Below are 130,734 nucleotides of genomic sequence, written 5' to 3'. Positions count from 1 at the left end.
GAAGAGGCCAAGTTGCTCTTAAACGCACAATATGGGTTCCAAGCAAGGCATGTTAGGTTTTGCCTGGGCTGTTTTATTCCTGATGCTCTTTCGGTTACATTTTCTTTCTGAAAGACTCTGATATCTAGACTGGTAGAGCCTACATGGTATCTCATGTAAAGTAGTCCAGTGTGTTTAATTATCTGGCACCAAGTCCCTAAAGCCCTACTGGTGTCTCACAGACACTGGTGCAAAGCAGATCAAGAGTTAGGAAATATTACAGGCTGAAGACAATGGTCTCTGTGTCCTTCCTCTGCATCAAAAAAAATCTTCGCTGAAAGTATCTTTGAAACAAAATATCAACCTTCAAAGCATTCTGCAATGTGAAGAACCTCAATACTGAAGTAATGCTGAAGATCAGCTAAAATGCCTAAAAGACAAAATGCACTTGGCTCTTGAATTCAAGCCCTTTGCCAAATCTTCCACTAGCTTTTCTTCTGGAATGGTACCTGATGGGTCACCCTGAGACCCATTTAAGTATTAGTACTGAACATAAGCAGAGAAGGAGACCTATCATAAAGGCATGGCTGCCTCCCAGTGCTACCTCCAGGCACTCTCCAGCTTTTCTTTAGTTCTGCTGACGGCAAGTTTAGCATTTAGCATGGAGTGACTACTACAAATGGGGCTGCGCTGAATCCACTGCAGGCATATTTGTATCTGCACCCACTTTCACTGATCTAAGTCTAGCCTGAATTTGACTGGTGGGTGGGTGTGATAATGGCACGTATGACTTTGCAACACAGTACAACAGTCCAAATGAAGCTTTGCCACTGAGGAAGGCATACAACGTCATTATAATTACATGCTCTTTCAGCAGAGTTTGGTGGCTTATATGTTCAAAGCTGCTGAAGATGAATGATCAGGCTACAACGCTTTTCCTTAAGCATTGGCTCTTTTCCCCCATGCTCTTTGGCCACCAGACTCTCAAAGACACATAAGCTAAGTCGTAACTGCTAGTGCAACCAAGAAGCATCACAGTCCGGATGCGTGTCTTCATGAGGCAGCTTCAAAGAACACATCATTCATTTGGCTTCATTTTCTTGTGACCTTGACTTCCAAGAACTGATGGGCTCTAAACAGCACAAACAGTGACTAGACGGAAAAAAAGGTGGAAAATCCCTGAGTCTCTAGTAGGTTATGCCCTTGCACTGCATTCTCCTGAGATGGCATAGGAGAAAGGGAAGACTCAGAAAGGCAAGGGGAGGGGGGAATTCTGGCACCCCAAGCTCTAAAACTGTTAAAAGTCTACAGTGGCCTCTTCTGCCCAATTGTGCTGAGATGTGGTTGTTATGAGAATATCCTGTTCTCCATTAGCTTTTCTACTCTATCAGCACATAATTTCTAAATATTATTATAGCCTATCTCCTTATCAGCCTATTTCCACCCTGCCTTTGTCCTAGGCAGAGAAAATGATATTCTGCTTACACAAAAACCTATTCTTTTACTTGACGTACAAAACAAGACTGATGATAAGAGCCCATTGGTCTTCTTCAGCAAACCTAATATCATCATTTGCTTCACTGTGAAATTACAAACAGTATTCCAACCTACCCCCATAACTTAAACACTTTTTTTCTGTCCCATGTTTTTCTTTCTAATGTCAGACAGCTTTGATTTGTTTACAGCTCTACCTCCTGTAATCCGTTTCTAATTCTCTGATTTGAGCAGAACTGAATGTAGATTTCAACATGGTGGGCCCAATCCTACCATTTTTCCCTACAGATTTTGTGTCTGTACAGCCTGCAACTTCCACCTTGCAATGCTCTTTCCAGCGGTGTCTTCTTAGAGTCAACACTATCCCTGGGCAATAGAAACTGAAACAGCCAACTCCGAATTGATAGTCCAGGCATTCACATATTTTACAAATTAAAATACATGTCAGAAGGTTTAATATTTAGTGCTAGTCTTTATCCTTTTAGTCACTGGCCTCAACAGAGGGTACAGCAAAATTTCACCGGTGCCCAGCAGGGTTAGGAGAAAGATAGGGAGAGGAGCAAAATGGGAAAGTTACCTACATGCATAGATTTATTTGCTGCCTAGAAAGGTTCGCCAGACTGAAGTTACTGAATTCACCCCAGAGGACTGAAGAGTAAGAGTCAACATGTGTTTTCTGCCAAAGTACATCGGTTTCTTTCACAAGTGGATTTGACCCACAGTATATACTGGTTCACAATGATGCTTTGCAGCCCCACTGCTGAGTTAAAAATGGCTTTTTTTCCCCCAATAATTATTTGTATTGTGGCTTTTTGGACTGCTTGTTACATATGATCTATGAGACCCTGGAGTTAAAGACGGCCCTCAAAAGCTCTCAAATGTGCCACAGTGGCTTTTCTCAACAATAACATCTCGATTGTGCATCTAGCAGCAACCTACAAAAAAATACTTATGATGGGATCACAATACATCCCTTTCTCCACTGAGGAATAAAGCTGCAAAGGAAAATAAGGATCACAGGTTTTCTTACAGTCAGTGCTGTTTAAAATCTGTGGGCAAAATAAGGAAGAGCAGCCCAAAACTTTAAAAACGGTTTAGCACCTCTTTTTCATTGATTTCTAGTCCCTACGGTCCTCCCATAATACTTCATGCATCTACCTGGACACTACAGTAAGTTCACCTCGAAGCACCTCCTGTAGCTATACCATATGAAGCCTTGACACTTTCAAAGGAGCCCCAAAAGCCAACCACACCGCAAGAAGTGAGTGCAGACCTGGTCAGTATGTTGCTGTCTCCGGTTTCCCTTTGCACCGCTGCCCTTCTGCTCCCAACAGAATTTGACCAGAATAGCTATGGGAGAGTTGTGCTCCACAAATTGCTGTGAGACATGAAAGTCATCTTATGCCTGAATAATTGAGGCACTTTACCAACAGTCTGTTGCTTTCCGTAGTCCTCATTAACCCACAGCAGCCCTATTTAAACTGATCTAATTAGTCCCTTGCAATCAAAGGCAGTGGTTTGGGTAGAAGAATTGAAACATGGGAGTTCACAATAGGTAAAGTTCTTGATCAGGGTTACTACTATTTTTTCAAATCAAACCCAAGTCTGCATAATGAGCATTTTTGGGAAGATATGGCCTATTACATAGGAAAACCAGTTGTTCATCACTAATTGACTCCATCCTTCTCAAACACTTTTTCATAGACACCTAGAATCAGGAGTTCTGAGCACATACAAGCCTAGCATTAAGTTAAATGAAAACTGAAGAACTGACCTGAAAGCAAAGATTACCAACCTTAACTTTCAATTTATCAGAACCTTGCCATGATTTAAACACAGGCTGCTCTTCCAAAGCAGACAGTCTCTACCTGCAGCCCTCAATTTTCTTCACTGCTCTACAATGTACAGGCTAAACTGAGTGTAAAACAGAACCCATGCAAAATACCCCACACTCCTCAGTGGTAACTTTCTTCACCAGTTAGCACTGAGATGCCCTGAGACATAGGTGAGCCCATCAGGCGTAACCCAGCATCCACCAGTGTGAATGATACTGGATATTCAGTTCCAGGTTTATGCTGTATAGAGGCAAAACAGACTCATAACAGGAGCAAATTGATATTAAAACCAGTGCCTGGACAGCCGAAAATCTACATCTCACAGATGACTTATGTAGAAAGAACGTATATACAATGGCTATGCTGATCATTTCCTTAGGATTTAGAGAAATGAGCAACTTTAGCTTTACAGACTTCATGGTTGCTTGATCTCACTACAGTAAACAGCTCCATATTTTTCCTTTTCATGTTTTATCCTGAAGCAACAGAGCATTACATTAATTGACTTGTCTTATTAATTCAATAAGCTGCTTCCAAGATGAAATGCTTAGCTATGCTTGCTTGTTTTTGGCACTTTTTGGTTGTTGGAAGAAAAGCTTTAAGGCTAGAATTGCTCTGATGTTTTCCACAGTTCACTGAATAATTTTATGCACTACTGAAGATTTGCCACATTTGGAATTACTGCAAACTGCTACTTTTTCTTCATATTATAATTTAATTCACACTTTAAGTAAGATAAGAAAACATTTAACAGTTTGCAAATTAGAGAAGTGTATTTGTTCTGCCGTAAAGTTGTAGTTAAGAATTCATTATAGGTCACTCCTTTCTAGGATTTACAATTTGGACACAAGATGCTTTAGAAGATCAAAGATGACATAGAAGCCACCCTATTCAAATGAATTATATGCAAGAAAATTCAGGGAGAAAAAAATGACCTTGCTGTAAATAAATAGTAAAAATAATTTACTGCAAACTTGAATAAGATTGAGAGTTTTTTACTATTTCAGCAAGTTATTGAGGGGGAGGTAAACATATTTTAAACTTTAAGAAACTTGAATCCCAGTAAAGATATCCAACATTTCTTAAGGGGAAAATACTCATGTAACTATGCGGATTCTTAGATTTCACCTTCAGGAAACATAAACTCTGGAATTGCCTTTCAGCTGGTGAAAAAGATGTTGGGTTTTTTTTTGGTTTGTTTTCTTTTTTTTGGTCTATGCAGTGGGTGAAAATGGAATTTCTTTTTTTCACTGAGCTTGCTCTTTTCCAAGAAGCCTGTCCAGGGGATGTGAATGCTCTTACCTTTGAAAACTCTTCTTCCGTCCATTGCCCGACTCTAGGCTGTGCCCATGTGGTCTGTTTTAATGCAAGGTAGAGCATGGTCATGCCTGCTCAGCGCATGGCACACACCTTGGAGTGTCATTCAGCTTGTTAATATCACCCTTCAGCAGTTATCGTTGGTGTTCCTCAATGCCTCCATGTCCCTTGGAGGACACACTGTGAGCTATTCCCCTAAAGGTAGAACCCTCTCTTCATTTTATTTCTTGGACTTGGGATGGAAGGTCAGGGTGAAGCCTTTAAGGTGAGTTCTCTGCAGGGTAACTGTGAATACTGTCCCTCTGCCTCCATGCTGCAAGGGGCTGTGGGCACCTCCAGCTTCTCTGAGGAGGAAAGGGGATGAGTAAGCGCTCATCAGTGATTGCTTCTCAACTCCTGCAATCCCTGCTCCGCTGCATGGCACTCACCAGAGCCCCTCACAGAGCTCCTGGATATAGTGCTGCATTTAGCTGCTCCAGGGGCGATGCCTGGCTTGGGCTGGACACAAACAGTGAAAGCCAGCGCTATAAAAAGGAGTCAGTCCCTGGAGGACCAGGTCAGTTGTTCCCGCTCCTAGGGATAGGAAGACATGTCTGCAAAAACTGCTGTCCACACCCTGCCTCATCTGCAGCAAGCAAAATTTTGTCCCCCAACAAGAAGTCTGACAGCTTTGTGCTCACAGGTAATGACGGTGGTCGGGGCAGTGGCTCCCACCAGCCGTGGTATGGGTTGGTGCAATGGGTGACAAACCTTCTTCTCACCACAGAGCCAGCTGCAGTCACTGCTGCAGCAAAACCCATCCGGCATTCACAAGGCTTTGAGTCAAAATATAGACTTTGCCTGCAGTGAGGTCCTATTTTTAAATGAAGGTTATTGATCAGATTTTTGGCCTTAAGAAGTCAAAACATAAGTTATGCTCAGTGTGACCTGTAGGTGTTTGCACAACAATTAATACCCACCTTTATGGTAATGCAGCTGGACACACGACAATAGATCTTCTGCTTGAAACATTTTACCCTTACAGCCACTACCTCTAACTCCTCATTATGTGTCCCCGTACTCTTTGCATTTCAAAATTATCATACTGAGCAAAGCTCAATGCACTGTTAAAATGAGTAAGGAACATCTGGTAAACTGAGACTGCTGGGACTCCGTGGACAGATAAAGTTCTACCACTTTTCCTCTGTTATGGAAATGCATTGTAAATTAAATCTACAAATCGTCTGAAGTGGTACAGGTCAGAAAGCAGGTGGAGAAACACCATCATTTGTGCCAAGGTCAAATTCCATGCAGCTTAGCTTAAAGTGAGTGCACTTTCATGCATTCAGTCACAAAGCATTGTAGTGTTCACTCATTATTTTTTATTTTAATGGTTTTCTAAAGGAACTTGTGACATCATATTTTGGCTTTCACTAAATAAGTTCCAAATATACTACAAAAACTGACAAATCTTGTGAGTGTGAAAATATTTATCCCCCAACCCCCTTTTTTTTCTTTCATTTCCTTTAAAGAAACACGGGATAATACTGAAATCTCAACCCAGAGCTGCCCAAGACCGAACCACTGCCTGCTGATCTACCTTTGTTAAAAAAAAAAGAACAAGTTGTGCAGTAGGCCATCTGCAGTGAAACATAAATGTCTTGTAACAGCAATGAGCCGAGAGCCATGAACTACTTAGCCTGAGGGAGAAGATGTTTCAGCAGGGTAAGCAGCAAGGAAAGCCTCAAAGAGACGGGTGACGCTCCCTTTCAGCTCCAGCTGCCGCAGCATCGAAGGCCAGCTCTCCACAGCCTGCTAAATCCCTGCACAGCCTGATAGCTCCTGCTGCGTCACCTCTTCACCTCTGCTTTCATGCAGAGAGATTGAACCCCTGGGAAGAGAAGAGTCACTTTTGTCAGTGTTACTCTGTGGTCAGACATCCTCCATATCCTGCTGTGCCAGGAGACGAGGTTACCGTACCCAGAGGTTATCACCACCTCCCTGCCAAAGATGCTCTGCCTCCCTGATGTGCTGGCGTTCCTCTGGCACGATTTGTCCAGCACAGATTAGGGAGTACTCATATGTTGGTAGACCTGAGGACCTTGCAGAAAGTGAGGAGAGGGCACTACAAGGTGCTGGGTCTATAATGCTTCCAGACCAGAGCTGCATCTGGAAGGCAGCAATGCCATAGATGTGCCAGTCAGCACCGATACTCATCCTATTGCTGTTATTCCCATCAACCATGAGTTGCAGAGCATTCACGCATATTTTGCCTTTTGCCTTTGCATGGCAAAGGGGTAAAAGGCAAGCTTGAAGAGTACTGCCTACACCTCCACAAGAAGGTCTACCACTGTTTTCTATGAAGTCCCCAAAACACCCTTTATTCCATGTATATCTGTACATCAGGAACTACCCTTACAACCTTACAACCACAGCCCAAATGTCAAATGGGATTAATATGAATCAGTAGGACATTTCTAACTGTTTACTCTGGAACAGAGCTAATAACAAAAGACAAGTAGGTTTCAACACAAGATAGGATTATCTTAGGTCACAACAGCTAAGTAATATCATTTTAAAATGCCAAAGGGAAAATCTAAGAAAATATCTTCCAGAAAAATCCCCGCTCTTGTTACCATTTCAAAAGCAAGCAGCAGGAACATGACACATTTGTCTTGTTGGTGTAATAATGGTGCTAAGTATATGGGAAGATTGAGTCCTAATTATTTGTTGGGTGATCAGTGATATTTCCAGGTGGAAGCAAAGGAAGAGGTTGAAAGGGGATAAACGATCCTTTGGGTTTCTCCTTTCAAGAAACCATTTGAACAGAGGCATGAATAACAGGAGTGGCGGGACTGAATCTGCAGATGGCTCCTGTGTCAGGGAACATTTATCTGAAAGCCAATAAAAAATGTGACAGTCTAATGTTTTCCCAGACCATTTAACTTCATCGTGATGACTGCTTTGTGATAAGACAATAATCGATGTGGAAGGGCACACGTCCTTTTTAGCACAGCAGTAGGCACCAGGAGAGCGGCACTGCCGTCATGGCACGGGCTCTCCCGCAGCTGCCTGCCCCATGCTCCGTCTCCTCCTGCACCCACCGTGCAGCTCCCCAGGGTGATAACACCCGTCCAGCCAGCTGCCCCAGCCTCTTCCCCCACTGTCCCCACTATCCGCTCGTGTCTCGGCCGTTTGGCTGATCCCTTTCTGGACCTGCCAGTGCCATCCGCCTCCACAGCTCCCACAGCAGCGTGTGCCAGCACCTCACTGACTGCTGAGCAAAGACATTTCCTTTAAAAATCAGTCTCCTGCTCATTCACCGGGTGCCCCTAGCCCTAATTTTGAATGACATGATGAAGAGTTCCGCACTGGCTGCATCTCCAACTCTCACGATTTGGTAACACATGGCCATGTCCCCCTCAGTCTTCTCCTCTCCGAACTGAGGGGTCCCAGACCAGACCTTCGATTTGCTGCTGTGTCTGGGGACATATGTGTTCTAAGATACCAGCCCAAAACTCATCCTCAGCTTTGCGCCCATGTATTTCTCAGCTCTTGCCCCATCTCAGGAGACCCTTTACCTCCCTGAAGAAGAGGCAGACCTGGATCCTTTTTTTACCTAGCCAACATGCAGATCTGTGGTACGGATCAACAAAGTTTCCATCCCTTTGAGCAGGGCTCAATGCAGCTGAAGAGAAAAGGGAGCAAAGATGCCCATATCTGGACAAAACACATCTTCTGGCTCAGGAAGGTCTGACACTCATTTTGTACCAGCTGAGGGCTACAAAGGATGGTGGAGAATCACTCTGGCTGTTCCTCTATATGAGATTATTTGACGTAGCTGATATTAATCAATGCCCAAGGGCAGAGCAACTGGTATTAACCTAGCTACCCTCTCAATGCCATGAAAAATATGTCCCTCCTTCGTATATTCCTAGGAGAAGGAAATAAAGCTAGAAAGAAAGTGCTTAAAAACCTGCTTTTGTCAGACTGATCCTGTTTAATTAAACAGGAAATTGCAGGGCAACTAAATCAATCTTTACAAAGAAAAGCTGTTTGTTTACAGAAGAGAAACTTGTGGTGATTTATCTTAAAGAACATAATTGCCTCTTGATTAATAGTGACCAGAGATAGTCAGAGGGAGGAAATGAAGAACAGGGGTGACTTTTCTCAGTGTGTATTTGAAGCATGGCAGAGCTATATGCCTCTGCCACAATAAGTATTAAACAACCAGAATTTCCTGGTTTATACCAGGAAACTGCTGTTCTTCTAGTTTCTTCTGTTGACGCAGAAGTTATCACCACTGGAGAAATCCAGCTGTCCTGATGGATCTTTGGACATCTAGGTGCACATACACATTTATTTTTTTCTTTCTGCCCATGATAACACAAAGTCAGATTTTCACTTTCCCAGTTCTCACCTGGGCCCACTGCCTTTTTAATACAGGACTGTAAATAAATAGGTATTGGCTGCCTGGGTTTGAGATTTAGTTTGCTTTGTCTGAGCTGAGAACAGGCTTGGAGCTGCTGCAGCATATGGTGAGTAGATAAGGCTCTCAAAAGCAGAATAGATATAATGTGTTGGTCTGCAGGCAACCTTTGTCCACAGGCTATCTACAGCTGTCTGCAGGCAACCTACAGCTGTTTACAGGCTGCCTATAGCTGCCTATGCTGTGGCAGCCTGTGCGCACCAGGGATTGGAACGTGCAGGTGTGTGTACACACACATCTCTGTGTATACGTAATAGTGCTGGGTAGCCTTAGATATGGATACATTTTCCTTATCATAGAGACACTACAAAGCAGCCAGAAACAGCTCTTATTGTTCCTAAAAACAGATAGGAATTAATACTTGAGGGACACTTGGCCTTCAGATAAATCTATCATCTTGTTTAAAAGGACAGCCTGTGCTGTTCGTAACACAATCAGGGTCTTCTTGAAGCCATTCATCTCAGGATATCCTCAAAAATATAGATCAGTGGTGACAGGATAGACAAATGAGCATGTCAGGGCTCTTTTTTCATTGTATTTATTTACTTGTGTGCTGAAGTATTCCAGCCTGACAAAAGCAGTTTGAGTAGACAGTGGGATGATTTGATTGTCCAGAGAACAGCTAGTTCATGGATAGCTTCTAACAAAGCTGCTTTATTATACCACTAATACAGCACAACCTTCCATTTTAGGGATCCTCACTATCTCGCAAGGTCTCTTCATAAATTGCCATTCAGTTCTGTCATAGTCTGTCAGGTTTCCAGGAATGACTGTTGGAGGATATGGCTGCTCCCATTAAAAACAAGGGTTATTTTCAGAGTCCAGGTCATAGATTTGGGGCTCTTCCCTCTCTGAGACATGTCTAGACCATGTCAACACAAGCCAACCTAAGTGTCCAGTTGGTACTACCATATTTCGGAGGTGTCCAAAGAGTCAGCACGTCTCAGGAGTGCACTAGTTTGGGCTGAGCCGCTGGCACTTACCTCCCCAGTCTGGGGAACAGGAGATGGACATGCCCTGCGCTGTAGCTCCGACATGGTTAGGTCTCCCCCAGGAAACATGTCCCAAGGCTGCCCCACTACAACAGGTTGAACGTATGGTTGGTTTCCTAAGGTGCTGCTGTTGACCTCCATCTTCCTGCTGAAGATGAGCTGTGGTGCAAGGAGGAACACATGAGAATATACATAACAGTGCAGGATGCTGACTTTGTAAGCTGAATTGTCTTTACAGGAAGCTCTGATATTTCCCTGTAGATTTTCAGGAAAAATATATAAATTTCCCAGAATCTTGGAAAAGAGCATGGAGGTCCCTTTCTCTCTAGGTTGAAGAGTTAAACTCCATCTTGCCTAAACCCTTTTCCTGACCCCACTGATTTTCTGTCTGAAGTCTCCAGCAGAGTGAGCAGGTGGTCTCCCATCCCCTTTTTCTGCAACCTGACATTGCAAACAGTGGGCTTTATGGCCACATGGCACTTAAATGAGCAGTGCAATGGAGTGAAGTGTCCTAAATACTTCTGAAGTTCCACCCTTGAGGGTTGCATCCTGGTTCTGGATCCTGCCCTGGCTGCAGGACACCTGTGATAGTGGCAGGAACTGAACCCAGATTAACGGCATCTCAGTGCAGGACCTCAACTGCTAAATACCCCTTTCCATTCCAAAGCATGTCCACTGACAGCTTTCCAAGAGATAAATCAGATTTGGTGTTCACTACCGATGGCTGGCGGGGCTTAGAAACATGGATTTCTCACACAGACGATAGCAGATACTGCAACTGCAGAGTCCTGGTAGGACAGTAAGAGATCCCCTTGCCTCCAGGGTTGCATTTATCAAAGTAAATACCCTTGAATTTAAATAGGAAACAGATGTTGCCAGTACCTTCTGCAGGGAAGGCAAAAGGAGGCACCGCCAACTCGTCAGAGGAGCAGCACGCCCTTGGCTGCTGAACATGTAGCAGGGCTTCCCGAACAGCACTGGGAAAAGGGCTCTGCTCAACTGCATGCACAAAATTCAGACTAAAACCACACAACCACTCTTTTGTGGGACTGACCGAATGACTTCAGAGTCTGACAAGTCGTGATTCATTTCGAGAGCGTCTGACAAGACCAGTAACAGCGTCATCTGCAGCCACACGCAGAAATCCCATCGCGGCCAGACACAGAAGTGCCATCCATGCTATCCCTCTCTCCTCACCAAGTGGATTAACAGATGGGAACGATCTCTATTCACTTGGAACGAGTAGAGGTGAGTATAAGAAAGTAACCTTTTAATGAGCTGGAGTTTTTTGATTCCTTATGAGGCAATGCAGGCAGAGATCTCACAAACCAGTTAGAAAGCCTTGATTAGTAAAACTCCACAGTTTAAGCAAACGAGGAATGTTTAGTTTTACTCTAAGGCGGCTGGCACTGAGACGAAAGTTTGAAAGACTAGTAATGCCTCTGAAAGAGCTGTCTTCTCTTGGTCAGCGTGTAAGAGCTCTAGTATTACAAGCAGTTCACTATTTTGCTGTTGTAGCTGAACCGAAGCAACATACCACCCATTTTTTCAGCTCAGCCATGCTTCATCCACACTGCCAGCAGAACAGTGCAGATCCCAAGAGTTAACGCTCTTTCCCTAGGAAAGTGCTTTGCTAGCATTTCAGTCCCTTAAATTAAAGCCAACATTATTCTCACATCTACACCTTTTTTCCCCATTTCCTTTAAATGGCTCAAGGAAAATCTGCTCTCGGTCTGTTGCAGAAAGGAATCCATCTAGTTTTAACCCATAACCTTTCTGTGCTTTACTGACCTAAAAGGCTGCTGCCTATAAGGCAGACTCACATTTTAGAACATCTGTCTCTGTAATTTAGGGACCACCATAAAACATTGTCGAAGCATATCCTCTCTTTGTCCCCATAGATAATTTACCGATTATTTATAGGCAGCATCTTAGCTACCTGTTTGATGAGTGCTTTCATTACTATGCCTCCATGTGAAGTTATTCAGCTACACTAATATTCACAGATTGCAGTATAAATTCCCTATTAAATCCTAACCCTTGTAATTACTCAATTCTAAATACTCTCATTTCTTCCTCTGTAGGTTCCAAAAATATCTAGCACACGAGGATCTCACAGCCACCCTCACTGATCCCCTGCCACCACTTAATTGAATTATAACACCATAAATAATTTGGAGGCTCTCTCAGAGGCACCCCATACAATTTTCAGGAATGCTGCCTGGTGAGTGACCTATTTGGAGAGGTGCAGACAGGTTTCTTGGGATTTTCTTCAGTCTGATTATCTCCATATTCCCTGACGGGCTTTTGCTGCAAAAGCATTACAAAAAAAAAAAAAAAAAAGTGCTAAACTATTTAATTTATTAACAGCTAGTCCCAAACCAAATTCCCAAGGTGGAGAAATACTGAGCAGATAAACCCAAACTTCTGGAATTGAGAACTCCAGGACAGAAAACTGTTTTAAGATGGGGTTCTGAATTTTGCAGCTAAGACCATCTCCAGGCAGTGAGTGGATTATGGAGACGATGCAAGGAGCCAAATGCAGAAGGCACTTATTGCCAAGTACCTTCTGGCATCTGCAGACATAATCTCCCAAAAAAGAGGATTTCCACCACAAAGAGATGCTTCACATATACAGCCAGAAACGTGGTTGCTTATCTGAATTAAAACTTCCCAGGGCATTAAGGCTAATCTATTGGCAGCTGTGGGTCTACGCTTCAGGTAGATGGAGTGCTTGTACTGTATTGTAGCCCAGCATCCACTCAGCAGAAGGCATTCAGAAAATTGCTCTTCTCTTTGCTTGCCCAGCTGCTGTATGGATGCCTGCCACACTTGTAAGACAATAGCTGCGGTACTGGAGCAGTCCGCTGCCCCAGCCGCGCACCCACAAGTGCTGTTGTATTAAGCAGAGCTCTGCAGAGTGGATCCACACAACACACATCTCCTTTTGCTATCAGCACGCACCCATGAGCGTCTTCTGCCACCCGAGGAAGCGACCCGGCCCGTGCTCCTGAAGTAACCTTTTCCCCTCTGTTTCTTCCCCGAGAAGCGCACGCTGCTCTCCTGCGAGTGGGCGAGTGCTGAAAGCCCGCTGGCACCACGTGTGACCGTGTGCCTTTCAGGAGCAAAGGCCGTGCACTTTGAAGCATGACAGCCATTTCACTGTCCGCCTGCTTTACCCCCCTCCTTCGCTTTGGTCTCCCCCAGGCTCAGATAGCTTGATAGAGTCTGAGCCCACTTTTGCTAAAATAAAAAACTGTACCTTTTTTCCCTGCACTGGTTTCTGGACGAATGTGCTCGTTCATAGGAGCCCAGCGCCTGCCAGAGTGCCACGGCTGATCCTTCCTGTGCCAGCAGATCCAGTCAACCGGTGCCTTTCAGCCCTTTGCAGCCCAGCCCCAACTTCTGCTCCCTCCCTTTGCATTTTTCAGTGCCTTTCATACTGGTAAAACTGAAATGGAAGGGGGAAACAGTATTGCAGCTGGTTTATTCCTTAAACTGGAAAGCTTGTCAGCCTCATCAGCGTTTGCAGAACTGAAAGAGAGGAGACCTGACACCAGGGTGGGTAAAAAAATCCCATAGTGGGGAAGTAGGCACTTAAAAAGCAGAAGTGTCACCAAAAAGCACCAAAACTTTGGTCAGTCACTCCTGCATTCTTGGCAGCAGGGTCTACCCAGAGCTTCCACACCAAGGCAAGTGATCTCCTGCAAGAAATTCCTGCTCTCACCCCATATCACAGAATCACAGAATGGTCGGGGTTGGAAGGGACCTCTGTGGGTCACCCAGTCCAACCCCACTGCCGAAGCAGGGTCACCCAGAGCAGGCTGCACTGGACCTTGTCCAGGCGGGTCTTGAATATCTCCAGAGAAGGAGACTCCACAACCTCCCTGGGCATGCATCAGCTCTGATACGTTCAGCACAGGATGAACGTGCCCCCCAGCTAGTTTACTCACCCATAAAAATCAGGAGTGTTGGTGGCCAAGGTCTGATGCTTCGGTGTTCAAAGATTTCAATGATTTTTTGCCACAGCTGAGAACTGGCACTAATCTGGAGTAGCAAGCAATGAAAGAGCGGACAGGCAGGGTCAGTTTCCCATGGAAATTTGTCTGGGCAGATGCATGAGCATCACAAGGCACCTCTGAAAGAGAAGAGATGGTCTTGTAAGCCAGGAGCAGGGCTGAGTATTTCCAACCTTTGCTAGAGATTTCCACCAGCACAACACTTGGTTTTAACGTTTAAAGTGCATTTTGGTCGCCTCTTTCCCTCCGATTAGTATGTAAACATTTCCCATCTGCCCTTTGGTGCTCTCTGAGGTAGAGGAGAGTCTGGGAAGGGGGATCCCTGGAGCAGGGGGTATGCAGTGGGCTGTGGCTCACGGGGCTCCAGCCAACAGGAGGCTCGGGGTTGTGTGGCCCCTGTGCGAGAGCCACAGCCCACGTCCACTACCAGAAACTCTCCCGAAATAATAAAAGTTAGGAGAAAGGTGAGCTAGTGAAACTGCATTAAAATCTCTGTGTGAGCACATCTAGCAAGCACTGAAATTGGCCCAATAGTGTAAGCATTTGTGTGCATGCTTTTAGCCTATAAATAAACTTTACCTGGTCAGAGAAGGCTAAATAAAATCAAATCACATTTTCTTTGCCTCTGCTTGAGAGCATTTCTATAATTGTCAGCTATCTGTTAGCCTGCAATAACTCATCTCACTCGCAATGTGACCAAACCAAACCAAATCACAACAACCTGTATCCCGAGTGCATACACACTGGGCACTAACTCAGTTTAACTCATCTACTGAGACTTTACACATTTGATAACAGATGAGAGCAGCTTTTGAATGGTTACAGAGCAGCTTAGAAAGCTTTCTGATGTAGTGCTGTTTCTCAGGGAGACTGTCCAGCACAACCGCAGTGCTTTGACTACTTAATCATATAAACTGGTGGAACAGGTCTGCCATGGACCATCTCCCACCACATTCCTCCAGCCGCTTCCTCTTGCATTGCTCTTACCTGTCCTCCACAAATATCACACCACACTTTGAAGCAGAAAAGGGTGCTGCTTGGTCTGCAGCAACGTGGTGGCTCTCACCACCATGACATGCTGCTGAGGGTTTCGGTTTCCTTTCTTCTTTCTCCCTGGCCCCACGGCTGCTTTTCTGAGTGCCCTGTGCGTGCGAGCAGGGATACGCGTGTGCTGCCAGAGCATCACAGAGCTGCCGAGACCCGGTGTTTTTCCCAGCCCCTCTGTTGTTCTGTGTGCATGTGTTTTTGTGTAACCAGAAGCTGTTGAAGCCTGATGTATTAATATATAATCCCTACACTGGGAAGCAGCTAGCTCTCCCTTCCCGCTGCTCGGAGAGCACCTTTACCTCTTCCTCGCTTCCCAAAGAGGAGTTGGGGATAAAAAGCCAAACCTCAGACAGGGGTCTGCCCTTTTTGCCTGCTTAACATGCACAGCTCTCTGCACATTAGGTCTCACGGGGAGAGTGAGACAAGCCTTTTCCTCACCCCAGCCTTCAATTAAGGAAAGAGTGAGAAGGGAGCCTTGGTGAGCACCAGAACCACACCAAGGCCCAGAGCTGTCAGTGTGGCTGTCTGCAGCGAGCCCCCAGGAGCTAGCTACTAATACTGAGAAATTAAGGGCAAAGAAACCCAAAACAAACCCCCAAGCCCAAACTTCTGATTCAATAACACTGAAGTGCCTGATGTAAACTGCTGCATGCAAAGGCACCTGGAAGGTGGGCAGAGCGTCTGTGCTGGGAAGCCCCAGCTGGGGAGTGGCTGCGAGAGCATCCTCGGCTCTCGGCCAGGAGACGGGAAGAGAAGTTCCCGCAGGAACGGCTATTCAGGGCTGGAAAAGGCAGCCAAACACAGAACAGCTCAGGAGGAGACAGATCTTGCAGCAGCAATACCCAGTGCTCATCCTCACCCACAGCTAATGGGCTGCTGCTCGTCTGTTTGACCAACTTGCTGCGAACTCCCTCCAGAAGTTTTACCCAGCGCACAGGGAGAGCCTGAGCCTCTGTCCACCGAGTGTGAGACAGCCGCAGGGAGCTAAACCTGGGGCGTGACCTACGTCCTTCAGAGCCATCAGCAGATGAAACCTGGCATTTTCAGTTCCAAAGTGGTTTTGGTTGTAAGTAGTACAATTGCGAGTAGCAATTCAGGCTCACTGACTGAATCCAGCCTGCTTTATCTACTCCAGTGTTACAGCGTCAGGTATCTAGTTAACCTCAATACCAAATCAGGCTTTACAACAGACCAAAACCTTCTTCCCAAAGTTTCAGTGACTCCTGGGGTGCCACTGAGGCTCTGTATAGGGCTGATCTGTACAAAAGGAGAAGACATTTTCAAGTGGAAATTCCACCTATTGAGTTGTCACCCACGCCACTGCCGAGCCCTGCAATGGGAGGGAGGGATGTGAGGACGTGTGGTGCTCTGGGTGCCTGGCTGGCTTTACCTTCTCGGGGTAGTGAAGTCCCACCACTCTGCATCACTGAATTCCCAACAGCAATGAGGTCAGCCGCGTCTGTCCCATGAAGGAGAATTTAAACTCAGTTGCAAATACAAAAAAAAGCCAGTCACCTGGTTAAAGAAAGTGAATAAACACCCTCCACTGAGTGACTGATGCGTTGGAAAGCTACACAGCCTAATGAAGAGCGCTACGAGCTGCTGGCATTATTACATTTGCTGTGACCTTAAAAAAGAATAGCTCCAGTTGTCTCCAGAGCATAGCGCTGTATGTTCTTGGATTTCTAATACTAGAGGGAGCACAAAATCCAGCACTGATTAAAATCATAGAAGCTTTTCCTTCTACACCAAGGAAAGAGTGAGAATGGATTGTATTACAGACATTTTGACAGAAAAAATATTTGCTTTCTCAGGGGGAGATATAATGTGTCAGTCATCTAGTCAAATAGCAGACAGGCTTGCTTCCACTCAGAGGCCGTCTCAGCGCAGCCTGGTTTTACTCTATTACACTTTGCACAGTGCGTGAGCCTGGGCTCTGCGCAAACAACTCCAAGAAGCCCCCTTGGTGCAAGTGGAATTGGTCAGCCGGGGAGGGCGGGCAGGACTGGGATTAAAAAAGGGGCTGAGGGAGCAGACATGGCCTGGGAAGAGCACGGTGAGCTGTTCATGAACCATGTGTGAGGCTGCCGTGTTGTGGCTGTGGAGCTGTGGACCAGCAAGGGCTGCAGAGGATGCCCTGGGTGGGTTTTCTCCTCCACCTTGATACTATCTCCATGCTGTCCCGCAGGGAAAAAAGCGGATTGCTAAGAGCGTCCCATATCACCAGCCCATCAAGCACCCCTAGCCCAGTCCCCTGACACATATCTCGTATCATAATTACCAAAAGATGTTGGTTTGTGACTCAAAGTACCAGAAAAACTGTCTGTGCAGCCATGCCTAAGGGAGTGTGGGTTATACTTACATCAGGTTACTTAACGTCCCGGGTCTAAGAACATTTAGCAACAGGGTTGCTGTGAAAACAAAAGAGATTCAGCAACTTCAGGGACGGCAGCAAATTTCAATTGCATTTTGATTTTTGTAGAGAGGCTGATGGTGGGTATTGTGCCACCTAACGTCAGTATTCAACAATATGTGACTAATTATACCAGCAATGAAACAAAGTCAATACATTTCCAACTTCATTGGCTTCCAGGTGGGGCTTTATTAAACAGAATAAAAATAAAAATAAAAGTGAGGTCTATCTGTTTGAGATTGAACTAGAAGATCTAAATGCACATTTTCAGGCTTTATACTGTTCTTCCACATTTAATCTTTCTTCTTCATGTGTGGTTATAAGCCTTCAAGTGATCAAAATGTCTTACTCTTAAGATATTTATTTCGGAAAGTATATGGGAAGATTTCAGGAAAAAGAAAGTTAAGTTTCACGTACTTTGTCTTAGAGTGCGTGGGGAGAGGAATAAAATGTTTTAATTAAATGGATTTACAGAACAGATTCTGGCAAAGCATATTTCTCCTGTTGTTGAGAAAACAATGATATTTTTCCCTCTTTTATTATATTACCTAGAAAATGAATAATTTTCCTTATCCATTGATTTTAATAAAATGTTTATGTTTTTATCAACAGGAAATGTCAGACTGAACCACATAGCTATTTCCTTCAGAGTAATCATAATATTACCGACAGCTCTATTCAAAGCACCAAAGAACACAATAGCGTTAACTATAATTAGATCATTTTCCAGAGAGTTCGAAAGATACATTGCAGAGCGGGGCTTTTCATACAGAACTGGAAAGAGTTACTTTGCTGAAACTCTCGAATACGTCTGCACAAAACATTTCTGGAAAATTAATTCCCCTTTGTGTCTGGGCTTTAATTATTGCCTTTTTTTCCGTGGTAATGCATGGATTCTAATTATCACATTTTAAAAACATAATAGATGACTCAATAGCCAAACGTGCTTTCAGACTACGGTATGAGTTTATCCCACTGCTACTCAGAACCTCCTGGGTCTGCAGTAGGTATTACAGCTACCAGTAAGGACCACCCATTACCTTCTGCATGGCCCAGTAGCACCAGATGCAGATTTTCTCCAGAGAAAAATTTCCTTTCTGTGCCATGCATGGCATCCTTTCCAGCATGGTTCAAGGGTCAGCATGTCACTCCTACCCTGAAAAAGGATGGCACAACACTCTTGCTAAAACGGTTCTCTGTTAGCTTGATGCTGCAGGGTTAAAAACATTTAATCAGACATTTCAAGACTGCATCTTCCTGACACAAAACAGGCAGGCCATCACAAGAAATCATATCACTGATTTGATCAGTTATTTCTGAGCAAGCAGATGATCGTGGCTTAAATTACTTTTACTCCAGCAAGTCTCTGTAATTGTTTGTTGTCTTTTTTCGCACCTGAGGTCTGTGTCCTAATGGATGTTTCATGGACGACTCATCTGGCATCTGAATCAGAGACTGAAACCTCTATTGACCTGTTTGGTAGCAAGTCAGTGCTGATCATCATTGTATCTGACAAGTTTTAAGAAATTCCATATAAACAGAAGTTGATAAACTACTTGCTGTTATACACCTGGAACTTTTGGATTTACAGGATTTATAGCGGCTATTTGCTCTCCAGTTTCTTGGAATATAAAAGAAACTTAGGAAATCTTTAAACACAGGTAACTTCAACAATAACTTAAAGGACACTACACAACTCAATGGCTATTTTGTTATGGAAGTGATACCCTTTCTTGTGAATGATATTGATTTCCAGTCATAAAGACCTTTTCATTTCCAAGGATCCCTAAAGTACTCCAAGTGCTACCTAGGGGAAACTCCATCACTATGGTTCTGCACAGCTGGTACGGAGAGCAAGAAACAAACACTGGTGTACTCCAGCTCACATCTAGCTGGACATTGTAGCTGAACCAAACAATTCTTCAATATTAGCCTAGGTCTCCAAATGAATTTATTTTCAGTTCTGCTGAGTTCCCATGTGTTTTCACTTTCCATGAGCACTGAAAGGGTCAAGCTCACCCCTAAAATGCTTGCAGGAAGGGAATTTTAAGTGAGAAAGCACTAGCTATTGAGCCATAGATTTGTGCATTCAGCTGGGTGGCTCCTGAGGATAATCGTAGTCAAAAGAAGTTCAAATGCTTTCAGTCAGACCAGAAGATAAAACCGTGTCTAAACCAGGAATTAATTTGAGAAACTCATCAACATACCATACACTCTTGGCCTCCAGCACAGGTAAGTGTAGTCTTGTAAGGCCTCTGGCAAAAAGGCTGCATCTGCCCATGGGCTGGTACGATATCCCTACCAGGCTGTTAAGTACCACACTATCAACTATGAAAAGACCTTGCAGTTCTTTCTGTTGAAAGAATTGAGGAAATTAATAAGAAATCTGGTTAGTAACGGCCCTTGTTATAGAAAAAGGGTTCAATAGTCTCTACTGATGTATTTTCATATACCTTCCTAGAGATGACATCTGTTCAAAGGGAAGGAACTTGCCCTACGCCATTGGACCAGCGCTGAGCAGAAGACTGCCACTTTATTGAATTATTATGGTTAATTTTACCCATATCCCAGGCTGTTCTTGGAGGTCTTCCATTCACAAGGCACAAGGCCCAGATTAGCTTACCTTGCAAGACTTCTGTCCAAGTTTCTGTGGCTGCAGATACGTGAATATATTTGCTTCAGAGAGAGCTGAGACCAGCAGGAACCAGTACGATGCTACAGCTGGCAGCAAGATAGATTTTGTGTATCAGCACTGGGACTTCATAGACAGTAGCACTGGCTGTGGAAATTGGATTAGTAGCTCCGACTAAATAGAGCTTAAGCCATTATAAAGTCAGTGGGAGGTTCCGATTGACCTCAGTAGGCTTTGGATCAAATCCCAGGAAGAATACGACTGAACTAGACAGTGCTACTGCGACGTGTTGTTCCTAGAAGACTCCTTTGCCCATGACAACAGTGGTGTCAGTGAACAGCTTTCTGATGGAGAGCCTGGGCTACTGGGGGGATTGGTTGGCTGGTATTTGAAGGCTGTTTCCTGAGTTGCTGGCTGTTGAAGACAAGTGCTGGACAGTGAGCAGAAAACCAGGTCTAGTCCGATCTTACTTTTGCTGTGATCTAGATAACCCTGGGTGTTATTAGCCACATTCACCCACAGTTATTTCCCCCCTCTTAAAGTCTCTGGGTGGGGATGGAGATTTTTCTGAGCATTTCTTAGGCAAGTTCTCCTCTCTGTTCCTTCTGCCCTTCCTGTAAAAGCAGAGCGTTATGCCTTTTGAGATCCACAAATGGAAGATGCCACCTAAGCCTTAGGACAGCTACTTCTTTTTGGAAAAAGGAATAAATACAGTGAATACATAAACTTGAACCTTGACTCTCCTTTTCCAAACCTGTTATTAAACTGGGGGAAAAAAATGTTTTAGGGGCACCAGAAACCCTCACTCCTAGCACTACACAGAAAAAGAATGAAAGACGTGGTCCAAAGCCTGCCATTAAATGTTTCTCGTGATTACGTGTTGTTAGAAGGGAGCTGCAGCTATGCTAATACAGTGTGCTCACTACAAAAAACCCTGTAATTGGGACAAGGCAGCCGCAAAGCTTCTCACAGCTGGCAGGAATTGTGACTGTTCTCTTCGGTTTTAATCATGGCTTTTAAAGCAGATCGGTAACAGCAACAATTAGCCTTTTAGATTGGTCCCAGAAATTACCATTTTTAAAATATGGTGACTCTGCAGGCGCAAACCCAAAAGCTCTGAGCTCTGCATAAAATGAGCAGCCGTACACTCTGGCTTGTTTGTCACCAGTTTTGTTTCTCCTTTGTTTTTTGCTGAACTGTGGTTCTGAAAAGCAGACAGGAACTTGCACAGATACTCAAAAGGAAATATCCTTCATCACCTCCTTTTCCAAAAGGAACCTACCCTTCGAGACAGCTTCTGCTCTGAAGGACTGTCTGGCACTCCAGCTGTAAGAGGAGAAAGAGGAGGCACGACCACGTGGTCACGCAGACTGATGCCTGATAAGATTGCTGGTTCTTAGTCAGCAGACCGACGTTGAATCTTACCTAGTAGGCAAGGATTGAAGCACAGCCGTTTGGAAGAGAGGCATGAGAGAACGAAGAGGACGAAAAAACAGGAAAATTTTCGATCCAGCAAAGGGCCCAGAAGATCCACATCCCTGGGTAGAATACAAAAAGCAGTACAGGAATAAGAACAAGTGCCTCCTCGGAGCAGATGGTGTTGTGCCACAGGTTACTGTTGAGAGGGTCCTTTGGTGCACCCCTGCGAACAGCAGCGAGGTCTCAGCCCGGCTGCCAAGGCAGGAGATCGCTTTGCCCATACCTGCTGCGCTAAGCCACTCGGAGATTTTTGCCTGCACAGCGAGATTACTCAGTAACCCTAACATCTTTTGTGAACCCTCTGCGTTCTCCACACAAGTCCTAGCGTGCAAAGCTGGGTATACCTTTATAAAACCTCTCTCCCTACTCTGTGTGGCAGTACATACGCCTCAGTCCTTCTAGGAGGGTTTGCCAGCACAGGAACACAAAGGAGCCTTTTCAAGTACAGATCTGGCCTTTGTGCCTCAGGGCTTAATTCTCTGATGCTAGGACTTCTTTGTACCACTCTGGCTTACAGAGTCTTTAAAGTACAAGTGTAAGTGCACTTCGATGTATCTACGTGTCAGGTGGTAACAGGATGTTTCTTGCCTACCTCAAAGAGCGACGGAGCGGTGTTATCAACCAACACTTCCACCAGGCTTTGATTTCTCTCAAAAAAGCACTTTAACACTGACACGCATTGCTCGGTCTCGTTGAAGTCTGCTGCAGCTCCCACATGCAAGCTTCACAGCATCGCGTCCCTGCCAGACCGTTGTGCCAGCTACTGTCCAGCTTCTTTAATCCCCAAACTTCTCTACCCATCCCGAAGCTGCACATGCCCCAGGCAGCAGAGGATTTAGAAATAAAACTCAGCAATGGAGTCTCTCTGGCAGAGGCAAGTAGACCATAGTCTGCTGCATGACATCCAATTTCTACGACAGCAACAGAAAGATGATGTACCCTGTAGCAAGTTTTCCAACCAATGCAATTATAAAATGGCCAAATGATAAAATCCATATATATACAAGAAATGCTGAAAGACCCCACTCCATTTCTAGTTGATCTAACTGTAACTAATTCTGACATTTCCTTGCTTTATTTCTGTCACAAAATTGTTGGAAAATTTAGAGTCATCATTTTTCAACATCACAGTTTGTCTTTCTCTATATGCACTATAGACCTAGGAAGAAACGAGTAGAAGCTGCAATTACAGGAGGCTTTCAAAGAAGCAAAGGAAAATCAGCTTTATGGAGCAATCCTGCATGATTAATAATATGTGGAGCTTAGGCTGAGCCTTTCATCCCAATGGGCTCCATGTACATGTGGACAGAAGTGCAAAGTACCTATTTTTTACTCCAAGCCTGTCATTCACTACACACGTTCAATCAAACGGCATTGAAAGGTGGAAGTGCTGATTTTGTCCGTGATGACTGATAATGGGTTTAACACCTCCCTGGGAAAGTGCAATAGGAATTGGCAGGAATATAAACCTTATATTTCCTGAGGTCATATTTTGCTTTTAAAATGGGATTTTTTGCTGCTGTAAATACAGCGAATGCTGAGCCAGAGCCATCATTAAGGCTTGCATGTTCCACATTTTACATTACTACACTTGCCTACATCAAAATCTGCACATAACAGACACAGCAGGAGTCTGATAAACCAAATGCTTTCGAATGCAGTTGCGAGTTTAACGCTGGGCTTTCATTTATTCCTACCTTATGAAGTTATTCATTGAGGCAGTGTGCATTAACAACCAACAGGTAACTATACCAATCAGGACATGAAAAGGAGAAACGCTATTGTAATAACTATGAATGATTCCTATTATAAATAGCCACAACTGCATACAGGAAAGCAAAGGATAATGTGTTTATTTCAAATGCCAAAATGGGCAACATTTCCACTCCAGAACTTTAAGGAGCCAGAAAGCATTTTTTTTAATGTGTATGTAATAATTAACACTAGGACGGAGCACAAGCAAATGACTTATTGTTCATGTTAATGCTGCACAGCTGGCCCGCTTCCTCCATACTCATCGTTTTCCAAATGTCACATTCGAGGCAAACATCCTGTTCACTGCTTACCCTTTCACTCTACGTCTTTCTCCACTTCCAGTGGTATCTCCCCCTTCCCAATCTAAAATGGGATGGAAAAAAATCTTGAAAAAATTTATTTTTGAGCATAAAGTTTCAACCTCTTTTCAAGAACAAAAGACCGTAGGTTGGAGCAACAGCTATCCTCGCTGCCTCACGGGAGGTGAAGTCTCACGTCTCCTGCGAAGGCCAGCACACCTAGACAGGTTATGTTTCCCTGTGTTGCACAGACGCCATGTGGCTCTCACAACACACAGGCTGCAGTGTTTCCTGGGAAATTATCTCGGTTTTCTTGGGGGTTCCTGTAACACCCTCGCTGTATTTCCCATGACTCACCCAGCAAGTCCTCCAGCCTGAGCTCCCACAAAACCAGCTGTTTCTATGAGCTCTACATGACCTAAACAAATCACTCGGATTTGGATGCACATTTCTCCTTTCAAGGAACGGTTCTCTGGAAACCACATTAACCTAAAATGAAACAGGCATAAAAACATTAGAATAGCAGCTTATACTAAACCATCAACTCTTCACTCTTAAAGGAAAAAAAATAGAGATAGAAATATTCTTCACACTCTGTTTAAGAATGCTAGCACAAAAACACATAACCTTGTGGATGTCCTTTAGGTCCTAAAGATCTCATAAGCATGATTTCTTTATCATGATTAAGGTTTTATATGCAGATGTTGTCCAAACTTTTGAAAGTTATTTTCCCCAAAAAACTTTTTCCCAGAAAAGACTGATTAAAAATTGAACATCCTGTGAAAAATTCAAGAAAAACTGTCATTATAATGAAAATTTTAATTGATAACTGTTTGAATATGTTCTCAGATTCATTATTGAAATTCTATTTTTGCTAAGCGTTTTTATTAAAAAATGTGAAGGTTTCATTAAAAGAAATTGGATGGGTCTGATGCCTTGAGATGAAAAGTATTTTGCTTAATGAATTGTGTGGCATTCAAGCCAATCTCATTGTCTGCCACTGCATCTACTAATGCTATGTGATGTAGAGAGCTACTCCTATAGTAAGGTAACATTTGGCATCACTATTTTTGCAATCGGTATGTTAGCAAGTAATGCAACTGATTTCCCTTGGTCTCAGGATGAGGCTTATGGATTTGCCCAAGCGGGTAGTACGTATGATACCAACAAATAAACCAACCTCTCCATGAGTTTAACTTTTTGCAGGAAGCAATACTTGATAATACTATCAAATCTGAACAAAAATCTAGCAAAATTTTCCTAGCCTGAATGCAGAAGCTGCTTTATTAATGGAAAGTATTTAACTTGTTGGTTGAAGGAAAGGAAATGTTTCAGAAAAATAACTTGAGAAAAAGACAATTGTCTATTTCTGCCTAAGATGCTCTATAACTTCTAGATGGTGTCCTGCTAATTGCAAAACACATGATGCATTCAAGTCATAAATCAGCATTTCTCAAGGCAACCAAAACAGCCTTTAAAATTCATTGCGGTAAGACTGCTTTATTACAGCGCTGAAACCACAGCCTCTCAACAGCAGCTCCTTATTTGATGCAAATATCTCTGCCAAGATTTGATAAGACAAATAGGGAGGCCAGGGCAGAAAAGAGGGAAATGATGAGAGAAAACTTTGCTGCGAATTTGTTACAACATGGTTTCAAGCTATCTCAAGTGTCTTTTGCCTCCACTGCATCTTGAACTCTTCCAGGAGGGCTGGATTATGCTAACAAATGACCACCCTTGACTCATTCCTTATTCAGGAAATGTCTCAACGGCAGCTTTCCCCAGCAAGAGATGGGAAGGGACCTTTCAGATTTCACACACGCTGCCTGAAACAGCAAGCAGGACCTGACCACTGAGCAATCTGCAGATGATAGCTCTCTTTCCAGGGATCTGTCTTCCTCCCTGCTACGTTTCGCCTCATTCTTTCTGTCCCATCCCAGATTTATGTCCCTTTTTCTTTCCTATCTTAGCCAGCCTCTCCCTCCTGCATATCATCTCCCTGCAACGTCGTCCCGATCAGAAGGAAGAAGTGATTACTCTGTAGCTCCCACTGATGCTCACGCTGACACTCATGCTCCATCACTCGAAGGATTTTTCAGGATGGTGATTTCCAGCCCTCCTGAAGTTGAGTGAAAATTAACATGTAAAAACCCCAGAATCTGTGGTCTGTTGATCTGACCCCAGGCAAAACATGGCTCTAGCTGTGGGTGCTTTACATCTAATCACAGCAGACAAACAGCTTCCAACCAGTCTTATTGGTAGTTTTTTATCTCACTGTCCAGCCAAGTCAATCAAATGCTGCAAAATATTTTGTGCTGCAGGGTAAAGAATAATAGAGAAATATTCAGCCAAACTGTAGAAAAATTCTTCCTACTGCTGTGTATATACGTTGAAACAGCAGGCTGGCCCCTGCTTGCCAGATAATGCCGCCGGTCCTTGATAAGACTGTTACAGCTCTTCCACTTCCAGGGGGAAAAAAAAAAAAAATCAAAAGAGCCATCATTCACCTCAGGAAGCGTCTATGGAATAATTACTCCCTCCAAAACAATTTTTATATGCAAAAAACTCCTTGTCCTCAGAGGGAAAATCCTTGTGGAGACTGTTCCCAATTAAGGCTTAATATATGCCTCTATTTCTTCAGGAAAAGGGTTGTTCTGGTTCCCATTGGAGCCACTCGGAAACTTTAACAGTCTTTGAAGCAAGCCCAGTGATGATGCGTCTTCATTACTGATAGGAGTGCTCCCTTGTTTCAGGTTTTTCTGTGGTTTAGGTGCTTATCCATCACACTGTGGCATCCTGGGGACGAGAAATTGGACATAAAATTGCACAAAGGACTCAGATTTCCTACTGACTCGGCCAGTCTTTGTGCCTGCTTCAAGGGCTGTGCGGAGGATGGTATTTTTGGTAACGATTGCTCTGGCGACACTGTCGGGACCAGTCCCTGCCTCCAACTTTAGCACGGCTGGGCAATAGGGTTGGGCAGCTCAGCACTGGTGCTGGACATAGTCCAGTGTCCCCAGTTGCCAACTGATACCCTCTGGGCCATGAGTGGAGGAGCAGGACATATCCTCCTGAGCTGTTATGCCCATCCCTGCAGTGCTCCTCAATCCTGGGGGCTGGAAGCTGGCAAGGCAGGGCAAGGAAATAAATAATTATGCAACTGTCTTTCTTGCTTTGTACCTCTGCAAAACAGCTTCAGAGTGACTTCCATTTCAACTGCCCCACAACGACTACATCTAAAGTTCCTGGGAGAAGCAGGGATTTTTTTTTAATGGAATTATTGTTTAATTTCTACCCCGTATTACGCAAACAAACTGCCAGACTGCTAGCCCGGGAGCTCTCTGCAGGGGCCCTCTTACCAAATGCCTGGCAAGGGAGAGGAGAGATTCGCTCTGGCTCTCCTGGGCTCTTTCATCAGCTCTTCCATGCTTCTATCACCCTGCTTATGTTTTCTTGTATCTCCCATCACTTTTCTCAACAAACTGAGTGCAGTTCTTAATATTGATTGCCATTCTTTTTTCTCTCACACACAGACACATTTCTTTCCCTCTTTCTAACATCACACTGTCTTCAATTTGTTCTCTTACACCATTTTAGGTGTTGTACAAGCTTTTCTTTATATTATCCCACTGCTGTTCAGTAAGTGACCCTTCTCGATCGAATCTGTGCTACAAAATCTTTGCAATGTGCTGCTTACCTCAAGCTCCTTCTAATTCTTCCAGTGTTGTGTTTTCTGAAGATTTGCTTTCTTGCTGTGGCTGGCTGTGCAACATTTCATGCTGTTCCCTTACAGAATTTCTTTTCTTTTTCTCCTCCAGCAGTGTAAGGTTTCCTTCTAAAATATCCGTGGTTCGTCTTGGTATTCAGGTGCCCATAGCACCTTGCAATGACGATGGAAACAAAGACAGTTGTCAGCTGCAGACAGGGACCCAGGAGAAGGCGGTTGTGCAGCCTGTAAATCACCAGAGCATCTAAATGTTTGTTAAAAACAATAATAAACACTTTCTAATCATCTTAAAGTATGCTAATTATGGTTCCTAATATTGGTTAAACTGAGAAGAATGGGAACCACGGGCACTACTGGTAGAGTTTATTCTTGACTGCTCATCATTCTTACAGAAACTCAGACTCTCATGGCTACCCATCACATGTTTTTAAAGGGAAGCCGGTGCTTTGGTGTAACATATGCATAAATACACAGAATTACGCCCCTGTTTCCCTCTAATCTTAAAAACTGTTTTGACCTGTACTTCTATCCAATATTCTGTAATACTTACATGGCAGGGAAGACACCATGATCAGTCAGATGGTGTTCCCAGGGCTCATCCCATGCTCTCCAGGTGTGCTGGGTTTTATGTTGGTTTTTTTTTACAGTTGGACGAGATGATCATTGTAGGTCCTTCCAACTGAGCTACTCCTATCCTATCCTATACTATCCTATTCTGTTCTAGTCTAGTCTAGTCTAATAGATAAGGAGGTACATTCATCTCAACACAAAACACTGCAGCTAACCCTGAACACTCAACCCAGACATGTCATGCACCTTCAAGGACACTCTTACCTCCAGATCCATCCCCTACTGATTTTGTCTCTAGCAGCTTTGGGTTTTGAGTCTGCAGCCTGCTCTGAAACACCTTTTGGAGGTGAAGGGGTGGTGGAACATATACAATTCGGGATACAGGTGAATTAAGCTGAAGAGCAACCTGGCAAAAATAACACTGAGGCTGCTTGGAGCACGTGGTGCAGAAGCACAAGAGGCTCAGGCCATGGGGTGGGATTCCACCTGGGTGAGTGTGGGGTGGCATCCCACCCTGGATCGCACCCTGGGTGTGGGGGGATCTCACCTCGGATCTCACCCTGGATCCCACCCAGCCCTACCAGGGTGGAATCCCACCCAGCTCTACCAGCCTGCTCCCCAAGGGCAGCCCAGCTCACACACAAGCGTGCAGCAGTCTGAGGAGTCATTTCCAATGCCACCGAGTTTTTTTCACTCATAGGAAGCAATACTGTAAGCCAGTAGCTGGGTTTTATGACATCTGTATTGCTTATCAAATTACTGAACTCTGAGAAATATGAGAAACATGTGTGAGAGTTCCTTGTGAATATACAATGACATTTTTCCATTCAGGGCAGCTGAGCTGCTTATCAAATAAATGAATAAAACAATGTATTCCTTCCTAACATGGAACTTACATCTTTAATAAACATCAGCTTCATGTTCTCATGAGAATCCTATTATACAACTTCCTTCATTGATTCATGTATTAATATCATTTTGTATTAAGCTAGTACATAATTGATGATATGGAAGTGTTTTCATATAACAACTCCTTCGCTGCATAATATAACCCACTTATCATATTTTCAGCTCAAAATTCAGAAAGTTCATGGGTGTATTATACACTGGAATGAACAAATTAACTACATAGAAGTATAGTATATCATTTGCAAATTGCATGCAAACTAAAGTAAATATACAGTGCTAAATGCTGACTTTGATATAGCTCAGGTTGAAAGCCATAAATCAACTAGCAGAAAAAAAAATTAAGAGCTCAATAGAAAAATCCCCTGCAGAAAACAAGACCTGATCTAGTGATCTGGGTGCAAAGTACAGCCTGTATGGTTAGGATTAGCACATAGGTTAATCATTCAGGGGCAAGAGTCTCCCCTAGAAAAACAGCCCTGTCTCACGGTATGACCCACTGTAAGCAGAAGCAGCAGGTGAAATCCCTGAAGGGATTTATTTTTCTTCTGGTTTTAGAGGGTTTTTCTGTTTTGTTTTATTTTACCTGCAATTGCATAAAAGGATCCAGCAATACTTCAATATCTAATAAGGTGAGAATGCAAAAGGCTCAGGAGCCTGGTCTATTTTATAAAATCTATTTAAAACTAAGCTCAGAAACACAGACAAGGAAACCTTCTTCCTGCCAAACAGCGTGCCAGGGCAACGATGACGCAGGCCACACTCTACAGCCCTGTGAGGCTGGTGATTCCCCATGTTGACTTACAAGCTGTTCAACCTGTGGAGCTCCTTTTACAGATGCTCAGGCAAAACCGATAATATTGGAAAGCTCTTCTGAATATGCTCACTAGTGGAAAAAATGATGGTTTGCTGGAAGAACACACGTGCAACTTCAGCCTTACACAAACACAGTGAGGACTGGTTTCTGTGCAGCTGCTGTAGCACCAGCTATCTGCCCCAGCCTCGCAAAGGAACCGTGTGAGACGCCACTACCTTTCGAGTAGTGGCAGCACAGAATTGGTCCTGAGTTTTCAGACGCTGTTCAATTACCTGTTATCTCCACCACACTGCTAAATAGCTCTAAGCTTTAACTGAACTTGTGGAAAATAAGTGAGGAAAACCATTTTTTTTTTAAAGATACCAACTAGCTGTTACCATTCCATTCAAATTCCTGGTTTCTGCATCATCACTCTTCAAAATTCCTTGAATGTGAAAGCCTTATAGCAGTGTTCTACCATGAAGTCAGTATAATACTACAAATGTACACCTTATTGTCAAGCTTGTTTTAGGGCAGAGTCAGTCTTTGCTTCTCGCCTGACTCTGATCCTCAAGGTTATGTCAGTGCCCAACACCAGCTGCTCCAAACATGCTCTTTGTGAGACTCGGAGCCTTTCTTCTTCCCTGAGAAGGGCCTCTTTGCTGCTCTTACAATCATCGTCATACAGCCCAGGAGTTCAACTGCATTGTAAGATACTATATACAAGTCATTCTCTCTCTCCTTCCATTGCACCATCATACACTTTCCTACCTGCTAATAATGTCCATCCTGCACTCAGAAAAGTGATTATTAAATATTCATGTCTCAGGAACAAAGACTTCATCCACAGATCTGCCCACTCCTACCATCAAGTGCGTAGTTCCACTAATCCCCTTTATTCTTTCTGCCTTGTACAGTATAATTTAGAGAAGACTCAAAATATGAGTTAATGCATCTTTTTTTCATTACCTTCTCCCCAGCTTTAAAATTTACTATGCATTCCAGCTAGTTTGACAAGGGCCAGATGCATATGGGATGCCTCAGCTTCATAAGCTGCATTTCATTTCAAATAAGGCACAGTCATAAGGCAGAGGTCTTAGATGGCTCAGATAGAGTCTAGCTGCCCCTGCCCAGGGACGACCGTGACAAAAGTCATGTTGGCCTGAATGATACAAGCTAAGAGCCCAAATAGTGCCCTGTTCCCTATTACTCATAAATGTTCCTACACCTAAATTCATTGAACTGCAAAGGCTGAAAATGCATCTATTGTTCGTTTGGCTGCTTTCTTACAGTACTTTAATCTCAGGTGTATTTACAACAACAGACTGACTATGGGAGACTCTTTTGTCATCTGACTTGATCCAAGTCACCAGGATCTTTCAAACAGGCAGACTAGCTAGTGTTTCTGCTTGTCCTTTTTAGTAGGCAGATTCCTAACAGAAAACACTTTTTTTTTCAAAAGAACACCCTCGCCTTTTGCCTAACTATCATTGCACGTGTCAATTTACTTGTGAACGCTTCAAACCCTGTGTGCTGGAACGAAGCAATGCAAATACTTTCCATATGTTGAACCATTAAAAATATATCGCTACTGAATCTTCCGGCTCTTCCCCCTCCACCATGATCCTGACTCTTCTCTACTGTTAGAAATGGTCCTCATGACTCCAGGTTACCATCCAGCTCCCCTGGGCAAGTGACAAGCCACAGTATAAGACCTTTTAACTCCCTCCCCTCCAAACAACCTGCCACTTCCCACCCCCCTGGTTCCCCTGGGCAGTAAACAAGTCTTGCTCCAGGAGCAGCGTGATCCATTATTAATCCCACATCACTATGTCTGGGACTTTCAGTCCAAGGCAGAAATAAAAAGACTGCAGCACAGGCAGACTAGGACTGCAATCAGAGCAGGGCTTGTAATTTAATAGCGCTACCTGGAGTAATACTATAATCTCAAACAGCCTCCATAAGTTCTTGAGAGAGAGATTCCCTAAATCCTCAAACCAGCTACAAATATGTAGTTGCAACACTATCATGGATTTAAATGCTTTTGAAATCAATAGAGGGACTCTTACGGATTTTTTTACAGGTTCATGTGTTTTATGTATACACATACACACACACATAAATAGATACATAAACTTCCCTAGGGGTTTAATCTGTTTTGACAGTCCCTGAAGAACTCGTAGCTGAGACCTAAGGAAAGACACAGTCTGAAAGCTCTCTGTCTGTAGGACTTTTTTATAATGTCTTTTGAAGAGAGTTTTTACTCCATTAACCACCATTTTTCTTTTCTGCTCCTTTCCAGCAAGGCAAGAGTTGTCTCTGTTCTGTAATGTAGACATCACCGTCTCAGCATGTTCCCAAGGAAGCCAATTTAAAGACTGACAAGAAAATCACCCATTCTGTTTGGACAGTGAGAAAATCATATTTTTCCAGCTGGAAAGAAAAAGAAAAAAAAGAAAAAAAGAAAAAAAAAAAATAAATCCTGCTGTGCAACCCTGATCAGGTTTGCTGGACAAATAGAGGGAAGCTTGAGGTTTTGTCAACCTGAGGATCCCAATTACAGGGAAATCTGAGCTTTATTTGCTTGTACCATTGCACTGATTTTCCCAAAACTCCATTTTTTCCTTCATGCAGAAGTACGCCCTGACCAAGGCCAGCTGGATGCTTACAGTGACCTGCACAGGTCCACCCACATCCTCACTGCTGCCAGTGCCACTGAAGCTGGGCTGGGTCACTAATTTTGCAATCTCATTTTTGGTTTGCCCATCTTCCTCCCTTTCCAGCTCCCTTCTCAGAGTCTCCCATCATTGTAGCCACCTCCTCTTCCACCCTATTGAGCAATGTTCCTCCTCCTGCCTTTTCTCAGCTCCTGCTGCAAGGGGCCAAGGGATGATGCCAGCTCAGTGCATCCCTGGCATCACTGATAGCTTCAGCGGGTGGATTTAGAGGTGACAACAGCAACAGTCCTGACAGCTAAAAACACCATCAAGCAAGATCGGATAAGAGACCAAAAGACAGAGTTTTCAACCTATTTCCACTGGAGGGCTCGACAGAGCAGCTCCAAGAAGACAAAGGGAAATGAGGTGAGAGACAGGTTTTCTTCGGAGGCCACAGATCTGTACAAAAGCCTCTGGCATTCCAACTTAACCAATGGCTGAGAAAGCACTTCCAAATCAGACAGCACCTTGATACTGCGGCAAGCAAAGTGCTTCAGTGAGGAAAGATCCATATTTTTTTGATTTAGGAAAAAGGAAGGTGTTTTCATATGTTTTGCCTCACGTTGATTTGGGGATGGGTGCTAAAAAAATAAATAAAACAGTCTGTTTTGCAGGCTAAAGGCTGTCACTCACCTCAGTGGTCGTGTCGGTACCTGGAAACAAACCTTTTCATCTGAGTTCAGTACGGGCTCAGCACATCGAGTCCCGCTGCCGATACTCAGTGACGGCCGAACCTGCCCTCCAAAATCTCAGGGAATCCCACAGCATCAGCATGGACTTGGCCTGCCATCACTGCTGGCTCTAAGTGAGCTCTGCCTGGGGATCACACAAGGCTTGACACCTAGAACTAGGTGCCACTGCCATACAAACATGAAGAAAAGTTAATATAAAAATTAACTGAAAACACAAATGTATTTCTTTAACCAAATAATTTACAATTTTGCTCTACATTTCTTTGTTTCAAAGCAGGAGGTGAAAAAAATACAACCACAAAACCAACAGAAACTGCAATTGTAGACCAAGAACAAAAGGCTAAGTGAGGTGCATATAGTGGATGAGTGAAGCATGGGTAAGGAGCAAGAAGCCTCAAGCTTCTTTAAACATCTTTCTTTTGCTAATTAAAACACCGTGCAGAATTTCCCATGGGAGGAATCACATAAATTGAGCCTTGTGGCACGAGCCTGAGAGAAGGGCGGGATGCAGCCGCTTCCCTCTGAGATTAAATTCTCTCCCACTCTTCTTTCCCCTGCCCTGTCTCACCCCTGCTTCGCTGCACCCCCCACCACGCTGCTGCCCATCCCGGAGCCGAAAACCACACGGGCCGAGCAGAGGGCTGCCCGCGTACCCCTAGCCTTCCCCAGGCAGGGCTGCAAGCACCTGAAGTCACTTAATCCAGGACAAGGCAAGCTGGGGACACACAATGGGACAACTGTGCGTGATTTACTCCTCTGCATGGCAAATTTACTCTGGATCTACCAAGGCTCACTCTGGGCTACAATTAAGTGCCTGCAGGCTGCAGGGCAGTTTGTCCCCGGGGTATATTTTGTGCTCGGCCTCTGCAGCTTTGCTTCTGCAGCTCAGGATCGGAGCTGAGAGCACCTTCGCAGCCCTCTGCTTGTCCCCAAAATCCTGACCCAGCGCAGAGACCCTCTGCCACAGCCCCTCTCCCACCCTTCCAGCACAGCCCTGCTCACCGCCTGGTTGCAATGCAAAAGTCTCAGCCTCCACACTTGCTGGAATAATCTTGTGTCATGTTCACAGAGATCAGACAGGATTTATTTCTAGATGAAACTCGGCTGATAATATAAAGCAAGTTATTAATCCACTCAGGCCGGCCATCTAACACCCAAAGCCTGTTACTCTTGCTGGCTGGAAGGGGGTATTTGATTGAATCAAGAGGGATTTGATTAGCTCTCTCTTCTTATTTAAGTTAGAAGCTGCTTAAAATTTGTAGCGAAGGTTTGTGCCCCTGCATCCACCACCCGACTGTTGGCTCTTCATTACCGGTGACCGAACCCGTGAACTGAGACTTTACAGTAAAAATAGGAACAAAAGTCAGGATTCATGTTCTCTCTGCTACACTTTCCTTCGGTATCAAGATGCCACGACTAGAAATAAAACCAACTCTGCATATCCACTGCATTTTTTTTTTTTTGCCTTTCATATTCATTAAATCTCTCCTCCTTTCAGGCTATGAACTCAGCTTCCCTGCCCCTCCTCTGGTTATGGCTCGCCAGCTCCCAGTCTTCCCCTCTCCCATCGTAAGACTCGCGCTGATACCCCAGGACCTCTCCCTGTTGCCTCATCTTTCAGCCTCACCCCCACCAGAGCCTTGCTCCCCGCCACAGCATGTCCCTACGTCCCCTCCACGGTTCCCGAGGGAGAGCCCCATGCCCACGGCAGTGCTCCCCGGCACCCTGCCACGGGCCGGGCAAGACACAGGACAACCCCCTTCAGCTTTTACCGCCATTCCTGGTCATCAAAGAGCTGCACGTTGGGAAATCTGGGGTGCACAGGATGCTTTGAAGACCAGAGGAGTTTTGAGCAGTTGTGTTTATGTACCTCTGCGCTGAAAATCGCTGATTTCTTCACAGCAGTGCTTTAGATCTGTCAAAACTCAGTGTTTAGCTGCTGTTTTAACCAGCAGGGACTGAATATTCTCTTTTTCTGTCAGAGGGTTTGATGAGAGAACAGGTATCAAGAGGATCAGCCAGAGAGTGATGATAATGCTTTTAGCATCTGAGCCAAAGCCCACTGCCTTTACTGCAAGCCTTTGCCTTGACTTCAGCGGGGCTCCATCGGCCCTGTGCGCTGCCACAGGACAGCGCAGGCTTTGCTTGGAACACGTTTTCCGAGTCAGACACCAAAGTTTCCAACGGCCACCGTGTGGTCCAGGCACAGAAGCCTGCAAACAGACACGGGAACCAGGCAGAAGAAAAGAAAGGGGTTTTTTTTTTCCCCCCACTTCTACTTCTTTAAACACCTTTCTCACTGTTTCGCTCATTATATTTCTTTATCAAGTCTGCCCTAACATCTCCCAAAGGATACGAAAAGAAATATTTACCGACTCATTTTTAATGGGGAGAGGTAAAAGCAAAAGATCTTGTACAAATGAACAAAATTGAGGTAACTGAAGAAAGTAAACACAAAAAGATGACTAGACGTTTTGAGAGGCTGATGGAAAGGCATGAGTTTAACTCCTCTCTCGCACAGTCTGAAATCAGCTAAATGCAAGTAACACGGTTCTCCCCATCCCTATTTATTGCATTATGCATAAACTCTGCTACCCGGGGAGACGAGCAGATCCTGACGTGCTGTGACAAGCTGAGGAAGTTTCCGCCAACAGGAGGTTCCTGAGCAGCCACAGTAAATGAGGACAGCCCACCCATGCTCCTAACGAAGCGAGCACGGTGCCGGGCAGGGCACCCACAATCTGCCACCCTGGGCACCCGGGCAAGGGGCTCCAGGAGTACGCGGACAAATGGCTTGTGGAAATGCCCCGCAACGGGAGCAGCGCCCGGTCTCCTGCAAGGGTAGCTAACCCGAACTTCTGCATCCCGTAACAGTCTTTGTTGCTGCCTTAAATCAGAAATTAAACGAGCAGTCGCAGGTCTGAGCCTGTGACCATCCAAGTGTTTAAACAAACATGCTAATTAAATGCTATTTGATACCATGTGTTTTCTGGGGGGTGAGACCATAGTCTCTCATTTCCTTCTTAGGCTTTCTGCCTCGTTACGCACTACAAGCTGGGAGTTAATTAGCTGCCTGCACAAAATGGAGGAGGGATGAGGGGAGGTGTGACAGAGCCAGGTGGCTGTCATGGCGGGAACATCTCTTTGGGTAAACGGTGGTATCCATTTGCAGGCTCCAGAAAATCTTGTCCTCGAGAAAATCTATGCCAGATGCAAAGCACGTGATACCTGCTCCGCTCCTCTGCAGCGGCTTCCCCTTTGCAGCCCCCAGTTAATTAGAACTCTGAGAAACAGCAGCCTGTAATCACATACATGGAAACTCATTTCTCCTTAAATGAAAGCTGGCTAACGGTTGTTTTTTATTCGAAAAATTTTCAAATAAACAAGCTCTGAAACTTAAAAGAAATCTTAAACTCCATTAAATAATACAGTTCCTTCACAGGAATTTCTCCTGGGACTGGATGTCTTCTATTCAAGTGCCATGTTATGACAAGCATGACAGACTTGATAGCGATCTGTTCCAACTCATGACATTGCTTAAATTAGGTTAGATAGAATCTGTACAGGCTTTCTAAGGAAAGCTCCTCCGGGTGAAAGCACTATTATTTTTGTTAATGGCTGTGAATTATGATTTTCTTCTCCTAGGAGTCATAAACTATGTTGCTACACAGTAGTACATCATGTAATGTATGTAATGTAATACATGATTCCTTAGTAAGGGAGGAAACTATTACATTTGCATACATTAGAGCAAGCGTTGCAATCAGAACGTGTTTTCCCACTTCCTTCATTGAATATTTATAGATTTCTTCCCCACTTCCCCTTCTGCTGCCCACGTCTCCTGCTTGACGTGGTGTCTTGCTCTATCTTACTCAGCCTTTGGAAGGGTACATGTTTATGGCACGTTCCTGTTGCTTTGCAAACACCAAGCGACTGGCTTGCTTTCACATTGCTTTCTAAGCCTCACACACGCTCCCTTGCATACACAGCCACAGCCTCAGCCACGTGAAAAGACAGATGGAGGCAGAAAGCAACGCATCTCCATCGCTGTGGGCTCACGAGCACATCAGGGCACTAGACAGCAGCTGGCGACACCAAGGACACTCGCAGGTAAACAAGGGGATTTTTAAGGTCATAGCAACACCTGAGCAAGCTCAGAAATGCCACAGCCAGTAGTGACACTTCATACCTTCAAGGGCTGTCAGACCAGGGCTATGAGAGAGGACAAACCAGCCCGTCCTCCCATTTCAGCCCTCTCGTAGTAGAACATCCCAGCACCACCATCAGCAAAGGCACAGGGTGCTGCATTCAGCGCTGTGCCCCTGTTCTCAGTGTCTTCCATACCATTGTTTCCCAGGGCCTGGACCTTCAAAGGTGCTCTTAGGCTCCTAAGTCACTAAGGTTTTATGCAGAAATCCTACTCAGCAGTCTGCCAGGCAAACCCACACTTGTATTCTTCCACACCTTTAATCACTCATGTCTTGAATTTAATACAAGCCATTCAAGTGCAAACCCAGATCACGAGGAGATAGACTTACAGGGTTTGTTCTGAGCTTACATGGACACACCTATTTCCCCACCAATAAAAAGCAAGTTGAGAGAAGACTGACACCCATTTGTAATTTGCAGAGGAGCTGCAGGCCATCTGAACAACTTGGACAAAGAGAAGCAGCAAGTACGCTGGTTTGGTTGCCACACACGAGCACAGAAACAAAGCAGCAATGCTGGAAGACTCTCAGAAGACAATATACCACCAGGGAAAATTAACACTCAGAACTTTGGAAGAAATTCTTTTTGAATGCTATAAAGCAACAAAAAGTATATAAGTTCCAAGAAACGCTCTTGGATCTCAGGCACACAAACCCACACCTGACCCATTTTGCTAATTACAGTATCTGCAACCTGTGTAACAGCGCATCTCCAGACTACGTTCGTCCAAGCCTCTGGGGTTAGAGACAAAACATGAGGTCAAGTGAGACATTCCCCACCGGTTCCCGAAGCCTTGCTGAAGCACTCAGCCACTGACAAAAGCGACCAACTGTGGATATGCTCCCAAGCACACTGACGCTGATCAAACCAGAGCAAACCTTCTCAATGCCCATCATGCTGGCAAAGGCTCAGCCAGGTTAAGAGGAGGTTTCGCATCCGCATGTCAAAGGCTTACGGTAATAACAGGCTGCACGTTCAGAACTGAGTTATTGTTGGTACAGGGACGTTAGAGAGAAACCAAAAGCATTTCTTACTGACTCAAACCAATTTAAGCTCAGGTTTCCAGAGTAACACGTTGTTATTTGTTAGCTGAGAGATCATTCAGGCAAACTTCGACCTCGCAGGCAGCCTGAGGGCAGCACAGCATGCGGCGATGGGCAGGGGCTCGCCTTCGCGGACAGCGAGAGCTGAGAGCACTGCCTGGTTGCAGGCCACTGTCACCGAAGGGACACATAAAGATCTCTGTTTTGCCATAGAGAAATACTTTCTGTCTCAGAGCAGATTTATTGCTGGGCTGCCAGGGAAGAGCTGCCTTTGCTCCTTTGCATTAGAGAGAGGGAGGTTACAGCGCGACATTTCTGAGTGCGTGCAGAGGAGGAGGAGATGGCATTGCATGGTACTCCAAGGGTTTTAATGCTTGACCAAAGATGTACTTAGAGCTACAAGACGTTTAGGTGCCTAAAAATGCAGAGAAGGACATGGGCCCAGATGATCCCTGAGGAAGAAAGCTTTTCCTGGATGGGGCTTAGTGGAATTTCCAAGTCCTCCCAGTCAAGAGAAATGCGACGACAGGAGCAGGGCACCTCTCTGCTCCAGTGCTCTCTGCATCTTAAAAATGCAGAAATGCCTTTCCAGAACTGGTCCTTGTGCTAAAGAACAGTTATAAAACTAAAACGGGGAAAAATTGAAATAGGATGTTGCCATTTCTGAGCCACTGGGACAGGCACAAAACAAACAGTACCAGGTGGGTTTACTTTCTACATCTGACTGTGTGACAAGTTCACATTAACAAAAAAAAAATGTGAAAAGTATCTTGAAATAACTTTGGCCTCCCTCTTCCCATAGGGGACACTAGCTACAATTATTTAATAATTATATTATTGTTATTTGCCATCCTGGGATGGACAGACACTGTCACTCCGCGCCTGCATTCAGCCTGGAATGACGTAAATATAATAATAATGTAAAGCAAACAAGGAAGGCACATAGTTTAAACCATTATCCAAACTCTCAGTCCCTAAAGGAACAGGAGTCACATACCATCATACAGATGCGTGTCCTGAATACCTGCTCAGTTCAGAGCAGATGACATTACAATTCCAACATGTGGGGAAGTTTATAGTTGTATTATATCATGATTTTTCAGTTCATAAACAGCAGACTTCAGCCTGCAGTGCTGTTAATCTAGCACCTTTATGAAAACAACATTTATTTTCAAAGAGAACCAGGTATTTATGGCTGATAAGTGTTATTTGATCATTTTCATGAAATTAAATTTAAGTTCATACTGCACGCTCTCCAAACTACTCTATAAAATTACACTTAAAGAAAAAATCATATAAATCATAGACAAACTGATACAGTCCTTACCCCTTAAAAGTATTGCACGGATATTATTTAACTATGATGCATGCAAATCAAATGCAAATTAAATAGGAGTGGGTGTGGTGTATATGCAAATTTCAAACCCTACCCAGTCCCAATTTCCCCTTCATGAACTGCCTACAGCTATAACACTCAGAATTTATGAGCTGCTCAGCTTCTAATAACATCTTTGTCACTGTAATAAGGCAAGAAGAATGGAAAATGAGACAATGTCGACCTACTGCCATAGCCCCCAATCTTTCTCAGGGGTTTGGCCACCCAGGGGAGGGCTGCCTTGAACAGGGACAGGCACGGCATGGCGTGGGAAGGGGTGAGTGCCTGTGAAAAACCCTGTATGCAGAGGGCGCCTGACGCTTTCTGTGTTATCCAGCACAGAGCTGAGATGCTGAGAGCTGGGGTTCGTACGCAGGCGACAGCACAAACTCACAGCTGCCCCACTGCTCCGTCCAGCAGCTCTTGGGTACAAGCAATCAAGAAAACACCTGCAGCTGCTGTACACCTTGTACCCGCTGCTCCAGCCTACGTCTCTCTCATTTCCATCAGATGTAGCCCACTTCTCTGCAGCAAAAAAAGCTCTCATCAGCATCTCCCCATGGTTTCGGTGCAATCTTTCTCTCTGTTTTACATCAATAATGTGAAGCAACAAATTCCATGAAGAACTTTATCACACCTCTATCCAGAGGGGATATTTTTGTGTTGCTAAGGCCTAAATGCCTGTATTTGATTTTTATAAAAGCAGATCCCAGTTTTGGGGGCAGAAAGTATCCCCTATTTCAAATCAAAATTAACATTTGGGGGAATCCTCACACCTAAGGTGTGACCTGGCTGTAGAAATGACATGTGCTTGGGGCACACTCATAATGCAGGGATCACTATTTTTCTGGAGGAAACACGATGGTCGTCCTCCTGGCTGGCCTGCCCACCACTGACACAGGACCTACAGTGCTGAACGAGAAACACCCACAGCTCGAGCTGAGCAATACAGATTGGCGTACGGCAAACCCAAGCTTCTCCAACACTGGTCCCAGGAGGAAATTTTCCATACGCTAGAACGACAAAGCATTACAAGCATTCTCCTCCATCTTCTCCCAATACTGAAGGCCTCCTGCCTTTGGTTTCCTTCAAACTTTCCTTTTGAATCATTTATTTCAGCATTCTTGCCTCTTGGGACTTCCACCCCGTGACAGCCTCACCGCCTTCTCCTCAAGATTTTGCAAAGAGCCTTCCAGCTGCTTCATTTTCCTCCAGGGTCCTCGCCAGGGAGCCGAGACATCAGATTTAGTTGCAAGAGACATAGTAACAAAGGAGCTGTCTCCCAGACCTGGCAGAGTCAGACTTAACAGAGGAGTTGTTCCTCCATCCTGGCATGTAAAGGGTTTTCCTTCAGAGTTTAAAAGCAATAGGATAGAACAGCCCTAGGGTCTCCCCTTCACTTTCCTCCTTTCTATCTTTCCTAATATAAAAGGAATTTGGCTATTTTTCGCTCCTGTATTGGTCTTGTTGCATTTGTCACCAGGAGTTTTCTCCGAGGACGTACCTATAGACACACCTTTTCTCTGAAAACAGTTCCCCACCACCACCCACAGCAAATCTGAAGAGCAAACGCTGGTACTTGCTGGGTGAGAGAAGAGGGGCACTGTCCAGCCCCTCTGGGCACAAACATAAAACCCATCTCAGCACCCGCCTTCGGAGATCAGCCCCACCACAAAGAGCAGAGACTGCCCCAGACAAAGCAGGAGGAGGGGAAAGGACAGAAATGGAGTTTTTCCTAACCCCACTGTCTGAGGACTTGGAGGGAGGATGGACCAAAGCACACAAGGCTGATCAGTAAATCAGTCTGGTTCAGAGGTCCACTAGGACGCCCGGCTGCAGTCCACCATTCACAGCTATGGTAACGGAGTGTATTTGCTAAGTGTGATTATATTTTCTATTTTTATTAGACATTCACTAGCCTCATGGCCTGTCATAGCCACATAGAAGGGACATTTAATACACAGAACAGGGACAGGCCTCAACAAACAGAGGATTAAATAATTATTTTTTGTTCTCAGTAAGCAGCTCCATGAGGCACAAAGGAGAACCTGCTTTTTATTTCAAACTCAGTGAAGGCAAATGTTGTGTTCTGGGAGACTGGGAAAGCTGCCTTTTCCCCTGTGAATGCCTTTTGGAGATAGCACCGTTTCTCTGAGTTCAGAGTAGCCTGGAAATCTCTGCACCAGAGGATGTGAAGAGGAAATCAAGGAAAAAGTCAGTTCTAAGCACAATGTGCGTGAAGACCCATCCACTGCAAACAGAACATCCTAATTTGCGACCGCAGACCTTGGAGTAGCACGATCAAAGGCAGCGTTTGATAGCGCAGTATTTGTGACTTGTTCCTGTCTGTTCTGTTCCCAGCTAATTATCCCTTCCTTAGGTGAACGGAAAACAGTTTAATCTGTTTTTGCAAAGCTCATTCCATTAAATTAGTCAGCAAGATACACAGCGCTTTCACTGCCAGTAAAACCTATAGGTAGGAACTACTGAAGACACTAAAGCCATCTCTCAGTCTAGCATTTTCAATTTGACAAACTCAACTAGTTCCTCCAAGGGGAGAGGAACAAAATGTGCAGGAAAACGCTCAGCACACACCACCTTCATCTGGCACGCGAATCAGGAGCAACACTCGGCTTCCTCCCACCCACCTCCAGGTGCAAAGGATGGCAGAGAGCATTCAGCATACCTCCTTTCACCCTACTGATAGTAAGAAACAAACCAAAAACCCACTGCAGCCTTCTCCTCTCCCCACTCTGCTTTCTGCCAGTGGGAGCATGGGATTTCCCAGCACTGACGGTTACAGCTCGCCAAGACTGCCATCGTACAGGATGGCATCGTACTCAGCCTTTCCAACGTTTTGTAACACATGCTCACTCGCACTAGGGATTATGTAGCTCCGGTGGAAATCACACAGCTTCACACAGATGGAGAGAGCACGCAGCTTTTGGATTAGCAGGGTTATCCACCGTTTAGGAGTGTCTTAGCCTATTCCTAGCCTTGGAAGGCAGCAAGAAGGAACAGCTCCTACCCAAGGAGTGGTCTCCTTGGAGCATTAGCAGTGCTGCACTTTAGGAGCCCTCATTAGCAGTCAGCACTTACTTTATCGGCTGCAGTCAGGCTACACCTGTGCTTTGGTCACATGAGTCTGTCAAAGTAATAATCCACCTGACATCTCCTCAGTCTGCTGTATGTTTTATGGTTTTATAGCTTATTCCTCTGTAACGTCACTATATACATACACTTCATGGGGGGCTGACCTTGAGAGGCAAAAGCTACTGTTAGATAACCATATCCATAAACCCGGCTCAGCCTTTGTGTCCCACTGATCCTTCTCCATGTTGAGCCTAACCCAGGTCCTGCTGAAACTTGTGGGAAAGCTCTGGCCCTAGACGTGTTTCTCTTTATCCTGTCTTCACGCTTCTCTGACCAAGTAAGCTGTAGTGTTACAAAGCTTTTCTTATAAAAACAATCCTTCCTTATCCAGCAATAAATTTAAAGCACTGAATTACACAATTACAGAAGACAGACCCACCGAGGGATTGAAAAATTACCCAGCCAATTCCCCCAATCCCAGCAGAGGAGCATAACTACTCATGAACAATCTTGTTTAAGATATCTGAGAATTTCCAGGAGTGAATCCTGCTGCACTTGTATTTAGACGTGATTTTTTTATTATTTGCATGGTTTGGTCCTTGCACAGGTTTTTATATAAATTCTATCTCCATGGAGTGAATCAAATTAAAGATCATTATTATTGGAGGGTGTCAGGGAGTGGTGTTCACATCAAGCCAGTGTGTAAAATACACAAGGCGATGTCAATACAAATTTGGAGTCTCTTTGTCTGCACTTTCCAGTCTGAAAAGATTCCAAACTATACCATGCAAAACACACACGAATCTGGAAAGTATCCTACGGGGAGAAATAATGAATAAAACAATTTGATGCCTTTCCAATCTGACAAAACAAAGAAACATTCTGAGCAGTGGTGCTCGGGGATAAAAATCATTCAGCTTTTCATTATATGTGTTAATTTATGCTTTACATATTTTAAAAAACAGTAAATTTGTGACTTGAAAACCTGCTATTACATCTCACTATGCGTGTCCCTCATGCAATACGCAGAGAAGCGCTGGTAGATCTCAGCACCAAGGATGGTGCGTTTGCAGTTGCTACCAACACTTGCTAGTTTAGCATGGGATGGTGCTTCGCTGATTTTTTTTTTCCTAACAACAGATGGCCATCTCCTTCCCAACCACAGCTCTGGCCTTGGTGACATCAGCGGGAGGAAGGTCTTAGGGCATTTGGATCTGTCACCTTACAAGAACATCCAAACCTTTGAAGTATACTTTAGTTTTTAAACCAGTTGCACCCAGCTAAGGAACAAATGCAAATCTGCTTATACCGAGTCCAGCAGAACAGCAACAAGCCAACCCCTCCAGGGGTCAGGAACCAGCAACCATCAGGATGAAGTTTCTGGAATACCATTGCCCTAAACCTTCCCAAGCTGCAGAAAATAATTCTTCCAACTGCGCCGTATGTTGAATCAGTTCTGAAGCCAGTTGCTCATTCTGCAACACCATTAAGCAAAAGAGAAGGGGAGGGAAAGAAAGCCTAAAGCTCTAGCAGCTGACTGCAAGATCAGATGCCAAGAAAACCAGCCAGACTAGGCAGGATTTCAGTTTGGTGGTTGTGTTTAGTCATGATTGCATCATGGAGACGCGATTCAATGATGCTTTTGACTCTTGAAAAGATAGCTCTATCACCTTTGCTCCTTCTCATCAAAAAGTCTTCATTCACACTCCAGGACATATTTTAGTATGTATGAGACAAATTAAAAGGAGAGGTGAGCTGGTTTTCTGTTTTGGATGCAGAAAGCATTCCTGCATTGCATAAGCAAAATTAAAAAAAAAAACAAAACACAAAAACAGACAACAAGCTGGAAAATAAGATGATCAACAGCATATTCTCCTCCAAATAGAAAGCCATCTGACCTTCTCAAAGAAATTACAGATCAATTGCCTACCACATTGTGGATACTTCATATAGAGACATTCAGCTATAGGAAAACACATAAACTCATTCGTATTCCGAAAATTGTATTATTATCTGGATTTTGTTATGAAGCAGACATACTTTGCATCATATTTTCAATATGAAAACAGAAATCTTCTATTCTGGAAGCACTACAAATGTAGCACACCATTGGAATAATTACCAACATACGAACAGAGATCAGAGGTTAAACTATACACCAGCACAGCTGAGAACAACTGCAACTGGTTTGCCTTGCAAAGAACCCTCAACTTGTCCTATGTAAGCAAACCAGCCACAGAGAAATTCATTATATATTATCTACTGCTGTTTAGGTAGCCTCATTCCAACCATTCCCTTTATATTTACCAAGAAGGTCACTCTCTGAATCTGTAAGCCAGCAAAACAAATAGTTATGGAGAAGTGTCAGCTTATTAGTCATGTACGTATGGCTCTTCCTGGAAAAGAAACTTTCACCTACAAACAAACTGATGTTTATGTTTCTCTGCTCCACCTAAGTTCAACCCATCACACACGCCAGATAATAACACATTCTGAAAAAAATAAAATAAAAATTCAAGTCATTGTATGTGGAAAAGCTTGACTACTTTCCTGCCTGATAAAAGTCAGTGAAGAATAATAATATCCTATTATAAACAGAAGTAAACAATACCTTTTCAAAAAAAAAAAAAAAAAACAGGATTCAAAACCAATATTCAAAAAAGCAAGCCTTCAAAGCACTTCTTTGAACAACATACAGTTTCTCCAACCTTCTCAAAAGCTGATCCTTGACCTTGAAGTTTCTCACACGCGTCTTTCTCTTGCCACCTCCCTGCTACCTGCCAACAGCATCACATTGGCCAACAGCCTGTGTATCGCACAGAGAGGATATAGCCCGTGAAACAACACAGACAGCTCTGCTGACACCAAAAGCTGTTCTCATGGCCACCACCATCCTTGCTCTCCTGAATCAGTCTGCAGCCTTTGATACAGAGATGGAAGAAACTATTAATAACATCATGTACCAGAAGACGACTGTTCATTGTCAATGTAGTTGCTATCACTGGTGTCCAGCAAACCTAAGAGTGGAGACAGGTTCTGTTGTTCCTTCCTTGAACAGCCCATAGACATCCACATAACCCTTCCTTCTCTCCATTAATTATGCAAGATGATTTGGAGAGACGGAGAGATGCTGCAGGCTTGGTTGCCAGCAGTCTGAGGATGACAGTCAGCATCCTCATTCTCCACGGATACAACCATTGACACTAACAGCACGCCAGAACACCTCCAGGAAAAGAGCTCTTGGAGAGGAGCAGATGGCTTGAACGGAATCCAAGCAAGGCTGAAGTGAATGAATCCAAGCACAGCCAAAATGCAGGATGAGAAGGATTTCTTTAAACAGTTCATGGAAACATCGTCTCCCCCTCTGTGGAAAAGCACACTGCCCACATTTGTCAAAGCTGTGCCTTGGGTCTGACACCTTGCAAAGTCTGGCTGCTTAGGTGGCATCAGTAATCCATGAATTTCTCACCTCTGGGCGGGATTATAATAACTTAACATATTTTGAAGCTCAGTGTGGGAACTGCACACCAGCTCCAGCTGGTTGGGAATGGGCAACAACTGCTTTTTCTATGGCTTCTGTTGCCAAGGGCTTATCTGGTTTGCGCTCAAGTCTTTCCCATAGCTCCCAGTCAGCATCTAATGCCAGCTAAGGTCCTGCTCCTATTTTTCAAAGCAATTAGTGTCTCAAGACTCAACCACATAAAAGTCTGAATTTTCATCCATGAACCTCCACGGCAGCTGTGGTCTTTTGAGAGGTCTTAAAGCTCAGAACAAAGCATCCAGGAGCTCTATGAAGAAAACAGGCCCTTTTTATCAGTACCTATGGGATATTTTTCTAGTGGAGATCAGGCAAATCCAGATTCTGGTACACTTCAGGCATAATTTCTCTCAGGTGGATTTACTTCTTAACTGGAATGCACAACTCTGATAACTCTTTCATTCCAAAATTCTTCCCAACTTCCTCACCATATAAACGATCGAGTTTCTACTCCCTTTGTGAAGAACTGAAAGAGGATTCACAAAGTCCATTAGAGCCTTAATGCTGTCACTGAACTTGAATGTTCAGATGCTCTGGCATTTTAATACCCTTAGAGAAAGTAAGGAAAAGCAAAAGCAAGAAGACTGTGCTGAGCACAATTAATCTGTGCTTCAATCCATCCTTGACAACTTTTCTTGATCCTACACTGTATCAGAGAGGATGTTGAAAAGGATTTTCATTTAGTATACACCTACCTTCTCACATCCAGAGGTTTTGCAGCTTTCACATGTAAATTCTTTTGTTCATTCCTCTTCTGAACTTCAGGTAAATTTGGGAAGTTTTTTATTTACTCCTCCTCCAGCTCAACCACCTTGACAAGCATCCAGGGCGATGTTATCCCACTTAGCGTATCGATGTGCAGGAAGACTAATCTGCCTCCAGCATTGGAACCTAGTGGAAGTACTAGGTTTATTTGCATTGAAAAAAGTTTGATTTTCCAGCTCTTCATATTTTTGAAAAATTACAAAGGGACAGTCTTTTGCAGATGGACATGGTCTTACACATGACATGCATGTTAAGCTGACTTCAGAACGCAGTTTCTTCAAGAACTGCATTCTTCACAAGGCTGCTTTCACTAGCCTCAACCATTCTCCTCCTATTTTGTTCCCCTTCCCAGAACACCTCTCTCCCAATGAACTTTCTCAGCATCAAGACCTGCTAGCGGTAGATGTGATTATCTTACTGTTCCCACCAGCATCCAAGGCATCAGTTGTTAAAAACACACTCAGAGTAGCACAGACAACCCCTCACATTTATCATACTCTGCCCTTACGCAGACAAGATTAAAGACCTTTCAGTAATTAAAGATGGAAGGATGTCATTGAAAGGTACAGGGTAGCTGGGGGAGGTGAGTTATCCAAGTGACATATCTATGATTCTCTTGTCTCTTCTGACCCCTTGTTCTGAAGGCTACTGTTTGTAAATCAAGATTAATGAGAAGAACAGCACTTAAGTGCACCTGATCATAAATCTGGGAGAGTTAGTACACTCTCTGACAAGATTAATATATTTTATATCTGACACTGTCTGTGTAATGCTCTGTGTTCAATTTATTACCATCTCAGACCTGAAACTGGAGCATGGATTTACTTGCGGTGCAACTTTCACTTTTTGCAGAGTGTTTCATTTACCACTCTATATTCATTTTCATCTCTCTTGAGGTTAATTCTCAGTATGAAAAAAACTTTTAACATAATTCCAGTAAAATTATACGTAAAACAAGATTCTGGCAAAAAGCCACCAAAGAGTGCTGTTGGTTAGATCATGAAGACAACAGGCTGGGAATTTTTTGATTAAACATATCAGAAAATGTCATTTCACCCAAGACAAAATGTTTTGTAGATAAAGAATGGTTAAAAAACTTGTGAACTAGGAAAAAAATTTGAAATCTAAACTACTTTTTAACATACTTTTTTACTTGAAACAGATTGCATTTCATATAGAACTGCTTTCTTCCTTTGAAATTTATAATGATCAGCAAATATTTCTTTTAAAAAAGTCTGAACTGAAACAGCAGTAATTGCAAATTACTGAAACGCGTCTTTTTTCAACTGAGCCAGTACCCTCATCTGAAATCCCCTCAGCTGATGAATGAAAATTCTTGAGATTTTTGGTTTTCTGCCTTAATTTGAGATGGAAATATTTTTCAAATCTAATTCCTCACCGATTAGGAAAACAATTCCCATTGAGCCCTAACAGACACAGAAATTCTACGAGAAACTGTAAACCACTTTGAACAATCCCTTAGCAGATCTTCATACATCCAGAAGTTCTTGACCATGGTTGGGGAGCATGCTGATAAACAGTTTATCAAGCTGTCTCCTTGGCAAGCTAAACACACCTGAGATCAGCATCAGACATTGCAGTGAAAATTCTTTCCATGCAACAGCTGCGCCGGTGACAATGACAACATGGTGTAACACATAACTGACAAAGGTAACACCATCCAACTGATCCCCTGGAGCTGAAGCAGCATGGAGCAAGGAGAAATGGGATTCAGTCCTGTGGAAGGAACTCCTCAGCGGTTGCTTGCTCCCCATTCGCTTCTCCTGGAGCCACTCCTGTCTTGCTTCCGCGGCCCCAAAGGCTGGTGGCACACCTCCTACCATGGCCTGTGCCCCATTCCAGGACTGCACTTTCAGAGTCACGTGTGCCAAATAGCTCCTGTCCCCTCTTGAATCAAAATCAGAGCTAGAGAATAATCAGCAGAGGCCCCCAGTTTTATTGCTCTGGAGAGCAACAATATGGGCATAGATAGTCCATCTTTCAAAATGCTCCTGTAATTCATGTCATAACTCCAGTGGATTCCAGGATGACATATGAGAAGTACGCACATGATGGAATCTAACTTGACCACCTGTATTTCTCTCCCAAGACTCCCTGTTCTCACAAGCCTCGATTCTCCTTTGCACACACAGTCACGCTCTCACCAGTTCCTGCCCTCTGCCACTGCCTTTCCTAAAGTCGGCACCCTACCAAAAGTTTGCTTCTCGTTACATTTCTTGCTCTTCAGCACCACTGTCACCTTCTCCCACCACACCATATGTTCCTCATCTCTTCCCCACAGAGCAGTCTCTGGTCTCCAAAAATCTGACAGCTGAAATGACCTCCCCCTCCTTGGCACCCAGTTCTGTCTCAGCAGAGATCAGTGACTGCAGTCAGCGTGCTCTGCTCTCCGCGGGAACCAGATCCACGCCTGCGAACGAGGGTAAAAGCGTGTCCTCATTCCCAGCCTTGATCTATTCCATCTCCTGATGCTGTGGGTTTTGGGGGATGCAGAGGTCTCCTGTTAATTGGCCACGGAGCACTTAGGCAGGGCCTCACACCTGACTGAGGTCGCTGGGCGCTTTCATAACACAGAGAGCTAAACCTGCTCCCCATATTGCCTGTGACTAGCCCTTTCTAAAGCCTTTTGGTCACCACAAGCTTCTAACATAGCATGAACTCTCAAAGGGATTCTCAAGACGCGAGGTCCGAATCTTGCCCATAAACAAACCAGTCACTCCCTGTTCATGCTCCAGCTCTGCAATCAGGACTAATATAAAGCAAAGTCAAGTTTTCTAATCTTCCACGGTATAAAACACCCAGCAATCAGAGGCTTATTAGCAGATAATGATTAACTTTCTACCCACCAGCTATTTGCAAAGATCATCCACTCTCCCTGTCTGAAGCACCGTCAGGGTTTCTCCCTAAGTCTACTCCATTTATCATTAGGGGGATTTACACTGTAAACAGGACAGCTGCATTACTAAGTCTCATTATACCTTGGGAAGACAAAGCACCGTGCGCCCACACATTGCACTGGAATTAGAAGTCCAGGTAGAACAGAAGAGAGGCTTTTAATTAAACAATGTCAGTTACCTTTCACAGAAAGCCTACGATTTAATTTAAACGCACACACAGGAAAAACAGTCGGTCAAGCACCTTCCCCATCTCGTGAACTTCAGGCCTAGCGATTGCCAAACACAACACAATCATTTCTGCCCACCTGCCTCACACTTCTGCTTGGAAGTACTTCATCCTTTTTTTGGCTTTCTTTCCTTTAATTAGCAGTAAGGAAAAGGTTGCAGTGACTTCATAGCATGTCAGATTTAATCTGCATAAGACCCCATCACATGTTGGGGGGGATGTGTGGCAGGAGTTTTTAATAAAGGATTACAGAACGCACCTGCTGTGGCTGGAATATTGTGAGATTTTTCTAAGCTCTGGGAGGCCGGTGTTAGGTCAGGTTTGACTTGAACATTTATTACTTATCCACCTTTGGCGTTGGGATGGAGTCCGAAGCACGGTGATGGTGCCAGCTGATTTAAATTGCCAAAAAAATGATCAGGTTGTTTGCAGGAAATCAGATAAGTGTTTGTCTTAATGGCTGTTTCAAAGATGGGCAGAATTCCTCTGACCCAGACAACTTTTTTTTTGTTGTTCCCAGATGTCATCAGATAATTACTTTTATGCCAACAAGTTAATTGCAAAAGCAAAGCAATGCAAAAATATACTAAACTATAGTCACGTATTTTCTACAATTGCTGGAAATTTAATGTAGTGAACAGAGTGTTTCGTGAAGGAAGATTGCTGATGCCATGGAAAATAAATGCTGTTTCTGAGCGTAACCATCACCCAGCCAAATGATTTGCAAACTCTCCCCTTTGCTCGCATCTCTTGTACTGCTCATTGCTTGCTTCTTTCACAGGGTGTGGGACAAGAGGGTGAACTGCTTTCTCCATCTGCAGGAGTTCAACCCGAAGCTCACCAGCTCACACCTTTGCCATTCGGCGCAGGTATGGGAAGCACAGCCTCACCCACCCGCCTGAAGCAGCTCCACGTTGCATAGGCAGATCCAGGATTACTGGGGCAGACAGAGACAGCGAAGCACCTGCACGCTCTCCGAAGGGTTTGAGAAGGCTCCTGCTCACACTTCCGTTCCATTTTGTGGTGTTGCAGTCACTTTAACGAAGAAAAGCTCATTACTGGTACGTACAGCTATACAGCCGGGTTCAGCAGCTCTCACCAGCACCAAGCAGCGAAAGAGCAGTCGAACAGCCCACTTCACCTGAGCAGCAGCGCTGCAGAGCTGGGCCTTGCGTCAGTCCAAGCATGCCTGGGAAACCACCGCCTTCGGAGCGTTAGATGTCTCCTTTTGAATAAATCACTTGTCAGTTCATTGCTCACAGCTGCCAGTGCGTACCAGGCTATTTACCGCATCCAAGCCATTTCCATTCTAATGGTACACAATAGAAGAGAAAGACATACTGAAAATACACAGAGCAGTGACAAGTGTTAATAGGGCTGCTACCCTGCTTTAAAGCAATTCTAATAACACATTATACTGCAGCTGAGGGTAATTATTTCCAAGGGAAATGGTTTTTGGGACCATGACCCATGGTAGGCTCTCATAATGGTGATTAAATTCACATGTGACTAATATACATAAGACATTAACTGAAGTTTAAGGATTTATTAAGATTTGCAGAGACATCTGCAGGGCCATAGAAGACAATCTCCTTGGGCTGCAGAAACAAAAAACAAAGTAAGAAAAGTCCGTGTTGGCCTATAAAGCTGAATAAATGAATTTCAGATTTTCAGTAATGTGTCTTAAAGTAACACCTCTGCAAATCTAACTTTTAGCAAAGAAATTAAAAGGGTTGTTGCTGCTCAGAATATGTAATAAAATATTGCATTTCACCTTCAGTTAACACAACTTCAATCTGCCACTGAAGATCAAGCCAGTTCAGAAACATGGGAGAGGGAGATAAAAGAAGTAAGGAACGTTTAGACTCACAGCTTCTCATCTGGCATTGTCTGTCTCTTCCTTACCATCACCCGACGGCAGCACAGCGTTGCGCATTCAGTACCTCCCGGCCATGCAAATGAGCAGAGTACTGGTAAATATGGGATACTCCTTCCTCCTTCACGGCATCCAACTGGCTAAGCCAGTGATGGAGGCTCTTTAAAGCCAGTGGCTGATCACTCTGCCACTGGAAAATCTCCACCTCTGTCTCCTTCCTGACACTGGGCTCATCATTATATGCCAGTCTGCCTCCCTTCAGCAAGCATTTACCACCGATCCAAATCAGTCCCAACAGGAAATACAAACAAGGCAAACAGCAAAAGTGATAATGCAAGTTGGGCTGTGCCTTTCCAGCTTCATAAAAGGAAATCCTGTTACGGATTTCCAGAGGGACTTGATGCGATCTCTGCAGTCACAGGTAAGCGAGAGCAGCACCAGCAAGCTAGCGGCCTCCCACACGCTTTCAGGACAGCTGTGTCATGTCAGTGTGGCATCTGGCTGCAGCTGTGGAGCAGTTGGCAAACCTTAAGCCCGCCTTGTATGGGAAACCATGCTGCAGCACCTGTCTGTAAGAACCAAATGCTTCTATGAAGAGCTTCCCCCACTGCACAAGACCGTAAATGTTCCCGAAGAACAAAATATGCTCTTTTGAAAGGAAAAATGGCTGTCATCAAATTCTGTCCATGCAACAGCAGTTCAGGAGGCTTTAATGAATATCTCTCCGTTGCCTTTTGAATGCGTGTTTATGCACAGTTTGGGTATAAGAAAGGGAAGGGAAAGCAGAACAGAAGTGAGGAAAATTTGGATCTACTTCGTGGGTGGAATGAGCATAGATGTAGCTTTTACCACCCAGCCAAGTTTTCCACTGCATATCCTGTAACACCTCACGGTAGCTACACACAGTCAATATTTGATACGAAACTTGGCAAAGCATCTTACATTTACCTACTTATTACGCAGCCGACAGAGTTGTAGGCCAGCAAGCTACAGGAATCTGCACTAGGCAAACACCACAGCCTGGCTTCTCCCTCGGACCTGTGCGTCAGGGACATAATGGGAACAGCCTCGGCTTCTGGGCCCTTGCTGTCATAAGCAACAGAGCAGAGAGGGATGCAATTGCTTTCAGACCCCGACTGAAAATCTTCGGGCTCCATCACTGGTGCAAAATTTCTGTTGATAAACGTGCACACTAGGATATCCACCACATTTAAAAGACTATCCCGCATTTATGCAACCATCTTGTCGTTCTCTGTAGGTAATGGCCTGCAACTGGATCTCAAATACAGCCTCCACTGCAGAACTCCGATTAACAGCAGAGCCAAACCCAGCGTTTCTCTCCAGCAGGTGACCCTCTCTCCTACTCTCCTACTTGGCCACTCCCTGAGATCAACTGAGAGCTGACCTCCATGATGCAGATCAGGACATTTATGAACTTGACAGAGAAAAAAAAATATAAAGGATTTACTTTGTTATTCAACAAATACTAGTTTTTTTTCCAGATTTGAGGAGATAATGAATCATACCCCAGAAAGTTCTGTGCCAGAAGATGTTAGAAGATGGGCAGAAGATGTTAAGAAAGGAAATAATTTAGTTTATCTTTTCAGAGGCTACTTATTCTTTTGTATAGATACTTATCAAGCAGGGAGCACAGCTTTGGCAGAGTCAGTAATGTCATTCCTTTATTAAAAAAAAAAAACCATCTCTGGAATCTCCAAAGCAATCCTTGAATGAAGACTCCTAAAGTATAAAAAAATATTGTTTGAGAATACAGAAAATGTTCCTGCCTCAGTTTCAGAGTTTGTCTGACAGAATGTAATTCTACCTACCTATGGATCACCACATCAGTGACCCAGGAACATAACTCTGTTGAAATATTCTTCACATGGCGAACATTAATGGCTTGGAATAGGCCTGTAGGGTCTAAGCCATCAATGCACCTGTAGCAATTCAGCAGACTGTAGCATCTCTAAAATCGCCATCAGTCCATTAAACCACAGGTCCGCAAACGTATGTCTCTAAAGGAGGAGTAAAATGTGATTTGATTTGACAGACTGAAATAACCTCGTCACATCTATTAACTAAAGTATCTTCAAAGGTGCTTACAGGGGTTTTAGATCTTGTTGGAAACCCCACTCCTTTTACATGCTGTGACTACAGAACTCCAGTGGGATTCTTGAACGGACAAACCAGGATTTCATTCATGAAGTCACATCAACACAACACAGCACAACCTCCCCAGTCACCCAGCCAGCCTTCCCAATTCATGACCATCAGGACCTTTTCCCAAAGGGAGGATGTCCAAAAGGAACTGAACTTATCACATCATTGCTCAATACCAGAGCCTTGCTTGGATGTGGTGGACAGCTGGTTTTCATGTGGCCAAGCCTCTTTCCTCAGCCAAGAGGAAAGGTCAACAGCTACATCTTTCTGTTTTTACCCAGTTCAAGACTGTCAATTTCTGCAGCTTCTCCTTTTCCCCCTGCTCTTCCAAACACTTCTGCTCTTCTCTCCTCTGCCCTTGCCAGTGTGTGACATCCTCCGTGATGGAGCGGAGGGGCAAATCCTGGGAGTCCAAACCTTGGGGAAGGAGGAGTGACCAGGCCCATGAGCAGGCAATGTTCTGAACTCACCTTGGTGTGCTGAGGGCCACAGCAGTTGCACTAAAAACACTTCTGTCTCAGCAGTCAGTCGCGGGCCTTCTGCTAATCCACAGATCTCCATTCCTCATCATTGCTTGTCAAGAAAGGAACCCAGGGTGAAGAAGTTCATGAAGGTCTTTACGACCTTTGTGGAAGATAACCTGTTGTGGTGAGGAAGATAACCTGGCGGGTGAGTAAATGGAGAAAGGGCAAAGACACGAGGAAGCAAAGACACAACAATGACAATCAGAGCTAGTCCCAGCCCACATTTTGAGGCCTTCTCTGAAAAAATATTTACAGATATTTGGATAGAACCTTTCTAAAATGAAAGCTAAAATATTGATACATTCGTCACAGATAAACATATTGTACCACAAATGCAGCTCTGTGAACAGAGTCCTGAAAGATATTATAAACAGCTCAAAAATTTTCCTCTTGCATAAACTCCAGCACTCCAGATCTGTTTCGTTGCTAGACTTAATTTTAATCATGGAAAAAAGAAAATGCTTTTGCTAAAAGAATGCAAATATCTGTGTGCTTCATGAAAGAAAGTTCCTTTTTTGACATGATTACCCCAATCTAATTAAAAACTATGCATGTCACATCTTGGAAAATTAACTGTCTTCACACAGGGCAAGTGCTATCATTTGGAGAGGTCACGATAAATTACTTACAAACACAGAAAAAAAATTAATTCCTGCCTGAGTACCAAACTCTTTACAAACCTAATTAAAGAGCAAAAAACCAGCATCCTGAAGTGACTCTGAGATGCCTCCCACTTGCAGAACAGAAGCCTGTGTGTTTAAGGGAGCAACTCAACACATTTGGGAAAGAGATAGAAAGCACAAAATGAATAATATAAAAGATGAGAGATGGGATTTTATGCAAATGCATTATGAATATCAATACACCCCAACACTAGAACAGTGAGTGCATCATTATTGTGGAAACTGGGGGATTGGCTTTGTTGTCATTCAATGCCAAAAATCAATGCTTGGTATGCTTTTCTCATGACACTGTTACAATTCATAAATTATTAACCGGAGTCGTTTATAAAAAGTTCCTGTTTACAAGGTTACTCTGTAAGTTAAAATGTTTGTTTCCACTCAGATCTCTGCTGTAAAGCATCTGTGGGTAGATTTAAATGATGAAGTTGATAGATTTGTATTTTGACAGTACATCTGTCATCTCTGCTTCACGTGTCAAGAGGTCAGGTGTGCACTTGGTGTTATCAGGTGGCTCATTAGTGTCCTGTGGGATATAGTACCTTGTCTGCCTTACTTTAAGTGACAAAAAATGCTCTTTTTAGCCCTTGCTGCAAGAATTCACACCCCTTTTGCAACTGTTTGTATTTCCCTACTGTCAGAAGATTGGAACGGATTCATAGCACACGCACAGAAGAAATGTCTGGGGACCCAGCACCAGGTGGAGAGAAAGCTCAGTTCCTTCACACACACCTCGACCAATCTGGGCTGCTAAGGGTTCAGAGTTACCCCCACGGCCTCTTCTTTGCAGGATCTGAAATACATATTTAGACAGCACAGTCACGTTACAACTTGCACAGTCTCTGTCAAATAAACGTGCGTCAACCACTGTCAGCAAGCCATCAGCTCTCTGCTAACCAGTCCTAGATACTCACGCTCTCTGTAGGGGTAGGGCCCAACCCACAGCCTGTGAAAGCCACAATCTGAAGTAGAATGAAGTAGTTTTTATGTTACTTTCCAAAGACTGGGTAAAAGCTATTGCAAGTAGCAATACCATCCCTCCACTCTTCCTGCAATATCCCTCGTGGATTTGCTAATGCCTCCTGCTGTCTGCAGGCAAATCTTCAAAAGACAGACTAGAGAACATCCTTGTGCGTTGGTCTGGACCTGTGTGAACTCATCAGCTCCAGGAGTTTCATACGAATCCAAGCGACAGCAGAGTTGAGTCCTGCGAATACCAGTGCTGTTTTACAAAGCCAACTATTGTATTTTGTTGGGACTTAGAGTAATGCACTTTACATTGATTTTACCACTGTAGTAGATTACTTTGTGGGACACTTAATTCAAAGGGTAAGCAAACAGCTGACAGTTTTGCTTGCAAATCACTTGTTCTAGTGAATTTTAAGCAGTGGGCATATTTGTCGAAAAATGCAGTAAAGAAAAAAATTATGTTTCTGTAAAGCAGAAAATCATTCAGCGCATGAGCTTGGGTGGATCTGCACACTACCATACAACAAACAAACAGATTCTGTACCTCATTTTTTGTTCTCTTTTAGGCTGCCTTTCCACTGTTGCAATGTTCCTCATCTCCTTCTCATGGTGGCTGATGGATGGCATTGTAGAAGTTCCTTTAACGTGCATGAAAATTATTTTTTCATTTATTGTGGCTCTCTGAGGCCTTGGGCATATCCAGGCCACAGGTCAACCATCCTTGAAAAGTCTATTGAATAACTCTTTATATAAATAATATGGAGTATCTTGAGGCAGAGTTAGCTTACCAATGTTGACACTCTCCTGGCTCCCTCTAGAGATCATTTGTGGGAATTGATGAACCTTGTCCCTCTTGGCTTTCTTTTCATGCCTGAACCAAACTTTCCCTCTACTCGGAAGACTCAGCAAGAACTTTCCTGACTGGAAGGCATTTCTGTGAAAAACCTCCCTGATGATTCAAATTGGAAAAAAAAAAAATTATCTAAAGAAGGTGCATCCACCCACAACTCTGAACTGCAGAGAACACAAATAAGGACTCTATAGCCAAAAGCCATTACCAAACCTTTACCCAGTGCATGCATTAAAGAGCAGCAGGCATACTGGATTCCTACAATCTACAAAATTTTATATAAATGCCCTTACAAATAGGTGTACCCTTGTGTCAGTATAGATTGTCATGAAGTGAAACGTAACTCCAGCAATTGGACAAATGATTTGTGTTTCTGTTCCTCTGCTAAGAAGTCTTCAATGACTAAATCACAGAATCACAGAATGGTCGGGGTTGGAAGGGACCTCTGTGGGTCATCCAGTCCAACCCCACTGCCAAAGCAGGGTCACCTACAGCAGGCTGCACAGGACCGCATGCAGGCGGGTCTTGAATATCTCCAGAGAAGGAGACTCCACAACCTCTCTGGGCAGCCTGGACCAGGGCTCCGTCACCCTCAGAGGGAAGAAGTTCTTCCTCATGTTCAGACGGAACTTCCTGTCCTTCAGTTTGTGCCTGTTGCCTCTTGCTGGGCACCACTGAAAAGAGTCTGGCTCCATCCTCTTGACACCCACCCTTGAGATATTTAGAGGCATTTATAAGGTCCCCTCTCAGCCTTCTCTTCTTCAGGCTAAACAAGCCCAGCTCCCTCAGCCTCTCCTCGTAGGAGAGATGCTCCAGTCCCCTCATCATCCTTGTAGCCCTCCGCTGGATTCTCTCCAGCAGCTCCTCATCTTTCTTGAAGTGGGGAGCCCAGAACTGGACAGAGTACTCCAGATGGGGCCTCACTAGGGCAGTGTACAGGGGAAGGAGAACCTCCCTCGACCTGCTGGCCACACTCTTCCTAATGCATCCCAGATCTAAAAGTAACAAGATCAAAGTGGAAATAGTCAGTTCTGAAAAATATCATTTACAAAGATAAAATCCTTTTTATACCCTAAATGAAGAAGTCACCACTAGTGCTGGATTATCCAACGTCCCTAAATAACCACTACTTGGCAGGTGCAATGCAGGTTATGGCTGAGGCAAACAATTATACGTGAGAGAGTTAATATATCTTTAAAATTACTGCTCCCCAGCTGCATCCTTCACAGCAGTTTGAGATACCTCACTTTACTTCATATCTTCATAGACCACAAGTATGCATGGCACGTGCATTTCAGCTAAAGCCCAGTACCTGTTAAGATCTTGGTATGTGACCATGCCCTTAGCTACCTTCCAAAATGAAAAACTTACATTGACTAGAAGAGATTTGTAAGTCCCTGAACTTCAGTCCCAGAAAGGTGGACAAAGACACAATACACCATCTTCCTTCTCCATTGTATGGTGTGGGCAAGCAGAGTGAAGCCAGAATTGACTTTCCACTCCAACTCCTTCATGTCTGCACCTTTTACAAGGCATTATACCTCAAAGGACCAGCAAGCCATCTTCATTTCCAGAACCCATCTTGGGCTGGTAAAACGAAACAGTGGCATTTCACAGGCTTGAGACTCCACGTTCAGTGTAGCCTGTAATGATTTTTCTGGCAAAATTTCGTGGACTGTCATTTTGTATGTATGATTGTAATGAACAAAGTTTTTATCTATGTTATCAAAATCGTTCCTCTTCAGAAAGCACCTAATTTCTTTTACTATTAATGGGAATGTCACACACACACATAGAGCAGGGTGGAATGGCGCCTGAAGTGTTCTAACAGCAATATTAATTTTTTCTGGTTGGTGCCTTTGTCCTCATAATAAAGCTACAGTACTTTATAAAATGCAAAAGGTCTCCTGAAGGTTGGTACAGGCTGTTATTCTAATGAATTAGCTTTGTGTATTTGCATCCAGATAAGAAAAATCTGGTAACCGAGACATACCCATACAAGGTTCTAGACTCTAAAGTTGAAGCTGAAAAAACTGCCTAGGTGCTTTTTTTTTTAAAAAAAAAAAAAAGTAACTGAAGTAACTGTTTGACAAGCAAAAGACACGAAGAAAATCAATGTGAGATGTGCTTTGCCTTTCTTCAAGGCAAAGTCACTATTTGGAAAAAACTTCCACCTTTTATCATCATCTAGATAATCCTTCTTTTGCAAGGGGGATCTAGTAGCTCAACACTAAGGTAACTGAAGTGGAAAATAGTACATACTCCACATTTTCAGGTGGGAGAGTCTCATTTTCATGCAGTGAGAATCTCTGCAGCCATAACCTTCAAAAAAGCACCTTCATGAAGTCAACATAACCAGCATGCTCCAAATTCCAAGGTGAGCAGATCCATTCTGAGCCCATACAGAATTATTATCATAAAGCAGTGCTTGGAGACACCGTGCTGCAAGAAGTAGTCCTTTAAACGGCATTACTACAGTTTAGAGGCATTTATTTATCCTAAATAGTTAAAAGTTTGTTTACAGGATCATCTATGTTTCAATAGATACAGAAGCATCTACTGTTATGACAGAAGTCTTCACTGTTGTCTTACCTCAGGGTCTGTTCAGTCTGCAAGCAAATTGTTAGTCTTCAAAGACACTTTCTGTTGTTGTAATTTGTTATGAACTAACCCTTGATTTACAGCAAATATAAAATTTTTATTCACTCTCTTTAGGTACAAATTCTAACACAAATCCTTCAAGATAACAGACTCAGAGGTAAATGGAAAATGGAATAAAATCTATCATGGATTTAACTGAGTTGTAGGATGCAAGAGAAACCTTGCTGGGATTTCTATTAAGATAATTTATTTTCTAGATACAGAAAATTCCTTCTATCTAGTTTAATCTGTATATCAAAGCATTTATTTTGATACTACAGATACTTCCTTATCTAATTGGAGAAGATAAGGATGGCGGTATGGAAATGGCTAAAGAGTGAACAATGGCACTTTCTGTTCAAAATGAGATAGGGTGGAGTTCCTCACCAGTCAGTCTGGGCAGCGTTCAACCACAGCCTTGCAAAGAAGCACACAGAAAACCTCAGCACGGGAAACAGACAGCACCTCATGCCCTCAGCCTGGGAGAGTAGCAGTGGGAGACAATCAGAAGCACAAACTTCAAGGCCACTCCTCGTGGTAGCACAGGTAAGAACATACGCTGTCAGCAAGGAGGCGTGAGCTGAAAAAAGCAAGCCTGGAATATTAGTCAAACACTTGCTGACTGAATTGCTAGCGTGATGCAGCTATGAAAAAGGCAAAAGCAACACAGGCTGTAGAAAGTGAAGTATCTGCGGCAGAGATGGGGACGTGCTTATGACACTCTAGAAAACTGACAATGGCAGATGTCAAATGAAGTGTGTAATTCTGGCAATCCTTGTTCAAAGAAAGATTCACCTAAATTGCAAAGAGGACTACAAAGATATAGGCAGAGAAAAAAACGAGATGAAGAGGCCATGGTTATTTTATGCCTGCTGCAATGTCACCTGAGTGAAGGAAAATACATCAGGGTCATCCTAATGAGGGGAGAAAAGAACACAGTTAAGAAGGTATAGGTATAATCAGGACATGAATCAATTTGTCTTGAATATTAGAATAACATCTCATCAGAGAAGGGACTGCAAAAATCTTTGTTAGAAATTGTATGGCAAAACATTGCCACTTCAAGAACAAGAGGATTACTTTGTGAACCAGATCGCAGGAGACCGTGCTTGCCCACACAAAAGCCTGGACATGCTGACCCACAGGTTTTAGCCCCACAGAAGCTTAACAGTGAGATGCAAACTGAGATTTCTAAGAGACTGCAAGTATGCTGCTTACGAAGCCCACTCTTCTAGAACAAGTAGATAAACACAAACTAAGCCATTTACATAGAGAACATACCAAGAATCTGGGACGCTAATCTCTTCTGCTAACAGAGCTGCTGGAAAAGACTTTAATTTTGCTGTCACTCAGCAGAAGGGCAATGCTGGTGTCAGATGCCAGACAGCAGCATTAGAAGAAGCAGCAATCCTCCAAAAAGAGACAGGCATATATTACAGCATTTGTGCAATGAGTCAGAAAAAGCTGTAAATCAACCCAAGATCCTCTGGAAGGAAGCTGCCTTAGGAACGTAAAATCTCTGTCATGGGCTGAGGATCCAGGAAGGCAAGTCATTCATTTGGGCTGTATTTCATAATCCCATGCTATCAAACTTACATTGTAGTTTCTTCCTCTCTCAGTGGCAGCAAAAGCACCTTCCACGTGGCTACTGCAAGGCATGTAACACACTGTATCGCATTCGGGTAAGAATGTTACACACCTTGAATGGGAAAGACTTCATTAGACATAAGAAGTTTTGGTTCTGTTCTCAATTCCATCACAAATCCAGTGTATGACCACTGGCAAGTAACTTGTTTTCTTTGTATGTATCTTCAAAAAAAAGAAAAATACTAACTGCTCTCTAAAACTCGTTTGTCCATTGGGAATATCTCAGCAATGGTTTTTACTATGCCTTTGTAGAGCACTTACCAAAATAAATAAAAAAATAAATACCAGTTATCTGTCAACATTGTACAAATAGTAAATGAAAATTATCTTCACTGATGATATTGTTGAATACATAGGGACAGAAACAGTAGAAATAGTAATTTTAAAATTTAATCAGAAAATCAAAACAATGAAAAAATATTAGAAATGTAGAGCTTATTAGGGCAAGCAAAGTCTATTAACTGTTCAGCTGTCCAAGCACAGAGCAGAAAATCTCGTTTGCTTATCATGGAGTACAATGACCACTACGATCCCAGCTGTAATCAAATACATAATTGAAAGTGAACTAAACGAGAGAAATCAAAATCAAAAACACACAGGACCAGTTCTTCCCACCGCTGACTACAATGGAGTTACCTGGCTGAATACTCCCACTCACTCCAGCAAACCAAAAGCTAACAATTACCACTCTGAACAGCTTCACGCTGCTGAGGGTATCTTTCCCATAAACTAGAAAGCTTATGCACAATGTCTTAACGCAGTACAAACACACTCAATTTTTTTTTTGTTTTTCTCTCTATATAAAAATTAGATGTACATTGTTACCCTGGTATTTACATAAAGCATAACAATCAATTCAGTAGCTGGGTCAGCAGCAGTTCATCTGCATGCTAGCTATCTGCATCGTTGCATTTTAGTCTGTTTCAATGCATCTGAAGTCACAAAATGATGTAATGGAGAACAGACTGGCTACAGCTTCACTTCTACTTACTGTTCTATGTATGAAGACCAAAGACAAAAAACTGTAACAGGCAAATAAGAAAAACAGTATGAAATGCATCTACAATAATATGGAACAATTATGTGTCACAAAATGTAACCATTTGGAAATTCAGTCTGTCAAGGAACTGGACATTCAATTATTATAATCATTCTAAACAAGAACTAACTGAAAGTGAAGATTCACTTTTATCTAGAATTTTGCATACGAATTTTAAGTATGTTACCTATTAAGATACAACCAAAGCTATGAAAATCCAAACAAATTACCCTCCTTCCAGTAAGCCTTCCTTATGCAGTACAAGCACGCTCTTCTTTTTTTGAGGCGTCTGAATGAATATTTCTAGCTAATGGCTAAATTCTTTTCCATATCTAGATTCAAATAGGCACGGAATATGTATACTTTGCTATTCCCCTAGAGAATGGATTTATTTTAGGACAAGAAAAACTATGTCTACTTTCAAATTTTGTCTCTTCCTTATGCTTTCCTGCCATCACTTGTGAATGTAAAAGTTAGAGCACCTAGAACTATCTAAGGAAATAAATCTAATTGCACAGATATAACCAAAGTATGCTCTACAACAATTGCTACTGATTTATAAGTTCCATTTTTCACCTTCATACAACCTTGATAGTTACTAAGTCACAGTTGAAAATACACTAAGACATAATTTACTAACACTGTCCTGTTGACTCACTTAGCATTTGGATCAGCTTTGTATTTTTATGTTGTACTGTATATGAGAAGTACCTCAGACAAAATCATATTGGTTCTAACATAAGCATTTTCTTCCTACAACCCCTAGGTTACATTCATGATCTAAATTCATTTAAAACAATTCTACATATCTTAGTGTCACTAAGAAAGTCTCATCCTTGATGTATTGCAGAAGTTCAGGTGTGTGCTTCCACGAATTTCTGCCAGGTGTCAGATCTTTGGGAATCCAAGGTGCATTTCAGGTAGAACCAAATCTCTCTGTTTTTTTCTTGTGAAATAAAAATGTACCATTCTGTATAGGAAAATCCAGGTTCAGGCAATGCAGCCATAGTTGAAAGGAGAAGTATTGTCCTTTTCGCTGACTAATTTTGCAAGTTCAAAGAATTCAGTCAATAGCATCATCACAAAAAAGGGTCTCTGTGTAACAGCCAAGAAACAGTTGCACATGCCATTGTTCTGGTAGGGATGCACAGGTTTATTCTTTGCTACCGTGTTACCTATAAAAGAAGAGGAAAGCGTTACCTACACAGAATGGATCAAACAAGCATGACAGCACGTGCTTTGTTGCTGCAAAGGAACCATATACATAAATACATCATGAAGGAACTTACCCCAGCCATATCTATATATCTTGCACAGAAACAGAACCCATATGTAAATGTTAATTGCACTGTTACTCAATAGTATAAGGAGATTTGCAGATTAAAAAATGGCTGTTTACTATTAAATTTGCCACCAGCACCTCATGGAAATCTTCTGCTTTATTTTGCTTGGCATAGTTTTCAACACCAATGCCTACAGCACAAATGTATGACTTACATCCCAAAAAGACCATTCATGCAAAGTGCTCCCCAGTCCTAGTGTCCATGTTACGGGAGGGAACTAGGGATCAGACAGAACATGGTCTGCAGAGGGGATGAGTTGTTCTTGCAGCAGAAGCCACCCCCAGACAGCTCTTCTCCCATGGGACCCCGTGCTCTCTTCCCCTCACAGCCATATCCAGGCTCAGTCACGTGCTTTGGGGCTGTATGTGCAAGAATTCACATACACACACAGTGCACAAACCCAGTGGGTTTGGCTACACGGTGAGGAGGGCTCATGCCAGATTCCCTATCCTGGAAACAGGTGAGAACTGGCAGCCTGCAAGGAGGAAAGCTTTGTCAGCTCTGCTCTGTAGTGTCTAGATGTGTTACTAAACTAAACAGACACTCAGCATAGAGAAGTTATTTCCTTCCCTGAGGTAACTGATGTAAGATACGAGCTCTTCAGCTTTTCACATTTTAACTGTCCCACTCAGCTACTAACTATTAATCTAAATATTGAGTAGCGTCAGGAGTCTCCTGTGCTTCATACACTTGAAGTTACTCTAATATTTTCAGAAAATGAAAAGACAGCGGACTTAAAATTGATTAAATGGCATTTCCTCTTTCAGTGTATAACTAACCTGTGGAAGTCATTGTCCCAGCTAGCACTGATCCCAGGGTCTTACAAAGCTTTAAAAACTGATTAGAAATTTAAATGGTAATGAGATCATCTTTGCTACATAACATAGAAAAAAATTTAGTATGGAATGGATCTCATCTCTCGTGTTGGAGACATAAGCCAACTATTAAAATGAAAGAATTTCATGCATGTGTACGTTTTCTATAATGATCCACAAGAGTTTTGCTGTGTCTTTCTGATTTAAGTATCCTGGCACTGAGACACACAGGCTGCTGTACAATTCAGTCTACTGGGCAGTCAGGCAAGACAGTTCATACAGTCGTCTGTGTAAAGTTTTAATAACGCACTTAATACATATTTTGTTGATTGAGCTGAGTTTGGAAAAATCTTCAGTTCATTTTTAAAACAAAAAAAATCAGTTATCAATCACACTTTACTTTTCCCTGTAACAAGGGAAAGGCCACCCTTTTCTCCCCATGTGACTTTGGAGAATCCGGAACAACTGAGCTTGGATGGAAAACACACCTGCAGCTGGGCACAATGAATCCCATGCACAAAACCTTGGACAAATCATGTTCTTTCTTATTTGGAGTAATACAGAAGACAAACTTTGTGATTTCAGACTGATTCGCAAAAGGTACAGTACTAAAAGCTAACTACAGGAGTACAACAACTTGGTGATAGTATTACAAGTCCTGACCTTTCAGAAATGTCACTACTGCTGAGGATATAGCTATGTTAAATTTCACCCTTCAAAAGTAACTCTTCAGGGTTCACTTACTAACAACAGAAGTAAATACAGGGAAAAAGCTTTTATGGGTAAAACCCGACGTATTTTAAGGCATGAATTTAGTAATTTCCCTGCAGTATCCACACATAAAACACATACAGCAAACAATGGAAGAATTTCTAGCAAAAAGTAATTAAAAAGGGAGGGACTGAGACACCTTTTTAAAGGATTTGGCCTTTAAGGAAGCCTGCCTGTTCCCTCTCTAACGTGGCCAATCACTAGATAAGGATTAGGACCCTCTCTTGTCATTTCGAAGTAAAATTTAACCACTAACTTCATTATTCATATCTACATCTACATTGTTGCACTACTCCAAGACCCCAAACAGAATCAGGATCTTCCTTACACTGTTACTAACCACATGCACAAGAAAACACAATCCTGCCTTAAGATGCTCAAATCTAAAACAACGTAGGGCAGCAAAATGAAAACAAAACCATGCAAGCAAAATGAACAGTTCTCACGTCAGCAATACAGCAGAATGACTCACATCTAAGCACAAGTGCCAGTTGTTTGCTTATCCTTTGATTAAATGCCCCTCAAAGACATCTCCGATGGTGATAAAAATCAATGCAAAATGCATTACTGCACATCCCAGCAAAGCAGAGGAAGAGTTTAATGAAACAACATTTGCACTCATATTGTTACACTCTGCCCTCTGTTAGACCCACAAAAACTCGCTGGAGTTGACGAATTTGCACAGGTCTAATTGCCGGCAGGATGATTTGTCCCACTCTAGCTTTATAAAGACATCCCTAAACTCATCAGAATGCATCACCATATTCTGTAGTTTGCTGGCTGCAATATTTGTCATGGATAATAAAATAAATGATCCATGCCAAATTTGCCCTTTTATTAGTAAAATTCCACTGACTCAGGCTGCCTCTTTTCACTGTTTAAGGGCAAGAGTCATGAACACGGGCTATATGACTCGCGTGGTCAGTTGACCTCAATGAACTGTTTATCGGAAGGAAGAGTCAGCTGAATGAATGAGGACTTCACGCCTCAGGCCTTCCATCATCAATGCCAACACAAAGTTCTTTCTTCTACCCTTCATCCCTCTATTATCTATTGAAGGCATCAGAGATATTTAACCCTGGCTTATTCTTTTCCAATAAGGTCCTTTTGGTATAAGTGCCAGCTCTCTTCTGGTATGCCCAGAGATTAAGTTGTCTTATTCAGTATCTAAAACTCCTGCTTCACCAGTCTCACCCTTCAGTGTGGTGCTACAACACTACCATAGATAAGTAGGTAAAAGTCAGTGCCTGTGAAAAAATTCAAGGGCTGAGGGTAATCTATATCCTTCAAAAAGTGACTGCCAGTTACCTATACTTATCTAGAGTGTGCAGGTCAGCTTTTAGGTGTAGTATCCGTCACAGGAGAACAGCTGGACCTAGGCACTCCATAGACTACATCTTTGGCACTTGATAGATAACACTGATTTCCAACAATTCCTCTGATCTTAAAAAGATGACTAGTTTTTTTCAGACTGGTTGGTTTGGTCAGATTTTTCCAGTGAGCCTGCCACTGTGCAATGCCTGTCACCAGGCTTTAGACCACCGCTATCACACCACAGCTGCCAAAACCATCTAATTTCCTCTCTTTCATCCAGAAATTAGTACAGTCTTCACTCTTTAAAACAGTCATTATTAAACAACATTTGGTGTCAGTATCTGCTTATTCATTCAGACTAACCTAGTCAACAACATTCATTTCCAACTAGAAGAGGCTGCAAGAAGAAAAACTAAGCATCTATCTTTCCTTGCTATTGCCTGATAAAGACTCCTGTGTTGTGATATATTTAGATATGCAGTTCACTATGACTTGCTGAACTTCAGTGCACTGAATTCATTTTAGACTGCTAAGCAGACGGAGGACATGATATTTTCTCTCTGCTGGCCATTAAGAAATAGGATGGCATAGCAAAGTTGGTTTCTTTTAGAACAGGCAGTCTACAGGATGGCCTGTAATTACAAATTATCTGAACCAGTCTGATTTCCAGTGGTGCTCAGCATCGCACAGTTCCCACTGATGTCAGTGCAGATTCTCAACAACTCCCAAGACAGGCTGCTTCTTTCGAAAACTAAAAGGGCTTTCCGGTAACACAGGAATCTAACTTCAGGCAACAGTGGCAAAGACCTTGGATCCATGTACTCAATCTGCAGACTGAAGCATTGATCCTGGAACATCATTATCCCTCTAGCAGTGGTCACAACTGAATAGTTTCTTTGCTCACTGCAGACTGAAGCAGGGCCTTCCTCAGTTTGACTCCACACCCAATAACTTAACTAGGCTGGCAGTGAAGGGGCAGTTCTAACATTTCCTTCTCTGACAACAATTGCATTAATTATTGCTTTCCAAAACACTGAGGAATCCAGTGCTGGTGCTCACACCTGCAGATGCAATGCAATAAGCAAGTGCTATCAGCAGACTGCCACCTTTAAATATAGGCGATCTCTGTACTTGCCTTTGTGGTTTTGACTTTATTTCCACTGCTGCAAGACCAACCTGAATAGTCTGGTAGTACTTTACAGTCCTCTCCATCCAAACAGGGGTTCATATGACACCACCACTTCTGTAGGACAATGGAAGCTAAAGAAAGAAATAGGAAAGAGAAACGGAACACAATCTTTTTTTATTACTGTTGGTTTTAGTAGGGAGGTTATCTGTCAACTGTTTGATTACAAAAGGTAGAACCGGCAGTTACTGGTTTAACAGCTTATCATGCTGACCGCGTTTGAGCTAAAAACGTGGCTAAAAAACTTCATCAGCACACAGAAGAGTAAATACCATACACAAATGGTGAAAACTGGGCGAGCACTGCCAGAGACTGACTTGAATATTTGAACTGACCTCCGGAAGTGCCTTTCCGTCTCCAATGACTACAAAGAAGACTTGCTTCCCTCATTTCCATGCTTTAGTCAAGTAAATGCTTGTAAGGTGGAATGAAACTAAGGCTTCTTGTTTAACCCAGATATGCATATGTGAGACTGGACTAAGAAATGTTGGTTTCTCCCTTCACTGGGTGAGAAAATAGAACTGCACAGAGATGTAAGCATGTGAGGTCTGTCAGCAAATAGTGCAGATAAGAATGTGGAAACCATTAGATTATTAACTAAAAATACACATGCAGTTACTTGCAGCATGTTTTAGAAGACTACAGTAGTACACCTTAACTGTGCAAATCTATTAATTTTCTACCCTTAAGCCAATTTCCATTAATAAGACCATGATTGTTATTTTTACAGATGTAGTCACAACTTTATAATACTGCTGTTAACAACAGATATAAGTTCCCACAAACAGCTGCAAATATCTGCATGTATTTCTCAGTTTTGCATTGTTCACGGGATTCATCAAATAACAGAAAATTATTATGAAATGTATCAGTTCACAATCTTACATAATCTAAATTGGATTTCAACATAAAATATGGCTTAAAATGTTGATTTAGTCAGTCTGCACTATGCTACTATGTGCAGAAAATATTGAATTGCATGCTTTAAAAGATACCACATCCCAGAGATGAACAAAAATAATTCAGTCTGCTTCTTGTATAGCACTTTTTTCCTTTTAATTTCAAGGCAGATTTGACTTCTGCAACCTTCAAATTAGAGCCACAAGCAGGCAAGCTGACATCAGGATATTGCTGAAATGTTCATTCAATTACTTTTGTTTTGCACTTTCACTCTAAGCCTACGTGAAAAGCACTATGGAAAATATACTTCTGGAACACCAGTTTGGTTTTTATAAACTATTCTTTCAGTCTCATAAAATTATAAAAGAAATGCATGCTTCCTTTCACCGGTCATTTGGATCTTAGATCATTTGCATTGATGCTGATTGACTGTTGACAAAACGGGTGAAACTTGACTGCACTTCCTAGGGGGTGAGGGATCCTTTCCCCTCCAGGCATGTGGTCCAGTCACCTCTTTTATCTGTTTGACCTCTGTTATATTCTAAACTTGCTTCAATTTCTATACCACATTTATTTCAGATAAACACAAGCAAGTCTAGAAGGCCAGAGTCAAGAAGACCGAGGACGTATGCAGAGGTCCCTAAGCAAGCAGGAGATTCTGGTAGCAATCTAGCTGTGTCTTCAGAGCGCTGCTTTGAAGCCAGCAAGTCCTCCTGGGTGGCCTGGCTACCACCTTATGCCGCTCTGCACAGTGCTGCTGTGAGTGTGGATGTGGTGACACGCTGAGACTTCGCCTGCACTCTGACATGTGATCATGCTTTCATATATCTAGTGCTGACCTAAAAACATAAGCTCAACTTCAGACCTTGAAAACCACCTCTCTTTCGCTTGTCTCCTGTGAGTACCTAGAATCTCTTGTGCCTCAGTTACTCTGGTAACTCCTTAGAGCAAATCTTTTTCATATTGGTTTGGGTGCAGTAAGTTTTCAGACCACAGAAAACGCACCAAATGTGTCAGGTTTTATTTATCTATACAACCTGCATCAACCTGCTCCTAACATTTGAATAAAGAAAAAAAGGTATTAGTTGACTGGCCAACAGTGCAGCGCAGGAGTGGGTTCACACACCATTCTTGACCAGTCGTGCCCATGCAACTTCCTGGTCCACATGGACCACGTGCAACTGAAGAGAGTGAAACCAGTCCATCATCTCCAGCAGTACCATCTTCCATTAAAACAAGCACAGACATAAATGGAAAACATTGCTGAGTCAATCTGTAACTCACACAAGATCCACAAGCTCTTCAGCAGACTGCATATTTCACTGATTCATCTCTTATTTAGACACTTTCATAGAAAGTGACTCCTACCTTCCTGTTGACTGATTTCTATTCTGTGCAGATACCTCTCCTCAAAGTAAGGGTAACACTTCGAAATACTTAATACAGATCTCATTGCATTAGCTTCCAGCGAATCCCCAATTCTTTGCTGTAGCAATCCACAAATTCTTACATCCATTTTATGTCCAGTTTCTTTGTAGTTATAACGTCCACTCCACTGATCTGTGTCCCCTAACTGGCTTCCACGGTAACTTGGAAAACCCAGGCTTACACGTATTGAACCCAGAAACTGTCTCTGGAAATGGAATCAGTAGTGTCTAGCAAACCTCTTTTCAGAAAACTCTTGTGATCTGTACTCCAGGGATTCCCTGCTAATGGGAAATAGTACCAGCTTCTCAGTTATTCACCCAGGATTGAAATCAGCCTCAATTGTCCCTAAGTATCTAGACCATGCTACCTACCCTCTCAAAACTGGTGCAATACTAGTGCTCTTCTAGAATACTCCATGTATTCTGAAATACATTTTGAATTACAACAACTGACCAGAGATCTATAAGCCAGCTTGTTAGGATCAGAATTAAAAAACTAAAAAGTTCCTCCCAGTAGAAGCTGATTAGCACCTCCTGTAGTTAACAATAAGTTAGAAAGCACCTCCTCATCCTGTTACCTATGAAAAGGAGAACTGTAATACCAATCCGTCTCAGCATTAACAACATCAATATTTCACCATAATGTAATTTTTTTTAAGGATTTCTGTGTGTTCTGTTTGAACAAGTAAATTCATATTGTCTTTAGTCTGGACAAATACAAATGTCTTTTCTACTCCACTAGATTAAGCTCTCTTCCATATAAATTTTAAGCATACTATTCATTCTACTGTGTATTTCCTTTTTTCCTTTCAATACTGACACAGCATTAGCATACTTTTGAATTCTCAAGTATTCTGAAATCCATTCAAAAACAGTGGGAGGGAAATCATCTCAGCTATTTCTTCTTTTATCTATTTCTTATGTATCAATGTTTTTGTGTTCTTGTTTCTATATGCTCTCTTCCCTTCAGTCTAGAACCCAGATGGGCTTTCAGCCAAGCGTCCTTCTTCTTCATCGCAACCTTTTGGCCCTACAAACAATTCTTTAGTCCCATTCACATTTTTTCCAATCTGTTTCCTCCTCATAAATTCTAGGACTAATAGAATTGCCTGGATAGAAGCTCATTTGGCTAGTGATGATTTACTTAGAGACATTTAAGGCACTTAGCTGAGATAGCTACTCTACAGACAAAAGTTACTGATGTTTTATCTTCTTAGCAGTAGCTGTTAGACAAGCTGGAGGTACTTACTCAAGGATGTTTATTTCCATAAATAAAATGGGTATAAACAAAAACTCATGACTACTTTAAATGTAATTTAGTCATTGACAGAAGCATGGGTTGACCTTTGCTAAGCAAAATTTTCTATAGCTGCAATCAAGTGGTATAGCTACAACTCAGGACAGGATATACAGGCTGTGTGGTACGTCCTCTCTGCATATTTAAATACTTTCTTTCAGATGCTCTACTTTTTTCTGAGTTTAGTGGCTCAATTTATCGACAGCAACATTTCTCAAAGTATCAGATGGGTCTGCACTTAGAAGCTCAAATAACCCCCAGGAAAATGAGGTGTGCGCGTCTACAGAAGAACTAGCCTTGGTGGCTTTGTTTGCCAATGCTTGTCAATAGCTTTCACAACTAAGTTCACATACACAAACGACAGACTTTCTTGCTGGATGCATCCAAAATGCAATTATCTAAGTAAATTCATTATCATGGGCAAAGGATGAAAAATATCCTGACCCAAAGAGTTCTTGCCCAGTATTCTCATCTAGGCTATGATGAGTGATTTTACTGTGCTTGTAAAAATGCTATGAAGATCTCAGTCTATACCATTGATTTTCACCTTCATATCCTTCTTTTAAATGAAGTACTTCTCCTATTACCACTATTTAAAGCTTCCAAGATGAAAGACACTGTACAAAAGTAAAGCACTCTATAAAGTCAGTTATGCCCCACAACACAGTAAGTATTACTGCACAACATGGAGTAAAGGCACTTAAGACTCTGACTATGTATTTGCAAGATTTAACTAGGTTTTACTTTCCTTTCCGCACCACTTCAACACCTTTTCCTTGGAACTCACCTGGATATCTATCATTTCTTCCGTAACACCAAAGTACTTAGTTTCCTCCTTAGAACATATCATAAGAAAAAAATTTCACTTCTATGCATTGGTGTATGCCTGAATGTAACTATGCAAACACCCATTCTGACTTGGCTCATGTAGGGGGCCTTCCTGAAATTTTGGTAGCTGTGAATATTGTTACACGTATTCAGTACCTCTTGGAGCAGGGCTTAGCCTTAACATACAGTGCTGCACCAATACATTGCTGTTTTAAATCTGACCTTGTGCAAAATTCTTTAGCATCTGTCAACCTATTTCAAAATGTAAATATCCAGCTGGCCTATGACTACCCTAAAAGCATGATGATGGGCTTTATAAGCCTATTTCACGGCCTATATATAGAAAAGGGCACAATGCCCAATACTTATCAACAAGGAGCTGTGTTTGATGAACTAGGATCTATCCCCACTCAAATTAACAAACAAGCTGTCACTGAAACCCAGTGGGATCTAGGTCAGGAAAACCATATGCTGCGAGGCTGAAAAAACGAAGGAAAAATATTCAACTAAATTAAAAACCTGTAAAATACTAAAACCAGATCTATAAATTTCAAATGAGAAAGGCATATTTTAATTTGGTTACAATTTACTGGGAAAAAAATAAATCCAAATAGGTTAGAGCAGAAAGCTGCTCAAATGTCAAGTTCAACTCCAGAACAGAATGGTAAGTACAGTTTGTCTAGACTCTGCTAAAGTCCCACACCTTTGCGGTCTTCTGTATTCTGTGAGCATCTATTTCTTGCAGTAGTCTTAATTTCTAATGGAGCATCTACAATCTATGACCAGTGAGCGATATGCCTGCCTGGCCTAGAGGAAAGCTAGAATGAGCTCATGGTTTCCTGGGTTGTTAACACTAACAGAAAAATCAGACCTTCAATTACAACAGCAAGAAGAAGCAGACTTCTGTAAAATCATCATGCAGATCTTGACAAAATTAATTGTAATTATTTAATTATACAACCATTAATTTGTTTGATCAAGAAAGGAAAACATACATTCCAGTAGCTTTATACAGGATGCTACTCTGCATAGAACATGAAATACGGCGCCATTTACCCTGCTGCAATGGTCTTTTTGGTGCTGCCAAGAACAGCTGATACACACAAACCCTGAAAAGTTCACAGGCAACATCAACATAAGAGACTGATTTCATCCTATTTACTATTGTTTTCCAGCACGCCTTGCACAGACTTATTTTCCTTTTGACTGTGCGTAGAAGAGGCTAAAGCCCAAATGGAACATATTTTCTGAATCCAAATAGAACATATTTAATCATATCTGCTGTACACTAAGCTACTTTTACCAAGAATTCCAACAGGTAAAAGCATCTCTCTGTGTATGACTAAAAATTGTGTAGTCTGACACAACAGGTGGGTGGTACTTTCTGGACACGTAAGTCATGAATGTGAACTACATTGTTTTCTTGTTTTCTCCAAACACAATTCAGCACATCAGTAATTTGCGGGTGGTCGGTCACTGGAACAGGCTCCCCAGGGAAGTGGCCACAGCACCAAGTCTGTTAGAGTTCAAGGAGCGTCTGGACGATGCTCTTAGGCCTATGGTTTAGTTTTAGGTAGTCCTACGAGGAGCAGGGGAGTTGGATTTGATGATCCTCATGGCTCCCTTCCAACTTGAAATATTCTATGATTCTATGACTGGGGGTAGGAGTTACAGGTACCAACCACTATGTGCATGCTATGCATGATCAACAGCACAGAGGTACTTGCTGCCCTAATGTAAACGATAACTACTACTGGATAAGGTCTGAAGTTCAAAGAAAATACTTTAGAAGACTACTAAAAGCCAATTGCTCTGTGAAATCTTTTCTTTTGGTTAGAAAAGTAACTCTTGTGATTTGGGCATGTCCTTCCCTTTAAGCTCAGGGCAAAATATAGGCAAATTAAACACCCTTGCAGTCAGTAAAAAGGTGCTGGAAAAGAAAATTAAATGTCTGTATCAGACTGAAATATGCAACTTCAAAACATAAACTTTTCCTGGACCACAGCAGAAGCCTGCTGAAGGATATGTATAGAGCGGGGAAAACACATCTAATCCTGAGGCTAAGGAAAGACAGTTATAGTTTCCATGCTACAGTAACTGAATAGCACAGACTGTCATCCCAGACGCTTGCAAAAATAAGTGAAGCATGTTAAAGCACTACCCTAAGGGGTGAGGGGGAATCAAAGGCTTCCACTTTAGAAACCAAAATCTTACATTCATAATATTTTGTCGTGTTTCATTTCAACTACACTTGAAGAAAAAACAGCTACTAAATCCTTTCAGCAACTATTTGCATTGTCAGAAACAAGCTTCTATGGTATTGTGCATTTATAACTTTCTATCATCAAATGACAGCGTCACTTTTGCAATCCTTAAGCAAGTTTAAAACCATGGCTGACTTTAATTATCTGTTGTATGTAAAAGTATTTCTGCTGTTTGAAGTGCCACCTAAAAATACAGAAGGCACTTCTGATTTGGCAAGAAAACTACTTAACAAAGTGCACAGTTAAAGTTGATCATGTTCCTGAATTACAAGGCATGAAAAGACTAAGCATCAAAAAAAAGAGTCTTCTTTCTTAAATAAGAGGTTCTCAGAACAGATAACAGGTTAAAAAAATCAGATGTCGCATGTATTAAGAGTTTTCTCTTTAAAACTAAATATCTCTGAATGTTAGATTAAAAATTGGATTTTCAAGCTTTTGTTTTATGTTTGTAATGGCTGCAATTGTGTGTGAAAAAGAATGAAAACAGAAGAATTGTGCTTACGAATTAATGAAGTGGGGCATCCGGTAACTTTTAGACTTTTTTAAAAAAAAAGGAAATCTGTCTTGGCATAACGGTTTACTAAGCTAACAACAAGAGCAACAGCCTCTGCAGGAAACAGACTCTGCAGGTGGGAAAAGGAAGAAGGGTATCCCACAACTTCCGAACTGCTGGTAAGACAAGAGAGGAAAATGGTGGGGGTGAGGTGCATAGTGAACCTCAGGGAAGCAAGTTTTATATAGCCTCAGAATGCCTGGTCAGCATTAGACCCAGTGTAAAATTTTAGCTTTAGTGTATATAATCAATTTAATTTCAAATGAGTTACACTGCTAAAACCATAAGCATGGCAACATTGAGCTCCGTGAGGATTCCAACATCTACCCAGGAAGGTGACGGACTAAGGCAACTGTACCACATTTTTCCTTCACCAAGTAGGTGTCCTGACTCAGAGACTGCGTCCTGTACAGCCGCATGCTTGCTCTGCTCTCCAAACTCTCATGTATCTGGGATTACAGCACAAAAAACTGAATCGACGTGGGGCATCGTTCCAGCACTGGTGCCCAGCATAAGAGACCATTAGGCACATAAAATGGTGAAACTTTCATCTAGAGTACAGTTCTCAGAATCAGATGTCCCAGCACTATTCACATGCCCAGTCTTAGGGCTGCATTTATTATCCAGTGAATTGTTAGTCAAGCTACTAAGTCTAAAGGCAACTGGAAGGGTTAATATTATAAGAGCTTGAATTTCTTGCCTTCTACTGTTTTCAGACTAGTTTTAAAGGAGAATTCTTGTGTGAAAAAATTAAGAAGTTTTACTGGCACAGACATGGAATGGACGAGTACATATATTAAGAGGATTAATTACACCCAGATTTATGCACAGACTCATTATCATCAATGCACAGAGATGTTTCCAAAATTAACAAAAGGAAGGATTATGCTTTTGAGGCAGTGGGAAGTCAAACAATCAAGGAGACTAAACTTCTCAAACAATCTTAATGAACCATGAGTGAGCGAGAGACTGCTTACCTTCCACGCATGAGGGCTGAGCCCTTGTCGTACCAGCCACCTGCCCTGGGAAACAGGAACACTTGACTGTTTGCGATCGTTCTTCAATCCGGTTCTTATTGCAGCAACGATGTACTGCCACAACTTCGCATGTCCCTTGCTTGACTTGGTGCTGGCCTAATAATTGCACAGATAAGTGGAGGAGAGCAAAACAAAACATCAGTGCAGAAAGAAAAAGCCAGTTCGTACAGTCCTACAAGACAGTGCATCTTTCAAACGCCAGTTTAAATCCCAGGAAGACGAAAGAGCAAAGCACCTTGTAGGATCTGGCTTATTCCCCAAATTTATCCTAGTCTTACTAACAAAGGTCAGTTCATCATAACAAGTCAATTTTTCAATCTACCTTCCCCAGTCTCTGCAAAACCACAGGGAGAAAAGGACATTGGAATTGTCAGTGGAATAGTTAGATGGATTAGACAAGAGGATATGTAGAGACAGAGCACACTCCTCCTTCCTTTGGCTTCCTGTCTCGCATTAGGTCTTATATTTCTTTCCCTTCATAAATAGACACAATGGACAGGGTAATATTTAATGCAAGAAAGACTTCTCTTAAATCGTAGGGAATCACAGAATCACTAAGGTTGGAAAAGACCTCTAAGATCATCAAGTCCAACCATAAACACAACACCACGATGCCTGCTAAACCATGTCCTGAAGTGCCACATCTACACATCTTTTGAACACCTCCAGGGCTGGGGACTCCACCACTTCCCTGAGCAGCCTGTCCCAATGCCTGACCACTCTTTCAGTAAAGAAATTTTTCCTAATATCCCATCTAAACCTCTCCTGACGCAAATTGAGGCCATTGCCTCTTGTCCTATCTCTAGTTACTTGGGAGAAGAGACCAACACCTTCCTCACTACAACCTCCTTTCAGGTAGTTGTAGAGAGCAATAACGTGTCCCATCAGCCTCCTCTTCTCCAGGCTAAAGAGCCCCAGCTCCCTCAGCCGCTCCTCAGGAGACTTGTTCTCCAGGCCCCTCACCAGCCTCGTTGCCCTTCTCTGGACACGCTCCCGCAACTCAGTGTTCTTCCTGTAGTGAGGGGCCCAAAGCTGAACACAGCACTCGAGCTGCGGCCTCACCAGTGCCGAGTACAGGGGCACGATCACCTCCCTGCTCCTGCTGCCCACACTATTCTGGATACAAGGAAGGAAGCTTTTTAACAGACCACAGAAGGAAGCTTTCTAACATAACAGCATGTAAGCACTGCTTGCCATGCCTGTCTTTGCAGGTAGGTTAAGAACAAGGTAGGCTAAGAACAAAGTAGGCTGAAAAGCTGTCAAAGACAGTCAAGTTTTGTCAAAAAAGAAAAAAGAGAAAAAAAAAATAACCACAACCACCCTACATGGATTTCTCAGGTTCCCTCCCAGACCATTTTGAAGAAACCTGTGATAAATATTCTGTCCTACTGCTTTCCTCTCAAGAGCCTTTTCTCACAATTCACTGCCCCCTATTTCTCTGAGTTTATTTTTCCCTTCCTCTCCTTTCCTTCCTCCTGCCTTCATATCTCAGCTCCACTGCTCCTTGCACCCAGCCATTTTCCTCCACTGTCAAACTTACTCTCCGCCCTGCCCAAAACCCTTTCTCAGAAACCTCGCTTCACAAAACCCCTCTCCTCTGTGCATAAGTCATTTCCATGTCCTCACTTTCCTGAACAGCCTTCAAGTGCTTCATCTTGCATTTGTCTCGTCTTAGAGTAGAGCCTTGGATGACTCTTATCTGTGTTTGTAAAGCACCTTGTAAATTAACAGCACTACAGAACAGGGTGGGTTTTTTAATAAGTGAGCTAGACAGAGAGACAACGCTGAGAATAATGAAAATATTCAGCATCAAAGCAGTACAGGCTCCTCATATGAGAAGAGACTACAGTACAGATATTGGTGTCGGTGCGTGTAATATCAAAGGTACGGCAGACTAAAGAAAGGAAGGGGAAGGGGAGAGCACTCTTCAGAAACAGACAATCCTCCAAGTGGCAAGCCTGGAGGACTGTCCTGTTTCCCACACACTCCATGCTTGCCTTGTTTGGGGTTTGGGATTTTTGCTGGTTTTGGTGGGATTTTTGTTTTCGTTTTTTCACAGTATCTGTTACAAACTAATACCAGACACAGGACTTGAGACAGAGAACACCTTGGTCTGATGCAATATGGCTAGGCTTACATACTTATAGATGAAATCTTATTGATGATTAAGACCACTGTACTTTCTAGACAGAAATTATTATGATTTGAATAAGTGGGAAATCTTAACCTTCAAAACAGTTAGCAATGCAATTCAGGCTTCTAAGGGGGTTTTCCAAAAAACAAAGAGAGTTTTCAAACATATATACAACTTTTTAAAAGGTTGGCTTGGCAATGTTCCTTTACTCTGTATGTTTTGGTTTCACAAGTATTCTGGGCACAGCTAAAGGGCTGCCTGACTTTTGTTGCCAAATTTGTACTCACCGCCTTAATGGACAAGAAACTATGTATATGCAGTCCTGGAAAGGAAATTTTGTCTTCTATTTGTACACTCAACATGTAAAAAGAAATTATATATAAAGAGGTGTATTTTTTTCCTGAGGAAAAAGCTACACTGTACTTTTAAGCAAAATACGCTACAGCAAAAAAATGCATAATGGATTTTACAGAAAGTTGGAAAACTGTTGAAGACAGCATAAAAGTATCTTACATAGCTGCTGTAATAAGTTTATTGGCAGACTGTGAATTTTCATCCAAGTACCTAACACCCATATCATAATAAAAACACAAAAAATGAAAACAGCTACCAGCTTGTAGGACAGTAGCTTCTCTGTAAGTCAATATGGAAAATAAATACACAAATAGAGAAATTAAATTGGCCATGCCACTTCATTTAAAAGTATTGTTCTACAAAACATCTCTTATGACAATGTTTGGAGACAATAAGCAGACAGTCAGGGGTTCTGACAGAAAAGATTTTTCTAAAATGACATTGTTAATTTAAGAGAGTATATTTTAATTTATTTATTAGATCTACTAATAGATCTAGTATCTAGACTCTAGGTTGAGTCAAAAACCTTTGGAGTCAACAGGGAAAATTTCTGTTGGTTTCCTACCGTGCTTACAGTGGTGGTCCTGCATTCACTGGAGTCAACAACAAAATTTCTATTGACTTCAGGAGAGCAAGGTCATAGCCTGGAATGTCTCTTGAGAAGGAGATTTTATAAGGGAGGGGAAAAAAGCAAAAGTTTGGAACCGCTCAGGCCACACACTTGAGTTTGCCATGTATCTCATCTGAAAGACCAAGTGGCCAGGTCTTCTTTTTAATTAAAGTCATTATTCATCAGACATCAGATGCCAAGGTAAGAGTAGAAGCCATTTTTTCAGCAGGTACATCATAAGGATGGACTAGATCCAGCTCCAACGATCAATAAGTAGCTAAAAGAATGTCTATTTTCAAGCTCAAATCCTGCTTCCTTTAGGTGAACAGTCCTGTTAAGTCAATACCAAAATAAATCAAACCAGATGGCCCTTAGCATACAGCCCAAAAAGCCTGGGGCTCGCTTTCAATTATCTTGTTTGAATTTTAAAGGAGCGACAGTGCTCCCCTGAAGTGCCAGGAGTCAACAGGCACACAGATGCTTGCAGAAGGCAAAATTAAGTTACCTCATGAATGCATCCTTTGGTTTAGTAGCTGGTTTACTATACACTTCTTCATGCCGCACAGTTACACAAGCAGGTAAGAGCAGGTTGTCCCCTCCTCATCTGCTGGCAGGGGTAGGATGCTAAGGTTTGAAAGTACTGCTGCCATGCAAAGGAAGACAGCACTCTTCTCCCTTGTCCCAGCTCTTGAGCAGCTCTTATGGAGTGCAACGGTGAAAGGCACTAACAAGCCAAAGACATCTGCACGCACCATTTGCATTAATTGGATTGCCCTTGTAATAGTCTTTCCCCTCCTACATATTCACATCTATATTTCCTCCTGCTTGTTCACGCACATCTTCACACTTCTTACTCTGTTGAACACCATTTGCATTTCTTCTCAATATTCAGACACATCCGCGAACAGGTGCTGAACAAACGCTAAGCGCTAACACGCTAGCTTTCCGTCCCGTTTTTGTCAGTGCTCAGCAACCTAGAGATGCACTCAGTTTGCAGAGTGGCCTTCAGCTTTAAGAAAATTCACAGAATACCTTAAAAACTAACCATCAACTCAGTCTATCTTCTGCCTAGATCTACGGAAACCTGTTGTATCTACCTTCAGGTGCCCAAAGGCAGCAAAAAGAAAGAAAACAAGAATACTCTCCTGCACATATTCATCTCCATCTTGCAGTAGATAAACCTCCAACTCAGGTTTAAGTACATTTAAGGTACAGGTGAGAGCATAATGATAGAAAAACTCCAGAACAGCCTTAAAATATTTTATAATCAATGGATTCTCAGGAAGCCAAGGCATTAGAGGAGCAGGGACTGAAGATTTTTAAAGCGTGAAGATCACAGTAAGTGAATTCTATGCCAGACACATGAGGAAAGCCTTTTCAGGGAGAACTGCAATGAGAGATAGGGAAAAAGCCAGGCTCTGGAGAACAAAGCCCCTTTGGGCTCACTTACAAAAAGCCCATAAATTCATAGCTCTTCACCTGTAAACCTATTCAGATCTGCAACCTAAGGGCTGTCAATATTTGCAGTTGAAACTCAGTTACATCTTCATATTTAAATAAGAAAATTCTCCAAGGAAAGATACATTTTATCAGCGACAGTACTAGAGAAAGGTTCCTGCTGTAGAACACCTTGTGCATACCAAAGAGGGATGTCTGCCAGCCAGGCACTGTGGAGGACAGAGGATGAATTTGAAAACTGTGGGGCTCTGGGTTACCTCTGATCAGGAGGTTGGCACATGTGTTGCTCTCCGTATCCCAATTTCTTTACAGCTTAGCTTCCCTAGAAATACCAATGCTATTCAAGTTCACTACGGACACTTTCCTTATCTCTCCACACAGGGCACAGACAGAATGGGATAGTGCTCACCAAACGAAGCGACCTCCAGGACACTCCCTACTATGAACCATGCTGCCTTTCATAATGAGATGCCTACAGACAATGACAGCTTTCAGGTGCCCACATCCGGAATGCCTCCTAATGACCTCGTGGACTGGCCACACAAAGGCTCTGTGACCATTTCTTTGTTAGCTGTGGGCTTCCAGCCCAGAAGATGGTAGACAGTGTAGAGCTGCTAGGCAGCCTTCACAGTTTTCAGAGAAAACAGTCATCATCTCTGAAGAACAAAAATGTACAAACTAGGAAGTTATTAGGCTTGCACATTACAAGCCAGCACAAGTGTTGTGAGTAGAGTTGACTGAAGAATCACCACTGAACTGTTTATTCTCAGTTTAATACCGTTTTTCAACTAACATATTTGACAAGACCTTATTTTCACTTTCTTCACAGAAGTCAGGGAGCAGATATGCAATTAAAGCTTCTAAAACTCTTTGAAATTCTCAAATGAAAAGAGGAAAATAAAATTATTGTTAATAAAATATCAAACATCACAGTGATGCACTTCAAAACCACAAGGAAAATATCAAAGGAAGAGGAAGACTTTCAGAAGGTTGCTAGCCAGTTCTGTCCACATCCATTTCATCTCTGTGACTAATTCTAATCACTCCCAAGGAGTACTCTTTCAATGCAATACACATGCAGGCAGCATGCCTTTTTCAGAAATCCTGAACAACCTCCTGTTTTTTTCATTTCTTAGCTAAGAAACATATGGAAAAGACATATAAAGGGAGTTTTTAATCTGTTTCATAAGCTGCCTTCTTTGATGAAGAAAGCAACTAGTACTGTGGAGAACAGCACTTCTAGACAGTAGGACAATATGACCATAGCTCAGCACATTCTTCAGCAAGCCTCAAAACCAGCGAGCTTGGTCTGCACAAAATCAACTGCATCATTTATTTAAAGGGTAAGAGGATGTCAATAGGGAGATGAATGGCTATGGAACCTAATACTGCAGACAACAATAAGAGAAACAAGTGAGTTTAGAAGTCAGCACTGATGATGTTGTTTGGAAGAGGAAAGCATTCTATAAAGCTTGGTGCCAGTTCATCATCTGTTCCACCTTTATCTCATGCTGGCTTTTGCTTACAAAAATATGAACACACAGAAGCACACACCAAGAGGCTAATATTCTTACAAAAACATATATTAAAGGACATAACATTTTCTGGTTTTCACATTTTTTTACCAAACAAATTTATGAGAACCTCTCCAGCTCATGAGGTGTTTTTGCAGGGGAAAGGAGAGAAGGGGTGTTTCCAAAGGTGACAGCTCTTCTCAAGAGAAGAAGCTAAAAGTCACTTGGAAGGTAAAATTAACACACCATCTTCCAGGCTGGTAATTTCAGTAGAGCTTTTTTCTACTACCATTCCATCAGCCACTGGATTTTTTCACAATAATTTCAAACTCATGTTACAAGGTCCTGACTTACATGTTCTCCTTCCTCAAGGATATACAATATTTATATATATACACTTTCTAATAAATTGTCTCTGCATATACAATTCAGCCAGTTTCACTTTTAAAGTTTTCCCTTTTCACTTGTTGGCAATGAGCGACTGTTGAGATAGTCCAGAACTGCCACAAAGGCCAGTTTAACTGCTCTGTGGATAAACAGACAAGAAAGAGCTTCCCATAATCACTTGCCTGTGATAATAGTCAAAGTAAGATATAACACAAACACACAAAAAAAAAGGGAGCAAGGAATCCCGTTTGCTATCCGTTACTCTCACATCCCTCAAACACATAGGGGTATTATGATTACTAGAGCTAACATCTGTAACAAAGCAAGTAAGCAAAGATATAGTGCTCTCTCAGATGAAGAATTGAGGCTGATGCTCACACAACGCGCAGGTTTCCAACCAAAGAGTTTCTCACAGCTTATGAAGTTAACAGCCTTTGGTCCAACCAAGACATCTGTGCTTCACTGGTTGTGGAAGCCAGTAGTATGGCATGTGCAAAATCACAATCAGCATTTTAACCGGATAACCAGGGAACCAGCATTGAACCACTTTAACTGGTTTGCGGCAAGAAGTGACACTCAGGGAAAACAATGAATCTCAAAATCAGCAACCAACTTTAAAGCAATTCTAGGGGTACAGGAGATCTCGATGTGTATTTGAAAAAAAAAGGTGAGTGACCTCAAGCCCTGATAATGAGACACACAAAGTTAATGAAATCAAAAGCACAACCTTTCAGTGCAGGTGGAGAAACATGCTGACACAGCTGGAGAGAAACATGTAATACAGTGAATTCTTTGGTGAGTGTCAGAGGTCACATCCATATGGAGATTAAAGTCCCCTGGAATAAGTAGCATAGGTGACCTTAGATCAGACACAAGCACTGAGACTTATCCAAGGAAAGAAGCATTAAATCTGAGTGGTCGATAAATCAAAACAGCCAAGACCAACATAGGTGGTGTAAATGGGGGAGGGAGGAGGGAAAAGTTGCTGCAAATGAAAAGAAAGGTGGATGAAGAGTGACCTGGAAGCAAAAAGCAAATTAAAACATGAGCCTCCCTACCTGCTGGGGTGCTACACTGAAGTTAATCAATAAGGACTGCCTTTCAGCCAGGCAGTAATATCCATCCTGGTTCAAGCACACATTATCACTTGTAGAACTGAAATCTAATAGCATAAAACTTCATAAAGTACCTCAGAGTAAAGTGGTGTTAATCATTTCCTGCGGGAAACTTTCCACTGAGTGGCTATTCTAGGTGAGGCAGAGAGGAAAACAGAAGGGAAGGATTTCATTTTCCATCATAACTTGTAGCAAACGAGCAACGTTGTGCCCTGTAACACAGAAGTATTTCCCACACGTCCCATTAACATTCACTTCCACTATTACATGTGGACTACTATTTTTCTCCCATTTGTTCCTTCCTTCCCAAATTTATCAAGAGAAAGGGAAAAAGAATGAAACTAGTTCCCTCAAGAGATTTCTGCTTGCCTGAAGAAAGCAGGTAAACACACATCTGTATAGGCCAGGCTTACAGTTATTCACCAGTTCGTAAGCAAAAATTAAGTTTTCTGCCCCAACTGTGCAGGCTGATGGCCTCTAAAAACAGGGTGACTCTTGCTAGAGAAAAGCAAAAGTAGCATATCTGGGTGTGCAAACTGGGAAGGATTATCCCATCCAACTATCCCATAAGTAGCTCTTTGTTGATGGCAGAAGCCATCCTGACCAAGACGTCAACACAGCCCTAGCAGGCACTGAGGCCCAGGTGAGCTCGCTGTTCCCAGCAGCCTGCTGCCATTGGCAGCTGTTCACCATACCAAAACTCAGCAGCGTACTCGTACAGCTTGTTACTTCACATCTATGGCATGCCAGAAGTTCCTTTAATATCATCCTAAACTTTAAACAAGAAAGAAAGAAAAACTCTTCAGTCTATCTCATGTATGCAACAAAACAAATTTTGAGGATTAGGTCTTGTGCCTTTCCGAGCATTCCTCCATCACCTGAAATATCAAATGACCACTTTGGGCTTAGCTGTGTAAAACAAATGTTTGTAATCTAATAAAAACCAAAGGTATTTTTAACCCACTTCAAGGTCATTCATCAGACAAGAATGATATTTGTTTAGAGCATATGAAATGGCAATTGTCATCTAAGTCATTAGGCTGTGCAGATTAAGTAAAAGGCAGGTGCCAGAAAACAAAGCAGATGTTTGGGAAAGAAGCATTTTTCAAGTGAAGAATGAATCTTTATTCTCATGTCCAAGTATAATGGGTAAAACTGAGGAGGGCAACCAAGGAAACTTGTACTCTGTTCCATTTCAGTACTCAAACCAGTTCAAATTTACAAGGTACAAAGAATTTCTGCTTTTCTGGTTTTAATTTTGTAAATGCAAAGGTGCGTTTCCCTCCTTAAATGAAATTACTTTTATGGGGCTGTAAAGCAATAGGAGTGTGCCTGAATTTGGCAGTTAGAGGTAGGCAAATGAGTAATTAGTCATTAGTCAACCCTCATTTGAGAATCTGTTCAAGAAAGATCCAGACATAACTGCTGTCATTAAATGGTATGGTTTATGAAAGTTTTTCTACTTGTGCTGTTTGACAGTCTTAATTTAAAAGACTGACTTTGGCAGTGAACCTCTCTATCCATTAATTGCTCTGTGTTTATTAAAATCATGCCACAGTTTTTGTTGCTACTAGAAGAACTGTCTTTTGCAAAAAACACAGCACCAGTGGACAATTTGGAAATTTGAATGATACATTTCATTGCTGAAGTGCAATGAAATTGTCATGCAATAGACAAATCAGGCAAATGGAATTTCGAGGAACATTACAAGCAATCAGATCAGTTAATGTACTGGGCACCAGGCCATCAGCTCCTCAGCTGGTCTTTAATCCCTGGAAAAGCCCCTACGTCTTGATCACCACTGATTAATTATTATCAGAGTTTGCCTCATTTCATATCAGGTTTTATATAGCTGTAATGGTTATCTTGGGTGTATTCCGATGGAATGGACAAAGAAAGCATCACAGCAGTCCAAGTATAAGATCCAGCTGCCAGTTAAGCAGTAACAGGCCGTAAAACTAAATTGCAGAAATGCATTTTTAATTCTGAGTGGCATGAGAACTTTTAAATGGTTTCAGCACGTGCATACTGTATCCAACCTGGATGAACATCTTATTGAACTTGAGCTACTTTAGCTATTATATCCATAAGTGCAAAGTATAAGTGAGGTTTCCAGAACACCAACAGACTTTTTTTAGTCAGTATTATTGAATTATGAGTTTTTTTCTTAAATGGAAAAAAACAACCATGCAAAGTGCCCTCCATTTTCTGCTACACTGTAACAGTGAAAGAAACAACAATAAAATAGTCACAATCAAATAAAATGAGAATCAGAACCTGATAACAATTTCCCATATGCCCACTTTATAACTTAAGACCCTGAATTATACAGCTAACAATAAAATAATAACTAGAAAGGTCAGAATTCAGAACTTGTGAGGGTCTGCACATTTCCTATTTCATACTCATGACTCTTTCTTGAAAAGAAAAAAAAAGTATTAAAGTTCTGCAGATCTCTTGAGCCTCTCAAATTTCACTTTTAATCTTCTTTAAATAAGAATAAAGGTTCAGATCTCAAATTTTGACATGTCAGCTGCAGGCTGTAGCCCAAGATAATCCCAGGGAGGTGCAGTTCGGAGCGTCGTATCTGGAGATGTGTGTTCAATAACTAGGTGCATGCATAAATGGGTGCTGCCACAGCACACATCCTATGCTGATCCTTCACCTTATTTCCTACATGTTATTTATATTATTAACCCTATAGTCTTATGCAGAAAAATGCCTTTTTGCAGTCAATATACTGCTTGTTCTACCCAAGTTTGGGTTTTTTTCATTTGGCAACTAGCAACAATAAAGACATTTCACCTAGGCTTATAATGCGAGTTGCTATGAAAAAGCTGCATGAATCACTAAAAACAGAGTGTTAACAGACCCTTCTCAAAAATGGAACAACTAGAGGTTAAGACATTCTTTTCTTGTTCCACAGATCCCCTTCCAAGCACCCAAGAACCCAATCCTTCTTCCATTGTTATTAAAATGGACAGTCCTTGACAATGATTAGGTAGATTTTCCATTTTAATTTAGCCATTCAGATTAAAGTGAAAAATTAAAACATAACTTTAAAACAGTACAGAAGCTACTGTATCCTGTAACCTCTACAACAGCAACAAACTGGAGGCTAACATCAGAAGTGTCATCTAGTCCAACCCTCCTGCCGAAGGAGGGTCACCTACAGCAGGCTGCACAGGACCCCGTCCAGGTGGGTCTTGAATATCTCCAGAGAAGGAGACTCCACAACCTCCCTGGGCAGCCTGTGCCAGGGCTCCGTCACCCTCAGAGGGAAGTTCTTCCTCATGTTCAGATGGAACTTCCTCTGCTTCAGTTTGTGCCCATTGCCCCTTGTCCTGTCGCTGGGCACCACTGAAAAGAGTTTGGCCCCATCCACCTGACACCCACCCTTGAGATATTTGTAAGCATTTATTAGGTCCCCTTTCAGCCTTCTCTCCTTCAGGCTGAACAAGCCCAGCTCCCTCAGCCTCTCCTTGTAGGAGAGATGCTCCAGTCCCCTCACCATCCTCGTAGACCTACCATGAGATGGAAATTTGCTCCCTGATAATTGAGTGCATTTATTTTGTGATGTACCAGCTGCACGAACAGCACTTTCCTACCCAGCAAGGCAGTCCCTGGCTTAGTCCCAGGACACTTGACAAAGCATAGTTGGATTGGAGGCTCAAAGGAGGCAGAACTGAAGGGGAAGTCTCCAATTCCCAAGAGCTTTTAGATGTCCAGTTCTTACGCTGGCAATGAAATCTATTTTAAATCAATGGAAATGAGATGTTTAAATAACAGGAAGACACTTGGATATCTTTCTAGATCTTAGTCAAAAAAAAAAAAAAAAAACAAACACAGGTCAGCCAGAAAGGGGACATACTTCATTCACTACAGAAGAAAGGGATTGCCATTTTTAGCAGGAACACTTGTCACAACTGGGCAAGCTGCAGCAATGATGTAGTGAAATTGTCTTTCTGAAGTATCTCAGCTAGCTGGTCAGATTTGACAAACTTTTATTCTTACCAAATAACAATATGCTTCCTCACCCAGTGAATTTTCCCTTGGCCCTAATGAGACTATCAGCAAATGCAGAGATGAATTAGAATAGTCATTAAGGAGGCAGAGCATAAAAAATGAGCCACAGGAAAGGTCAGAGCAACAAGGGTGAATGAAGAAGAGCACATGCCCTGTCACAACCACTGCACATGTGGAGGGAACAACCAAGGGAGAGAAGCAGATGTTCCTGCTAAAGATGTGCAAATTTGACAGCTGCTTTCAAGGACAATGGAGCAGCCATAGGTGGCAGAAGAGGTCACGCCATTAACTTACACAATGCTGGTTAGACTCCCCCAAGAGCCATTGACTTTAACAGCAATGTTCCACCATCTCCCCTGTCTCAGTAAGATTAAAGGTGACCTAGTACAGTTCTCATTAGTTCCACTATCTTTCCACAAAGATGGTACTCTAATTAAAACGGTTGGGTTTTTCCTCTTGCAATGTACACATTACAAAGTGGAAACACTTAAAATGAGTCTTCTGATCATACTCTCCAAAAAAACAGACGAATGAACAGTAACACTGCTTATTTTTCTTACCTTTAAATCTGTGTTAGCTTTAACTCATTAGAAAACTCTTTCTGCTCATGTGGTTGGCTTTTCTTGATCTCAAAACAATGCAAGATAAATTGTCAGAATGGTAACTTTGCAAATCCATGGACATTGTCAGGTTATGTATAATGTCCTTCTGGCACGTCCTTTAACTCAGTTTCATCTGTGGCGAGTCACAACAGCAGAAGTCAGAGACAACTGCATTAGTGCTACCGTCAGTAATAAGCCGTGAAGTCCTTCATTGCCTGTACAACATACTTGCACACTGGCTGGATAGGCCATGGAACAAGACTTCTCTTCTGCTCATGCCTGATCAACCTCTGTTATTTTCAGAGCTTCCCAGGACACCATGTGCAGTTGGAGTGTCTCCCTCACACTGCTCTTCGACTAGCCTCCACCTTAAACATTAACTACTCTGCTACCTCCCTCTGCTGACACCTCTCCAGGGCCCGCACCAGAGGACCTGCATCTGACAGCATCATCACTGCCCAGCAGGTAGTTCTCAGCAGTAGTGAAACTGGCCAGAAGCACATTAACCTTACCCAGTTGACTCAATACATGCAAACAGCAGAAATTCTGTCTCTTATCTAGATTAGAGGGAAGGAGACAGCCAGAAAGAAAACCACAGCCACAGCAATTTTTCTTAGGTGGATATGTACTTACCAACAACCCTGAGAGCTCCAACTAATTTCACACTAACCACCCATCTGATGGCAATTCCAAACACTAGCAAGCAGATCTGGATTAGAAACAATGACCTTGAGGTGAAAGGCTCTGTACCTCATTACTAATCCATTGAGGCTTCCTGTTCTCATGTGATTGCATCTAGTAATTATTTACAAGTGCCTCTTGTGAGCACAAGAAATTACAAGGCTTTCTTTATAGTGACTATATACCTTTGGAGCATGCAAACCTGATCATTTGAGATTAAGCAATATAATTAACGTATTTGTTTCTGCACTACCACTTCCACGACGAGAACTCCATTGTCAGCACACTGACAGTCCTGGCTAGTGCAGTTTAACTTGGCAAACAGAACATTTAAGGAAAATAATTCACACACCTGAAGTGCCATGCTGTAACTTTTTTAGTGAAATAGTCTGAGTTTTGTAATATGAGAATAACTACATTTCTGCATTAATAAAAATCTGAGGTTTGCTTTAAAAAATTACAAAAATTTATTCTTAGGCAACAGGAATGGACTTCTTCAGCATAAAAATTATGACAAAGAAATGGCTTTTCAAAAGTCTTTTTGTCACATATATATGATCTATTGCCTGCAAGCTTCCTGTTAAATTTTTCTAACCAAGTCATTCACTTTTTACTTACGCATTACATATGAAATAAGAGGAAATTTTAACTGAGTTCTCCAAGAAGTTGCTTCTGAGAATGTGAAAGTGGCAGTACTGAAGTTAAAACAAAGTTTCCTCTTATTTTTGGGCAAATGTTAAGGGAGAGGCAGAAGAGGAGGAAAACTCAAAAGATTCTAGCACGAGTATAATATAGTTATTGAGTTTAAAACAATAAAATACAGTGAAAGAGACATTCTGCCGTGAATCACTATCTGTGATAAGGAAGGAAGTATCTATTTCTATTCATTCTGAAACTGGTGGCAGACGGCCTGACGTTATCATACATACGTACACTTCAGAAGTGGCCTTAGCTGAGAAGGTATCTGTTTTCAACAACACAACCCCCAGAGAGTTCACTTATAAACAGAAAGCAGGTTTTCCACTATCAAGTTCCAAGCATCCTGTGCTCTGAAAAGCTGAAAAAAAAATGATCGATCTTTAATCGCCACAACTCACAACTACATAGCAAGCTTGACCAATGAGTGGACAGTCAACATGTTCAGAATTTGATCTGGCCACGCATAGAGTATCCCTAACTCCAAGCTATACAGAGTGTTGGTTGACAAGGCTCAGCACCAGAGAGACTTAGCCCTTCACACATGGCCTTTAAAAACGTCAGACACTTCAGTTAAAATATCCTAATTTTACTGAAGGAAATTCGCCATGCAAGTTCACTAACAAAGCAGGGAGGCACCAGAACATACACCCACTCCTTGCACTTACAGTTCCACAGGGGGTGGCCAAACGGCACATTTCAGCATCACCTTTTCCTCAGGGACTATTTTAACTCTAACACTTCCTAGCAACAAGACCCAAACAGCAGAACCATCACAATGATGTTGGCAAATGTGATTCCCCCAAGTATCATGACAGCACCAAGAAAGGCAACATCCACGAGAGTCCCTGAGCCACGCATTCTGCATTGGTCAGGGGTGGGACGCTCAAACAGAAGTGTGATAGCTTTCACAAGACCTTCTCTGCTGCCTCTCCTCAGAGCCTACTCAGGCCACAGCACACTGTTTTGATGATTCCAGCTGGCGGACAACTCCCAGCAGAAAAGCTTGGAGAAGTTTTCAAGTATGACTTCCAAGCTGACTGCAACATTTAGGCACCTGAAGGACTGAATCACTGTATTTACTATAAATTTCACTCCCTTCCTGAGCTTTAGGTACCAGTGATGTGCGGAAAGCAGACTCCACAATCTGTAAGATTGTAAAGTAGGTATGTTTATTCGGCACCTGGCAGCACGGGGTGTAGTCCCACCAAAGTCGTGTGTGTCGAGCAGCAACTTGTCTCTTCAACTTATATAATCAAGTATTACATATGCATTAGATTTACCAATACGCCTATACCTATGCATCTTTATATTAAAATCAGTTCCAAGAAATAATTTCCATATTATAATTAGTTCTGAGAAGTAATTTCCATAGACTCCTCCCGGCTGCGCTTGAGCAGTGCTTCCTGGTGGTGGTCATCGGGGGTCCCCAGATGAAGGCCCATCCTCTTCATCACGGTGTTTGCTGATTGACCTTTGTTTCAGAGTAAACTCAGTTCTCTTCTGGCTCCCAACCATACAGCAGGGTTGGTCTTGACAGGTTCTAGGCGACTTCCAGACCCTATCAGGAACTAACCCCTCTGTATGGAGATGCAAGACTCTGCTTCAGTTAATTTAGACAATAGATAGGCACTATCAGCTCTCTTTAAATGCACCGCAACTATTAGATAATGCTATTTCTACTAAAATCCCTTTTAACCCCTTCCTTCACCAGTACCTTAAATATCAAGTACCTTGAATATCAATAGTAAAAATCTCAGACCACCAACACCCTCTTGTTTGCCACAGAGGCTGCCCTTTTTCCCTCTTCTTGAAATCTATTCAGTCTGTGGGCTGGGGTGGATTCGTTTCCAAGGTGCCCTGGCTTCACATTCATTCTTTAACACAGGTGAGGCACTGAGAGCACTGAATGGCCGCCTATAGGTATCTTTTACAACAAAATGAACAACGGGGTGTATCAAAAGAACTCAGCTACCCTCCTACTGAGACCCATTCCATTTTTCATTTTGTACTCATTAAATTTTGCTAACTATTAGACATGAAATCAGGCATGTTATTTGGCAACAGATTTGACACCTACTTTCAACGGACTGGGAAAAGCAGTATTATTTATCTCCTGCAGGAATGCACATTGCACTCTGAAATTAAAAGATGCAGTCTCTCCAATGGCTTGTTTTCTCTTTTTTTTTTATTTAAAATCATTGACATTTCATCAGGAACTTTGGTAATATATAGTTATTAAAAATAAAAACCACTGAAACTGGGTAAGAAAAAATAGATTTGTATTTCTTTTAGTGTTCCTGTCAGTTTAAACCAGAGGGATCTTTTTTTTTTAAATTAAATTCTACAGGTTCATCAAATTTCACTAAAAATTACAGTAGAGGAGAAGTCTGTTAATCTAGACCCCATAAAGCATGAAAAACCAGACATATTTGTGCACGAAGTATCTTGTTAAAATTTGGACTACCTTCCTTAAAAGAATTCCTGACATGTCCTTCCTAATATTAGCAAGAATAGTGTTACAACTGACCATGATATAATGCTTAAAGAACAGATGAGTTTCAGCCGAGAGGTGGATGGCAGCTACTGGGGTGAACAGAACCTATGTTAGAGATTCAACCTGCTGCCAGCCTAACCCGTTGTCCTTTGTCAGCTTTTAAGTAATTTTAAGCATTTGGATAGGGTTGGATTATCAGATAGTTGATGTTTCAAGGCACACAGACAATATATGAAGGCTTACAGTTAGCAGCAGAAAAATATTTGCTTGCAGGGTTCTGTAAATGGCTTGCCCAGATACCTTCACACTACGAAGCTGATGCTTTACTGAAGCTGAACAGGGACTCTTACTCTCAGCTGCCACCTCAGACCACGGAACATCACAGAATGTGCTGAATTAAACTCTTGAAAGAAGAGTCTGTAACAAGGAGTGACCAGTTTCCAGCTACAGGCAGAGAGAAAACACATAGTCTAGCCTCTTTTCGTAAGCAATCAGTCCTTGGGTGTAAAAGTAAATACAAAGTGGCTTACGTCTTATCTTTACCAGTACTGAACCATGACAGGCAATTAGGCAAAACGGGAATGGACCCAGTGAAACTATTTGTTTACTATACGGTATCATCTAATAGAGACTCCACAGAAACAAAATCCCTTCCTGGAGGTCTTTGCTTTGCTCACAACTCATTACCCTAGAGACAAGAGATATCACCGATGCTGTTTTAATCCACTAAGCTGCCTTTGCTCAGCTATACAGCAAGTCTTATAAAACTCTGCTGTGTACAAAGCAAAAGCTTCTCTGTCCTGGCAAGACGACCTTGAACTTGAAGATTCAAATCTATAGCAAGTCAGACTACGGCAAAATGACTAGTCATAACAGTAGTGCAGGATAAGGCCTTATATTTTCAAATTTTAGATTTTGCTGTACTGTATTACTGCATATCCAGCAGCCCTTGTCACCAATAATTACTACCCCACAGCAACCACACAAAAATACTCGCCAATTAACTAATTTCATTTTGACAGTTTTGGAAACAGAAGAGGAGAAATATTGACGTCTCCAAACCACAGTCAGCAGCTGACACACATCTTCTTTCTATCCGAAGGAGCTGCTGTCAAATGAATTGCTTGAACAGGCATTTGAGGTGGTTCTACAGAATACAGCAAGGACGCATTACAGAGCCTTCTTGCAAGTATTAATTCCTGGGGTACTATTAAATTGGTACAAATGAAAAATACTCCTTGGTGGAAAAAAGTGACAACTTGAGAAAAGTACTATTTATAGATGGCCAGTATTTTACGGGCTAAAAGAATTTTGAGAATAGCAATTGCCTCTAAAAAATAAAGCAAATCTTGACTTTTTCAGCAGCATCCACTAAATATTTAATAAGGGATCCTGGAGCTTAGAACGGTTTAAGACACTGTGTTAGGATATTGAACTAATAAGCTCCTCCAGTAAGCCTCTAAATACGTATAGTTAAACACTACCTAGTTTATTTTAATTATTTAACACAAAGACTGAAGGAGGTTAATGTGACCCAGCGGACTTGTTTATGTCGAAAACTATTGCCTCTCCTTACTCAAAAATCTGCATGCTGAGCTGCATCATAGCACAGAGTTACAAGGGAGCAATAAGGAATAGAGGTTTACAGCTGCGTGCTAACATCCAAATGATAGCATTCATACCAGGGCAGTGACTGCGTGAAGGCACAGGTAATAAAAGTCAGGCCCACTGAATCTGTTGACATCACTGGAAAAAGTAATACATTTAAGTTAGGCGCATAGTTGAAAACACCCTTTTTTTTTGCTAGTTTCCAAAATGTAGTTTCAGAAATATAAAAATCCCCATCATTCACCATTCAGCTCACAAATCATAACTTTATTTGTCCTCTCTCTTCAGACCATGGATGACGTGTCACTTTGATCTTCAGCCTTTTCCTCCAGCTAAGACAGTGGAGAAAGCAGCCTTCACTAAGCCACTGAAAACAATCAAAAAAACCCAAACCACCTAAAAAAACCCAAAGGGTAGTTACTGAACAACATGGGGAGAAAATCACTTTTGCTGTCTTCCACATCCAACCAAAAAGAGAGCAATTGGGGAAAGGTAACCATTCATGGCCCCACCAGGGGAGGGAGGAATAATCCAGTTTTAAGCAGTACCAGCTAAGGCCCAGTGTATTCGCCTGGACATCTCTTAGCTAAGAAGACTAAAAGCTAGTCTTGCATAAACGAAAACAAGGGCTTGAGTTTCACTTGTAACTGGATATCTTGTTTATTAAAAGAAATCTTGTTCAAAAACATTTCTTTGCATTTGTCCTCAGGAAGGCAAGCACAAGATGAGGCTTATGTTCCTCCTCCTACACGGAATGCAGAACCGTTAAGCCTCATGCACAGCACAATGAGCCAACAAAAGATGTGGTTTACTTCTGCAACATCTCTGACTATTTCAGAGTCATCATTTTGATTCTACAAACTAGTATTTATACAACAGAGGTTGCTAAAGACTAAGCAAAAAGCCACTGAGAGCGGAAGTTGTGGGACTCTTCAAGGATCAGCTGACAGAAGAAAGGCTTTGGAGTTCACTGCATCAGACACATTCAGAAAGGAATAAATAACGGAAATTTTGCATACGTATGTCCTAGTAACAAAGAATCTGCTGGGCTAGAGCAAATCCTATCAGCAGATCCACGCACGAACGCAGCTTTGCACTGCTCTACCATTGGAAATCCATTGACTTAAAGCTGCAGAATCCTGCCCAAAGGCATGATAAATTCTGTTATTTCAGCTTCTCAAGAGACCAGCACTGGGGCCTTGACCCTTTGTCATTCAGTCTTTGTCATCAACTTCTCTAGGGTTATAAACAAGGATAACCGTGACTGTGCTTTGTTTCTAACTCAGTGCTCTGCCTGAGTGAAAGGTGTGGCCTTTTTAAAAGCTTTCAGAGATCCAGGTGCCTAAATTCCACAGCTTTGCCATTTTTTTGCATTGAAATAAATTTGAGTTTCTGCTTTGGGTCTTCGCCTTTTAGAAAAACAAAACTTCATGAAAATTACTGATCTCACAGTAAAAACAATCTGATTTTCAAACAAAGCTGAGGTAAAATGATTCAAAAACCTCCAAGTCAGATCAACACCATCTTCAATCACGTAAAATCTCAGTACTGGGGAAATCAGTGGGGCAGAAACAAAAAGGGAAACTCATCCACATGAAAAGAACATTTAAAAATAATTACTGATTCAAACATTTTATCTGAGAACAAACCCAAGAGGTATCAGAGTGTTTTTACCCCCAGTCCTGAATAAAAATAGCACACTTAAGTCTAAATTTTGTTGGCTTATTTTTCCTTTTCTGCAGGATTTTCATTACTGCTTTCCTTTAAAGCTCTCCCAAGACTCAGTTATGTGCCCGGAGAGCTTTTAAAGGAAAAGAGCTTACTCGTCTGGCATCTCTTTCCAGCCTCTCTTAGCTCTAATTACAAGGCAAAGATTAAAAAGACAAATGAGTTTTATCACTGCATCCTTGGCCTTTTGGAAAGGGGGGGGTGGGGGAGGGAACCTAACCCAAAACAAAACAAAAATCAGTGGAGCTTCCAATCTCAGGTAAAATGCTGAAGTCAGCAGCTTGTTCTGGGAGGAGGGGGGAAGAAAAGATGAAATCCAATTTACAAAAAAATTTCCCTACAAAGCTCACATGCCTTGTGGCAGTCTTGCTCGAATACAAAGTTGTGCGGCACACAGGTGACATAATTAGGTCACTGGGGGCAAGGCTTCTTAGAACTATTACATAAAGAAATCCATAAAATTTCTCAAATTAGACTTCCTCCAGGTTTCAAGGAGGTACAAAACAGTGACTCTGCAAGCAACCCGGAGTAAGTTCTTCCTGGCAACACACAGCACTGCAGTTCTATGATCTGGCTACCTAAATAGCTACTTTCCATCATTATTCTGTTCTCAGCTTGCAATTATTCATGGGATTCTGCTAAATACATTTTATAACTTTGGCAATGAACATGCAATAAGATAAAAGAGATGCAATCGGCAAGCTGCCGTTGGTGTTTCCCTGCCACTTCAGGATGAGGAGTAACATTGCTCATATAATAAAAGTGGCTAGCAAGAGTCAGACTTCGCAGACAGGATTTTCGGAAGTGTCTAAAAGGTGACCGAGCGGCATTGAAACCATGACCTTTCCTGCTCAGCATTTGTTGCTACTAATTCAACTGCATGGTGTCTAATAATCAAAATCTAATGGAATAGAAATCAAACGTGAGTTGGACGCTCACATGTGAGAATGGCAAAGGTTGTGCCAAGAGGGACGGACACCAGTGTTGGTATCACGGTCCACACTCACACAACAGCTACAGCTCTCAGCCATAAGCAGCTGCCCATGTATGCATTTACTGGATTTTTCAAGTCTACGCAATACCTGCTCCTGCTCGTCTATCACCACAAGCTACATGGAACTGCCCCATAGACAATCTTACATCTGGCCCATTTCACAGTGGCAATGCCAGTATTCATATCGTCACCATCTTCTCCCAGCAGAATAAACCAATTTTTCTGACATTAAACAAGGCAAATCCCATTTCAGAGGCGACCATCACTTCTTGAGGTGATTTTAAGAAATAATCCCTCATTGATTGTGTTGTTCCACAGTTGCATCTATAATACATGCCTATTTTCTGTCCCCATCCCACATCACTGCCATGGCTTCCATTCTCATCCACTTCACAACGCTCAGGCTGCTTCTGTGCCCACAAGGCAAATGCTGGTTCCAGTGTAAGAGATGTATTCATCAGCCAGCTGCCAGGACATAGGGCAGGTAAGCATTACAATTAGCATAGCTGTTTCTTCGTGGGAGCAATAATGTACCTCACTGTTGGTTTTCTTCAAATTCCTAGAAACCCTACCACGTTTAAGATCTTCATTTGGTTGGATTCGGTGCAGCAGTTTCCAAAAATTATTGGGGACTCAGCAACAGTTAGGGAGATTGTAAAATTACGTATGTCTTGTTTCTTTAGGAACTTTTAGTCCTTCAGGGTTAAGAGGTGTTTGAAATGCAAGAGGTACACATGGTTCCCATTTCAGAAAGCACTGTGAATTAAACAGCATCCCTAAACACAGTAAGACTCAGCCATCTCTTGTCCTCTGCAACAGTCCCAGTTCCATTTACTCTGAAGCATTTCATAATTAATTCAGAACATGCTGGACTATTGGATTGACAAGTATCACAATACACAAGAGCAAACTGAAACGGAACAGACTAACTAAAGAGAAGGAAGAAACAACTTGCTCAGGACAAAAACCAAAGCGTTGCTCTTGCCACCTGTAGCTAATCCCAACACTTGGAACAAGACACCAACAGGGATCTACTTAACAGCAACCTTTTTACACAACTATTACAACTACATAAATCTTCTCTTGATTATACTGTATCATTTCCTAATGAATGTACAGGAGATAAGCCCAGCACACATCTATGCTGTGTCCTTAAAACTCCCAAATTCCCCTTCAACTCCCCAATATCATATGGATTATTTCATGTGTCTGCCAGCTAGAGATGTTTCATCCTCTCCATGGATCTTCCATCATCTGTCACCTGGGGCATACACAGCACCGCTCCCAAGGGACCAATCACAGAGCTAGATTAATAAAGCTAACCAGTTACCTTCTCTGAATGGCACAATTAACCCTAATTAAGAGATCTCTATTTCTAAAACATCCTCCTTCAAAGTGATTTTTCCTTCAGGCTTTTAAGCCAACCACATAAATTCAACAGCTGGGACGGTCCCATAAGTCAAACAGCCCCTATTTCCATAGCACAGCATCAGATAACACACTCAGTCAGTGCACATGGCTTGTGTTGATAAGTTTCAGTTTGTGTCACCGTATCTGCAAGCAAGTTCAGAAGGAGTTGAACAAGTTGCCAAAATCTTTTTTCATTCCAAGACTGAGGGTCATAACAGAGGTCAAGCCTGTACCAGCTCCAAGCATTTTTTCCTCACATTATAATTTTCCTTACTTTATTATCTCCACATTCTTGCCTAGCACCATCACTAGGACCTGTGGCTGGGATTAAGTCTCTTTTACATTTCCAAAAGGAATTACCGTCAGCAATCCAGTCACTGGGTGTCACTGCTACGGCATTTATAGGCCCTGCTGCTCTGGGGAGAACCTGTGTTTTGATCTCTTATTCCCTGCTTGCAACAAACAGCACTATCTTTATTCTACCCACCTAATACCATATTCACCCCCTAGTAAATACAACTTAAACTTAGAACCACCTCCAAAGAAAGCAAGTGTGGTATTTGCAGCAATATATCTCGCTGTCATTTCAGCTACAGTATTTACTAATTAGTCAAGAACAACTACAAAAAAATATACCAGCTCTCAACATTCAGTTGCAAGAGACCAGAAGTCAAAAAAAAAAAAAAAAAAAGCTCTTGTTCTGTTGATTGAAGTTCAGTCTCTACCTAGGTAGCCAAAAATGTTACCGTCATTAGAATTTTAATTTTTATAGGATTTTCTCATACTGCAGAGAGAGCATTAGCTGTACAAATCTCTTTTCTCTTACTGTACAGAGTCAGCACACAAATAGCTGAAAAATACAGCAGTGGTACTGAGGTGAACTGCCACACTTTCATCCTAATGGATTGTTAGCCTCAGAGGTGAGCTGGATCCCATTTAAATGCTGGCATGCATGTAAAGTATTATAGGTCCGAGCACTCAGCATAAAATCGTGACATTTAGTTAAGAAACATGTTATGTTGTAAAGGCACAGTGCTACACAAGATGTTGTTACATACTTTAAGTAACATAATTCACACTTTAAAGAGACTAAAAAATTCAGATACTGCTTCAAGTAACATGAGGAATGTGGGATTGCTCAAGGTCAAATCTAATTGCAAAGCCTGCTAAAATGAGGATCATTTTTTAAGCAGTGAGAAATTAAATTATTTGTCCATGCTATCTGGCAGTAAATACCTGCCTGTTTTAATTGCTGTTGATATAGCCTAATAAAAATTGGAAGGGAAACGCTCATGCTTAGTGTCACTTCCATTTCCAGGTAAAGTTGTGCCTGACGTTCAGCGAGCTGGGCTGGTCGTTGCCGCAGCCTGACCCACCCCAGGCACACGGACACATCACCCACTCACTGGCTGACTCGGCCCCCCAACTCTTTGAAGACGTAGTACAGCAACACACGTTCTTGGGCACTGTGAGAAGAGGAAACTGAAGACCAAGCTGTGCCTCTCCTGGATACACAGAAGCAAATAACAGAAGATTAAGTAGGGTGAAAGCCACGCGAAAGCTGGGAGAGTATGTTCTGACTTGGACAGTCCCCCTACTCACTCAGACAGAAAAAGGAATGTAAGGATGTGTTCTGCTGCCATCCTGTGGGGAGGTTGAGTAGAAGGCGCTTGAGTACAGATCGATGGCTAACAAGGGCTGAGTCTGGGTCATTGTCAGATTGATGCTTATTCTGCACCTTGCTGTCAATGCCATCCAAGACAAAAGTTTTCAGAGAAAGAAAGATAGAACAGGTGCTGAATAAGAAACTGTTGTAAAAGTCTGCTCCTTCTGCACAAGGACAAAAGAGGCACCCCGCTGCTCCGGCTCATTCCTGGTGCTGCCTGTGAAATCACTCTATGGATTTGATCCGCTTCGATCCAGCAGCTGTTTAGCTGTTTTAAGATGCTGGAGCTGACACAGAGATGGTTACACACAGCTTTATAATATGAAGGATCTCAGCTTATACCACCACAAACTTCCAGTCTTCAAATCCACAGATTTCCTTGCAGTTAAAATGAAAGTTCAGCAACTACCTTGCATACATACATTTGAAAAATTCTACTGGCTGCTAATCTACAGTGATAGGTATTTAAATATCTTGTTAAATCTGGCTTTGAAAGCCCATATCTGCCTTGTTTCAGTACTTGAAAGCTCAGAAAATAGATGAGTAGAGCAAAATGAGACTGTGATACTCTGCTATCTACTTGGCATCCCCTCACAGATAACAGAGGGCCTCAGAATTGGTAAATGATAGCATAACATTTTCATTATCAACATCACTACTTGTGGATGATGAAACAGAAGCAGTGACAACAATTTAAGGCCAACACAAATTGTCAGGGTACAGTCTACAGGGCAATTTATGAAGAAGATAAATTTCTGTTGCTAATAGGACTCTACAGCAAGACATCAATAGGCAAGAACTCCTCCAGCAAATCAAGGAGAATGGGAGGGAAGCAGGAGGAAGTGGACTGACATCGGACTAGGAGAGACGAAAAGACAAAGCTTTCCTCAACAGTCTAGCTGCACAGTCAGCACTCTGCTTTGTGAGACTGTGAAATACTGCTGAGACTGTCTCTTGTTTCTCTGTGTCCATATTTTTCATACCTTCATAATATTTCCTGTAATATTACCAGAAGCAACTTAAAATTATCATTTCATCTACTGCATCAAATCCCACTACACAGAGCTCTCCCAAACAACAGCAGTGATGTAGCAGCCAACAAAGAAGGGGATGATGCGCTTTTTTTTGTGTATGGGAGGAAGCAGGTGAACTGTGGGCCAATAAACATCTTTTACCAGTACTCACATTCAACTACGCCATCAGCAGAATGGAAGAACCATAATTCACACTTCATCTGTTTTGACTACTGAGGACTTACCCACAGCAGCCTAACTCTTCGTTTATCTCGGGATTTGTACAGCAGTTGGAAAGACAGACACACGTTGCCCTCCTTGTACAGTTAACCTTCCTGAAAAGCAGGGATGCCACCAGAACCCCTCTACTCTCCAGTAAATCCTGGGTGCTATAAATAATATTCTATTGGCGTCACAGGCAAAACATAGAGCTGCCCTGTGATTACTTGCTATACATTGCACCAGGCACAAAGTCAGCTTTCTACAGAGAATCTGCAAGTATATCTGCCCTTATTTATTGCCATATGTTCAGTTCAGCTCTGCCTGAGCAAGACACCAAGCCTAGGACCCTCTCAGTGCTTAATTTCAGAAAGATTAATTTAAGATATTTCTGTTTTGTCAGTAAATAGATTTGGTTGATTTGCCTCTATACCGAAACACAAAAAGCCCATTTCCCTTTTAAAAATGTGAACTGTAGCATTAAAGCTCTGGTAATTCGTACATCCATACAAACATCACATAGACAAGACCTGTATAGTACACAACGTGAAGAATAATCCCAGCCTTTGCACATTTCCACCAGGTTATTGCTTAACCGTGTTTTAAATTTCAACACTTGTTTGGATACATAACAGCAGAATTAACTGAAAATGTACAATATATTATTTAATCTCTGATTCTAGTCAAGAGGGTATGTAATCATTAGTGCAGACCTATTTAGCTCCCTCTCATTTCATCATTCAGTAATTTAAATGTGATTTTTGAATTTCAATTGGCTTACCAAGAGCTGAACGACATCATGAGATCCTGTCTCCACTGAAAGTGATTTCTGCCTTTCTTCCTTGAAGACTGTCATGTCCTGTTCACTCTATCAATCAGCCTGACATTATCTTCCTTTCACAGAGCAGATAGCCTGAGTCATCAGACTTATGCAAAAAATAACAAGTAGTTCTCATTGCCCCAGAGAGCACTTTGCAATTGGATGGTGTTCTTTATACAAACTCTTACTGAAGTACAGTGTTTATCCTTGTGTATTTCATACTTGTCTTCTTTTTATATTCATCAATTCTTTGTTCAGTGCTTTATTTAAAGTAGGTTACCAACAGTGACCTTTTTTAAAATATTACTTATTGATTTTCAAACAGATACTGAAAAAAAGGTAAAGAGGAAATGGAAAGACAGGAGTATTTAACCAAACCATTAACACAAAATAGAATTATGATCTGAAATACATACTCATATGCTAGCAACTCATCTGTTAAAACACAGGCCTCTAAAGACACCACAGCAGCCAGATAACTCCAGTGATCAGCATCTTCCTTCCATGCTTCTCGCCCTGTGTGGCTCTCCAGTATAGATCAAAAGTAATTTAAGCCTGTAATCATATTCTTCAACCAAGCAGTCACTCCAACTTTACAGGGAAAGAATGGTGTCTCACTAAAAATGGCTTACTGGTCTGTGGGAAGCATAACATTACACATCCTGGTTCCGGCTTAGGACTTGATTATATTTTTAAGGTTTCTACCACTGAGGATGGCCAAACGGTGGTGGGGAACGGTACTGCCCTAGTCCCTGGAGAAGCTCGGAGGCCTGCATGCCTTGAAGAGTGATGCTGTCAAGCAGTCACTTCGATGAGGCAGCACCAGAGTGCTGTTGGCACCATCCAAGATGGGTGCTACCTGAGCCATCACCAGCCTCCTGCTGGAGGACCAAAGTCTAAGAGAGGCCCTGGCATTTGGGCTTTCTGAGTAGTGAATGAAGAGACAGTCCTGTCACCTAACTGTCACAGTCAGTGCATTTCTCACAAGGGATCTGAGCAGGGCACAACAATGCTTCCTTCCCCATTCCTCCTCCTCAGTCAGCTAGCATTGCTTGCGATGTAGCAAGGAGTCGGCATGACATTACTGAAGGGGTGGTCACACCCATCTCTGCCGGAGGTCGGTACATACAGCCTCTCAACCCTAGTTACCTTAGTGTTACCCGTGCTTCCCCCTGACCTCTGCATGAAATAACTATCAGCCTATTGGTATGCAATGACTGTATTATCACCTCGCTCACCTGAGACAGAAGGATCCCACTTCTCTCCCTCATCCCCACAGGCAAGTAGCAAACCAGTTCTTAGTGAACATGCTCATATAAGAGCAGCGGCAACCAGCAATATCCATTGTCTCATTACAACCATCTGCTGAGGCTGCCACAAACCAGACATCTTTCCATTGCTTGTCCACTGACTGAATTTATCATTTAACAGCATGCAAGTTTTCCTTGGTCAAGGAATGACCTTGTTAATACTGTTTATTATCTAATAGATCTCAGACTGAAAGCCTGTCATACTCTATCATAAAAAAAAAGGTATAGCGAACAAAATAGTAACTGTAAGAATAAAGTAGCTCCCGTTCAATGCAAAATGTTAATAATAATTTAAAAATGATATTTCTTTGCATGGCCTTTTGACCAACTCAGTAACGGACTCTGGACTAGGAAATATTGGAAATAAGTTTGGGAAGGAGCTTACCGATCACTTGTCATCTTTGATAGGTGTACACCTTCGTTGTAGCTGGCCAGCACATTACAATGATGGTATTTAAGTACTGCTCTGCGTTCCTTGCATAAATAGCAGCCCAGCCGCCAAGTCCCAGGCAAGGCAATCTAAATATAACCTCTGGCACTGTTCTGCAACTGAGTCCAATTTGCTCCCAAGACCTGGAAGCATTCACCATGCATACATGTGTGTTTCAGCCCCCCATCTGTTAAATGAGAATAATCACACTTCATTTGTAAAGCACTTCATGTTCTACTGACAAACACCTTGTATTGCTTTGATTTCAGCGAGTCTGGCTGCCAGAGCAGTTACTCCAGCATATCGCTGTTTATTTAGACTGAAGCACCTGGGGCAAAGACCCTTCTCTTTTGTTGAGAGGTAATACAGAGAGAATGCTGGATCACCTTTATCCCTCTGATAAACTGGTCATTCAGCAGCCATAGTTCTTTTTAATGCTGTTTTGACGCAGTTCTTGCTACAGCTGAAAGAAAAATGGAAATGATTTTGCAAAACACCCTACTCAGGCCTTGATTCCGGTCCAGAATCCAGTTAATCCAAATCCCTTGATACTGGGGAAGGGTCAGGAAAATGCTTTCCATAGTCACTGTTGGATTAGATTTGTTCCCCCAGAATAGGACATGTTTTCAGAGTAAACTCTCTTTTCTCTCTAGCTTGGCACAAACTACCATGTGATACAGTCTGATAAAAGGATGTTTCTTTACATTAGCATAGCAGACTTATTTGTCAGTTGTAGACTAATTATCTTGGCTCCTTGTTTGGGGACTGTGGCACCCCTTGCAGTAAACTGCGTTTTGCTGAGGGCGGCGATTTTACTCCATTTCTAAAGAACGTTGACACAAAGTTGTGGGGTTTTTGTATTTCCACTAAAAATAGCATATGGCGGGGGGGGGGAGAAAAACAGCATGCCTGCCACAGTATTTCCAAATGAAGTGTCAAACTAGTGCTTTTTCCTACGTAGTTCAAACAGAAAAAAAGATTTGAGCCTAGGTTTGAAAGTAAAGCCCACTATGCTGTTCCCTCCCCATTTCTGAAACGTTGGAAGTAGAACAAAATCTGAAAAATTAAGTCAATGTAAGTAAATTACTAAACTCTGTTATGAATGGGCACTCCCAAAACCAGTCAACTCACTTGGACACACAGTCCAGCAAGTACCTCTCCTAAAAGGCAACTTCCAGTGCAGTCAGGCTTCTTTCTTTCTTTCTAAGCAAGATGCATTTAGAACGACTGAAAATCCAATTATCAGTTGCACTTTAATCACTCAGGGACCCAACACTGCTAACTCCAACAAGGTGCACCTAGAGAACAGCGGGGACCTCTTCCTATGTTCAAATTGGTTTAATGAGAAATTTCAGTTGATTTAATTTTGGGGGTTTTGGTTTGTTTTTTTCCAGTTAGAGGAACATCAGCATCTGCTGAAAGGACTCAATAGACAGAAATCATTAGCATACCCACAATTTGGGCGAGACGCTCATGTTGCTAGCGTGCTTTGTGCCAACTGACACAATCTGCACTTTTTTTCAAATTGTACTCTGACTTGATTTTCATACTTTCGGTAAATTATATTTTCCAAAGACAATCTAAGAATATTGAGGAGTAGCAACAAACATCAGTGATAATACACAGTCCAAGATCTTCCTGTCTGATCTCTTCCGAAGAGGGCATCTCCTCAAAAAGGTAAGTCATAAGAAGACAGGCACCTTTCCCTTGGGTGCCCAGTTATTTATTTTGCCTCATCTTGGAAAAAAAAAAAAAGTGGGGAGATGGGCACAAAGTATTTGCACAATTATTACTTATTCATGAAATGCAATAATCTGGTTCCAAAACTTCCAGTGCTTCAATGTACCTTTTATTATATCACTAGACTGCACTAACAACATCAGTGGGGTGGAGAAGGAATGTGTTGGAAAGCCTTGATACTTTCAAATTGTATGGTGCGTAGGATAGTATAAAAGAGCTGTAAATGCTTATTTATAGGGAAAACAGATGTTTCCATGCTCTTTTTCAAGAGATTTTGTCTTTCACTGTCTTGTGCATTGGATTGGGAAGAGCACTAGATCCAATCTGGTACCTTGCAAGTGTCACAACTATGAACGAGGGACTTGCATGCTGTTCTTCTCTCCCCTTTTGCACTGTTTGTTGCTGAAGGACAGTTGTGCTCTAAGTAGGCTAATGCCACCTCACTTTCACATCCCATCCATTGACAAGGCAGGGCAGCACGAAGGAGGAAGGTCAGCATGCTCTCTATCAACTTGTTTCCTGCTACGTAGAAGGAAATCTCCCAAGGAAAAAGAGAGCTATAGAAGAAAGGCCATAGAGAGCACAAGAGATACTCTTAAGCTTTTTCACCCAACCTGAAAACAAGATGCATAGGAAAGACTACCCTGAAATATTTAAATTTTTGCTTTACAATTGCTTACAATTTCATTTTCGCTATCAGGCATCAACAGCCAACATGAAAGTAAAATCAGCTACATGCAACAGCCTACAAACAGCTGTTAACACAATCATGACCTGTTACACACAGATCCTGCCATTCCACCCCAGAGGTGTAACACACCAAGCTAATTTGCAACAATTTGTCTCTGTGCAAAAGAGACAGTAAAAGAAATGTTTATTCAAAAATGTTTGCAGCATCTTAGGATGCTACTTTAAGGAAACACAGGTGTAAAACTAATGGTAGAACTGATATCAGGAAGATGTAAGAAGTAAATAATGCCAAGAGAAATCCTGCCTCACACTTATCTGGTCATTATTTCTTTAAACAGCAACATAAATCAAAAGAATAGCGACTATCACTGAACCACAAGGCATATGGATGCTGTCCATCAGGGAAACAAAAGTAGAAATAAAGAAGGGGGGGGTGGGAGGGTGGCAGGCCAAACACTAAGCAATAAAAATGTTGATCCTAGAATTTTTCACTCATAACTTCTGTCATTTGCAGGGTATCGTTAAAGATTGCCACCCTGGCAGATAACGAATGTCAGGTGTAGTCTCCGCTCCCGTGCTGATGGATAGCATCTCCAGTCCGATGAGGAGAGATTACCCTGCTGAACCCTACAAGACATCTTTAATCTCCTGATTTAGAATCCACTGTCCTCTACCAGTTATCATTCTCCTGAAGGAATGCAAGAATGCTGCCAAACAGTGAAAAACACACAGCTGCAGCAAAGGGCTATCGGCAGCAATCTGGAGATTTTCCACCAACAAAACACTTAAATGTTCGTTTAAAAAAAAAAAAAAAAAAAAAAAAAATCCATCTACAGCTTCTTCCATTATTAATTAAATATTTTCTGGTTTCCAAGAAAAAAGGCTTGCTCAAACACACCCTTCAAAGCAGAGACATCAACATGGTAAACTTTCAAACTAACATCGAGGGGCAGCTCTTTGGCAGGGGAAAATACCACGATTGGCATGACAGCAGAGCTGAGCACTTCTTCATGCAGCCTGAGTGGACCAGGCACACATGGGACACGTCCGATGCTACAGCCAAGGATGACAAGTAATTCCCTGTTCTTAAATACAAGGTGAATATCTTGTACCTACAGCCAAAACCGTGGGCAAATGGAAGTAACTAGTGGTGTCCCCCAGGGGTCAGTACTGGGCCCAGTCTTGTTTAACTTCTTCATCAATGACCTGGATGAAGAGTTAGAGTGTACCCTCAGCAAGTTTGCTGATGACACCAAACTGGGAGGAGTGGTAGATACACCAGAAGGCTGTGCTGCCATTCAGCATGACCTGGACAGGCTGGAGAGTTGGGCAGAGAGGAACCTGATGAGGTTCAACAAGGGCAAGTTCAGGGTCCTGCACCTGGGGAGGAACAACCCCATGCACCAGTACAGGGTCAGGGCTGACCTGCTGGAGAGCAGCTCTATGGAGAGGGACCTGGGTGTCCTGGCGGATGACAGGTTGACCATGAGCCAGCCGTGTGCCCTGGCTGCCAAGAAAGCCAATGGGATCCTGGGATGCATTAGGAGCGTGGCCAGTAGGTCGAAGGAGGTTCTCCTTCCCCTCTACACTGCCCTAGTGAGGCCCCATCTGGAGTACTCTGTCCAGTTCTGGGCTCCCCAGTTCAAGAGAGATGAGGAGCTACTGGAGAGAATTCAGCAGACGGCTACAAGGATGATGAGGGGACTGGAGCATCTCTCCTACGAGGAGAGGCTGAGGGAGCTGGGCTTGTTCAGCCTGAAGAAGAGAAGGCTGAGAGGGGACCTAAAAAATGTTTATAAGTATCTCAAGGGTGGATGTCAAGAGGATGGGGCCAGACACTTTTCAGTGGTGCCCAGCAACAGGACAAGGGGCAACGGGCACAAACTGAAGCACAGGAAGTTCCATCTGAACATGAGGAAGAACTTCTTCCCTCTGAGGGTGACGGAGCACTGGAACAGGCTGCCCAGAGAGGTTGTGGAGTCTCCTTCTCTGGAGATATTCAAGACCCACCTGGACAAGGTCCTGTGCAGCCTGCTTCGGCAGGGGCATTGGGCTGGGTGACCCACAGAGGTCCCTTCCAACCCCTACCATTCTGTGATTCTGTGAAGCCAGCAGGGAGGGTCAGCATGTCCTTGCCTGCTTCTGAATCACCCTTCACCTGGCAGCACACACAAGATTAGACACCAAATTCAAATCACCAAATCAAGAGTAACCGCTATCCATTTTCACGGACTTTTTTCAAGCCTGTGCAGTCACTCATTTGGGATGAAACTCTTTAGTAACACAAGGCCTTACAACATTAAATCTGAACTTTACGTTTGGGACAGGCTCTGTGCTGCTATTACAATTAATGTAATTGCAAGGCTGGGGCAATACAGCCCACGCAGTAAGCACAGACATGTCAATAAATAGCAGAACAGGCCCTAAAGCAATTTCCATCCCTCAAAATGGCAGTGATTTGCAAAACACTGAATGATGAATTCTGTAAGACTGACTGGCTCAAGTATTAATAAAACCATAACTATGAAGTCTAACTTTTCTGCTGGGACCAAAAACCGTATGACATATCCGGAGCAGGCTGGATACTAAATCACAGAAGAATCACAAACTCCCACTTCAGTGGGGTCAGGACTTCATCTTAAGCAGGTCTTTTAATCATTTCAGAGCAAGGAATTCAATGCAAGTCCTTTACATTTTAATCTATCGCCTTCATCACTCAAGCATCCATCCTCCCAAGGACTCAGCGTATTGACCTCCATGTAAACCCAGAGCAGAGCTCCTAAGTAGAATATATCCCACTTTTTTTTGCATCACTTCACCCAAATGAACACTGAGGACAAGATGTCTTCCATCCTATTTGTGGATTTTCACTTATCCAACCATTTCTTTCTCCCCACATTGGCATGAGCCTACCTACTTGCAATATAATAATTTTTTATCATAAAAGTTCTAAGCTTGGGAGAAGTAGATGAAAAAGACAAAGAGTAAAGAAAGCTTTCTTGGTTAGAATTTTGGTCAATGGAATGTAAAGATTATCATTTATTGCAGAGAGCAGCTATATAAAAAATGATCCTGCCAATGTAAAATGAATAAAATAAAGACAGTATTTTCACAAGCTTTCCCCAATGGCTTTAAAATAAGGTCACTTTGATATTGCAGAAAAGAGTTTGGTTTCAGCCTCCAGCTATACAGAAAGATACACTGGACATTCGTGTGTTAAATGAGACTCCATCTTCTTTTTGTTACACAACTTTTCCCCTCCTTTTTGAACACGATAAAACATAAGACACAAAACTTGCACATTCACCGGTTTGTCTGCAATTCCCCACCCTCCCCCCCCCCGACTCCCGGGAATACACTAATCTTTTCCCATTCAATCACATTCCATGCAGTTAAAGTGCACATTCATGGAAAATGATACGAGAAGCTATGTTTTACCATATAAAAGACTAACACTGAATTCCTCCTTACCAGTAACACAGCTATGCATCCAAATTGAAGTCGCTGTCAAAAATCTGTCATATGTATTAAAGTTTACATTTTTATTTAAGGAAAAAAAAAGGAAAATAAGGAGCATTTCTTACTCTTATTTTCTCAAAAATAAATATATCAGCAAACTTCAAGCAGTGAACTCTGCTCCTTTTTGTCTTAAAGGGAACCTATTGCTCAACAGAATTGCTCTCCCTACCTTAGTACTTGATGAGATTACAGCCAGAGCTGTATATTGTAGCTAGCCTATATTTAGAAGCTGGATAATAAAACACATAAATAACACACTGAATAAAACATTAAGACATAAAAGGAGTTAAATAGAACAAAAGGCTAAAGCTTATTGTGCAATAACCATGTTTGACCCGTCGAAATACAAAAGGACCCATAATTCTAATTAGCAAAATGCAGAGTTATGATTTAAATCACGAGAAAGCAAGTGCAGTGCCTGCTGTGGTTGTGTGCTGAAGCCCCTTTGGCGGCCTTGCAGGGCCCTCTGGTGGAACTGGGAGCTGTGCCCGTGGCAACCAGACAGCAGCGCGAAGAAGGACCACGCTCCAACCCAAACTACGTGGAGAACCAGAATCCTGTTCTATTTCTCTTTTTCCTTGAAAGCAGTGATTATCTCTAATACAAAGCCACATTTTTCACACAGCCTTCATTTAAGCAGATGAAGTCCTGGAGGCTGTGTAAGGAAGGAATTTTTCCTCCAACGAGGACAGGATTCTTTCCACAAAGGTCTTAAAGTTGTGAGAACGTGCAATTGATGTGGAACAATCCAGTCTGCTACCTGACTGCCTGAAACCAAAAGCATGATCAAGCGGTATTAACAGGTCCGAGTTCCAGCTGACAATGACATTTCACACTCAGAGTTAAGAAGAAAAAAAAACACAGACTCAGAGGGTCCTGCAGACCAAAACAAAGTTGGGTACATGCCTCAGTAGATCAATCGCTATTTTGTGCATAAAGGACCAACCTTCTGCTGGGATGTTCCCAGTGTCATTTATGCCCACGTGCCACTCAGCCCCTGAGTCCAGTCCAAGAGCACCACTGAATCCCTCATGCGTCCTTCAGATGAACTGTGATGTTCACTGCTAACGCACCCTACACTAACAACTCATCAATTTCTTACCTATCATAGGCTGCCATTCCTCTCTCACTACCTAACAGAGGGCAATGAAGTATGCACTTCCCCAGTGTCTTAGAGTGGTCACTAGGTTGGGGAGGGTAGGGAGGGGGGGATTCTTCCACTCCTTCAGGGTACTGACTTCTCTTTGCTGTTTGGGACACAGAAATGAACTATTAAACACCTAGTTCAACACATACCCTCTGTAATGCCTTCAGCTGGTTTGGGTTGCTGTCCATCAAGGGTAGATCTCTGCCTCAGGTCCACACATGTACAATATTTGTCACTACCAAATGACAGGAGGTCTGTCTCTGTGACAAACAAGTGACTTTGACCATCCTGCTGATAGGTTAGACCAGCACCCCTTCAACGAGCAATCAAAGGACAAAAAAAGAAGAGACAGACGCATTCTGAAAAAGACTGCTTTCCCTGAGCCACAGCAAGGGCAGAAAGGGAGCAGCAGTGAGGAGACCCTTTGTCTTCTGCATCAAGCGCACTGCTGCATTATTCACACAGATTGCTCCTACACAAGCCGAGCCTTTCCATACATCTGTCTCTCCCTGTTCAAGCACCAATCAGTAGAAAACAAAGGGTAACACTCGTGGAATCCTAGAAAATTATCTCAGGTCCCAGTTCAGGCACTGCTCAGCAGAACCTACGAAAGAAGCTCATCTTCCACACGTGACGGAAATCACCGGTCCCCTGAAAACGAGCTAGGACAGCATCCTGGTTGCTGGAGATCACATCTAAGATGCCAGGTAGTAAATTACAAATTTTCAGCTGGATTTCACTAAGCAAAGATGTAGAGTTTACATCAGCTCAGGTGGTGACAGTTGTCTCCTGAACCCACTTCCCAATCTCTACAGTCACACGTATTTGCTTGCCACTGCCATCTTTAACAAGACTTCTCCCATTTAACCTCTGATAATCCTGTAAATAAAACTGTCTGCAGCACAACAAGGAATAAACTCCACGAAAAGAAGTTTCCAGTAATTCCTTCCATTGGCTAAAAGACCAAGCTGTCCCTGTGCATTCAAACACAGTGATTTATCCTTATGAACTGCATCATCCTGCAGGTAAGCAAGCAAACCATTAGGGCTATCACTTGAAATCACAAAGAAAAGGGAAAACGTGAACTGTGTAACACAATTCAGGGACAAATTTGGCCCTGCTTTAAGCTACAGATGTTTATTAAATATATGGATTCCAGGCACATTAATAGCAATGGACTTTCCAAAAACCTAGACCCTTCAGCAAGCAGAAGGAGGCTAGAAGCATTTCAGGTGAGTATCATCACATAAAAATAAAACACAGCAGTCTCAAAAAAGCCAAGCAGCACCGGTAATTCATGACAGAAACTGCTCAGCTGGCTATACCAATTAATGGTCTGCAAGTCCACCCCCCATGTGAGGTGACCTGAGGAAGTGTGTTTTCAATGCTTCATCATTTGTGGATCCTGACTTATAGTAGTGAGGTGGAAACAAATCTTTTCTGGTACTAAACGTATGTTGCTTCATTCAGCACAGCATGGATTTGATAGTTGTATCTGTATCAATTCGGTACTCTGGGAGCCTGAAATACTGCCCAATTTTAAATACCTCTAGCAAGGCTGGTGCTTACGTTTTTCTCAGCTATTGTCAGTGCAAAAGACAAACTCTTCAGAAGGGTAATTCAGAACAAAGTCAGATGAATATCCTGAAGTGCCTTCTCTATACAGACGTACAGAGAGCCTGCTGAAATAATCTGCATAAGCAGCATCTTCAGTGATATAATGGTAATGAAAAGGAACATTTCTCCTCTACCTTTTGCCTAGTTAACTCTGCCAGTCAAAGAAATTACAGTGTTTGAATGAAAAACAGGCTGCGGCCTCCAAGCTGGGCTCAGGATCCACGCTGCTTCAAAGCAATGGCAGGATTAGCTTACTAGATTGAACAGTCTCTTTCTCCACTAACAGTTATTTGACGGTAGTGAATATTTTGCAGAACAAAAGAAAGAACCAGGTCTATCTTACAGTTTATTACAGTGAAGAGGCCCTTTTTGTCAAAGGGATTGGTCAATAGTATTCTCTCTCACTTTTAAGGAACAGGATGGTTATCGCGTCCTTAAAGATCTGGTCTCTGTTCCTGTCCAAATGTTGCAGAGACAGCTGTCCAATGTCATTCTTTCAGGCACCATCTAACATGACCAAAGTCATTAACTGTCTTTTCCCGGATTAGGCTCCTTAAAAATGGCAATATTTTGAAAAGAAAAAAGTCAATTCCCACTTTTCATCTTAAATCCTATAGCCCGCTCTTGGTTAACGAACTTTCTCAGCTTTAACGAGTATGCATTTTTTCAAAGGTGACTAGTGATGTCAAGTACATTGCCTGAAACACACTTATCTTCAGGATCAGTCACAGCATGTTCTTAAAAACCAGCTCCTCCTAAAGTATCCCGGGCTAGGCACCTCATGCCTCATAAACAGCATGTATTTCCCACCTCAGTACACACCTGTCTGGTTACTGCTGCTTGACCTAAGGGACACAGGACAAAGCCTTTGCCAAACTCAAAGCTTTAATTCATCCCTCTATTGTGATTCAGGATATTTTACTTTGAAAAGTGTTGAAGTCATCTATTGACTGCAAAATTTTTATCTCCATTGCCATCCAAAACCATTCTAATTTGTATTACACAAATGAGGCTAATTATTCGCTTTCCACAAAACAGCTACAGTAAAAGCTCTTAATCATTTGCCTTCCTGATGAACAAGACTTTGTCTTGCTCGTATGTCAGATTCCATCACAGATCTGATCATACTTTAGAAGGTCAGTCTACGTGTTGTATCAAACAGCAAAGATAAGATGAGGCTGGGAAACACAAGCACCTTGAGGAGAGCCCCCCAGGCCCTTCAAATGTTCTGTGGTGCCACGCATCAGACACAGGAAGCTGGAGAATCAAAAATGGGGTGACTTTTTCCATCTGCTACATGGAATCATAAGTAGGAGGGGGGTCACTTCAGTATACACATAAGAGAAACTCATGTCTGGGGGAAGAATATGACACCATAATGTAAAAAAGGTTCATGAAGGCTCCAGCTTCAAGGGTGGCTATTTGAAAAAAGAGCTCCATAATCTGACCAAACTATTCATGAAGAGCAGAATCTCTTTATAGCCTACCAGAGAAAGCACAAATCTGCTTAACAGTCGAGCAGCTTGATTGTGTTTTACAATACCTCTTTGATATGGGGGAAAGAATTCTTGGTGTCAATTAGAAGTATGCAGTCCAGCATTCTGAAATGTTATGTTAAAAAGGTTGTCGTAACACACAGCACATAATGAGCGTTCATCATACGAGCCCACAACACAGGATTGCTACCATCTTATTACAGGTATTTCCCCTAGGTACACATGCAAAGCACATATTTAAAAGACAAAAATAACATTTCTTTTTACAAGACTCTTCCCTGAATGACAAAAGCCGCAGAAGGCTGCTCTCCAGGTTTTGCAGCGTAGTCAGCTCTGAAACGCTCTGCTAAGCATCAGTTGTTTACAGGAAAGGGCAAGAGGGCCTAACTAACTTGTCATTGTGCATAGACCCCCTTCCTCACTGCAGTGATTCAACTAGTTTCCATAACAGCTGCCAACAGAACAGCAACACGGACCATCCTCGAACCCTGTATTCACTGGAATCACTTTATGGGCTTTTGCTGCAACACATCAGTTATTTGCCATAACCTGTGACTGCGTTTTACAGCAAACACGAGTCCTGCATGGGAATGCAGAGCTGGTGATGGGGTAATGCAAGGAGGTGGCTTGCATAGCTCTTAGATACACACACTGCTGATGTGCTATGAGCACGCAGACACACACAGCAGCTATACGCAGGTCACAGTCAGTCCTGCCTGCCAGGACTGAAGGGATTTTGGCAAGCACATGAAGAGCCTTCAGCTCCTATCTAGACAATCACCAGAAGCAGCCACAAAAGAGATCAATAGGTTGTCTCATCTGGAGGATGGAGCCTCTAACAAATGCATCCACATTTCCTAGCACTGAGCTGAAGTGGATGCTAACATTAGACCTGGACCCACAAGAGTCTGGCTCAGAGCTAAGAATATTAGATATGGATTTAAGGCACTACACCTAATTTAAGAATGAGACTACATCATAAAGAGCAACACTCGCAGAAATCCCCAAGCCAGCATGAAGTGGAACTGAGAATGGAGTCATTTCATCATGGTGTTGCAGCCAGGCTCTTGACCTCTCCTAAAAAGCAGAGCTCACAGGTGATATTCTGTTAACTTACCTCTCTCTCTTTTGGGGTCAAAGGTGATATAGGGCTAACTCAGCTATCCAGTTTCAGGAGTTGCACTGATATCTTTGCATCAGCATTAGTACATCTATATTTCTTTCTGCATTCAAGCTGACGTGTCTGGATGATCCTAGCACAGAGATGTTGCTTCGAAGATCCAGCCTAGTATCTCTTCATGAAGCCAACCCAACTTGTTCCGAGCAATTTCTGTCATTTGTAATAAGATACTACATTGTGTCTGGTAGATAAACCCTACCACAATAGTGCAGCCTCTTAAATGCAGTATCTTTCTGTTTGTGTCACTACACAGGTTAAGAAAAGAACAAGCATACCACAAGTGGAACTAGACCACAATTCAGTATTTGTGTTACTTAATGAAAGAACCAGCTAACACAAGTGGGAAGGCTTTGATCTATTGCCCACCAAATCCAATGATACCTTGTAAAGTCTCTCGATAACTGGATTAAGAGGGAGAAGATAAAGATACATTTCAGAATATCTTTGAATAAGCACAAAGCGAAACAACACAAAAAAATCCCAAACTCCTCACAGTCATGAAGTCACATCAACAACTGTCTGGTGAGCTTCAGTACATAAAATTACTAGAGAAACACCACGAAAATTTACAATAAATCATTTTTTCTTGCTGCTGTTGTATTTTTAACCCATTGCACTGATTATTCTACACTGTCAACAGCCTCATCAATTATCCATTGCTAAAAAGTAGGCTCTAACATTCTGCTAGTGGTATTAATTGGTCTCAGTAGCACATAATGAGTTTAAAAGCTCCTACCTGTGTGCCCCCGGGGATGGTGGCTAGAGGCGGACAACAATTTACAGCAGACCATTAACACATAGACCAGGAAGAGCCAGTCAGATAGAAGCATTGATTTGGCACAGAATCTCATCCTGGAGGCAGAAAAGGAAGAAGTTGAGTGAAAGAACAATGTGAGCAGGGAATAATATAAAAATGGTGCGGGGAAGGAAAAGCTGAAAAGATGCTGTAGAATAACTAATATGGCTTATTACAAGGCAACACTGACAAAATCGTATTCATGGTATAGTTCAGATCAATTCTTTGTTAAGCATGTTTTATAATTAGAAGCAATGCAATGGCTTACCATACGTCATATTACCCACAAACACATATTTATAATAACACATTACAAATGCAAAACATTTCTGTGAATCTGAGATGACGGGTTGGTTTGGGGTTTTTTTGGATTAAGATCCATCCACACTGAAATATAAATATACATATTTATAAGTCATGCTACTATTTTTAAACTGCACCTGCCTCAAAATCATAGAAACATCACAGAAAAAAATGTCCTTTTTACTCAATACTTCTCAGGACATATTTGCTAAAGCTATCAACTCCCATGTAGCCATGCACGTGAATCGGCTGGATCTCCCAAGCACACAACATCTGCTAGCTTTCCTGGAGATCAGTAAGTTTGCTGAAGGTTAAACAATCACGAAACCAGCACCTCAGTCAAACATGTGAGGACTCACTGCTCTGCCAGGGTGTTAGAAACTGCATTTCAGAAAACAGTTGTTCTAAAGAAGGCAGAGGCTGTCAGTCTTATTCACTTTAGTGTTAGAACTAAGACCACAAATCCTCAGTAATTTTGCTGCAAATATCTACAATTAAACCCCTCAATAGCTTATGTTATGCCATTCATCACACAGAAAGGTAATCTAATCATTTTCTTAAACTCAGTTACGATGATTTATTACTCATGCAATACATAAATGGGCATTATGCAGTTCAATCCTTAGATACAATGTTCCACACTTTCAACAAATGCTGTAAGCAGGAATACGGTACACTAATTAAAGGCAATTTACAGATTTGCATAAATTGAACTAAATACTGCTTTCATAGCAGTGACGTTAGTCTGCAGTTAATCAGCACACTAGGATTTGGGCAAGCCTATCACAAGCATGCTTACTTGCACCAAAAAGTCCTCTGGGAACTTCTTTCCCCTGTAGATTCCAGTTCTGATTCTTCCAAGTATTTTCTACAAAATTTGTTTATCTGTATGTTTTTAAAATACCTGAGACTATTCACCTAATCCAATATTCAAGTGCTGAATAGACTGACAGTTAAAAAAAAATACAAACCAAAAAACACCTCCTGCCTTAGACAGCTCTACTGTCAAAGCCAGGTGAAGACCCTGGATCCTGTTTTGAATTTGAGAACCATCTACAAATGAAACCAAAACAGATGCCATGTTTTCTCATTTACAAGTGCTTTCATAATTTTCCCTTTTGCGCATCACTAAACAATTTTGTTCTCTTATTGTGCATGAATGGGAATGTTGATAAAGCCCAAACAAATCACAAATGCTCCTATTAATATCAAAACTTAAGAGACCAAAAGCTTGTTGTATGTATTTTAGCAGCAAACACTATTTTACACTTGAGAAAAAAATACATGGGTGAAAAACCCAGAACCTTCAGCTGTCCTTGCTTTACTCCAGCCTACAAACTTCTTAGAGCTACACAAATATTGCTAAAAAATAACTCACCATCTCTACAGATATAAGAAAAAAAAATTACATGTATGTAATTTGGCAAAAAGGCACCTTTCCTTGCTTTAAGAAGGTACCCTGTTTCGAGACCATTATGTTGCCACCCTGAATGCAAATGAACCAGTACAGGAAAAAACACACTGAGGCTCTTTTGCAGCAGCATACAGGAGTCTTCCACAAGCATGAACCGAGCCCAGAAGATAAAGACATCACTGGCCCTTGCCTGTGCTACAAGTACCCTCTTACAGAGCACTCCCAGGCTAATTCAGAGCAGCTACACTTCAGCTAATAAGCATGGACCTAACTCACCTCTTGCACCCAGCTGAACCACATAATGCTACTGCAGCTAATGGGATTGAGTCACTGTGAAACCAGCATAAATGTTATTATTGCTGTTCATCCAATATTAGTCTAAGGAAACAGCCCACTAAGCTCTGGAATCAATCTACCATTTCAGATTTTAGTCACCCAAATCTTCCCCAGGTAACTGAACTTCATTTTCTTGAGGAGAGAGGTGACTTCACCCTAGTCTTCTTGCTCTCTCCATGAGAGACACACAGCTTACACCTCATGCAGCAGTTACCACCAAATAGGAAGTCATCATCTGTTCATCTTGCAACGCCATCCCTCTGTTGCTCTAAATGCAAACACATGAACCTGATCCAAGTATCCGTGGACACCCCAGCTCTGCTGTCACTCTGTAGATCATAATGAAGACAGAGACCTTCCTTCAGGTTTCCTGAGGTGTGACTGAAAGCAGGATTAAACCCTTAGAATTAAATATCACAGATCAGACATTTTGAGCACTCCTCTTCTCTTGGGAGTTGATGGAAGGGACAGGTATTTAGTCCCAAATCATGCATCGCCTGCTCAACAGCTGCTATTTCAGCATGGAAGTGAACCCACGTGTTCCCATCATTCCCAGTATAAGAGCAAAGGTGGTCTCAGCGGAAGTGGTTGTGTGCTGGCCTCATTTGAAATATGAGTTTGACTCTCTTGAAGCCATGGCCTTGATGTTAGACAGGGAATGCAAAACCAGGTTTCATCAGGTTAACAGGGTGATCTTACCCCTTTGAAAGAATACTTAAGTCCAGGAATAAGTGTATCACCACAAAGCACCAACTTCGTTATACCCAAACTGAAAGGCTGCTAAAAACATCCAGTACCATTAAAACAACACAACACTTGCAGACTTCAGTCTGCCTTGCAGGTAGACAGGACACAAGTCTTCAGCCTGCTAATATAAAGAAATGCAAGGGGACCTTTAAAAAGGCAGAGAAAAAATGAAATTTGGCAGACAGATGCAGCAAGGGGTGCTGAGCCCTTCAGCGTCAGCGGGCTGCCACTTTCAGAAATGTCAAGCCTTCATTCTCTGTTGGATTCAAGTGGATATTGTCGCTAACCAGAACAGCAAATCTTCGGTGTCATTTGAAAGATAAAAAGTGCTCTTACCTTGGGGACTTTGCAAGAATTTTGTTCCAGTCAAACACAATTATTTCAGTGTGTTTTTCATAGTTATTCCAGATTCCCATTTGCGGCAGCAAATAAGCCTTTCTGCATTTCAGAATTTTTCCTTCACTTTGGGGACCTAGAAAGTAAGCCATATTACACTGCAGTTAACGTCTGGAATGGTGCTGTGAAATAATCTTTACTACCAGAATTGTTGTTTCACAGTGCCATCTACAGTGCAATCCAAGGCAAAAGGCAGCAGTCGTATTGCTCTTTTCACTTTTTTCCAAGACCACAGAGAAACTGTGATAAGGCAGCTCTGAAATATCACTACATTAACTTAAGTGTTTTGCTATACTGGAAATTACAGACATAATGTGCGCAGCTCACTGTGTCCTTACAACCACGTGCCCTCTCGCCACCCAACCGCTGTGAAAGCTGTAAGGTTTAAGACACCACCCTAGCGCAAACAGATTTCCAAATGCTTGCTTGAAACGTCCAACAGTTTGAACCAGATATTATTAAAGACGGGGGAAAAAAATCTTTCACTGTCTTCATACAGAGTTGCCCAAGGCCCTTGGAATCTGGCTGCCTCAGGAGCAGAGGGTCCGCAGGGTCGCATCCACAGGATTGTGTCTGTGTGATCAATGCATTATAGCACCCTCTGATACTTTTGTCTCTCCCTTCCAGCATCACACCTCACACCCAGCTCACCTATACCCAGAGGCTACACTTTGAAATCACTATATGGAGACACTTTTGCAGCAGTACTGACACACGTTCCACAGAATAATGAGCTCAAACACTCCATTTCATAGACATTCGAGTCTCTTTGCCTTTATTGTTTATATTTGTTCTCTCACGTCTATCCCTGGGCTCAACTTGACCTTCTGCTATTGAAAACACAACACAGTGCAATATGTGATAGTAATAATAATGTGGTCTTCGCCCACGCAGTGAGCACAATAACCTTTTCTCATCTTCTCCACCATTCTTTTCATTTCACCCTTCCCTTGATCAATTAGAAATTTGCTTTTAAGAAATACAAAATTACACTGTCACATTGGAGAGCAAAGCATCTCTGCAGTGATAAAAGCACGCAGGCAGACACCTTTCAGAAGCATAGGACAGGAAAGCTCCTGGCTCAATACACTCAGTTCTTTTCTGTTCAGAATGTCATGAGAAAATAGAGTAATTGCTGGAATTAAAGAGGTACCAGGCAAGCAATCTATAATTAATCACATTTTACTCCATCTTCACTTTCCAACGTGGAGTTTCAGAGTGAGCCAAAATCACAACGCAGCAGTTCTGATCAAAACAAAACACGGGCAAAGAGATGTCTTAAGACAAAGCACTTATTGTCCTGTATTAATCCTTTCTGCCACAAATAGACACAAAATTAAAAAAACAGTACGCCTCAAAAGGCCTATTGAGAAAAAGCAAACAAACAGGCTTTTCAATATAGTATTGAACGACTGAAATGGTTATGTGGTACATTTTTACCCATTTCATAATAGGACAGATAGATAAATATATTCTTACAGTGCTCTTGTAGAAATCAATATTGCAATATACTAACTCGGGTTTTAGTGCTTCTCTGTTCCATAATTTTTATTAGAGAGGAAAAAAAAACCTGCATAGATGCATCTACAGGTAAATACTAACTTTAGTGTAACCTGTTCTGTAAACACAAGTTAAACACACTTTAAACACTGGTAAAAGACAAGGAAGTATTGATTATTCTAACTGATTCCAATTAAATGGATACAACAAAAGCGGCAGATGATACAGCCACTAGCTTATCTTGGGGCTTTTGATGCCTTCCAGACGTGATATTTCTTAAGAAAACAGGGTTGTTTGAGGGGAGCATAAGGCAAACTCCTACAGTGCAATCTCAACTCTGACATTCAGCCGTTTCATGTCAATACAGCAGGCAGATCAGAACGGAAGCAACAGGCTCACCTGGTTAATAGTGGTAAAAGGAATTCCAGGCTTCTCAGGGCAAAACTACGTTTTGCATGTATTTTGTGATTGGTGTTGTTAATGCTGGTCCGTGCCTCGTCTCAGGGCGCTGCATTACTTTGGAAAGCAGAGCTGCACAAACATGCAAATCGCTGCTGACCTCCTGTGCCAGGGGCTCTGCTGGGGCAGCGTGGCCCGCGAGGGCAGCTGCTCCCACCAGCACGCACCGGCCACCTGCCAGCCGCGTTAAACACGATAAAAAATCAGCATCGCCTCCCCAGAGGTGCCATTACGACTGACAACAACTGGAATTTTGTGGATGAAGTCCTTGACTTCAGCACAGCAGGGTTAATTTACACAAGAGGGATTTGAACAGTAGTTACCCATGGAAAGCAATCTTACGAAGAAAAGGGTGTTTATGTACAACAAGCTCCAGGCAGGAGGCAACTGAACCCCCACCTCCATCTCTAGCAAAGCTGTAGAAAAGAAGGAGAAAGGGGGAGAGGCAAAGGGCTCCGCTCCCAGCATTTACACAAGGGCTGGCCGTGAACAACTCCTGCTTCGCACGTTAGTCACCCCAGACCCCATTTCAGGCCGCACAACTCTCCTGTGTCAGTATTTAGGGTATCCACGAGCCTGAATTTAGACCGTGGGTTCTGGTATCTAAAGGGAATTGCAATGATCAGATCTGCTGTGCCGCAGCCCCAGCACCGCCTGTTTCTGTGCCTCTGCACTCCAGTAAAATGGGTATAAATAGCATTTCCCTATGCCAGGGAAGCGTTTCAAGAACAGAAACAATAAAGGTCTAAAGTTATTTGAAAATTGTATGGGCACTGTACAATTCCTTTGACAGATGGAATAAGATAGCATTTTAAATTAGGTACTTTTCCTACCAATATTTACATGTTGTAAAATACTCCTTACGGCTACTTTCTGTAAAGAATAAATTACTAAACCATTCTATGCCATCTTTTATAATAAGCTATTAAATAATTTAGAAAACCTCCATCTATTAAATATTGAAAAGGCTTTAACTTCTCCATTCTCAGTAATTCCTCCCTTAAAATAAAGGCAGTGCATCCCTTGAAAGACTCCTCTCCTGCAATTGGTAAGGAGGAAGCAAGCGCGGATGCCAGACACTTCACAGGGCCGTTTGCCAGCCCGAGCGCTTCACCCCGCCGCCAGCCCTGTTAAACTCCTCTTACATCCCACTGAATAAAGAACCGAGAAAAAAAACAGCGATATCTGGAATTTCTTAGAAGAGGAGAAAAAAATGTAGTCTGGTCACTGCCTGTATCTGAGAAGTGCCGGTGTCTGAGGGCAAATGGAGACAAAAAGTCAAGAAAAGAGGAAGAAGGAACACCTGCCAGGCCAGTTCTACCTGTTACGCACCAGTTAGCCAAGGCAGACCGCCCGCCTCAGGGCTAAGCGAGGCGGGACACACATTTAGAGATGTCCCGCCAAAGCCCCGTTTACCTCAGGGAAGCGGTTCAGCCCGCAGGCCGCGGGGCGGGCGCTGCCCCTCAGGGGAGGGCCGACCCCTGAAAGGTGACACTCCACGGCCCGGCCTGGAGTTTGAGGGCCGCGAGTGGGGAAATCGTTTCGTCCATTTCGCGGGGTAACTTCATTTTTGCGAGGTAACTTTATTTTCGCGGGGTAACTTCGCTCTGGCCGGTGCCGAGCTCTCCCCTCCCGGAAGGCGGCGGCGAGGCGCTGCTGCCCCCTGGCGGCCGCCCACGGCACAGCGGAGCCGCCGCCGCCGGCCCAGGCCGCGTGCATGATTTAGCGGCGAGCTATTAAAACGCTTCCAACTTTCCTCACGGCTCGGGAATCTCTCTTATTAAATAAATGTCAGCCGTGCAACGTCTGCCAATTGCCCGGCCGAACCCCGCTCATTGTTCCCCCTCACCCAGGAATCCCCGCATCGGGCCAGGCTCACTTCAGCTGGATGTGAAGACTTGGAGTGGCAGCGAATTCCACGCAGTGAAGTTATCCCAGCAGTTAATTAACCTCGCCTTAAGCACTGCACCTGATTTCTAAGCTGAGTTTCTCCAGCCTCTGCTCCTAGGCACCTGCTCTCCTCAGGGCCCTCACCGGCAGATGAAGGCACCCTCCGCTCCCTGGTGTCACAGAATCACAGAATGGTCGGGGTTGGAAGGGACCTCTGTGGGTCACCCAGTCCAACCCTCCTGCCGAAGCAGGGTCACCCAGAGCAGGCTGCACAGGACCTTGTCCAGGCAGGTCTGGAATATCTCCAGAGAAGGAGACTCCACAACCTCCCTGGGCAGCCTGTTCCAGGGCTCCGTCACCCTCAGAGGGAAGAAGTTCTTCCTCATGTTCAGACGGAACTTCTTCTGCTTCAGTTTGTGCCCATTGCCCCTTGTCCTGTCGCTGGGCACCACTGGAAAGAGTCTGGCCCCATCCTCCTGACACCCACCCTTGAGACATTTATAAGCATTTATAAGGTCCCCTCTCAGCCTTCTCTTCTCCAGGCTGAACAAGCCCAGCTCCCTCAGCCTCTCCTCGTAGGAGAGATGCTCCAGTCCCCTCACCATCCTCGTAGCCCTCCGCTGGACTCTCTCCAGTCGCTGCCCTCAGCCCGCCGCCATGTCCCCGACTGTCACAGCAGTGAGACGGAGGACGCCTCTCCTCAGAGGGCTCTGCACTATTAAATCCGCCATGCAGCTCCTCTCTGCACGGCTGACAGTTTCTCAGCACCAGGTATTTTGAAGCCAACCTCCAAAGACAGAGTCACCAGAGATGCTCTTTATCAGCGCCACAAGCAGAGGTCACCAACCTTCTGGCCTGCCCTTCATGCTCCCTCCCCACACGTCCTGCTTGTCCTCCCGGCTGGCACGTTGCACGGGGACAAGTAAGGTGCTTACAGGTCTCAGTTCTGCCCATCACTACTCAGACCGAGTAACAGTTACACCTGCTAGGAAGGCTCTGTGCAAACTGAGGAAGGGTACAAAGTTATGCACGTAGTAACACAAGTCTATTCTCACAGCACAAGAAAGCAAAACTTTTATTGAGTCCCATTCCTCTACTCTTTTCTGCCAGGGTAAACACTCGTGTTCCGGCTGCATCTGCTTCCCTACAGGCATCACTGGGGGACGCCCAGCAACACCGAGCTCCGAAAGCCAAGCTGAATTGAGGAGCTTCTTCAGACCGCAAAACAATTAGCTAAAGGAGGTGGCAGCAAGCTGCAAGTGTGCTTCCTCACTTTCCAGCAAGCCAGGCACGTAGCAAAACAATCACTGGGGGACTGCAGCAGTTCCCAGCAGCCCTCAGACCCCAGCGTCTACTTCACCTGCAATTTCTGAAGTGATTTTTTAAGACATCACATTCCATTTATGACATCAGGCTCTGCTGGCAGCCGCTCAGCCTGTCTCTCCTAGTCAGCCCTTTCCATGGGAACGCTTCAAAAATCTCACTTAACAGCACCTGGGGGAGGTGGGGAGGAATAGAAAACAATGCCAGTGAGAGCTAAAGGAAATAAAACCCACAGCCCCCTAAGAAGGGAGCACTGAACCGCTGTTATATCCACGTAGCATGAGATATCGACCACACCAGCAGCCGGACCATCCACACACGGACAGACATCCTACGTTCCATGTGTTTTGGGGGAAATGTGTCAGTCTTCACCAGCATTTGGAGTTCTCCGGGGCATATGTGTCTTCACTGAACAAGCCTTCCATCCATTGTGGGCATGTTAAGAGGATGTGCTGTGAGGACTGCAAAAATATGCCTAAACCACCCTAATTCTCTGCCCCAGTCACCATAGCCTTCCTCAGTTAATTCTGCCAGAGTGAGAACTGTGAGTTGGGTGGATGCTCTGCTGGAAAGCCTTTTTCACTTGGACTCATTTTAAGCAAGAGTTTGTGGCCTCCAAGTTTAATCCAGTGGAGCTTAGGTCACACAGAAGCAGCAACAGCAGTGCACAGAATCAGAAAACAAATTCGAGCAAGGGACTGCAGGCGAGAACTACAGGACAGCCAGAAGATCTCAGGTTCACACAGGCTAAGGAGGAGTTCAAAATCGAAGCTGTTGCCTCCTCTACTGAGCCAGAACAAGTCAGGTGTCTACTCAGAACCTGATGCATTGCAAACTACAAGGGCTAGTTCGGGTCCCCCCCAGGCAAGGGAACAGTAGCTTCTTCATTTACACTAACTCAAGTGTATATTCTGGGGACCTGTGGTCACCAGAACTCCCAGCTTTGAAGTGTATTTACATGGCAAGGAGTCTTGCAAATGAAGCATGTGAGTTGTGCTGGCACAAATAACTGAGCACTTGCAGTTCAAAAGTATAATCTCTGCGCATGAGAGGATCACCTAAATTAAATAGAAACTCATTTAGAAAATTAATTTTTAGGAAAATGTTTTAGAACCTGCTCTCTCAATTCAAACTGAGTCCAAATCTTCCCTCCAGGAAAAATTCCACCCAAAACAACAGGACTGCTCAGAGAGTAAAGTACAGCTATTCCAGCTGTAAAGTAGAGTCAAAATAGACCCTGTTCTCCATACAGCATTATTTATTCACCACCATCCCACAAGGAACTCTTCTGCCAAAGTAAATGCCTGAGAGGTAAGTATTGCTATCAAGGTTTCATTTTTAGGGTTGCACAGACTTCGCAGCTTGGACAGCCAACACAGCAGATCTCCTCATTACAGCCCAGCGTTTCAACTCTTTCAACTACATTTATCACAGAGAATTTTTCATTGTGATTATCCAGGTTCTTTCAGTCCCTCACTACAGCTCAAAATCTTCCCCACCCACTGGCGTACGGCCTGCTTAAGAGATGGGCAGACTTGCAGGCACTGCGCTCAAGGAAGCACAGGAACTGCTTCAACCCTGTTCAAAGAGGAGGCAGAGCGGAGGCAGTGCCCCGCTCCACTCCCAACTGACCTCCCAGAAGCAGAGGAGTACTCACGTAAATCAGGCAACACGTTCAAAAATGTGGAGAGAAACGTCTTTGAAGGAAATCTCTTCAGCAGGATGTTTCAGACAAGACAAATACCATTTTCCCCTACTGCAAAATTTGCCTGCCAGGTAGCAAAGCAGCAAAGCTATCGCACAGATTCTCTGGAACAGTGAGACACTATTATTTATACCCTGAATTGATGGAAGGATTTTATTTCTCCCATGGAAGGAAAAGATTACTAACCCAACAGCCACGGAGCAGGTCTCTCACCTTTCTTCCCACTCACCAGGGATGCGGGTGAGCTGGTAAGTTATTTTGCAGAGATCACCTGGGGAAGGGAGGGAAGGGATGGAGGAGGGGGCCTCATGTCAGTTTGTGCCTCTGGAGAATGCACTGGGAGGTCCCAGACCTGTTCTGGGTGCCTGGTGGCCAGTCCAGGGCTCACATGCAAGAAGTAGATGCTCACTCACTATGGTGACCACTCAAATTAAGAACGAGGCAATCCCAATGAAATAATATGAAAATTAAGAGAGTCAGCAAGCGCAAGCAGTAAAGAAAGGTTGAAGTAGCTGTATTTGTTCAGTTGAGAAAAGAGAATTTATTGGAGACACGCTAGCTGTCTCCTTGAAGAGGTTTGCTTTAACGAAGGGTGTGATTTAAAGAAACGGTTCTCTGTAGCTACTGCAAACAGCATAAAAATACATTAAGTGTCCTGCACAGATAATTTGGTGGGTGCATGGGGAGAAACTTTCTGTATCTAAGTGTAGGAAACTAGTGGTACAAGCTCTCTAAAAACTCATGCAGCCTCCTTCGATGGAGGTTTTTATAAAGTTGGCTGAACACCTCCAGGATGGTCAAGGCTCCGTTCTCCATCCATTTGGATTACATGTTTGCTCAGGGTCTATAACAGGATTACATCTCCTTTATACTCTGGAGCAAAAAAAGCACTGGAATATAAATGGGAGGTACATAGTCACTGCTCACAGTGTCATCCTCAGTACCCTGACTGCAGACAGTCAGCAAGCCAGAGGTTAGTGGAGGAAAATTGTGGCAGAAAGAAACTGAAAATACCTCCTACACATATTGATTTTTTTCATGCAGGCAGGATTGGTCTGTACTATATTTAGATATCTTTCTGGTGGTTCTGAGGGTCTTTACGCAACCAAATTTGGTTCTTTCTGATTCTACTGCATTAGAATACTATATTCTCTTACTATTCCCCAAAACACCTCATTCACAGTAAATAGTTACAGCATGCCCACTCATGCTTCCCTAAGCTGCGTGAGGCCCTGACTCCAACAGGCTCTGTCCATTTCTGTGTCACCGATGTAATCTGGTCTTTGCTTTTGTTTCAATTCATGAAACGCTCCAAGAGGAAAGCACAGAATAGCTAATTTTGCTTTTAGGACACAAACATGCTTTATGAGGAGTGGATGCACACTGGTTGATGAAGAATCCCAACTGTCTGGGTATATGGGATAATTGTTCCACTTGGGACTCATTAGCCATTTGTTAAAAGATTCTAATGAAACGCATTTCATAAATACAGCACTAAATTTCCAGAAGTGTAATTATGGGCTGAACGTACATTTTTAGCACCTGTGTTATCAATTACATAAGCCAATAGCAAAATACCTTGTGGTGTGCTGAGTCTGTTCTCTCTGACAGTCTCGAGGTAGTGTGTAGGATAACTACTAGCAAACTGAAAGGTAACATTTTTGATATTCCCATTTTTCTACAAAGATAACACAGTCAGCTTGAGGTTGGTTGAAAATTCCGCCTCTAGCATATAGAATCTCTTGTGGCAATAGCAAAGAACAAAACTTGCACAGGAGGGGAGAGGCACGAACCAAAGAGCTATAACCCACCTTCCTGATCTTGTTTTGTCACTTAACTTTCATGCTATGGGACAGGCTTTTTACTCAGTGTTAGAAAACACTGTTTGGTTATCGGAGCCAGCTCCTCAAGTTACTGTAAAAAAATTATTGCTCTACTGAACAGGAACATTACAGAGCCTGGTTCCTGGCCCATCAGTCCAGGAACTGTTGGTAAAAAAAAAAGAAAAAAGGTGTAATATCATTCCTTATTTTCTGTAATTGAATGACAGAGGGAAAATACTGCTAATAAGCTAGCAAGGCATTTGTATGGCATGACGACTTGGAGCCAAATCAATAAACAATTGCACTTTTAGGGAGAACCCAATCTTGTTTAATTTTGATCCCACTTAAATGAACAAAAGCATATTCAGAACCAATCTCAAGGTTGTATTTGCTTTTCTATCGTTTGGAGACATCACGCTGGATGGAAGCACTGACCATCACACAGCATGCACCCGCACTGTACCTAGCACTGTCTGAGCTGAGAATAGCTTAACTCCTGTTCCCACACTAACAGCACTGATCTTGAGTCCTGAACGCTGATCTCTGCTCAACATTGTACCATGGAGAAGTATCTGCTTGTTTGGAGCTAACTGGAGCACCACGATCACAATATGGGCACGGCGCAGTTGCCTTTAGCTCTCCTTGAGCTGGAGACCTGGATGAGGCCATAGCTGCAGGTGTTTGTATTGTGCTCTTCAGGTACCAGGAGTCATATAAGGTTTTCTAATTCCTGACAGCAGCCTACCATTGAGTCAAGAAGAAAAATGAGCAGATAGATGTATCTGTTAATTATCTCCTGGGCCATTGGTCCTGTGGCCCTTGAATCAATATTGCATTGCCAGAAGAAAAAGCAAATTTTAAAAGTGGACAGATCTCAAAGAGATGTATCATTTGTGAAGTTTAAGCAGCATGTCCTAGCTGGTTTAGTTGCCCTGGCAGACCACTGACACGTACATGGAGTGACTGTACCTCTCTCCTGCAGGCCCTTGTCTTTCTCCTCGTAACCAGAAAAATTCCAAATTCCAATACGAATAACGCACCCTCTCAGGTATTTTAATTTCCAGCAGTACCAGTTACTGCATGCCCTGATGAAAGAGAATTTCAGCAGTCCCGTAAGTTACATTTTCCCTCCTCACTTCCAGAAGGGATTTCCTTCATCCTTTCCTCTCCCAGACCAACCCTTCAGGCCTCCTTCCCTGTCCCTTCTCAGCCCTCTGGTCTCTTGCTCGCTCAGCATCTCTCCCTGCCTGCTCTGGGCAGCTCACCTCCGTGGCAGCAGCACACATGCGAGCACCAGGAGAGCGGCTGGCAGGCAGGGAGAGAGACCCCACCTGAGTTATGCAGTGCTCAATGCTGAAAAAGGGTCCCCCTGTTTAGAGCAGGTTAATCATCTGCTGGCTGCTGTTTTCATCCTTCATGGGCATGAGGAAGCCAGATAGAGCTCCGTCTGGCTTCTGTTGCAATGGAAAAGGAGCAAACCTCGAAAGGTGCTGAGGGATTGGTAAGGAGAACAGAATCACAGAATCACAGCATGGTAGGGGTTGGAAGGGACCTCTGTGGGTCACCCAGTCCAACCCCACTGCCGAAGGAGGGTCACCCAGAGCAGGCTGCACAGGACCTTGTCCAGGCAGGTCTGGAATATCTCCAGAGAAGGAGACTCCACAGCCTCCCTGGGCAGCCTGTTCCAGTGCTCCGTCACCCTCAGAGGGAAGAAGTTCTTCCTCATGTTCAGACGGAACTTCCTCTGCTTCAGTTTGTGCCCATTGCCCCTTGTCCTGTCGCTGGGCACCACTGAAAAGAGTCTGGCCCCATTCTCCTGACACCCACCCTTGAGATATTTACAGGCATTTCTAAGGTCCCCTCTCAGCCTTCTCTTCTTCAGGCTGAACAAGCCCAGCTCCCTCAGCCTCTCCTCGTAGGAGAGATTTTCCAGTCCCCTCACCATCCTCGTAGCCCTAGAACCGTCCTAGACACCATGCTGTCACTGCACTACCCAGACAGGACAGCAGCAGCCACAACAACCTGATAACTGCTCTTCAGAAACAGTAAAGGAAGGTGTTAGCATGGTATTTCCCCCTCAAGCACCTGAACTGTCAGAGGGTCACCCTTCCAGTATCTGTCACCGCTGAAGTAACACCACGTTTCCATGCAGGAGGCTCAATCAGTTACTCTGACTGAAGTAAGACCACAGCCAGACTTTGAGTAAGTAACAGCATGTCCTCTTCATGGCCAAAGTTAGGAACATTCTTCTCTCTAAAAAAAAAAAACAAAAAACAAAATTCTTTTTCACTAAACTCAGAGAAGGCTGAACTTCAGGCTTTCGGTTCCTAAACTGCGTAGGATGGATTTCTCTTTTTTCTATTGCCCCTTCATTCGTGCACAAGCCTCTTCAAGATCACGCAACCACACACATGACTGAGGGGAGGAGCTGGGGGGAGGGTAAGTGGCATCATTTTGGTTATGCTTTGAAATGCTCAGGGTTGGAAATGAACTAAGAGCTCCGCCCACCTTCCCTGCCTTACTTTAAAGCAATTAATTGCCTCAAAGTTGTGAGATCTGTTGAAAGTAATAAATTGTTGATTGTTTGTTCATTTTCAGGGTAGACAACAACCAGTTTTTAATCAGCTTTTCATCACCACTCGAGAGCTATTAACTCTCTTAAAAATAATTAGAAAACAGAAAAGAAAAATCTCCTCCAATTATTTTCATCCAGGAAACTGTGACTTTACAAAAAAAAAAAAAAAAAATTCACATAAAAAAATTTAACTTGGAGGCACATTTAGTTCATTCATTTAACAATGAGATACTCTTTGCCAGAGAGGCAGGGAAACAAAACATCAAACACTGAACCATACTTGGTATTTTCCCACGAAGCCTGCCGCAGACAGTCACCCAAAGGCCTCCCTGAGCCCCCGTGGCCACGGCCAGCGCTGCCCTGCTCTCCCCCTTCCAAA

The 130,734-nt window shown here is 42.7% G+C and overlaps 1 protein-coding gene across 1 annotated transcript; it reads right to left on the bottom strand.

The window, feature by feature from the left end:
- Positions 1-68,043: 68,043 nt before the first annotated feature.
- TAFA4 (TAFA chemokine like family member 4) lies at positions 68,044-129,927 on the bottom strand. Its single transcript, XM_009936675.2, has 5 exons — positions 129,866-129,927; positions 119,021-119,156; positions 115,825-115,940; positions 76,368-76,523; positions 68,044-68,195 (listed from the first exon to the last, which is right to left on the bottom strand). The coding sequence occupies exons 2-5, from the start codon at positions 119,098-119,100 to the stop codon at positions 68,044-68,046; spliced, it is 504 nt and encodes a 167-aa protein (XP_009934977.2). The 5' UTR covers positions 119,101-119,156; positions 129,866-129,927.
- Positions 129,928-130,734: the final 807 nt, after the last annotated feature.

Source organism: Opisthocomus hoazin, chromosome 11, assembly GCF_030867145.1.
Source record: "Opisthocomus hoazin isolate bOpiHoa1 chromosome 11, bOpiHoa1.hap1, whole genome shotgun sequence".
Lineage (NCBI taxonomy): Eukaryota > Metazoa > Chordata > Aves > Opisthocomiformes > Opisthocomidae > Opisthocomus > Opisthocomus hoazin.
This window is presented reverse-complemented; position numbering and strand designations above follow the sequence as displayed.

Coding starts and splice junctions, on each gene's coding strand:
- TAFA4 (XM_009936675.2), bottom strand. CDS start 119,100: ATGGGAATCTGGAATAACTATGAAAAACACACTGAAATAATTGTGTTT. Junction 115,941..119,020: donor ATTCTTGCAAAGTCCCCAAG/GTAAGAGCACTT, acceptor TTCTGCCTCCAG/GATGAGATTCTGTGCCAAAT. Junction 68,196..76,367: donor TCAGCCCTCATGCGTGGAAG/GTAAGCAGTCTC, acceptor TTCTTTCTTTAG/CTTCCATTGTCCTACAGAAG.